We start from the raw sequence: 133,940 nt of genomic DNA, 5'->3' as shown, positions 1-133,940 counted from the left end.
GCCCCCCAACACCACGCTCAGCACTTCACAGGCCGCTGGAAAGCCTATTGGTGGTACCAGCCCAGGGCCGGGCACAGAGTAAGTCTCCATCAGTGACTGGTGAATAAATGAATGACCGAATGAATGGGGGCTCTTTGGGGAAAGCTGGGAGGCCAGGACTTCACTCCTGAGCCTGGAAGCCCCTTTGTGGGACCCTCGAGCATGAGTCTGCATAACGCCAGACCCAGCTGCTCCGGTTCCTGGGGCAGCTTCTGGAGACCCCTCTCTCCTCTCTTATCCCTGACCTGGGCAGGTCCAACTTCTTGTCCCTTCTGCGGCTGCCCCCGTGTGGCCATCTTCGGATGTCTCATGAGTGAAGTCACTGCTCAGGGACAGTACAAGAAAGAACCTGTCTTGTAGCCAGCAGCTCCTTAAGACCGCACCTCAGAGCCTAACTGCCAAGCTTCAAGAGTCAGAGAATGGAAAGGAGGGCAGGGGAAGGGAGGGGAGAGGAGGGAAGAGGAACAGGGGGACTTAGTCAGGGGTCAGCAGCAGAGGTTCTGGTCTCCACTCTGTCCCTAGCAAGCTGTGTGACATTGGACAAGTCACTTCCCTCTCTGGGCCTCAGTTTCTACCTCTGGACAGCAAAACAGGTGGATCTGACGCTCATGAAGGGTCTTTCCAGGGCTGGCCTTCTCCTATCCACAAGCTGGGGCCCATAAGGTGGCAGCTGATGGACAGAGAGGAAAAGCGTCCAGGGCCAGATGCCCGAGTAGCTGAAGTGGGGGATACACAGGCCCAGGGAGGAGAGTTGGCTAAAGAGACACAGAGATGGGAGCTCAGACATTGCTTCCAACCTCCGGGTCAGCTGGCGGGGAGGGAAGGAGGGTGAGCAGCCATTCTGGACATTTCAAATGCCCACTGGTGTCCTAAGGGCTGCCTGGGGGCCAGTTTTCCTCCACTGTCACTAGCCAGCTATGATGGGATCTTAAGCAAGTCACTTCATCGCTCTGTTTCGTCATCTGTAAAATAGGGACATTTATTGTCATACCTTCTTTAAGGTCTACTTCTCAGTGAAATAAAAGTTGCAGACTTGCTCTGAAAGGTTTACGGCCTGTGTCTTTGCGGGCCTCCTGCCACGGTTTCCGCACTGGTCCCTCCCTACCAAGTTGCGTCAGCAAGGCCCGAGGCCTCATTCCAACAAGCAGGAATTTCTGGCAGGTCTGCTTGACCCCCGGGTGACCAACCAAGCAGGGCACCATCTACCATTTGCCTCTGCACAGCTCATACCTTCAGGTTTCTGCCTGTCCAGCCCCAGCCCATGACCTGTCCCTTTGACTCTGCAGAGGGCCACTCCCCTCTGCTGGGTGCCTCCCTCAGGCTCAGTAGATGTCTGATGATGCTAAGAATTTCCTCAAACGGGTCCTGCCCCAGAGAGGAACTGGGGGCATGATGGGACATGAACTTGGTGGAGCAGAGGTGATCTCCTGAGAGGGTTGCTCTACCCCAGCCCAACTATCCTGCAAATCAAGCCCAGCAGCTTCTCCCCCCTCCCCCCCACAAACCAGCTTGGCCTTTCCTCCTTCTTTCCCAGCATTGCATGAGAATGCAGTCATCCCCGTCACAAGACTGGGAGCTGAATGTGGCCGTGACTCCTCCCCCTCCCCTGTCCTTGTCCCATCCAAGGTCAGTCCATTCTAATTCACTGATCGAAATCAGGTCCCTGTCATCTCCCTCCTGGACCGTTGGCTGACACCTCCAATTTCACATGTCTCCATTCTGTCCTTCAGGCCACCAGCGGACTCTGCACCCATGCGTATCTTCCTTCATACAGGTGCCCTCTGCCCCTCCAATGCCTGCACCCCTCCCCATTTCCTACAGCAAAGCTCCCCCGTACACATGCAGGTGTGGTGGGTCTGTGGGAGAATTTGCTCCCTTCTGAATGTGAACTTAACCCTCTGGCCACATGGCTGTCACACCCTGCCCTCAGGCCTCACCTCTGAAATCCCCTCCCCTGTCACCAATCCTATTATACCTTAAAAGGTCCAGCTCAGAGGCCACCCCCTTCTCCTTCACCTTCTCCTCTGACTCTTCCCTGACACCAAGAGAGTACTTTCAAAATTCTGCTTTGTGTTAGACCACCCCAGGGAGCCTCAGGGACAAGGGTTGGGGTTCCCCCAGCACCTTGTGTTGGGAGCTGAATGCTAGTCTTTTCCCTCCCAAAATGCTAGTCTTTTTCCTGCCGGGGGCTAACACCCTCTCCTCTCATATCATTAGCTCGCAGAGGCCCCAGCTTCCCTGCTAGAACTTAAGTAAAACAAAAATCACTACTTCTAACAGTACTCTACAGTTTGATAAACCTTCTTGTTTATCGTGTAGTGATAACAACCTATGAAGGGGCTATCTACAGTCTCCACTTTAATGATGAGAAAGCTGAGCTTTAAAGTGGGATGAGGGAACGTGCGGGTGGGGGGCACATCTTGCCCAAGGCCCTAGGCTGGCACAGCCTGCCACCCCTATGGATTGCGCATCCCAAAGGCCTAGATAGGACAGAGCCGGGTTGGGCCTCCATCTGGCCCAGAATAAAGAACAGGTGAGTGGGGAGGGGCCTGCCTTTGTCCCTCATGGGCAGGGCCGGGAAAGGCCGGAGGGGTAGGGAGCCCAGACAACGCAGCAAGAATTGGTGACAAGGGGCTTCTGTGGCTTAGAGGACTGGGTGGTGAAAAGCGAGGGGAGGGACTTGTTGTCTGGGCTTAGGTCAATTATACCCCCAGCCACTCTGCGGGGTTCCTACTAGACCTTCTGTGAGCATGTGAAGTGTGACAGGATCAGGAACATCTGTGGCCCAGAAGAAGACCAGATGAGGAGAGAGAGGTCCATGCACAAGGGTGGCCCTGGGAGGTTCCCATAGCAACAGCCAGCCAGGCCAGCATCTGTCCTTGGGCCCAGCAGGGGGAGGGGAGGCTAGGAGTAGTTTTCAAAAGGAACACAGGCTTTTGACCCTCAAGGAACTTATGGGGGTGGTACAGGCCTGAAGGTGACCCACCACCAAATTCTAGCCACCACCCCCACCCCGGAATGGGTGGGAATGGAAGCAGTGGGAAAAGGCTGGGCCCTGGAGGACCTGGGAGGCAGAGAGAGACAGGGAGAGCCTGGGGGAGGCAAGGGCTGGAGGGGGCATTGGTGAGAGAAGGCTGAGCTGACTGGAGGAGAGAGGAGAAGCAGGTGAAGCGAGAGATGGCAGCTTGGGGGACGGCTGGGAAACGAGTGCTGGGGACTGGCCAAAGGAAGCAGAATTTTTCCATTTGATAGGGGAAGGTGCAAAAGGGCCACCCCCTATGCTAGTGATTCCCCCAGGGCCCTGGGAGCTGAGCTCTTAGCTGAGCTCTTAGCTGGGGGAGTCCCCAGCGGAAAGGGCAAAACAGCCAAACGCTCAAAATACCAAGCGCTTACACAGGAAGGGCCCAGAGCAGACCCTGGGAGGCCAAGGTCTGTACACAGGCTTCCTGTTCCCCGATCCAGCCAGGAGCTGTCCCCAAGCCCTGTGGGAAGGGAGGAGTAGTGTCCTCTGCTCCAGCCTCCCTTGGCTCACCTCCACACGCTGGCCCACATCAAGAAAGCATCCTATGATCTGGGATGTGGGACCCCTCTTGACCAGAGCTGTTGTGGGTGCAAGGGTGTGATGGAGTGAGGGGCCAAATGACCTACGATGGGCACCCCAGGGAGAGGGTCATCAGAGTGGCCCTGGTGCCCTGGCCCTCCCCGACACAGCCCTTGGGGTCCTGGCTCTTTTCCTCCTGACTCGGCAGCTTCAGAAACCTCCAGCTCAGCATATCTATTTCCTGAGTGGGTAAGGAAGAGGGGCACTTGGGGGAACTTCCTAGCCTCCCTGAGAGTCCGTTATGCAAACGAAGGAAATGGGGCCTAGAAATGAAACTGAGCTGCCCCAAGTGGCCCAAGCGAGAGTCATCACCCTGTGGGAACCCAGGGAGGCAGGGGGGCCAGCTTGTGTGCCCTCTCCGAAGCCCAGCCCGCCGTCCCCAGAACACAGAACCCTGCCCACCTTGTAGCCTGAATCCCTCTCCTGGAAACCCAAGTTGACCGTCAGCACCTGAGGTTAAGTTTTCAGCACCTGCAGCAGATGAGCAAGGTGAACAGGCGAAGATGGCTTCCTCATGAAAGACAACGGTCCACAGAGCTGGATGCCAACTCCAGACCCTGGCCCTCGGCCAGCCTGTACTGGCACCCCCCACGCCCTCTCCAGGAACAGAAGACTCCTTTCCTAGAGCGCCGCAGCCCCTGTCATTGACCCTCTGCCTAGGAGGAAATTCTTCCTCGGGTCTCACTGCCATCAGCCCCTCTCGATGCAGAAAGCCGGCACCCAACAGACTGGATAACCATTTGCTGAACGAGTGGTCCTGGGTCCATCCCCCGCCGGCCCGCCCCGCCCCCACCCCACAGCTGACTCCAGTGATCAGGTACCCACAGCCCTTGGACGGTGAATGGCACGTCACAGGGTTACCTAAGCACTTGCTATCAATTCCCGACCCTGCAGGCTCTGTCCTCTTTACTAATACCACTCCAGACCCCGTCACACCCCAAAGCCTGCCCCCTGCACTTGCTGGGGGATGGGCCCATGGCATCAAGAAGCCCCGTCGGGAAGGACTCCCTAGGGCGTAGCCCAGGGAGGTCTGGATCTTCTTGGGGAAACTGGCCAGTGAGCAGGCCCGGGGTCAGTGGGGTGGGGTCAGAGATTTGGGGAACTAAGTGGTGGGGGAGGCGAGGTCTGGAGCAAATGTGGGGCCAGGGCGCCACCTAGTGGCTCCCTCACCGCCCCAACCCACAAGCCTGGTTGGCGGGGGCCCTCTCCTCCCCCATCAAAACCCTGAAGGGAGTGAAATAACTTTTGAGTGCCAAATGCGGGACGGGCATTTTGCTTACATTGCTTTATTCAATCTCTCCCCCAGCCTCTCAATTCCCTTTTTTGAGAATAAGAAACACAGACTCCCAGAGATTAATTTGCCCCAAATCACTCGGCCTGGATTTGGGCCCAGGACTGATTCCAAAACCCACGCTCGTTTTTCTACATCTCCCAGAGGTGCAGGCAAGGCAGCTGTAAGCAGAGGGGTGTTCCAGCCCAGAGGGCCTGAAGGTGCTGGAGGGGAAAGGGAGGAGAACAGAGTATGTGGGAGAAGGTGACAGTGCCCGTGCCTAGGGAGGGGGGCAGTGCCTGTGCTTAGAAATCAGCCCAAGTGACAGCTCCATCCAATGTCACAGCTCCAACAACAGCATTTTATTGGGATCCGAGTCTACAGTTCAAACAGGGAGGTGAGGCCACGTGAGAAGCTGGGGTAAAAAGGGGACTTCACCCCTGGGGACAGCTGCTTCCAAATCTACCAAAACCCCAGGGAAAGACCTCATGCTGGGCCTCCAGCCAGTAACTCTCAAACCCCAGGGGGCACCCAGGGGCACGGGTGGCCTGGCTTCCAGGACCCACACTGGGGCAGCACACAGGAGGAAAGCTCTTTGGCTTCAGAATCACAATGTCATCCCCCCACCCCAGCTCACCCCCCAAAAAGCCCCAGGCTCCTCCCCCATCCCCTTTCCCATTGGAGGGACACAATCAGACTACCAGGGGTCGAGGCCTAGGGCCCTGAACATTTGCATATATTTGCATAGACAGCACGGCAGGCTCAGCTAAGGCCTTTTCCTAGCCAAAGTGACAGTGCAGGGCTGGGTAATTTCACTCTCCTGTGAAGGACATCCAAGGACACCAACCAGGCCAGGAGAAATGGCAGTGTAACAGTCCCCAGGGGTTAGATAACAGCCGGCCTCAGCCCCTGAGGTGGTGGCTGTGCTCCTCCCTGGGCCCCACAACTCTGGGACTCCGAAAGTGTTTGTCCTTCTTCTGAGACCTGTGAGGAGACATGGGGCGGGGGCATGAAGGGGCCTTCAGAGGACAATGCCATGTAATGCGAAGGGGCTCCCTGAGGATAGGGGACCCTCTTCCTCCTAAGGCAGCCACCTCCACTCATATTGGGAGCCAGGCCTGGTCTCCCAGGATGAAGCCCCCCTATCCCACCCCCGCCTGGGAGGCAGGAAGGTGGGAACTGAGTGCTGTGGGGGATGGGCAGGTACATGTCTGGGATAGGACAACTGAGGAGGAAAAATGCCCCCAGCCCAAAGGGGACTCCCCAGGACCCCTGGGCGGTGAGCAAGGGCAGCTTCCTGCCCTCAAGGGAAGATAGGAAAGTACACTGCTGCTGCCTTCTCTAAGGGAAGCCAGTGGGGGAATAAAGTGGAGATAAGGCCTCAACCCGAAGCCCCGGACTCAGGCCTCTTGCTGATTCACACACACCTGCCGCCACCTCCTCTGCCCCCCAGGACCCCACGCCCCACACCTGCCCACCTCTTCCTCAGTGCTTTGTCTCCAAAGAAGTGGCTGAAGATGAAATCCTCAAAGTCATCCACCTCCTCGTCATCACCGGTCTGTAACACCGCCACCTCCTCCAGGCTGTCTTCCAAGGCATCCACAAAGTCCCGGAAGCGGAGGCGGTCGTGGCGGAAGACTCCATCCTCACCAAAGTAAGCAGGTGAGAGGGGTAGCTCCTCGGTCAGCTGCCTGGCCCAGGGCAGCCGTGCCAGGTACGTCCTCAGCAGAGAGGCCAGCTCCTGTTGTCGCACTGGGGCCAGCTCCATGCCAAACAAGGCCAGGCCCTCCTGCCGGGCACACTCATGCACGCCCGAGCAGCCCTGGGGCACCCGGTACTTGTGTCTTGACAGCTCTGCCCACAGTGGTAGGGGATCATGCCTGTCTTTAGCCCCTTCCTTCCACTGAGGGTGCTTCTGCCTCTCTCCAAAGGAGTGGGGGCTCCCACTTTTTCTGGGGGCATCCTTGGGGCCCTGTCGCTTACCATCCTTCTTGCTGCCCCATTCCTCCACCTTTGGCTTGCCCTCCTTCCTATCCTCCTCACCCCGCCAGCTCTTCTTCCTTTCCCAGCCAGATTCCTCCTTTTTGTGCTTCCAGTGCTCAGCCTTCCGGTTCCCCTGCCCATCCTGCCACTTTCCCTTTCCACTCCGTTCCCTGGGACTCTGAAAGGAAGGCTCCTGATGCCAGGCCTCTGAGGCATTGGCAGGGACCCCAGGGTGCTGGCCCCCGTTCTCCAGGCCCTGTAGCTTCTGGGCCAGCCTGTGGCCCAGCTCAGTCAGGCCAGCACGAGCTGGGTCTCCTCGGCCTGCATCCCTCAAGCTGTGTTCCAGATCCTGCCGCACAGACCCCAGCAGCTGCCGCTGCCTCTCCAGCTCTTGCCTTAATGCCTGGGCCTCAGTCTCTAGCCGTTCCTTCTGCTCCAGGAAGCCAGTGCCTGGCTCCTGCCCACTGGGGTCTTGCCCCTTGGTGATCTTGCCACCCTGCGGGCCTCTGCCCCAGTTGAGGCACACCCCGTCTGTGTCCCGGGCACAGTCAGCCTCCAGCCCCTGAAGCCGGGCCCGCAGCTGCTGCAGCTCTGACTCCAGGACCCGCTGGGAGGCCTCGCGCTGCTGCAGGGCCCCACGGAGCTGGGCATTCTCCTCCTCTAGTCCTTTGGGCTGGTGCATCAGGCTCTGAAGCTCTTCCTTCTGGGCCTGGAATGGAGGTAGCGATGGAGGGCACCACAGAAGAGTCCTTTCAGGATGGGCCTAGTGCCTTCTAGCTCAATTCCATTCTGGTACAGTGAGCAGGTGATCCAAGCCCCTTGTAAGGCCTGGGACACTCAGAGGACTTGCTTCTCATCCTCCTCCCCATCCACAACCTGCACCAGACCCTGCGGGCCCCAAATTCCATCACAAGCCTCCATGTCCTTACATAAACACACACTTCTGCGATTCACCTAAGGATAGCCAATATGTGGCACTCGTTGCCTTGGTTCCACCTCCCGTGCCCGGAACGGACATTAACAGTCGATCACAGCACTTCTTTCCCATTGAGCCTTGGCACTGTCTTCAAATCCTTCCCCACACAATGCTCCATGCAGACCATACCAATCAATCAGAGGTGGCATGTCACATGAAACCGGTATGTCAGCCCTGGCCTGAACCTTAGCATGAGGGATATGAGTAGAGAACTAGGCAGATGACCTGACTAGAGTGGGAAAGGCAGAGGGTCGAGGCGTGTGGGTAAACAGGAAACTTCTTTTGGGGGAGGACACCAGGACAGACCCCTGACCTAGGGCAGGCCGGCCTAGCCCCGCCCCTCCTGCTAATGCCCACCTGCAGCTGGGCCTGCAGCAGCCGGATATCCTGGTTCTCCTTGGCCAGCTTGTCCAGCAGAAGGGCCATGTTCTGCAAGCTGGGGACACCGTCCGGGAGCTCTGAGGCCTGCAGCTGCTGCCTTAGCCCATCCTAAGGGCAAAGGAACCAGTTACCCCACCCTGCCCCACAGCCCAGGCAGCCCCGACCTCCCCCACCCGGCCCACACGCTGAAGGACATGCTCGCACGTACCTGCCCATCCCCCAAAGCACCCAGCATCTCAGTACCCACCCCAGCATCTGGAAAGACCTGCAGTTCCACTTCCTCCACGGGCCCTGTAGGAAAGTGACGTCCTGAACTGGCCCCGAGGCGCACAGAGCCCACTCCTCCAACCCCCCCACTCTCCCCATGCACAATCACCCTCCTCCCTGGGCCCACCCGTGGCTGAGAGGTCCAGCAGGTTAAGGGCCACGGGTCACCCTGAACAGCTGACAAGGCATAACTGAACAACAAATGCACAACCCCAGCCTCCCTACTTCTGACCTCGAGAGCCAGCCCCATCCGCCTCCCTCAGGCTGGGAGGGGACAGCCAGGGCCCTCCCCACTCACTGCTCTCCACCTGAGGCCATCAGAGGGGTGGAGTGCGGTAACGGGCAGGAGGGCAGAGGTTCACCCCAGCGGGGAGGCACCACTCACCGGACACGAGGAGGACCCCCAGGCCCAGCAGAACCAGCGCCCCGAGGAGACACATGTTGAGAGAGATGCCCAGCTCCCCGCCCACGCCCTCGCCTGCGGCCTGGTGCTCCACACCCAGGGGCACCGCGGGCTGAGGGCCACTGGGCTCCCGGCCCCGCCGCCTCCGCAGACCCTCCACGTCCACGTCTGTGTCATCCCCACTGCTAGTGCAGTGGGCCTCCTCCCTGATCCAAGCTGGAGGAAGGGGTGGGGACACGCAGTGAGGCAACTGGAAGGATGGGACGTAGGGACAGAAGGGACAGGGAGGCCCCCAGCCCCGACTGCAGAGACGGGCACCTGGAGACCCTGCCCACATCTGCCTGGGCGTCGATGACCGCCCTGCCACCCCGTCCTTTCAGCCTGCAAACGACAAGGGCAGCCTGCATCCTAAAAGCACCCTCTTTCCCCCACATGTGCCTGACATCAAGCGCCTGCTGACCATCCATCTTCCCGGTCTGTCCTAACTCAGGCCGCTCCTGCTCAGTTCCTCCCTGGCTCTGCCCCGGCCTAAAGGCGGCGGTCCCCGGGCACCACTTCTGTCCCTGCTCTCCTCACTACGCCCACACCCAGACCGCTGACGGCTCCCCCGTAGCGCAGGAAGCCCTCATCTGTAGCACCTGACCTGTCCTCCCTACAGCTCCAGGCCCAGACGTCTGCCTGCCCACCGGTCACTCCTGCCTGGGTGTCCCGCAGGACCAAGCACTCGATGCACTGCCCTCCAAACTGGTTCTCTTCTGGTGTTCCCCCAGTTCAGGGAAAGGCTGTCACGGAGCCAGCCTGTGCCCTCGCTCACACCCACACATCTCAACACTTGATCATCTCGACATCACACGCTTTGGTCTGCCTTAGTCAGGCCGTCACAGGCTCTGCCTGACCATTGCCACTGCCTCCTAAATGGCCCCGGCCCCAGGCTCCCCCTCCACCTGTCACCCTTCAATTTCTCTGCCACAAGCCTTGGATATGGCCTCCTTAGCACAGGACAGCGGCCCCCAGCCCTTTGCTGATGCTGCAGCCTCAGCCTGGAACGTTCTCTGCCTCCTACTCTTTGCTCCAGGCTCCACTCAACTGTCACCTCGACTGTGAACCCTTCTCCAGCCATCCCTGCCTCTCCTTTCTCCTCAGCCTGTCCCCTGACCGGACCACCCTCCCCTCCTGTGAAGCACCTTACTTACATCTCCTTTTGCACCCCTCATGGTCTGACTCTCATTTTGCATCTGTGCTGTGCCCCTTACATTGGTCTTACATTGACCAATCCGCCCTCCCGCCTCCCCCAGGCCCAGAGCTAACACATGGCAGGGACTCAGGGAAGGAGAGCTGACTCCTGAGAGAGGTCCCCTGGCAGAGAGGAAAGTCAACCAGACCTGGGCCCTGTTACTTAACAGCTGTGTGACCTTGGTCAAGTCACTTAACCTCTCTGAGCCTCAGTGTCCTCGGGGTGGTGGTAAGGATTCGCTGATATAATTTAAGGAAGCACCTGAGTCCTAGGGCCTGGACCAAAGCTGTGCTCAGGAGCGACAGCTAATCCCATTCCCATACCTTCTAGAAGGACAGTGTCAAAGGGAGACAAGGAGGACTCTCACCTGCTTTGGAGGACAAGGACAGGCTCTGTGGGGGGCTCTGATCCTTCAGGTCCTGAGTATCCGGTCCCAGGTCTGCCACCACAAGGGTCTCCTCCAAGTCTCCCTGGGCCACTGTGTCTCTTGGGCCAGGGGACTCCATACCAAGACCATCACCTTCCAGGACGCCCTGATACAGACACAGAGTGAGCAGCTCCTGGCCCTCCCCACTTCCTCCCCTTCCCCAAGTGAAGGTCCTCACCTTGGCCTCAGTCTCTTCCAGCAGAGTGGGACCAGATGGGAAGCTTTCACTCTGGAAAAGGGTCTCTGTGATGGGAGAAAAGGGCCAGAAAAACCTCTGCTGCCCCCAACTGAACTCCCAACACACCCTCGGGCTCCTACGGGCCCTGCTGGGTTGAAAGGGGCAGGAAGAAGCCAGGATGGAATGAGGGAAGAAGGTCTTAAACCGAGGTTAACGTGGGAAGTAAGATTAACCAACCTCCCTCTCCCTGAGGAAACTGGAAACCCCCAGAACGTGGAGGACAGATGGCTGCACCCCACCCTCAGCAAGGCCCTGTTACCTTCTCCCTCCAAGGTCCCAGCCAATTCTCCACCATCTGCCTTGGAGGGGCTCGGAGGGGCCTGGGGAGCTCTCTCAGGTTCTGGGTCCATCCTGGGTTCTGGGCCCAGGGTCTCCACAGACAGGCTCTGGGGGAGGTCAGGGCACAAGCAGGAGTGTCCAGAGGAAGGAAAACAGGACAAAACCAGGAGCACGGGGTGCTCTGCCAGGGTCCCTGGGACCAGCCACACTGCTCAGGGAGCCCAACCCACGTGCCACAAAAACAGAATAATTCAGTAGTGAGCGGATCTAACGCAGGGGGCTGGGGGGGGGGGGTCTTGGCTGGCCCTGCAGCGTCTCAGCTTGACGTTGCCTTTGGCCCTTCCCCAACCTCCCTTCCTCTCTGAGGAACTTTCAGAGGCCAAGATTCTGTTAACCAAAGAAGCACCGCTGGGCCAAGGCACTGGACCCCTGGACGAACCAGCCCCCACCAGACGCTGGCTAGATAAGAGCCTGGGTCTCGCTCCTTCCAAGAGCATCAGCACTTCCCTCGCTCCCCACAAGTGACCAACCCAGTTGTTGGTTGGAAGGTGGGAGGGTGGCAAGAGAACAAAGTCCCCCGGGTACCGAGGGGCTACAGTCACGTTCCCCAGTCTTCCCTCCACAACGGGCCACCTGCATCGCTTAGACATTCCAAGCTTTCCAAGCCTTCCCCACGCCCCACGTGCGGCTTCCCCAGGACCTGCTCGCAGAAGCCCAGGCCACCACAGCCTGGGCCCCACGGTGCTCTGGGCTGGCTGCTCGGGCTCAGCCCCTCCTGCCTCCGAGCAGGCCCACCGCCTGCTCAGCCCGTCCGAGCATGCCCACCGCCATGGCTCCCGCCACCCCTCCCAGAATAACTCCTGACCTTAGCATTTTTCTTTGCAATTTTCAAGTCACTTTTTTTCTCATGGCCACCTCTACAAGGTAACAATCACAAACCCCCTTTTGCAGGGGAGGACATCGAGGTGACATGCCCAACTGTCAACAAAGGCACCCCAGGGCCCTGGCTGAGAGCGCGGTATCTGTCCTTCTCTGCCACAAGCCTCCAGGGCACCCAAACTCTGCATCTCCTCCCCTCCTGGCAGTTAGAAGGCACCAAGCCCCTAGGGCTTGGCTTCCTTGACAAACTCGCCAGCCTCTCAGTCCCCCCGTGTGCCTTTCAGTGGCTTTGGGAGCACAGGGCCCGCGGGGTTCCTGCCCCACCAACTACCACCTGGACAGTAAAGCGCTCTCTCCCAGGCCCCACCCAGCCCTCGCAGTGGCCTCACGCTCTGCCCAGGGCAGTGAGTGTCCTGCCCACCTCGCCCCCACTCAAAGCCCTTCAGTGAGTTCCTTGAGCCAGGCAGGCCCTTCAGGCCTCATCCAGAGGTTCCTGGGCTCTGCCCCCAACCTCACTCCAACTCTCTGACCCATGTCGTCACCTCATCCAACGGGTCCCCTCTTAGTCTCCCTCAACGGCTTTCCCATTGTTGCCTCAGAACCTCTGCTCATGCTGATCTCTCCACCAAAATTTCTTCCCAGACTCTCACAGCTCATCCTAGTCGTACCCTTCTTCCCGGGCATGGTCCAAATCCCAACACCTGATCTCCTTCCCCTGCCACCGGAATGCCTCTCACAGGTAGCAGGAGGTGATGCAGGTGACCATCAGGACCAGGGAGGGGACAGAACCACAAAGCATCCCAGCCCTGCAAGAATCCCGTCTCCGTGTGGTTCCCAGGCCTGTGTTTCCCACCTCTGAGCCAGCGAGCACCCAGCTATTGTCCGAGTCTGGGCAGGAGGCCATAGTTGCTGAGGTCCCCGAGGCTGCTGCAGCTGCCACCTGCAGAGGAAAGCTCCCTTCAGGACCCCAGCTCCTTTCAGGGGAGGCAGGGTGCGGAGAGCAGCCTTGGCTGGGTTCCAAGGTTTAAGGGCTGGGCAGAAGCTTCCAGAATCAGCCTGGTTCCAGTTGTGACCCTAACACCTCAACTCTTCTGGGCAGTATTTGCCTTGCAAATCAGAACCTGCTGACAGCCACAGAGAGGTCTGCCTCTCCCAGGGACCAACAGGGCCTTGGGAAACTGAACTGACCTTGAAAGGTCGATGAAGCAGACACTGGAAAGGCTTTGGGGAATAACCGGCCAACTCCCTCCTGCTATGAGCAGGGCAGATGAAGGCCAGAAAGGTGGCTGCTCTGACTTGCAAAAATGAACAGCTGAGAGGAAGAGCGAGGAAAATAGCACAGCCCTCCCTTCACTGCCCCCCAGGTTTCCCCATAATCACTACCTCCTCCCCCAGCGCTGAAGAGAAGACTCCAGGACCACCTTCAGCCCGAAGTCTCTCACCCACCGTGTCCTTTGTCTGGTCGAGGTCAGGGGTTCTCAATGCTGGCTGCACACTGGAGTCACCTAACATCCTGATTCGAAGGGTTAGTGTCCGGCGCAGGCCCGGGTCTTTTTAAAACCCTCCCAGGTGACTCCCACGCGCAGCCAAGGGTGAGACCACGAGCACAGCTTAGGTCCATCTCCTGTCACTCTCACCCTCCATTCTAAATTCTGTTCCCTTCCTAGTTATCCCGAGTCTTGTCTTAGGGAACTTGAAGGTGACTGGGAAAAGGGCTTTAGGGCAACTGTCATGTATAAGGACTGGACAGTTTGCAAAGCTTGGACAACAATCAGCGCTGAGGTCCTGTCCCTGCTGATCTGCTCCGACCTGACAGGGTGGGGGTGGGAAGTCCCTTCAATTCCAAAGCCTGACACAAAGCAGGGGAAGAAGAGAGGGACCTACCCCTTCCTCCAAGGCTCACACTGTCCCCTCAGGCGGGCAGCTGACGAGGTGTTCCCCAGAGACTTAGACTGTGATTCTTCAGAGGAGGTGAAATAATTCTAACTGAGGGGCTAGAAGACTAACAAGTGGGAGAGGACTCCATAAGGAAACCCTGGGAGAGGGAAGTGAGGCTGGGGGAGACGGATGGCGGTCTCCGTGGGAAGCCACACGCTATGTCCCTTCCGTGTGAGTGGGTGTAAGGCCTGCACAGGGCCCTAATAACCTCCCGTGGCCCTCCAAGGTCCACGCCCAGGACGAGGGAAGGACCGTCACGGTGTCTTCCCTTGTGCCCGTGGCTCCCAGACACACACCTATCCCACAAGGACACAGGAGAATGGCTGCAGTGACTCCCCACACCAAGTCCAACAGGACACCCTGACCAGCTCCCACAGGCACCCACAGAGCCATCGCGGTGCAGCTCTCAGGCCCCGCCCCCTGTGCTGTCATCATCTCCCCATCCCCAGTGGCTGCGTGTGACTGTTAACAGGTGGTGGCAGGAAGGAAGTGGCAGTAGCTTGGGCTGAAGTCCCTGTTTATCCCTGGCTGTGTACAGCCTGCTCAGGTCCTTCAGAACCAGGCACCATGGCAACCAGGGTGATGTAAGACGCACGGTCTCCATGGAAACCCGCAAGGGGATTTGGGTCAACAAGACAAACACTTCTGAGACCCAAACAGGAGGCAGTCTGGAACCCCGCACTCAGGGTTCTAAGTGCTGGTATCTCTCTCTTGGTGGGGTTCACCCAAGATTCCTAAATACACTGCCCCCCCCCAGTCCTCCCAAGCCAACATCTCACTACCTTATTAGGAAGTTCCTTCTGCTGTCTAATCTCTACCGTTCCCTGCTGTGTTTTCAGACCTTTCTTCTCATCCACCTCTTGGAAGACAACCTACCTCCACTCCCTCCGCCACTCCTCCCCCGTTTCATTCAGGCAGATTCAACAAAAACATCCTCGAACGACAGTCAGAGACTGCTGCTATTTCTAAAAGACAGCTAAAGGGGGAGCTCTCCCACCCGGTACAAAGCTGGCAAGTCTGGTCTGGCTAATACCAAGCCCTCTAAGAGTTATTACCCCAAGCCTCCAAAGGAAAGGACCTAGGGCCACAAGCACTTGCCTGGGGCCGCCCGGTGCCCCTTGCCCAGGCCCAGCAGGGACAGCGGCTCGTGGACGCCCCGCGGGGCCCAGCCCTCCGAGTTCCGCCCTTCCGCTCCCGTCGCCCTCGGTCCCACGGCGGATCTGCGGGCCTCCCCCCGCCAGGGCATTACCTGACCCAGCTCTCGCTCAGTCTTCAGCAGAACTTGGGGCTGTCTCCCCTAGTTCCCAGCCCCCGAAAGGAGCGGAGTCACGTGACCAGGGGCTGACCAATGGGAAGTCAACTTCCCTGAAGGGGCGGAAACTTTTGGCCAATAAGAGTCGGAGTTGAGAGCCGGGGAGGGGAAGGGGAACCTGCTAACCCCTCAAACCTGGACTTAACTCCCAACTAGAGACTGGGGTTCCAGTACAACGAACTGTGGGTTACCCCTCCTTTCTTAGTGTCTAGTTTCTAGAGGGAAGACCCCAAACTTTTTGAAAGGCAAAGGGTGACATCTCCCGAGACACAGACAGGGCAGATTGGTCCCGGGATAGACAGAGACAGCTGCAGGCTGGGGGAGGAGAGAGCAGCAAATTGTGGGTTGGAAATAGCCCTCCTGCCACCCTGCCCACCCTGCTCCAGTGCCATCGTCAAAAGATGCCACTGATACTCCTTGAAAAAAGGGAGAAGGGTCTGAAAAGTATCCCCAAATGACATCTGCGGGGCCAGGGGCAGCCCCTTCCCCCACCCTTGGAGATACACTTGAACCCTAATCCAAACAACTGGGGGTTGGTGGGTGGGCGCTAAACCCAGAACCACGAACTTGGCACTTGTCTCCCCCAGGCCTTGGAGCCAAAGCTCCCTCTTGGCTCCAGGCCCAGCTCAGGAATGTGCTCAGAAAAGAAACTTTCTCACAGCGGGGACATGGGAGGGTGGGGTCCAGGCCCAGGCCCAGGCCCAGGCCCAGGCCCAGCAGCTAGTACCGGGGTGAGCTCAAGGGCCGGCCTTTCTGCATTCCCACTAACAGCAGGGATAGGGGACAGCGACTCACTCCAACCTTCACGCACACGAACAGCAAGGAGTCCTTGTCTGGATTTTCAACTCATTTTATTAATCCAACCGTACAAAAGAGCCCCCCCGCCCCACCACATCTCTGCCACCCCCACTTTCTTCCAAAAAGTAGTGGCGTGCGGGACTGAGCAGACCTCCCCCAGGAGCCACTTTACAAAATGCCCAGATGGGGGAGGCATCTCAGAAACAGCAACAGATGAAAGGGGGTAAACAGAACCACTAACACAACACAAAGTGGGGCAGTGGGGGGTTGCCCTCTCTGTTTCAGAGTGGGGGTACACCGGAAGAGAGAAGCCCAGAGCCGCTCCGCTCCCTTCTCTCAACAGTCCAAGGCTGCTGGCTCAGCCTGGGCAGGCGAGTTCTGCAGTCGCCCAGGGTCCAGGGACCACTGACTCCTCTCAGGGCCACACCTGAGGCCTGCCTGCCCCACCCCATTGAGGAATGTGTGCATGACATGTGGGGGGGGGGCAGCTGTGAGAGGCTCCTGGTCAAGCCCCAGGCCCATCTCTGGCAGCCCGTGCTTTACAAATCAAATCAAACCAATAAAGCCCAGTGCAGGACTCTGGCTGAGAGCAGAACTGCTAGCTCACCAGGCCCGAGAAGGTAAAAAGAACAGCAGGGAGAGAGAGAAGCAAAAACACCCGGGCCCGGGGCTGCACTTCAGGACTTCGGCCATGGGGGTCCTGCCACCTCTGCCACCCACAGGCTGTGACAGGGATCCTTGTTTCGGGAGGAGAAATGAGGTATAAGGGCTCTGCACCCTTTCAAGCTTTCCTTCACTCAAGCCACCGGGAGGCGGGGGTAGAGTAAGGGCGCCAGAAGGTAAAGACCAGCGCAGAGAATCATGTGCAACAGACGGCGAGGGGCACAAGAGTCCAGGCTTCCAGGACTGTCCAAACTTCAAATACTCTGGTCTGTCAGACCATATATCCCTATTTTTGGCAAAAATATGGTCATTAGAAAAGCAAAAGAGAGGCTGAGAAAGGACCAGTAACTTTGGTATGAGGGAAATATGTCCCGACAGCATCTTACCTACTGTCTGGAAGCCCCAAATCACCAAGAACCGGCCACGGCCAAGAACTCTCCCGCTTCTTCAAGCTATTTGGTTCTCAGAGAGGGGAGGAGTTGAGCAGGTCTTGGAGGAGACAAGGGGAGGGTAGGAAAAGGGGAAAATCCCCTTTTATTCCCTAAAGCTGTTTCCCAGAGCCCATGGAAGGGCTACTGCAGGGATGAGAAGAGACCCCCAACTCCTCTGGCCAGAAACCTTTAACACTTGACTCCAAAAGCTAAGGCTGGAGTTATGGGGCTCGATAGGAGTGTGTTAGGCACAGGTTTTGAGGGCGTCCATCATCTGCAAAGAGGATCCCCCTGCCCCCCAGACCTTCCTCCAGCCTCTTTTCTCTTGCAGCCAAACCCTGCGCCTCCAGAGACAGCCACCGAAAAATGGTTCTGCTCGGCAGCGCTTTGGTTTCCTGGATCTCTCTAGATCTCGACGCGAAAGTTTCCAGAAAAGTGAGCGATCCAGGCTCTTCAGCCTGCCCACCTCAATTCCTCGTATGCCCCCAGAAGCCATTGCGTTTCTGCCCCAGGGGGATGGGAAGCCAGTGGAAACAGGGACCAAGAGCCAGACAGGGAGACGATCACCCTGGAAGAGCAGGGACGGATGTGTGCGCTTCCCTGGGCCACCTGGCCAGCATCACCCGTCGTTGGCAGCCACCAGCTGCCCCATGCCCTCGCGGATGTACACAGACTGGATCTCCTTGGTCTTGAGGCAGAGGTCACAGGCCCAGACGGCGGAGGCCTCGGTGGTGAGCAGCCCGTAGGCGTTTTCTGTCATGCCTGTGCACTCGCGGTGGAACCACTTCTGGCAGGACGCCTCACACAGAATGGCGTCCTGGTCGTCATTCACCTCACTGCGGCAGGCACCACAGGGGTACACCAGGCCTGGAGGAGGCTGGGGCCCTGAGCCGCCCCCTGGCTTGCCAGGGGGTGCCAGGCTGTTGGCATCCGGAGTGCCCCCACCCCGTCCGCTGCTGTTCGGGGGGAAACTGGGCTGATTCCCGTTAACAGCAGCGGCCGGGGAGCCTGAGTGGGGCTCCTGGGGGAAAGCAGTGGGAGCTGGTGGATTCAATGGCTTTCCCCCATCCTCACCGCCAGGGCCGGGAAAGCCAGGGTCCGGACCAGGGAAGGGACTTGTGTTGGGGGGCAGGCTGGAGAGCCCTTGGCCAGGTCTCTGGAGAGGAGAAGGGCCAAAAGGTGCCCCTGGTTGGGCAAAGCGTTGGGGGAGAGAAGGGGGGCCCAGATCCCCTCTGGGAGGTTGTCCCATGGTAGGTGAGATCATGGGGCCAAACCCCCCCACTGGGCCTGGCATCATCTGCCCACCAGGAGGACTAAAGTTTTGACCCAGAGGCTGGTTGAAGGGTTGGCTGGGAAAGTTCATGTTGCCTGGGGGTGGGTAGCCAGGGCCCTGGGGGGGCATGTTGAAAGCAGGGCCCATAGGATTGGGAGGGAAAGGGGGAGGCTGTCGACGAAGAGGCTGGGGACCCCCTCCACCCCCAGTGCCGTAGCCTGGGGGCACCTGGCCTGCCATGCCCCCCTGTACACGGAAGCCTCCAAAGGGGACAGGGCTGCCAAGGAATGGAGGGGCTGTGCCCCCCACCTTAGGGGCTCCGAAGTCATCCTCAAAAGGGTTGGAGGCAACCAGGTGGTCCACCATGGGAGTCGGGGGTGGCGCAAACTCCGTCAGATGTGAGTAGGCAGGGCCCTGGGGGGACAGGTGAGGAAGAGAGGGTCATGGCGGGAGGCGCATGCTAGGCCAGGAGAGCAGCAGAAACACAGTCCATCCACACTCTGGAAGCTGGTTCCAGGCAGCTCAGGTGTGAAATCAAGATGGACCTCAGAATGCAGAGGGTGGAACAGAGAAGCCGAGGGTGGAGCACAGAACTACCGGGAGCCCCAGCTCGGGCACTGCAGAACGTCAGGATCCTGACACAGGGGTTTCACTCGGGTTTCAGTATCCTCATCTGTAAACTATACCACCCCATCTCCCCAAACCGCCAAAGCACTCTAGCACAATCCCAAGCACCCAGAAAAGGTAAGCGGTAGGTGTTAAATTAGCATCATGAGGGAACCAGAACAGAACAGGAAAAATGGGCGAGTTAGATTCTAACCCTGACTGGTAAGATCTTCGGTCAAACGGTCTCATTTCCACCCACCACCAGCACCACCACCACCCATTTATTGTGAAGTTGAAGGAAAGGACCAGACACAGAGCAGGTGGGACAGCTTTCTCCCCCTGCACCTGAGCAAGCCACAAACATAGTGGCGTGACAGGGTGGCTCCCCCTGTCCCCCTACCACCATTCACTCACCTGAGTATTGGACTTCCTTCGCTTCTTTTCCGGGCTCTTCATTTGCAAACCTGGAAGAGCAGCAGAAGGCAGAGCTCAGTGTCCCTGAGGTTTCCCCGACCGCCTTCCTCCCAGCGGTGCTCCGCTCCGGAGGCACCTTCTAACTTCAGGATCCGCTTGCTTATTTACTTAACACACACTAACAAAGGTGTCATGGGAAACCGAAATCGCAGGGCCACGTTCCCTCCCGGTGAGACCTCCCGTCTCTGGACACCCTCAGACTCCCAAGTAGCTCCTGAGTTCCACGTGCCCCCAAACCCTAAGGTCCTCCATCTACGACAGCGGCCCCCCACCCCTGCAGGGGTTCACCCTCATCCCGTTCAGGCCCCTCGGCCGAAGGACCCCCGCCTCCCTCCAGCCCCAGCCTCCCTCCGAGGTCCCCCAGTCCCCGTGTCTCCCGCCCCAGCCTCCTCGGCGCTCTCACCGGCCTTGCCCTGCTTCCTCCCGGTGCTGGGCGGCGCAGGGGGCGGTGCGGGGCCGCCACCTCCCTCCAGCTTGTCCGGTGGGGGCGGCGCCGAAGCGGCCATGGAGTGGGGGACCCGGGTCAGCGGCGGCGGGGGACGGACGCGCCCCAGGGTCGCATCATCGCCGGGAACGGGAGTCGGGGGCACCAGAAGCCCCCGCGCTGCGGCCACCCCGAGTGCGGCGAGGGGCAGGCGCCGAGCCCGAGCGCCCAGCGCGCGCTCGCCCCGGCCTCGCCGCCGCTCTCCCGCCCGCGGCCGCAGCCACCGGAACCGGAACTCGGCTCGGCCGCCACCCCCGAGACGGCGGGGGGGGCGGGGACTGGCCGACGCTCCCGGAGCCCCTCGAGGGCCGTACCACTGCGCGCCGGCGGCGGGGCCGTGCCTTACGGGGGCGGCGGCGGGCTGCCTCCGGGCCGGACCGGACCGCCCCGGCCGAGCGCGGGCCTGTGCGCCCAGAGGCCGGCATCGCGGGGCCGCTCGAGATCGGGGTGCCCTCGGCACCCGCGAACCTCGCCCCCCGGACAGTGGCCCCGCAGGCGCCGCCCTGCCGCACCCTCCCGGCCACACACAGCCGCGGTCGCGCGCGGTCGCCTGCTGGAGCCCGCCCGAGCGAGGCCGGCTGGCTTCGGCCGCGGAGGGCCCACGGCGAACAATAGGCAGCGACAAGAACTAAGAGGCCGAGGTAGAAGAAATATGGACTTTTAATTTTTTTTTTCCCTTTGGTATAAGTAAGACCCGTGAGAACACCCAAACTACAAAAATGAGGCGGCGAGGGCAGTCAACTGTCCCCTAGCCACCAGGCCTAGAGACTCGCAGGGCCGGCTTCTCCGTGGGCTTCTCCGTGGCGGTGGCCCCAGGCAGGGACGCAGTAACTGCAGGCTTTAGGTTTCCCCAGCCACACTTCCGCCTCCTAGCCTCGCGTGGGAGGCCCACGTGTGTCTGGTCCTCGTTCACAACTGACTTCCCTGCCCTGGGTCTCTTAGAGAAGATAACGCTGCCGGCCCCAGCTGCCAACAGTTGGAAAAGGGCTTTGCAAAGTCAAAGAGGTGATGTATAAACGAAATGGGTTACCATCATTTTGTGCTCATGGAAAACAAATTAGGAAAGTACATCTACAGCCCTCAAATATAGGCATATAAAATAAAAAATAAATGCAGTTCCAAATCTACAGATGGTATGTGGGGATTGTCTACTGCGTTTGAGTCTCCATACCTGTTCCCCCTCCCCAGAATCCACCTGGGAGCGCTAATAGTTGCCGAAACCCAGAGTCAGTCATCCTCCCGCGCCCCAGCAGGGTAGGCAGCGCGGAGGACGCAGGAGGAAGGGCTACACTTTGGCTGTAGAATATAACATGCATGTGACGTGGGAGGGGAGGGGTATAGAAATGTATATACAGACCCCTGGGGTCAGGGGCCCCGGCCAGGAGGCACTGAGCTAAGAAAGGTCCGTCTCCCCCCTGGCCGGGAGGGGGGTTCTGAGGCAACCTCTATGGTGGCATATGCCCAGACAGAAGGGACTGCTGCCACCGCTGCCCGTTCTCCCAGCCTAACTGAAGGAGGTGCTGAGCAAGGAGAGGACAGGGTCCCAGAACCCAAGGTGTCAGCACCCCCATCCTTGACCTCAAGGGGCCCAAGAACTCTTTGCATAAAATATTTTCAGACCCAGGAGGTGGTCAAAGGCACAAAGTTTAAACACTGAGAGGGAGGGTTGTCGAGAGGGGTCTGGGGCACCCTGATCCCAGGAGTAGACCAAAGGTGTGATTTCTTCTCCCTTCCCTGGAAGGGTGACCAACTAACTACCTGTCACCACAGGACATTTTCCATGAGGCACACTGCCCAGGCCTCGAGCACCCACCTGCTCGGGGAAGGGGGTATCAGGTTGGCACAGGAAAGGCCCTGAGAAGGGGGCCACTCTACGTTAATACTTTGGTGAGGTTTGGGGAGGAGGACTCTACCCCAGGCTCCTGACTCAACCCCTTTCCCTCAGCCGGATGCTGACGGAAGCCAGTGTCCACACTACCCCCAGCTGCGGCCCAAGGCCAGGCCCACAGAACACTCCCAAGTGAGGTCCTGACAGTCAGGAAATAGTGGAAGGAGTTGCAGGGTGTCTTCTGGAAAGCACCTGCGACGGGTCACAGTTTCCGCTCCACAGGTTGCTGTAGACACAGTTCGCTGCCCGCAGAGATGATGGGCAAGTGATTGTCCATGTGGTAGCTGATGAGGTGACTGACACTCTCAAAGCGGTGATCCTTTGTCCGAACCTGGGCAGTGGGAAGGGACAGGCTCGATTCAGGTGAAGAGCCCAGTAATACCTCAGCCCCCAAGGCCGAGGAAGCTGAGGAAGGAGAAAAAGATGGCAGGCGGGGGAGGGCTGTCAGCCCTGCTCACTGAGGCTTCTCCAGAGAAGGAAGCTAGAGGCAGCCGCGGGAACGGGCAGGCCAGGGACCGGGAGAAGGCAGAGGGGACGTCAGAAGCTATGAAGCTGAGGGCCAGCTACCCCTTCCCTGGCCTGGGGGAAGGGATAAGGCTCAGGGGAGGGTACATGGTACAAAATGGATGTGGAAAGGAGCTTCTGTGGAAGAGAGAGCAAAGTTATGGGGGGCCCTGGGCTGAGCCCTGCGTCTGCAGGAGGGGGGAGCCCCGGCTCCTCTTACAAGAGGAGACTTGGGGCGTCCAGCCTGTGTAGCCATCTCACATTGAGCCTCACAGCCTCTCCAGGATGCTTTCCTCATTTGTCAAAAGAGGGGCTCCGGTGAGATGACTCCTGGGCATAAAGTTTGGGGATTTATGGGCTGGCCAGGACTGCCAGGAACACAGCTCAGCCTCAGGGACGTGAGAAGGGAAGGAACCCTCAGCCATTGGACGGGGGATGTCAGGCACCTTAAGATGTAGAGGTGCCGTCCATGCAAGCCTAGGGAGCAACGAGGGGACGGGCAGACTGCAAAGGGCACCGCGCCTCCCCGGTGCCCTGCCCCCAGGCCCCTGCCACTCACCACACCCTCAGGGTCCACCAGTAGCAGGTGCTTGGGCTGCCCGCTCTGCAGGCCGGTGAGCACGTACTGGCCGGGCGTGGTGGTGCTTTCCCGCACCAGGAAGTCCCCATTGAGCTGCAGCAGCGCCTCGGCCTCCCTGCGGCTCAGCTTCCCGTGGAACCAGGGCTCCCCCCGGAGCTGCTCAGCCATGGCCACAGAATGGGGAGGGGGAGGCACCCGAAGGGCATCTTCAAAGGGCTCTGGGGGTAGGAAAGGCCAACGGTACAACATGTGCCCAGGACCCAGAACCTCCAGGGCGGGAAGGCCAGGAAGGAAAGAGCAAACAGGGCGGAGGAGAGGAGGAACCAAGGACGAAGACAGACGCGGAAGGGAGAGGAGCACTCACTCATGTCAAAGAGGTCTCGGGGCGCACTGCCATTGACAGCAGGGTTGGGGTGCCCGGCCCCAGCCCCAGCTTGCCGGGCCTTGTCCAGGTTCTGGACATTGACATAGGAGGGGTCATCGAAGAGCTCTCTGCCTGCTGAGGGAAGGGAGGCTTCCAGTGACCCCAGCCCTGCCTCCTGCGCCCCTGGCTCTGTCCCTCTCAACCCCCTCCCTACCTGGGCAGGGTGGCGGAGGTGGCATCTGCTTACGGCCTTCAGGGTCTCCCACAACAGGCTGCCCCACAGGCTGAAAGGACAAAAACCGGGTGGGACCAGAGGCCCTCACCAGACACTCCTACCCCGGGCCTAGCCCACCTCTATCCAAGCAACTTACCAGCGTTGCTCCCAGGTGGCTGGGGGTCTGGGCGCTGGGCGGCGTGGGTCGAGCAGCCCCCGGGGGGGCTCCTTCCCGAAGCCTCATGTCCACCACCCCCCCAAGAGGGGGTTCCTTCCCCGGGAAGTCATTATAGTACTGATGGTCAGGCGGCTCTTCCTCCTCCTCATCCCAAGCTGAACCATCAAAGCCGGCCATCCTGAGACGGACGGGGTGAGGAGTGTGGTGGGAGGACGGACAGACGGAGGGAGGGACGCAACGGAACAGTGACCGGCGTGGCCTGGGGTTTCCTGTAGGCTCGGCCTGAGGCTAGCTGTGCTACACACACCACCACCTCATCCTCCCGGCAACCCCATAAGGTGGGTTATGTCCTTCCCCAGTTTACATCGGGAGAATGAGGGTCAGAGACGGAAAGATTGGCCTAAGGTCTCTCACAAGGGAAGGCGCTGCAGCTGAGATGCAAATGCAGGTGGGATTTTAAAGTTCACGACACTGTCGGGGGTCTGGGGGGGGTGCTCCAGAGCACGTTAGGCTCCTCCAAGGCTCAATGTCTCCAGCCCGAGAAAACGTGGGGTCTCGGGAAAGAGCCATCACCCCTCGCTCAAACTCTAGATGGCTTCTAGGGGCAGACAAACAAAGACCTGAGGATGGAGAAATGGGCAAGAAAGAGGGACAGGCCAGGCACGGGGCCGCCAGGACTAAGAAGCACGTCTGGCCAGGGCTGGGCTGCAGCGTCAGGCCCCCGACTGCTGGCCCTGCAGCAGGCAGAGCCGCCAGTGACTTTCCCGATGGCCACAGGAAATGTAAGAATTGCAGGAAGTGGGAAGCAGGGCACACAGGTTACTTCCTTCCCTGAACCATTCTGAGCCCAAGTGTGGGAACAGCGGACCTACTTTCCCAATTCCGGTCTGGGGCCCACGAGCTTCCTCCGCGCTCACCTGTCATGGGGGGTAACCAGCTTGGGCGGGTTCCTGAGGTACTGTTTGAAGCGCAGTTCGAAGGCCTGACCAATGGTGCTGATGACGTCCTGAGCAAGCCCTTCGGGACACTCCAGGATGTGGCAGGCTGGGGGCACAGCAGAGGCTGTCGGTGAGCTCTGAGGCAGGGTTGCTGGGAGGAGGCATGGACAGGGGCTCTCGTCCTCCTCAGCAGGAGTCCCCGCTCAGCTCCGGGTCCTGCTCACCTGCCTCCCGGCCAGCCGGCCCCACCCCACTCCCTACGCCTCACCTCTCTGATTCACCGGGTCTTTGGCCACATAGGCGACATACTCGGCTGTGTCCTGAGGAGGACAGTCAGGAGAGGCCAGTTAGCTACATCGGGTAGCCCCACTCACGCCTCACCCCTCAATCCCAGTGCTTTCCAGATGCAGCCTCCATCCTAGCATGCCCATTCTGCGAGCCCGTCTTCCCAACCTGCCCCTTACTCTTCTCCCGCCATTTTTGCTCTGCCCCCCAACTCACCGGGTCCCCGCCGGACGCAAACGAGATAGATTGCATGTGGTGGTTGGCAATAATCTGAGGGTTAGGGCAAGGGGAGGAGAAGGTAGGGAATGACATGTGTCAGGCAGCCTCAGGCTCACCTGAGTGCCCCCCACCCGGCCCAAAACCGGCAGTCCCCATCTCACCCTTTTGGCTTCTTACCCCACATCCTCCTAATCTCCTTTCCTACTGTCCTACTGCACCCAAGCCCTTTCCTAGACCCTCGCTCTCATAGCCAGGTCCTCGCTTAGCCCCCGACCAATGCTGCTGGGCCCCCTGCCCAGCCCCCCTCACAGCCAGGTCCCCGCTTAGCCCCCGACCAATGCTGCTGGGCCCCCTGCCTAACCCCCCCTCACAGCCAGGTCCCCACTTAGCCCCCCACCAGCTGCTGGGCCCCCTGCCCAGCCCCCCTCACAGCCAGGTCCCCGCTTAGCCCCCACCAATGCTGCTGGGCCCCCTGCCCAGTCCACTACCTGTTTGCAGTCTGCGGCCATGAGGTTGAGGCTGCTGGTGGAAACGGTGAGAGTGATTGGCATCCCAGCAAATTTCAGGTTACTCCTCCCCAGAATGGAACTGAGCGGGCGGCTACAGGGCTAAGGAAGGGCCCGAGGGTCTCAGAAACGAGGGGCTCCCAACACCCAGAAACCCCCACTCCTGCCTGTGGGCCTTCTCCCCACACTTGCCTTTGCTCAGCCCCTCCACCTCCCACAGCACCCCCAGCCCCATCGCCCCCGGGGTACCTTTCTCCTTTTTGTCGCCCCCTTAGCACCTGGCACAGCTTCACACACCAGACTGATGGCCTCCCTAGGGAAAGAGGGGTGCTCAGACCCAGAGCCTGCCTCCCACTGGGCGGGGGCTGCCACAGGACTGGGGGAGGGGAAGGCCAGGCCAGACTCCAGGGGCACGCCAGGCTCTTTGTCGTGGTGGATTGAATTAAGGGCCTTTAATATTTGATGACACTGAGAGGCCGCTTCCTGGCTGATTGGGTTAGGGCCTCAATGGGCTGGCCCCACCCCCTCCAGCTACCAAATGTCCCATTCCCTTCCCAAAGGCAGCAGCAATCTTCCATCTACCCCCATTTTCTACTCAACCTCCAGCTGCCAGCTGCCTCTGCCACCTCCCCCCACAACTCCCGAGGCTGGATGAGTAAGAAGGATCCAGGCCAGAGTTGCCTCTTTTCATTCAGACTTAAGACTCGCTCCCTCAACTTTCCCTCAGTCCCCTTTCCCAGCCACAGATAAGCCTTCACTAGCACCAGCACCAAGTGACCCAGCCAGGCTCCCCTTCTGCGCCCCCACCCTCACCCCCTGCACTGACCTGGTGACCTGAGTGCGCGTGTTGAAGTCCAGGGCTCGCATCGACTGCAGGACCTCCACACAGCCCATGTACTGAGGGGAAGGGGGGTGTCAGCCGCCGCCCCACCCCTGCCCAAAGGGGCCTGGGACTTTTCCCTACATGTCCCTAAGGACAGTGCAGATGAGGTTCTGCCACAGGCCACAGCACACAAGACAGCAGGGAATGAGGAGAGAGGGGAAGGGCGAGCTAGCAAGCCATGAGGCATCTGGGAGGAGTGACAGGCATGGGGGGCGGGAATGGAGTGACATCTCTAGACACGGGGAGGAGACTGGAGGGAACAATCAAGACTCACTCATCCCAACACTTACTAAAGGTGCTCCATGGGCTGGGCAGGGCACGTACTAAACATGGAGGGGTGAGGGTGGGGTGGGGGAGTCACAAGAGGGAAGGGGGACCCAGGCAGCGCTGGGAGCGAAGGGGCTGCAGAATTGGAGAAGGAGCCAGGCAGGTTTAGGAAACAGGGCACTGCCCCCACGGGAGTTGCTGGGGATGAGCCGGGGCCTCCCCCACAGCCAGAGTGTAGGCACTGGAGGGGTCTGGGAGGCAGTGGGAGACGTTCACTCACCCGAACCAAGTAGGAAACCCCGGGTCCCATGACTCTGTCGTTGGGGTGCAGCCAGCCTCGTGTGGGCTTATTGACAAAGCTCCCGTGGCGGGTCCACTCCTCGCCCCCCAGCTGGCCCCCTTCCACCCGAGTCCTGCGCCCGCCGCCTCCACTCAGCTTGTTCATGTCCTGGAGAGGCAGAGGGCCTGAGTCTGGCACGGCTGCCCCTACGATCCCCTCCCCATCCTCAGCCACCCTGCCTGGCTCCCCCTTCGGCCCCGAGCGCGCCCCAGCCGGGTTGGCCAGCTTCAGGTTGCTCATCCGGGGGAAGAAGGAGCACAGGGTAGTGGGACTATCGTCCGCAGGCAGAGGTGGCAGGATGGGCCCCAGGGATGAGGCTGACGGTGAGGGTAACTCCTCCGGTGGGGTGGACTCTGAAGCCCCCTCCTCCAGCGACGACAGAGACTCATTCCGAAGTGGGTTGTACTTGGGCTTGGGGGGCAGGAGATCCATGGCTGGAGTGAGAGGGAGGCTGCTGCCCAGCCCGGCCCCCCTGCCGGTCAGGGCAAGGGGGCCAGGCAGGGGCATCCCCAGGCCCTTGGCCCGATCGGCCCGCTACGGCCCAGGGATCTCAAGGGTTCTGGGGAGGGAGAGGGACTAGAGGCTCTGGATTCTCCAGCTCCTCCAGCTCAGACCCAGACTGTTGCCGGCCCCATCCCCGCCCAGCGTGGAGCTTCTTCTCCGGCTGAGGGAAGAACGGGCTGGACCTAGAGCTGCCTGGCTCCTCCCCAGGGGCGGGGAGCCAATGCGAGAGACCAATCCCGAGGACAGTGCTGACTCACAGGCTTGAGGGATGAGCCCCCACACCACCACTGCCCCCATACAAACAACTAGTAATCTGGGGAGGAGTAAAGTAGGGGTGGGAGGGGAGGACCAAGGAGTGAGAAGGAAAGGAAGAGGATAAGAGAAGGTCTGGATCAATCCAAACCGGACACAGGCAGGCCAAAGGGAGCAGGAAGCTGTGGGAGGGTGGTGGGGAATGAGGGAGGAAACAGAGGCAGCTGGGGGTGGAAAAGGGAGGGGATCCCTGAGCTCAGCATTTCCCTTCCTGTCCCGCTTGAACACTCAAAAGTCCCCTATCTCCAGCCCAGGCCACCCCCCACCACTAGCATACAGTGGGGTGGTGGCCCCAGGGAGCCCGAGCCATTAGCATCGTCTGCTACAACAGCTGTGGACAGGAGCTAAAGAAATGGGGAAAGGAGGAAGTGGTCCCAGGGGGTGCAGAGGGGCCAGGGGGAAGGCACAGCTGGTGAGGTAGGGGGAATAAAGTCCACCCTGGGTGGTGCAGCAGGGAGAGGAGCTGGAGCAGAGGGCAGGCTGGTGGAGTCTCGTTCTCTGTGCGTGGCACCTACCATGCCAAGGAGCGCCGGCCACCGCCAAGCACTCTTCTGCCCGTCCCCGTTAGCAAAGCCGGCTATCAAGGGTAGATGGGGGAGCAGGACACTGACACTAAGGTCAGCTCCCTGCACCTGCCCGGTATGCCATACTCTCCGAAGAGGGTACACGTGTCCACCAGGGAGCAGAGCGCCCCTCACATCAGGGGCGCAGCTTGGCTGGAGGAGGTGGGAGAATGAAACAGTTCTCCAAGAGAACTGGGGGCTACAGACCATGAAGGGAGAAGGGGGCAGAAGGTAAATCTGTGCGCAGTACTGGAGAAGGGTGCCAGGGTCCATGCGCTGAGGCTGGACACAGGGCACCGGTCCCAGACCCATTCCTGCCTCCCACCGCTTCCTGCCACAGCTCTGCCAAGGGAGCCATAGAGGAAGTGGGAAAGGGACCAGCAAAGAAGTAAGATACCCAGACCCCCCAGGCTCGCCGTGGAATTACCTATCTTTAAATTACTTCAGAAGGTAAAAAGATGCCGACAGTCATGTGATCATAACCATGAACGCCACCAGCACTCAAAGCGGTTGGACACTGTGCTGAGCTCGGTCCCCTCCCCGCAGGCCTCATCAGGAGAGCTGTCATTCCAGCACCCGCGACCAGGAATGCCAACACCCATTTCCTACAGCTCAGCGCTCAGGCACAGAGCGCAGCAGGGGAACCAGCCAGGACCTCACACCCCCGACACACGCGTGTGCACACGCGCACACACCCCAGGGTGTCTTCATCTCGAGCCATGGGCGTCCGGTAGGGGCCAGAGGCGGGGAATGACCGACAGGTGTGGGCATTGGGAAGCGAGGAAGGAGGAAGCAGGGCTCTTTGACTCTGCCTGGGCATGAGGTTGCCTCCTGGGAGTCTGGGCGGTCGGTGGGGGGCAGACGCCGCCTTCTCCGCGCGGCGGGAAGCAGCAGGAAATGGCGAAAGCCTCAGGAATGTCTCCAGAAGGGAAGGCCGGGCGAGCAGGACCACAAGGAATGCCCAGACAGGAACTCGGGTTAGGGGGAGGGGAGGAGCCGGCGTGGGGGGGGGGGCTGCGCAGCCCCTTAAAAAAAAACAACAAACAGCCCCACGGTCACTGTCCCCTACACCCTCTCCAAGGCCCCCTGCTCAGGTGGCAGCAAACTTGCGCTCCTGTCACAAGAAGTCAATGGCCCTGCCCAAGTCCCGCGTGGTGCAGGTAGAAAACCTCACAGCTGTTCCCGGGGTGGGTCAGTTCCGGGAAGGGAAGCTCCGGGAGGGGGGCTGGGAAGCCAGGCGCCAGCCTCCCTCCCCCCTCGTGCCAAACCCCAAGCCCAGCCCCCTTCACGGGGGTCCACCCTTGGCGGGGCCGCCTCTCCTGGCCTCCGAGCCCGCGGTGGGAACCTGGACTGCCCTCCCCACGGAGCCGGCCAGCTCGGGAAACGGACAGGGAAACGTTAGCACGTGGAGTGTCTGACACAGCTTCCGAGGCGAAGCCCTGGGTGCCACCAGGATCAGCCTCCTGAGGGGGCGCGGTCCCCTACGACGCGGCCTCGGACACGGCTCGCTAGGAGGCGAGGCTTCTGGACACTCAGACGTGGATGGAGGAAGGGGCGGGACTTGCAGAGGGGCGGGGCCCCGAGGGGCGGGGCTTCACGGACTCGAATGCTGTAGTTATTCGAGGGGCAGGGCTTTGCCCTTTTGGAAGATAGGCTTTTTGATAGACGGGAGTTAGCGGGGAATCATCGCGCTGAGGCGGAGTTTCGGGGAATTGGAAGGACTAACGTGGGGTTTCTGGTAGTAGGGCTTGGAAGCATGTCAGGGGGTGGGACTTCCAGGAAAGCTGGGTGACAGGGTGGGGTCAGGGACAATAAATAGAAGACAAGTCGGGGTTCAGGGAGCCCCTGAAGTTGGGAGGTGGGACTTCCGGGGAGGGGGTCTCAGGGGGCGGGACTTATAAATGAAGACCGGAAGTAGGGTCCCGGGAGAGGGGTTCCGGGGTGGAGGAGTGGGTCACCTAGGGAGAAAAAAAAGTCCCAACTCACCAGGGCCTCATGGAGTCGCTGCACCGCACCGCGGGCTGATTTGGTTCTGGATCACGCCACTACCTCCTTAGGTCGCTGCTCCAACTTTCTCCCCGGGCCCGGCCTCCCTGGAGAAACTTTATTGCACTCACTTCCGGCCTCGCTAACCCCTGACCCTCTACCTCACAGTCCCTCCTTCACCCGGCCCACTTTCCCAGTGCTAGCCAATAAGAGGCCTCTTTTTCACCTAAGCCCGTTCTTGGGAAACGCAAGGAGTGCGTTCCAATGAGGACTGTACGAGAAGCAAATCTCAGCCAATAGGAGGCTTGAAAGTGGAGTCGTCCCGCCTTAAGTCCAGGGGCCCAATAGGAAGCCCAGGCGGCGTGTTTGAAAGTGAGGCCAAAGAGGGTGGGGGAGCGCGTGCTGCTGGGAGTTGTTTGGAGGTTGGCGGCGCGGTGCTGAAGGTCCTCGGACAGAGCGATCATGGCGCACAAACAAATTTACTATTCGGACAAATACGACGACGAGGAGTTCGAGTACCGGTTAGTGCCGGCGCGGGGGCCGTAACGAGGTCGTGAGTTTGACAAGTGAGGGCGCGAGGAGTTAGTAATCTGGCTTGAAGCCACAGAATCAGCGCATGCGCAGCAGATTAACGGGACGGGTGTGAGCTAGTGAGAGCGTAGAGCGCATGCGCGCAGGGTAGGAGGCGGCGGTAGGAGAAACGGGGAGCGAATTTGGAGGGGGAGCCCTTGGGGGAGGCGGAGGTAGGCGTGGTTAGAGTGCGAGTGCTGACCACCGTCGCCTTGGAGGTTCCTGGCTCCTTCTCCACTTGATTGAGGAAGTTGACCTTGCCTTCTTGACCCTGCTTGCATCACGGCGACACCATCGAATCATAGAGCCTACTAGGAAAAGGGGGCAAAGGCGGAGCTCAAATTTCCCCCGCGTCTTCAGTGGAAGGGAGTTATGAAAGCCTGAGCGTATTGCTCATTAATTCATGGAAAGGGGCGTGGCTGTGCGGCGTGTGTGGGACGGGGACTTCGAGGAACGGCATAAAACTGGCCCGGAACATTGAGAAAAGACTGCCCATGCACCTCATCGCTACCCTTCAAATATTTGGGAGCAATTTAGGAAGCAATTCCGGAGTGCTTACAGGTTTCAGGTGTTCTGCTAAAGTGCAAAGATAAGCCAGGCCTAAAAGAAGCTGGAAATAACTGATTTCAGAAAGGTGCCACGTGCAGCTTGTGATGGAAGCACGTAGAGCTTGCCCAGGCTGGTGAAGACAGGAATCCCTCCAGAGTTTGCATTTGAGAAGTCCTGCATTCATAATTCTGGATTGGAGAAGTGTGGAAAACAAAGGGTTCTGCACATGTTGGCATTCCTCTAGTCTGTTACTTAAAACAACTTCCAAGTTTGTCTCTTGTCTTCTCAATTGAAGGACACGAAAAGGAAATTTGTGTTTCTTCTCCAGCCCGGTGCAGGGCTCGGCCCTCTAGAGAACTCAGCCTGTGCTGACAAATGTATTGACGGTCTTTATGCCTGGCCCGAGGGAAAAGACCTCAGGCCCCGCCCAAGTCACTTTCTTCCCCTCAGCTGTTTTACTCTACATCTGAATTGAGCTTCCCAAACCTCTGTGCTCAGAGCACTTTGCAGGGTTAGGGAGTGTCATCCCCTGGAAGGCGTAAGTCTTGGCAGTGGTATTTTGGTTTAAGAAAGGCTTTTGGTTTTTGCGTGTTTTTGTGTTCTTTTGGGGGGTTGTTTGCCGACTTAGGTATTGAAGCCAGTCTTTGGGCCAGGGGTTTGTTAGAATGTAAGCTATTTTCAAACATTTAGACTGGAAGTATATTATCTCTGTGGGGCCGGGGGTGGGAAATCTGTTACTAGCACAGAGAGAGCATTTAGTACATTTTCATTGAGCGTGATGAAGCCTATCTGGGTTAGCCCAAATCAAATCAGAGTAGTCACTTCTTTGCCATGAAAGGAGACTTATCCTTGGCTAGGAAAGCATGAAGTTTCCCAAAAGAAGTCTCATGGCACATCCCTTCAGAGTTAGGAAAATGAGATTGGGGATAGATTTTAGAGGATAAGACATTGACATTTCATCCTTTGTGATGGCTCTTCCACAGAGCACTCCATAATAGGCCTTTCTTCTCCACAAAATCACTGCTCTCCCTTCCTTACCAATTCTATTCAAAACCACCTTTAATTAGTAACACTGTATGCCATGGGGCCCCCATTATATTGTTTTAGGGTAATCAACTAGAAGACTAAGCCCGGGAAGGCAGAGGCAATGTATCATCAGTGCCTGGAATGTAGGTGCTCATTCACTTGGGTTCATGCATTCATTTGTACTTTCTTTACATACTTTTCTGAGGATTTACATAACTTGGCCTTTATTTCTAGCTGCCTCTACCCCACAATAAGATTACAGGAACTCCCTGCCATCAGAAACGATTTCTCTGTTCTTTCCTCTCTTGGCTTTGTATGCAGGTACTTGCCTAACAGACGGTACCCAGTACTGACACAAATTCCCCCACCTGCCCATGTTTCTGTTACAGGCATGTCATGTTGCCCAAGGACATAGCTAAGCTGGTCCCTAAAACCCATTTGATGTCTGAATCTGAATGGAGGAATCTTGGTGTTCAGCAGAGTCAGGGATGGGTCCATTATATGATCCATGAACCAGGTCAGTGCAATGGCTGAAAGAACCATTGGGGCTGCTTCACTGAGGGAATGAAGGAATGATAGCTCCCAGAGAAAGAGGGGGAAAGAAAGGGTGGTTTACTGGTTTCTTACCCCACCAGCCTTCTAGAAAAACTGGAGCGACCAGAAATAAGAATAAGAGTAAAGTATCTGGGAAGTTCAGAAATGACCTGTCAATGAAAAAACCTCCTTTTATATCTGATTCAGTCAAAGGGTACCCCTTTCTCGAAGGCCAGGTGTACCCTGGTAGAGTTTATGGCCTTTACTTCATTCTCCATCAAAAAGAGAATTCTTGGATGTGTTCCAAATAAGCCAAGGAAAGTGTATTTCTTGGTAAGACACCAGACACCAAGCTGCCGGGCAGAACGAATAAAGGACTTCCCGGGGCGGAACAAGCATAGCAGAAGAACTGATATTACCACTTCTGTCCTTGGTAGACAGGCCAGGCTGTCGGTCTGCTCCCAAGGCCATATGCTTACATCTTAACCGAGTTATAGAGATCTGAGCGGGCGATAGCTGGGAAATGGGAGCAGGGTGCCCTGTAGGTTGGGCACAGAAGGGTGCGGGCTTGTCTCTTAGATTTCACTCACTCTTTCAGAACCTCACATCTTGCTGTTCCGGCGGCCACTGCCCAAGAAGCCAAAGAAATGAAGCTGGAGAGCCACTTTGCAGCCTCAAGCTTCACACAGCGGTCCTCACTTGCTAACATCTTTCTGATAAAATTATGTTGCCTTCTCGTTTCTCATTTTGATATTTAAAAGATTTTAAAATACACTGTTTGGATGTGCTGGTGACTGCTTTGCTTCTGAGCAGAGCCAGCAGCACACGGCCCAGCCAGGGCAGGGCTCTTGGGGCTGCAGCCTCCGCTGAATGCGGCCCCAGAAACCACGGTGAGCTCTGTGTCCACCAGATCACACCTGGCAGATGGAGGAAGCACCTGAGAACAAGACCGTGGCTGTTCCAGGGACTGTGGAAACCTGCTGTTTTGGTTCCTGCCAGGTGTTGTGTGTATGGTGCTTTATGTTTCAATGTATTGGAAACTTTCCATTTTATTCAAGAAATCTGTTTCCTGTTCAAAGCCTTGATTAAAGAGGAAGATTTTATAATCCAATAACCTACTTGTAAAGCTTTTTCCCCCTCTCAGGTGAGCATCACATTCAATATCATGGTTCTGCTATCCCCTTCAGTCAGATAATGAGGCACCGCTCTTTGCTGATAATGATGTTTATTTCAACGTTCGGGTAGCTGGTTTTTAATCTCATCTGAAAAGCAGGCTTGCTGTCAAACATCTGAAATATATGTCTAACTACTGGCCGAAAATAGAGGTTATATAGGGATAATATCTCGTCAGAACAAATAAACAGTCAGTGGTGCTGCCCGTAACATAGTCCCAATATTGGGGGCGAGGGGAGGAAGGGAGGAGGCTAGCAGCCGGAGAGTGCGCCCCACTTCTTGCCCCACCTAAGGCTCAGGCACACCTATGGCCTGTTCACATTGGTTGGGGACTGTTTCCAGTGGTCCCCACTTTGAGCATTGGAATCACCTGGGTACTGATGCCTAAATCATTCTTAGAGGTGTGGACTCAATTGGCCTGGGGTGTGGCCCAGATGTGGGGATTTCTAGCATTCAGTGGCAGGTAGTTACAGCACTAACCTTTGAGAAAACAGGTGTAAATTGTAGCTGTTTAAGAAAACATTTCACCAAATCATAGATTCCCCTCTACTTTGAAAAATAACAGTAGTTTTGGGGGCGGCCGGTTAGCTCGGTAAAAACGCAGTGCTCTTAACAACAAGGTTGCCAGTGCGATCCCCACACGGGCCACCTGTGAGCTGCGCCCTCCACACCTAGACTGAAACAACTACTTGACTTGGAGCTGATGGGTCCTGGAAAAACACTTAAAAATAAGTACAACAGTAGTAGTAAGTAAGGGAGATTAATCTACCTACTTTCCCCTGTCTTCCATACATTTATTCGGAGAGCAGGGTTCTTGGAGTTTGGTCCCTGAACTGGTACCTTGGAAACTCATTAGAAATGCACATTTTGGACTCCAACCTAGACCTCCTGAATCAAAAGCCTGAGGGTTGGGCCCAGCGACATTTTACCAAGCTCTCCAGGTGATCCTGATGCTCCCTAAGCTTGAGAAACCACCGGTGAAAGACTGGACCAGAGCCGAGGTTCTGGGGTTCCTCTGGGGGGTATCAAATATCACCTTTATTACTAATAAAGACAACGGAACACACATGGCTTATGTCATTCGGCAAGCGGGGCTTTTTTTTTAGAGGTTCTTTTCATTGGAAAAAACAGGACTTATTACTTAGAAAGAATGGTCTAGAAGCCTGGCTCTGCCATTCACTTTAGTGTTTTGTCGTGGTTGTGTGGCATCTCACCTTTCTGAGCCCGTTGCCCATCTGTAAAATGGGCATCGTATTTACCTTACGTTTTTAGGACCGTAAACTGAGACCAGTCATGGTTCAGCCCTCCTCCAGATGACTGAATTTTAGACCTTTACTACAGAAAACCTAGTGCACACACCGGTATCATCAGCATTACACGCGAGCTTGTTACGTGCAGATTTCGGGCCCCACTCAAGGTCCCCAGATGATTAGGGTGAAGGTTTAAGAAGCACTTTTAGACCAAAGGCAACTGAAATGAGTAAGTTTGAGTCCAAAGTGGACACAGGGCACTCCCTAGGCGCTGCCCTCACTTGTACCTGCCAGACCCATAACTGGGAGAGGTGATGTTTAAACAAAGCTCTAGTGGAGCAAGGTGGGGCGAGACTTTTCCTTATCAAAGAGGTTTAGGTAATTCCCTTTATCGTTTATAACACAAAAGTTCCGCATACTGGAAGCTCACCTGCAGGATCTTCCTACCTCACAGGCAGTGCTGACAATTATTCTTGGTATCCCTCCAACTTCCATCTGCTATAATATAAAATTCCGATACCGTAGCAACCCCTGACCCCTTAGCCTAGAAATAGAGTCGTGGTTAAAGAAAACTGATAGCCACGCACACAAGCATTTGAATACAGAAGGTTAGAATCAAGCCTCCCTTTACTTCCAACAGCAGGAGGGAGCACCTCGAAATCTTTAGAGCACCTCCGAGCACCGCTCCTTTCGCTCCCCCCGCGCCCCCCGTCGTGCCCGGGAAAAAAGCCCCGCCCCCGGCTAGGGCCCGGCCCCCATATTTCCGGGTGAGGGTGCCCACGTGGTTGTCGCCAATAACAACCCAGCATTGCTCCCGCCCTCTGGCTAAGGCTCGTGAGCGACAGTCGACTTCACCAATGGACCCATGGAGGTAGTCTGAGCGACAGCCAAAATGACCAATTAATATGAGGTCGGTGTGGGTCTAAGGCGGGACTCTGAGTACGGAAGCTGCCCTAGGACAGGCGGAAAGGAGAGGGAGAGAACTGGTGAAAGGTGCCAGAGGCAGGTGAGAACGTGAGAGAGCTCAGTAGTCTGTAACGAGGTGGGGAGAGATGGGATTCCGGGCTAGAAAGGGTGTGGAAGCTTGCAGAAGAAGGCGGCTGAGTTCTGGTCGGGGTGGAGGGAGGGCACGCATTTAAAGGGGCCAAGGCCCTTGAGCAGGTAGACATTTAAAGGGACAGGGGCCCCACAGAAAAGAGACATTTAAAGGTGCCGGTGCCCAAAATAGAGCAGGCCCGAGGAGCCGAGCTCGGCGGACAGAAGACCTGTGGTAGGTTCTCGGGACAGCAGGACATTTTAAGGAGACTAGAGCCAAGCTTAGAAGACATTTAAAGGGGCATGGGCTGGGGGTTGAGAACACGTTTATTAAAGAGGCAGGGATAAAAGGAGTCGCTTGTCAAGGGCCAGGTGAGGAAGACCATGCACTCCTGCTCTCCCCCATTATATTTTCTGGCTCCTCCAGGTTCCCTCGACCCCGGACCCCCGTTCCCATGCTATGGCCCCCAGTGCCCTTTAGACCTGGCGGGACTCCCGTGTTTGCGACCCCTATTTGGGGGTCTGGGTGGCTACTGGAGGGCCTTGCAGAGGGGCAGAGAAGGCAGGACCATGGCATCTAGGGCCTCTGAACCTCCCCCAGGGCGCAGCGTGACAGCAGGCATCATCATTGTTGGAGATGAGATCCTCAAGGTGGGTCTGGGGCAGAAGGGGGAGGGGCGGGTTCTCCTGTCCTTAAAGTGCCTGCTCCGTACTGTTGAGGGAGGGTGAACCAGGATGGCCTCACCCCCACTTGCTGCACTAGGTTCCTGGAGCGAGTCCAAAATAGTGCTGGAAAAGTGACCCTCATCCTTTCAATTACTCAGTTGAAAAACTTACAGCAAAGGCTCTACGATTTGCCAAGAAGAGTGGGGGAGGGGCTTCATGAAGGACAGGCAGTCCAGCGTGTAAAGGCGGTACAGGCGCAGGTATTATTTAAGAGTTTAACCGATTTGAAGAGTGGATAAGTGAGATAAAAAGAAAGTACTACAAGGGAGCAATCCCTTCTGAAGGATCAGGGAAGTCTTACTAGAAGTCGTGGTAGGCATGACATTTGTGTCACGTTTGTAATAGTAATATTGACCCCTATGTTCTGAGTGCTTACTAGGGCCTGAACGTGGGCTTATTACATCACATATGTGACCTTACTGTTCCTCACAACAACCCCATGACGTTGGTACTTTTATTATAAATCTTACTTAGTAGATTATGAGACTGAGGCTCAGAGAGATTGAGAAACCTGCCCGAGGTAACACAGCTAGGAAATGGTAGAGGGCTTCCAACCTGATTCTTATTTCAGAGTAGCCCTTAACCACTAACATTCTGTAGAGCAGCAGAAGGACATGGGGCTGCCATGAACACACAGCCTCAAATGTTCTGCAAAAGAATGTGAACTTTATTCTGTATATGGTTGGAAACAACAAATGGCTTTTGAGTCCAAGAGTGATGCAATCACAGTGACACTTTCGGAAGGGTATTCAGGAGGCACCAGGCAGAGCGCTGTGCCCGGAGGCTGGGAGCCTGGCCAGGGGGCTGTCGCAACTGCCCAGGTGAAAGGTGCCAAGGACCTGCTTGGTGGCAGCAGGGGTCAAGAGAAGAGGGCAGACGGAGAGACATTTCAGAAATAGAGTCAACAGCATGAAGGGCCTGACTGGCTGTGGACGGTGTCTGGAGATGCCATTGACCGAAGGGACAGCGCCCCAAGATAGGGTGAAGCTGCCCAATAAGCAGTTGGAGCCAGGGGACTGAGACTGTCAGGATTGGTGAGGAAGTGGATAGAATTGATCATTGAATCCCTAAGCGTCGATGAGGTCAAGGCCACAGTGCAGAGGAGAAGGCCCAAGGTGGATGACACATCCCGCCCGACTCCATTCACACGCACCTTCCCGCCCTTGTGCCCAGTCCAGGCTTCTTGGCAGCCTGAGCTGGTGTCCCCAGAGAGCAGAGTGCCCCATCATCAGGCAGGTGCCACTTTCACCCCTGCCGCCTTTGCCCTTCATGCCACAGCACTGACTCTCTCATCTTCCTCCATCTCCGACCTCCCAGGGACACACTCAGGACACCAACACCTACTTCCTGTGCCGGACACTGCGCTCCCTGGGGGTCCAGGTGTGTCGAGTCTCTGTTGTGCCTGATGACGTAGCCACCATTGCGGCTGAGATCACCTCTTTTTCCAGCCGCTTCACCCATGTCCTCACGGCAGGGGGCATCGGTCCCACTCATGATGACGTGACCTTCGAGGCCGTAGCACAGGCCTTTGGGGATGAGCTCAAGCCACACCCTGAGCTGGAAGCGGCCATCAAAGCCCTAGGAAGGGAGGGCTGGAAGAAGCTGTCGCTGGTGCCCTCCTCTGCCCGCCTGCATTACGGCACAGATCCTCACACTGGCCACCCCTTCAGATTCCCACTGGTCTCCGTCCGCAATGTCTACGTCTTCCCAGGCATTCCAGAGCTGCTGCGGCGGGTCCTGGAGGGGCTGAAGGGACTGTTCTTAAACTCAGCCGTTCAGTTCTACTTGCGGGAGCTGTATGTGGCCGCTGACGAGGCCTCTATCGCCCCCATCCTGGCCGAGGCCCAGGCCCACTTTGGACGCAGGCTGAGCCTGGGTTCCTATCCTGACTGGGGCAGCAACTACTACCAGGTCAAGGTGACGCTGGACTCAGAGGAGGAAGCGCCCCTGGAGGAATGCTTGGCCTACCTGACAGCCCATCTGCCCCAGGGATCGCTGGTCCCCTACAAACGCAACACCGTGGAGCAAGCCAGCGAGGCTGTGTACAGTCTCGCAGAGTCTGGTACGGGCCTCCTGGGGGAGGGGGCACCCCAGGTCTCGGGAAAGCAGGGGCTGTCGGAGGCTTCCCACAAGTCCAGGACAGGGCAGAGAATAGCTACAGTCAATTTCATTCATTCTCCTAATAAATACTGAGTGTGTACCCACTTTCACCAGCACTGTGCTGGAGTTTGGGGGGCAGCTCACCAGGACAGCCCTACTCTAGGGACCAGTGCTTTACCAGGAACAGTAGATGTTAAACAGGTAATCGTGCATGAGATGTCAGTGACGAAGGGAGATCGGCCTGGATCTGGGGTCAGAGAAGGCTTCTCTGGGCAGGTGACATACCCGCTGAGTGACAAGGAGGATCGGGCCAGACCAGGAGTGGAGCAAGAGCACCCAGTGGGAGAGGGGGCCTGGAAGGGAGCGGCAGGAGGTTTAGGAGACGGGCCCCCGGGAGAAGACACTGAGATGAGGTGTGGCTGAATGGCAGGCAGGGAGTTGCGTCTGTGGGCCTGCTGGGCAGCAGGAAGGAATGGACTTCATCCTCGGGACCCTGGGAGGATCCTGAAGGGTTTGAAGCAAGGGCGTCGTGGCCCCCAGTGCCCTAGCGTGGTGTCTATCTGATGGTCTTTTCCCTGCCTGCCTGGCAGGGTCTCCTCTGGGGGACAAGGTGGCAGGGGCCCTGCGGACCATTGAGACCACCCTGGCTCGGTACAGCCTCCCCCAGCTCTGCGTGGGCTTCAACGGGGGCAAGGACTGCACCGCCCTCCTACACCTCTTCCACGCAGCTGTGCAGAGGTGAGCCTACCCCCTGGAGGCAGGAGCCCAGAGAACCCCAGGTACCTGATCTGCCCCCACCCTCTAGCTCCCTAGCCTAGGAAGCAGGGAAGAAAGGGGCTATCTGGCTGGGGTCTGAGAGGGAGGTAGCCAGAGCGACCTCTGTTCCATTCCCCCACCATATTTATTGGGCCCCTGACACATGCCTGGCCCTAGGTGTGGATGAGTGAGCAACCATCCCAAACCACAGGGAGGTCCCGGTCCTGTGGGGAGGTGAGATTAACCTACCCGAAACAGGGATGTGGGCGCCATATTTGAGAGGGGAGACATCCGAGCGGGCTTCCCAGAGGAGATGGGCTCTGATGGATGGGAAGGACACGGAAGGGGGAGAGAAGGGTGTCCGTCCTGGGGGTCCAGGAGAACGGGGCAAACTCTGGGAAGCATTTCCTTGCCCGTGCTGACAAGCCTATGGATTCTCCCGCCCCCCGCAGGAAATGCGCTGAGGTTCAAGAACCCCTCCAGATCCTGTATATTCGCAGCATCTCCCCTTTCCCTGAGCTGGAGCAGTTTCTACAGGACACCATCAAGAGGTACCCGGGGCCTGGAGCTTTGGGCTCCAAGATGGGCTCGGCAAGGCCCATTTGTAACCCTCACGCCTCTCCCTCCCTCAGGTACCGTCTGCAGGTGCTAGAGGCTAAGGGCGACATGAAGCAGGCCCTGAGCCTGCTGAAGGCACGGCACCCCCAGCTGGAGGCCGTCCTCATGGGCACGCGCCGCACGGACCCCTACTCTCGCAGCCTCTGCCCCTTCAGTCCCACCGACCCAGGCTGGCCCTCGTTCATGCGCGTCAACCCGCTGCTGGTAAGGCAGAAGGGGCCTGACCGCCTTCGGTGTCGTGTCCCGCCTTCGGTGTCGTGTCCCGTCAGTCGCTGCTCCCTGGCTTCCCGAGGTGGGACGTGGATGGAGGGGCCCCATCAGCCCAGGGAGGCTGTGCTATTTGTTCAGTCAGCCTTTTGACCAATATTACTGAGCACTAATTCAGTGGCAGGCGTCGTCCTTTCACTGTGGGCAGAACAACGTCTTAGATCTCTGCTGTCCAGTATGGTGGCTGTTAGCCATTTATTTATCCTGAAACTGTACTGAATGAAAATGAAATACAAATGACGAAAAAAAACTCTGAACGATACGCACCTTGTTTTAAGTGCCCACCGTATTAGCACAGAAAGAATATGTCCATCACTGCGCGAAGCTCTCCGGACAGCGTGGGCTTCCACAGATAGCCCCTCCCTGTCCTCCTGGAGCCCACAGGCCAGCCGAGCGCGAGTTGGGAGTGCACGGGGCACAGAGCGAGACGTACCCGCCAGTCGTACCCGCCAGTCGGATAGCAGGCCCTCCCTCCAAGGGCCCCTTCCCAGGCAGCAGGGGGACAGTGGGATAGGACGGTATTTGTGGCTCTTGTCTGACTCTCTGACCTCCCAGGACTGGACCTACAGAGATATCTGGGACTTTCTGCGTCAGCTGTTTGTCCCGTACTGTATCCTGTATGACCGAGGGTAAGCGTGTTGGGGGAAGAGCCTGTGTGGGGAGGTGCGGGAGCTGGGATGGGGCAGCCACCCCACCACACACTCGCCCTCTGTTCTGGCTCCAGTTACACGTCACTGGGGAGCCGGGAGAACACGGTGCGGAACCCAGCCCTGAAGTACCTGGGCCCAGGAGGACAGCCCACTTACAGACCAGCCTACCTCCTGGAGAATGAGGATGAAGAGCGCAACTCCCGCACGTGACCTCCCAGCCCTGCCCCCTCCCCCCCTGCCCTCAGCAGGGAGGCTGTCCTGGAGTGCAGCCTCTCAATAAACTGTGCCTCTCGTGAGCCTGTTGCTCTTGCTGTGTCTTCCTGCTCCAGGGGGTGGGAGAATCAGAGTGGGCCAGGCCCTGCCAGCTCTGAAGTGGCAGAGCTCAATCCGGCATAGGGTGGGGGTGGGGGTGCAGCATAGGCTGGAAAGGAGCTCTGGTTGGTGATTCTGAATGCCAGCCTCAGCAGGAGCCCACCAGAGGGCGGAAGTAGGGAGTTGTGCCAACCACTGGGGGTAAGGGCAACCAGGCAGGGCACCTGAGGTTTCGAGGCCTAGGCTGGAAGAAGGCAAGCTGAGCTGGCCTGGCTGTGGACGGTGACAGATGGAGTGGCCAGGCCCTCCTCCTCCTACTAACCCCACCCCTCCTCCATCTCCGCATAGGGGCTGACTCAGCCCGTTCCCCAGCCCAGAACCTTCCCTGTGCTAGACCCTGGGGCCTTTGTCCCTGTAGTCAGGAGGTCTGAGGGGGTGGGGACAGTTGATAAAAGGCTCCAGAGGCAGCTCCCACACCCTTGCTCAGAGCTGCTGCCCACAGGCAGGCCCGGACTCAGCCCCTAGCCCAGGCCCTACCCTTCTCCCTCAGAGGGGCCCTGCGAGATGCTGGCCTCCAAGGGCCAGTCGTGAAGATGGGCACCAGGTGGGAGGGCCTGCAGCGGACCCTGAAGGAAGTCGCCTACATCCTCCTGTGCTGCTGGTGTACCAAGGAGCTGCTGGACTGAAGGCGCCAGGGCTGGTATTGCTCAGGTGGGCGGAGTAGGGCAAGCAGCAGGCACGGCTGCAGCCTCTGGCCAGAGCCTGCCTCTCAGCTTCCCATTCTCTTCTTCAGCGCCCAGCCCAGCCCCCATCAAGACCCCTGGGGCCAGCTGCACCTGACCAAGGATGGGCCACAAACAATGAGTGAAGTGTGTCTCCTGCTTTGAGGCGGTGCCATCTGTCAGACCTGCCTCATCTCTGGGCCTCCATTCCCAGCCCCTACCTGGTGGACCTCTGTGCACAGGAGCTTGGCCTGCTGGCTGGGACCCCAGTAAGACTGCAGCAGGACCTGGCACTCCTCCAAGCTTGGCACAGTGAGCCCCCCAGCCCAGATGGTTAGTCTTATCCTCTTAGTGCCAGGAATGGGACTGCCCCCTAATGCCTCTGTTTGAGAATCACTGAAGTATATATATAATAAATAGGCCTTGAGGCCATAAGTTCTCAGTGTCTAAAGAGGAATCAGAAAAAGTCAGCACTGGCAGGGTCTTGTAGTCAGGGTGCCGACCAGGGAGGGAAGGAGGTTGTCCCAGATGAAACTGAGACTGAAAGCCAGCTTTCCTGACTCACTGGTGCCTGTTGGGGGGGGGGGAGGTGAGAAGGCCAGGTTCCTCCCAACTTGTGGGTAGGGAAGAGTCCAGCTTGGGTGGGGTCTTTCGTGAGGCCCTGTGCGTTAGGATGGGAACGCAAACGGAACACGGGGTCTGGCCAGCGCCTGCCTCTGAGGATCTTAGGGACAAACCTGGGCTGAGGCTAGAACCCAGCTCATGGAGGAGGTAAGGGCCCTGCTCCTCCACCTCACAAAGCTGCAAGAGAAAGGGACCTCTGTGGCCACACAGGTCCCTTAGGCTTACGACAGGACACAAACATCCAGGAGGAGCAGAATCATCTCTTCACGTCCCCCTGGCAGCCACCAACACGTGCTTTCCCTTATTACTGCCAGTGGTGGGTACACACAAGCCATGCTTACAGCATGCTTACTAACGTGCCCACTCACAGCCCCCACAACCTCAAAGCCAGCCAGAGGGCTTGTTCAGTGTCCCTGAGATTGCTTGCTATCAGTCCCTGGCCCTTCTGTTCTCTCCTGTGGAACTGACCTGGAGAGGGTACGTGGGACCCTCCCCCCACTCCCAGGTTTCAGCTTTTCCTCAGCCTTCTTCTTGGTTAACTCCTTTGTCTCTGGGATGATTTTATTTTTCTTTTTGTAAAGGTAATAATATATGCCTAGAGTAAAAGATTCTGGTGGTAAAAGGCAAGTTTCCCTCCTACACCTATACACCTATCCCTCAGCCCCCCCCCCCCGCGGGTAACCATGGCTACCAGTTTCTTGGAGAGCATTGGAGAGCTAGTCCCTGCATACTGCATTTTCCTTCATTCATTCATTCGACAAATACTATAGTGCATCTACTATCATGCCAGTCTGGATGCTTCGGATACGCTGTGAACAAAAGAGATCCTTGTACTCGCCGAGCTTACATTCTGATGGGTGGAAACAGAAAATAAAACATAACCATAAAAAATAAGTAAAGAGGGGGTGGCCGGCTAGCTCAGTTGGTTAGAGCGTGGTGCTGGTAGCACCAAAGTTGCTGGTTCGATCTCTGCATGGGCCACTGTGAGCTGCGCCCTCCTTAAAAATAAATAAATAAGTATAGAGATGTTATTGGGTGATAGGTGCGATGGAAAAAAGGAGAAGGCTGAACTGGGGGTGGGAGTGGAGGCAGGTCCCAGAGGGCCTGGTAAGCCTTGGTAAGAACTTGAACTTTGATACTGAGGGAAAGGAGGAACTACTGCAGGGCGCTGGGCATAAACTGACTTTTTATGTAAAAGGCTCACAGTGGCTGCTGTGTTGAAAACACACGTATGGAGAGCAAGGGTGGAAGAGGACAGACCGGCTAGGAGGTCATGGGCACAGAGAAGTTGATGGCTCAGAGCAGCCTCAGAGATGACACACTCCACACACCGCTCTGCACTTTGCTTTCTCCCCTTTATATACCTCCTACAGGATTCCACATCAGTACATTTAGAGCCTGCCCTTTCTTTTTTACGGTAGCATAGTACTCCAACTCAAGATGCTTTCTTATCCCTGGCTGCTCAACAGCCCTCTTAGGCATCCACAAAATGTATGTCAGTGGTCTTGCCTGGTCTCTTCAGAGCCCCAGGGCACAACAGTGAGAAGAGATAAGGTCCTGAATCCAACCAGAGAGAGGTTAGTGGTGGCAGTGGACACAGAATGAACCTGCCCATCTGAATCGGGGGCTCCTCCTTTCCCCTCCCACTTATAACCTGCTCCCTGCTGGGCCAGCTCTAGCCTTTCCCTGGCCTTCTGCCTCCTTTTCCTTTTTTAGACCCCCACTTCCACCACGCTGGGCAGTGCCCAGAGGTATACACTGGAGTCTGAGAGTTCTGAGCATGAGGGCCTTGACCAGCAGAGATGTCTAGCGAAGACCCCTAGGGAAGTGGCAGCAAGAGAAAGGCAGGGCCCAGAGCTGTGGCCTGTGACTGGCCCCCTGGAGGGGAGCTGAGGGACAGAAATAGAGACTGCCATGGCCCAAGGAGATTGTCAGAGCCGGAAAGAGGCCCTGATGTGGAAAGACTGAGGACAGGGATAGGGAGAATAACAAAACCTTCACACTGCCCTCTGAGAGCCCCTTTTGCACTACAAAGTGCTTTGAGCCTCACAAAAGTCCACTTCAAAAGTAGGCAGAACAAGGGTAATTATCGCATGTTAACGTAAAGGAAACAGGCCCAGGGAGGTGAAGTGACCCATCCAAATTCATACCCACAGCACACTGCGACAGCGCAGTCATTTAGTGAACTCAGGTATTCTCATCTCAAATTCAGGGCTTCCCTCAATTAGCCTGGGGATGGTGGCCTGAGGCGGGACCAGGCAAGCAGAAATGTGGAGGGGACTGCCACCCCCATTCTGCACCCACTCCCTGCTCCCCTCCCCATTTTCACTGAATCTGCACAGGCCCAGAGGTGGTTCCCTGGTCTACACCTCCGGATTCTTCTAGGAGAGAGAGCGGCGGCAGCTTTCCTGCAGTGTTCTCTCTCCACCTGGAGCGGACAAATTACTGTCTCAGGAACTCGCTAGTTGGGTGTGGCTGGTGACGGGGTGGCTGTAAAGGGAAGCAGAGTGCCAACACTGGGAGGGATGGGTAAGACCTCATCTACCCCTCGGCGCTCCTGGGGAATGAATGGGCGGGGTAAAATGGGGAAGGAGACAAGGCAGAGCTGGAAGCGACCCCCAAGGAGCACAGCCTGAGGAGGAGCGGCCTGATACCAGGAATCCCAGCTGATTTCGTCGGGTCTAAGACCCTCGATGGTGTACGAAAGGCAGGTCTTGGGAAGAGGTCTGAGGAGCCGCGCGCTTAATAAACGACATAAGAGCAATGATTTGGGGATGGTCTCACGTTTTCCCACCAACACTGAGAGGCGGTTGGAAAGGGGTGAGTGGCACTTGTTTCACTAGCGCCAGAGCGCACACCTCCAAGGACACAGGCTCTTATTTGCATCTTGTTTGCATATGAGTTATTTTCCCTTCAATTAGAGGTTCCCAGCCACTGTCTCAGTTACTCCCAGCTGAAACTTTATTCCAGTTTCGGGGGCGTACCCATGCTTCCAGCCATTCTCTGGCCCCTCTGACCTTTAGCTCTCCATACCCTTCCATATTTCGCCTTCAGCTCTGTACCTATGCCGGCTTCAAGGCTGCGCCCCAAACTCCTCGCTGGGTTCCAGGAGCCTGGGGGCCTGCGCCGCCTGGTGGCTGGCGGGAGGGAGGCTGACTGCAGAGGGGTTCTGATTCGCCTGCCCTGGGACGTGGAGTTTTGGAAAATGTTCCCCCGAGCTTCCTGAAGCTAAATTTATCTCCCCCCCGCCCCGGGGGGCGCAGAGATCCCCGAGACGATTAGCGCTGCGCCGCAGCCCGCTTGCGCCAGGGGGCCCCGGAATAGGCGCCGAAGTTATAAATAGTGCCGCCCGCAGGTGTGGGGGGAGTCGGCGGGAGGGGGGCAACCCTGGCAGCCACGGCCCCTTCAGGTGGGTTGGGCGGTCGCGGTGGGGGGCGCCGGGGGACGGCGGGCGGGGGGGCTGCGGTCTGAACGCCCCCAGCGGTTTCCTGGGCGGCGGGTTTTTCGAGGGAAGCGGAGGCAGCCTGGGGAAGGGGGGCAGCGGGGAAGAGGTGGGCGCCTGGCGCGGGCTGACGCTCCGCTTCCAGCTCGGCCCCCCACATTCCAGAACAGGCCCCCAGACCCACTCACTCAGGACCCCGCCCAGGCAGAGCCGGGCTGGCCTTCCCGCCAGAAGACCTCTCTCCAGGCTCTGCAGGCATCTAACTCCTCTGCGGCTGCCCTTTGGCGCACGTGGCCCAGCCAGCCGTCACTGTGACTCGCTGTCCCCCGTCAGCCCCAGGTATCAGTCCTCCCTAGGAGGGTTAACTCCCAGCCGGGGCTTTTATCCTTCTCTTTGGTTCAGCACCTCACTCTCCGTGTATTCACCCCCCTCCTGCCACTTTCCCCCCAAATTAAGGTCTAACTGGTCGCCTGAAGATGTACGTTAGAACGTGCAGATCTGGGACGCTCCCCTATCCCCACGAGGCCCCTGCAGGCCCCACACCTGCCCTCCGGTTCCCAATTCCAGTCCGGGCCTGGGGGCGGGGCGGGGGTGGTGGCAGGCCCCAGGGGCCCTGCCGGGGTTTCGTGGGAGGGGACGGGGCCCCCAGTCAGCGTTTCTTGGCCGCAGCTGTCTCGGTGGTTTGGCGCGGTATGGGCCCGGAGTTGGGGGGTAGGCGGGAATTTAAGTCGGGGTTCCCCCCTCCGACTTCTTAGCAAAGAAGGGAGCTGTGTGGACCAGAAGAGAAACGTGGGAGGAGGGTCAATGAGGAACTATCAGGAGGTTCCAGGACTGTCAAGAATCAAGTGAGGAATGGCATTTCTGCCTCTGAAAGATCCAGGTTGGCTCCAGCAAGACGTCGGACGCGACCCCCACATGTAGGGGACGCGGCGAGCCCGAGGCCCTGGGCGCCGTTCGCTTCTCTGTACCTAAGGGTTGGTGCCAAGGCGTCCGCCCTTCTATTGCCTCTGGAGGCCCTACCTCTGCTCTCCCTGGGCCACTTTCCCGCTCCCTTTTCCCTCGGCCATGCCTCCTCCTTCCCGAAGCAGCCCCCTCTCCATTTCACTTGTGCGTCTGGCACTGCCGTCCCGCCCCTGGCACGGCCCTTCCCCAGGCTATCACGACCCCGACGGCAGGAGAAGGGAGGAAAAACCCTGGCCTGGACCCCACCCGCTCCAAGCCCTCACCAACCAGCATCTGACTGGCGAGGCCGAGGCCGAGAAGAAAACCCGGAGCTGTGACCAGCCTTGGGACCCAAGGGGGATAGGGACGATAGGAAAACCCGGAGCGGATTACCCGAGCGGGAGCGCCCCATGCCTAAAGCTACCCCCTCCCTCCTATAGCCCCCCTAATTCTCCAGTGAGATAATGTCTGGGGGTGGGGGGCTGTTTGGTTTGGCCTGGGCCCTCAGGGGCGCCTCACACTTTCCGCCCCAGGCTAGGGCGCAGGGCAGCGGCCCCGAGGCTGAGTCACGGCCCGAAAGACGGGAGGGAGGAACCGGGACTCCGCCCCTCCCCCTGCGCGGGGATCCCGGGTCAGCCCGGGTGAGGGCCAGGGCCCCCCTGGCGCCGCCCATTGTGGTCCAACAGGTTGAGCTGGTGTCCCGCGGAGCCACCTGCTGGAAAGGGAGGGAGGCCCCCTGCGCAGGGGGTTGGGGAGGAGAAAGCGAGTCCGACCCGGTACGGCCCGGCCTGCCGCGGGCTGCAGAACCTGACCCGAGGTGTCCGGATTTGATTCCGTTTTACACTAGTGGGAGGGGCTCTTTAGGGTACGTAGCGCTGCAGGCCCAGTTGGAAGCGTCCCTCACAGGCTACCCTCCTCAGTTGGGGGGCACTGAAGTACGTATCCTGGTCCCCTCCAAACCCACACATACACACATCCTGAAACACCCAGGCCACCTGAGTCTCTGAGCGAACCCACGTCAAGAGGTCCCTCCGCGGAGACTCAGTTTCTCCACCCAGGGAACCGGCAGGATGGAGGCGGGGAGCATAGCGCGAGCGCGCCTCCCCCTCCCCCTTCGCGATCCCGGCCCCTCCCCTCTGACAACGCCAAGGCCGCATCGGGCACCGGCTGGAGCGCAGAGGCTGCTAGCCCAGGGTGCCGATCCGTCCCCGCGGGGCGCAGTCACGCGTGGGGAGGGACGCAGGGTGCCCGCAACCTCAACTCCCCCGCTCCCACTGAGGGAGGTGAGGTGCGGGGTAGGAGCTAGAGCCGAGGGTTGGTGACTCCCCCTCCCCCTACCTCCCGGGGCCCTGACCTGATTATGGCCCCTCACAGGACCCCCGCGCCCACAATTCCCTAAGTCCCCGCCTCAACCCCACCTTGCCTGTCTTTTATCTCTCATACCCTTCCCTCCCGAAGTGCTGACCCTACAGAAACCCCTCTGGGAGGAATGGAAGCCCTTGATGGGGGTGCTCGGTTCCCCGGCCGCTGCGGACACTACCCCCTCCCCCTTCCCCTCCTCCAGGTTTCAGGCCAGCCCCTCGGCTCCGCCCCCTCCCTGGCCGAACGCGAGGAGGGACCCGCTTGGGATGGGCGGGTGTTCAGGCCAATGAGCGGACAGGGCGGTGGAGTGCAGGGGGCGGGGCGGAGCCGCGGCAGAGGGCTGGATGGGGGTCCGGGGCGGAGCTCGAGTTAAGGTGGACTGAGAGAGATAGGGGCTAGAGGAGAGAGGAGGAGAGGGAGGGGGGAGAGGGACCGCTGCAGGTGAAGGGAGAAAGAGAGAAGGAAAGAGGGAGGAAAAAGGAGGGTGGGAAAGGCTCGGAAAGCTAAGTAAGAGCTTGGAGGAAGGGAGCGAAAAAGGAGGGTGGGACCCATCTGCGCCCTGCAGGGACTGGCTGGACCAAGGGGTTGAAGTTTATGTCCTTATTGGGCGGAGGGAGGGGGGCCTGGGGGGGCGGGTGAAAAACCAGGAAGTGACAGAGGGTGTTGCTAAGGGTTTGGGGGGGGAGTTTGGGGGGTGGCAGGGGGCGGGGGGAGGGAGGGGAGGGATGGGGGGAAAGCAAGCAGGAGGACAGGTGAGACAGCAGGACAGGTGAGGCGGGCCCTGAGGGGGGGGCGGGTGGGAGCCAGGTGAATGTACGGTTCTCGGCGGCCGAGGGGGGGGCGGGCGGCAGGAGGAGGCAGAGGGCTGCGGAGGAGGAGCCCCCCAGCAGAGAGCGGCGAGCGACTGACCGCGGCCTTCTGACCAGGACCGGAGCAGGGCCCCAAGCCCCCGGGCCTGGCGGGGGACGCGCTTCTCCCTACACACTGCCTCAGCTGCTCCAGCCCGCGGACCCAGCGGCGGAAAGGTGAGTGTACCCCACTTTTATCTCCCAGCTCGGGGTCCCGCAGACTCCAGACTACTGCAGTGTCCTTCGTCTGTCCTGTAAGTGGGACCCCCCCCCACACACGCACACGCATGCAGACCAGATTCTCACCCCCACCTTCCCAGCGCCTTCCCAATTACCCCGGCTCTTTGGAATTGATTTTAACTGGGAGGAAAGGTAGAGAAGGAACTACGGCTGCCCTCAACCCGGGGCGGAGGGTCCCCAGAAACTTTCTCTGCACTTCTGGGATCAGACAGACTGGCGGCTCCGGGATGGAGAGAGGGCGAGGCAGCGCTGAGCGCTCCTCCAGTCTCCTTCGTGACTTTAGGGGGAGACCCCCGACCCGACCGAGTTGAGGGAATGGAAACGCTGACGGACTCTAACTAGGACAACGCGCTCCCCCCACCCGCGCCCCCTGGCGCGGTGGGTTGGACCCGGGCCAGTTGCGAGGGGGGTGGGGGGAGCGCAGGAGGAGCGGCGGCCGGGGGGAAAGTTACCGGCTGGACTATTCGGTTTCTTGCGCTTCCAGAACCGCGCTCTCTTTTCCGTAGTGGGGTTCAGCGACAACCTCCGAGCGACATAGAACGACCCCTCTCTCCGTCGTCCCTCGATCCCACTCCCTTCCTCGGGCTCCAGTCCCGCCGCCACCTTTTCAAAGCCAGCTCATGCCCCCAGAACCAGAGAGCGAGGGTGGGTAACTGGGAAGTATTTTACCTACCACCCGCGCCCCCACCGGCGCGGGCGCACCTGCCCCTACCCAGAGTGGGGGTCGCTACTGTGTTGTAGAGCCTACAGTGAGCGCCGCTGGCAGAGGGCTGCCATTCAAAGGGGTGGGGGGCGCTGCTTTCCATTTCCAGCTTTCTCTCCTCCCCACCCCACCCCAAGTCAGCGAGCGACGTGTCCCGGCCAGAGCGAGGGGGGGCCTGGGAGTGGGGGGGGCCGGCGTGGGCAGCGGGTTGTGCCCGGACACGTGCCTGCCCAGGCGCCCCGGCCCTGCTGGTGTTTGGAGAGAGGGCGGGTCCCCTGCCCCCCGCCCCGTACAACCCCCACGTATCAAAGGGCGGCTGAGACGTGGTGAGACCTCGGGGCGCCCTGGGTGGGGGGGCAGGGAGCCTGGGTCCGGAGCAGGGGAGGGGCAGAGGCGCGGGTGCTAGCTGACCCACAGGAAACGAGCGCTGCTGACCTAGTTTGGGACACCGGAAGTGGGTGCTGGGGAGAGGGGGAGACCAGCAGGCCGTCCTGGCTTCCGGGCCAGGTGGAGGGCGTTCTTGAATTGACCCTCACCCGAATGCCTTGGAGACCCCTAGCTGCAGCTGAGGATGGGAATGAGTCAGCGCAGCTATTCCCCCTTCCCCCAACTTATTCCTGGAGGAGGGAGACAGCTTATCAGGGGCAGGGGGAGCCAGATTGGGTAGTGAGGGTTAAACCATGATGGGAATTCACCAGTTCCCCGAGGATGTATGTGTGTGGGGGGGAAGGCGTAGAGGATTATGGGGTTGTCTCTTGCTCCCCCACACACACCAACTGGTTTGGTCACCCCTGTACCCGCCTGGCACTGCTGGGAGAGCTGGCATGGAGTGGGCATCAAGTTGGGAGGGGAGAGTAGGCATAAGGAGTGCTGCGCTGGGCTGGCGAGGGACATATTTTTGACTGAGTTTGGGTGGTAGTTAGTGTTTCTCCTTAGTGGTGACTGGGGAGAAGGGCAGGGGGCTCCCCCTGGAGCAGCTGATGAAACAAGAAGAAATCTCTGTCAGTGCCTCCTGTCCCTGGCCCCCCCGGGACCCCAGTTCCCCCAGCGTGCCTCTGTTAAATGGTTGCTGTGGGCACAATGCAGCCTGCTGGCACCCTCAGACACTGTCCCTTCCCTTGGGTACCACACCCCCCAGCCTTAGCACAGGGGTCAGGAAGGGGTTAATGCCACCCAAAAGGGGCTCTGGGGAAGAAAGAAGGCAGTGCCCACTAGACTCAGGTGTCAAGGAGAGAGGCCTGCTCTAATAGGGCACTCCCATCACCACTCAGCTCTGACGGATATGCACCCCAGTGTCAGAAACAGGTGCTGACCTCTTCCCCCTTCCCTGTGGTGCCCCCTGGCACCCAGGGCCCCCAGCTCCTCCTTGGCCTAGTGCCCTCCCCGGGAGGGCGCGGCGGGCAGCGGGGGCTGGGCTAACAATGCACCATCGGGCCCTTTGTGTGCTTGCACTTGGCACCCTAGGGAAGGGTGGGGGAGGGGGGCCCAGCGGGCATGGGGGGCGGAGCGCCTCTGAGGTGGGGACAGTGAAGGCTGGGGGAGAGAAGCAGAGAATGAAAGCAGGTGGGGAGGAAAGGGAAGTAGGTCAGATAGGGTGCTGGCCCCCCATTCCAAGCCAAGGCTGAGAGAGCCAGCCCCTGATCCTATGGCTGCCCTTTTGGCATCATGCTGTCTGAGGCACAGCCTAGGACTGGGCATTTGGGGTCAGAAGTCACCGCCTAGGGGACTGCTCAGGTGGAGGAGGCCTGGCCTGGTACTGCCTGCTCCTTGGTGGCTGAGAGACCCAGTTCTGGCCCAAGGCCGAGGCCCCAAGATGGGTAGTGAATAGACTACAGACAGGGCAAGGCCCTCTCATAGACGCCCTGGGCCTGCTTCGGGGCTTCCTGCCTCTGGCCTGCTTGGTTCCCTGACCTGCTAAGAGTTAAGACTGCCCTGCCACCAGGCCTTAGGGCCTATGCCTGTTTTGGCCTAGGGCTGAAGAGGAGGGTGGGGGAGGAAGGTGGGGACGGATAGGACCCTGGCATGGGGTGTGCCTGCCCTGGCCTCTTCCCCCTCCTTCTGCTGAGTAAACTCGTGAGTAAACTTGACGTTTTGCCCGGACAGTTTGAAGTTGCCTCGCCGCCCCCCCACCCCCAGTCCTGCCAACACACAGGCGGCCAGGCGCCAAGGCGGGCCTGGGGGACTGTGGGGAAGGGGTTAGAGCTACTGTAGTCCACCATCAGGGGCGTCGGAGGGGCGAGAAAGACCCCCCACCCAACCAGACTCAGGTGTTGGCAAATCTTGGCTGAGGCCTGTAAGCATCTGCCCCAGAGCCTTGGGGAGCCCAGGGAAAGTGGCCTCGAAGCCCACTTCTGACTTCCACCCCCACTAAGGAAAGGCACCCAGCTGCCATCTGGCCCCGAGTTGCCATCTTTAATGTTTGTAGGCTGACTGGCACAGGGGAAACTCCCCTTCGCAAATTCCACAGGGAGACCAAAGAGGGCTGCCCTCTTCATTCTGTCCCATGGCACCGGGGTGGGTGGGAGGCTGGTGGCCTTGGCATCTCAGCCCTCTCTTCACTGAGGCCTCCCAGCTGCCATGGCTGTGACCCTGGAGGACAGTGTCCTCATTTGCCGGCACTATTCCTTGACCTCACACCTGGGCCTAACCCTACACATACCTTCCTCCACCGAACTCCCCTTAGGCCTGGTCCTGACCTCCCCTAACCCCTTCCTCTGCTTGCTAGCATCCCAGAACCAAGTCAACCATCAGAGCTCCCCAGCCAGTAAATACCTATGCCAGATCCAGGGGTTAGGGTGCCCCAGCAAAAGTGGGCTGCTGGCAAGCAAACTGAGCCAGTGACCCCCCCCAACAGACACACCAGTTTGCTATCGCTTGACTTCACTAATTCCTCTTGTACCTCCCCAGGCCACCAGAATGGCAGGGGGAAATGCCTTCCCAGTCCCTGCCCGGCCTGGCCTCGGAGTGGGGCTCCACCAGGCCCTTGCTTTCGACCTCATGTTTCTGGCTTCAGTTTCCTTCCTGTTTCCACCGCCCCCCCCCACTCCTCCCCACCCATATGCCCCTTTCAACAGACATCCTCTCCTCCTTCCTTCCTCCTTTCCTCCCCCTTTGCCTGGGAGCAGGGGTCCTCTCCCCCCATGGACCTCCTAGCCTTTTACCCCTTCTAAATACAGTCCCCTTGGAGGTTCGTGACTAAGTCCTCTGCTCTGCCTTCGCCACCCCATCAGCAAGGCTCTGGGGAAAAGAAGAAAGAGCACAAGGCTTCTCAAGGGAACTACAACTCCCAACGTACATGCAAAGCAATTGTGGTGCATACTGGGAGTTGTAGTCCTTGATCTCTCAATTTAGTGAAGTCTGGAAATGTTTCTGGACGGGAGTAAAAGCCAGGACTGGGATGAACTGGAACACAGGTGCCCTCTGAATCCCCCCACCTGGTTCTCACCGTCCTGTTCCCCTGTGATACCATGTACCCATGATTGACATCCATCCCCCCTGCTGAGACATGCTACCCATTCTTGTCTTAGGGCCCCACCCAAGAGATGCCCACACCCTGCCCTGCTGCCCCTGGCAGTGGTGAAATGGAGGGGCCCCATGGACTCCCTCCCTAACCCCTGCCCTCTAGGCTGGTTCCCTCCTTTATGGGGATCAAAGGGCAGACAGCAGCCCCACCCCACTCCCTTGCAGGCTGCGGGCACTAGGGCTCTCAGGAATAGCAGGGACTTTGGTGCCCAAGCATTTGCTTGGGCAGGGGGAATGCTGGGAGGCTGGCGCCTGGTGGCAGAGAGACACACTGGTCTCCACCTTGGGGAGTGGAGCCTTCAATAACTGCTCATTGGGCTGTCCGTCCCCAGCCTCCCGGCCTCTCTTTGTGTGGCCCTGGCCCATGAACTGCCTCTTGATGAGATGGCTTGAGAACAGGGTCTTGGGCCTTATCTGTCGGACCCAGGGGCCTGGGCCCGCCTGGCTGGCACCAAGGCACAGGGGTGACCCTCCCCCACCCCAGGCCCACAGTTGGCATGGGGCACTGGGAGCAGGGGGGTAGAAGGGAGAGGAGGGCACGACTGCCAGCATCCTGGTGGGTAGGTGCCAACCGGGCCGGGAGCTGGTGAGGGGCAGCAGGCCAGCGGCATTGAGCCAGCAGCTGTTGGGGGGAAAGGGGAGGGGATATTTCGGGGGGCATTTCTGTAGTCCCCCCCAACCCAGCAGGACTTGGGATGGCCTAATGTGTGGAGGACACTAGGGTGCCCCTCATTCCAGGAGGAAGAGACCCCAGGAGTTGTTTAAGTGGAACATGATGGCCCACCCATCTCTGGGCTCAGAGCTCTCCTGAGTTGCCCCTCAGGCCCAGGCGGGTCCCACCCAACCGGCCAGGGTGGCAGCAGCTTGCGCAAGGGGTGGGGCTAGGCGCTTCCCAGCAGATGCCCCCTCCCGGCTCCTTCCTCTTTCTGTGCCCACAGCTCCCCCCATCTGCCCACCCCCCTCAGGCCGCTCTGTCCCCCTGACCCCCCTGGCCATTGGGGGCTGGCATGAGTGTTGCCCCCTGGCCTGGTTGGCAGGGTCTGGTGCCCAAGCAAGGAACTGTGGTATGTGAGTGGGTTTGGGGTGAGGCATGGGGAGGGCGGGGTGCTGCCTTGCCCAGCCCCTGAGGGCCCCGGCCCAGTACAGGGTGGGGAGAATTCGGCCAGCTCCCAGGGGGGCTGAGGGGCCTACTGGGGTCTGGAGGGCCTCCCTGTGGTCCCCTGTCACACCACATGCCCTGAGGGGCTGGGATCTGGGCACCTGTCACCCCTGGCACTGACTGTCCAGGGTTCCCCTCCTCCCTCTTCTGGCCACTGCCGCCTCCTGTCCCTTCCCCTCCCTTCTTCCTTCTCCTGGTCCCACCTCCAGCAGCCTCTCCCATTGCTCCTTCTCACCTCTGTCCTCCTGGACTGTCCTCGCTCCTACCTTTCCTCCCGCTCACCTTTTTCCCCTTTTAGGACTGAGTAAGGACAGGCGGGGGTGGGTACAGCTGGGGCTTCAGGCACCACAGGCAGAGAGTCTAGGCCCCCTCCCACGCTGCCAGCCCTCTGGTAACCCCTCCCTCCAAGCTGGGGGGAGGGGGGACAGCACCCAGAGGGTTAAGGCTCTAGGGGGGAGGGGCTGGGCCAGGTCGTGGGCGGCCCCTTTGAAGGAGGGAGCTGGAGCGGGGAACAGCCACCCTACCTACCCCCCAGCCAGGCCCTCCCCCACCCCTCCCAACCTGCTCCCCCCAGGGGCGAAGAGGAGTTACCGGCGAGGCCCCTCAGCGTTCAGGTGAGTAGGCCCGCTCTGGCTTGAGAGATCAGGCCCCAGGGGAGGTTTGGAGGCCTAGAATTAGCCAAGGGTCAGAGACGACTGAAAAACAGGCTAGGAAGAGGGTGTCCAGACCTCACTGGGGGGTTTAGGGATCTAAGGTTCTGAGGAGCTGGAGTGTGGGGAAGCTTCAGCGTCTAGGGGCCCCACGAGGACAGCAGAGCAGAGGAAGGGGCCTACAGGAGCCGCGGGATTGCTGGGCCAGGACAGAAGGTTGGACAGGCTGGCAGGGAGCCGGGCTCCGGGGATCGGGCTGGGGTGTCCTCTGGGGCTGGGGGGCTCAGGTTTCTGCTGTCGGCTTGGCGGGTGTGGGGTTACCAGCCAGCTCGGTTACCCAGCTGGAGACACTAGGCGGGGGGGAGGGGGTGGGCACAGGGCAGACCCTGGCACCTTGTACCGTCTCCTTAGGCCCTAAGGGGAGCTGGCAATCCCAGGCAGACCCCGCTGGGAACCCTGATGGCCAGGGTCTAGCCAAGTGCACAGTTGCCTGGCTGAGGGTGGGCACCCTCCGGGGAAAATCCACCAGTTCCAGGACTGGAAACTCTGACAGGCCTAAGCTGTCCCCCCCACCCCACCCCACATCCGCTCTCACCGTACCCCCCCACCAACCCTCCCCAACTGGCCCCCAAATTTTGGTTCTGGGCATCATCCGGAAGGGGGGCATGGGTACCCTAAATGCGGTCATCCCATGGCAAGACTAGGCCTGGGAGGGCAGACCAGCCTCTTTGATTTAATTCCTCTGCCTGTCTCTATACCAAACATGCCCAGTGAGAAGAGTCGGGATGCTGGAGTCAGGCTAAATGGAGGAAGTGGGAGAGGCTTGAGAGCGAGAACTGGAAGGGAGAAGAAAGGAGAGGTAGGGTTGGTTCCCGGGAGGCTGCGGGCACAGATGTGGTCAAGGAGGCAGAAGCCTGGCAAAGGCCAAAGGAGGGAAAGCCCAGGGTGATGGCGGAGCAGGGACAAGGGTCAGAGAAGGCACTAAGGGAACAGAATAGGAGGCCAAGAAAAGGGGCCCGGAGCGGAGAGTGGCTGATGGGTCGGGGTCCCCCAACGTGAAGCGGGGAAGCTAGGGACGAGAGCGGTGCCCCCATTCCTTCTTCCGCCATCTTTTATCTCCCTCAGAGTTCCTGATGCAGCCCGAGAGGCAGTGGGCTCGGGCTGGTGTCATGGAAAGAAAATGTGGGGAACATAGGTCTCTCTCACGCAGGAGTCCCCGTACCAGGAATTGGGGATTTTGAGGGAGGCGAGGCTTAACCCCCACAGCACCGGGAAGCAGCCAGCTCCCCTGCCTCCTTCCCCCTTCGTGGCTTGCGGTCTCTCTTCCCCTCTCTTCCCCGCCTAGGCCCCCAGGAAGTGTGAGTGCTGGGGGTGGTGAGGTTAGGAGGGGGGAAGCAGCAAATGGGGGATGGGGAAGTCATGCACTAGCTTTGGAGGGGCTGGAGTGGGGAAAGGAGGGCTCCGTAAATGACCTGGGCATCCCGGGGCGGAGGGCCTGTCCTGCGAAGCCCTTCCAACCCTCCAGGGGAGACACCTCGGCCCCTTACCCTGCCTTCCCAACTGGCCAGTCCAGATGGCTTCAGCCCCTGGGCCCCAGAGGCCCTGGGAAGGGGTGGGAGAAGCTGGGGAACTAGGATTCCTGGGTCCCTGAGGACTTTGGACTGGCTGTCCTATTTCCCCACCCCCCTGGTCCAGCCACAGGCCAAAGCCCTGGCTTCGTGCAAACTTAGCTCCAAAAAAACAGGAAGAAAACCTGAGGCTGGAGTTGGGGTGGGAGTTGGGGGATAGAAAGGAGAAAGAAGTAAGGGGGAGGGGTGGCTAGCCGAGGTGGGGGGGGGGCACCAGGAGGAGCCCAGGTCTCTCCATCACTCCGGGCAGGAGGATGTCACAGCCTGGTCCTCATCGTCCCTCACCCCAAGCTGCTGCACCTGGAGAAGCCTGGCCAGGCCCCTCTCAGGCTCCCTGGCAGAGCCTGGAGGTGGGGGCCTTAGAGCTGGGGTGGGGGGGCTCTGTGTGCCTGTGTCTCAGGCCCATATCTATTTTCTCTGCTGCTAATCCTGGTTCCGCCTGCTGCCCCCCACACTAAGCCTCACTCCCCTAATCCCCAGGGTGTGGGGAAGGGGGGCCAGCTTTACTCAGCCGCCCTGTTCAGGGCCTCGTATCCCTGCTCTTCAGCTGGCTCGAGCCAGCAGTGTTGGCCCTGGTGCCCCCAGCCCTGCACTGGACACTGCCTGAGGTCAGCCCTGGAAAGAGTTCCAGCCTCCTTTTCCTTTCCAAGCCAGGCCAGTGCCCTCTACCTTTTGGTTTCTTGGTGGTGGACACACCCTGGCAGGTGTCCTTGGGCTCTGAGGGGTAGGTGATAGGGGTTCCCTCCTTTGTCCCCCCTTCCACCTTTCTTACCCCAAAGTCTTCCCCCCCCAAAGATGGGGCAGGCTTGACTCAGGGCCCAGTTTCAAGAGAGCTGCCCACTGGCTTGGCCGGTCTAGCAGGCCTGACAGTGAGGGGAGCCTGGGGGGGTGGCGGGAAAGGGGGGAGTGATGGGGCGGGGCCCCCGTTCTTCCCCCTACCAGGCAAACAGACCAAACAGACCTCGCCTGGTTCCCTGGCACAGCTGCCCCCCCAACCACCACACACGCCCATGCCCACGAGGTCTTAGCAAGAGGGGGCATGCCAGGCTGGGTGGGGATGAGCCGCCCTCATGGGGCGTCAGGGGGCTGGGCCCTCTGGGATGCAGAGGTGGGAAGGGTGCCCAAGATGGGGTGGGCATCCTGGCACCAGGGCCCCACCCTGGCTGAAAGAAGGGGGGCCTCCACCCCACCCACCCCTCCCAGAAGATGGGGATAGGAGTCCCCCCTTGGCCTGGTTGGCACCAGCATAGTTCCAGGTGGCACCTAAGTTGGCATGGGTGCCAGAGCCCTGGGTAAGGGCTGGGGGAGTTTCCCAGAAGCTAGAGAACCGTATGAATACCTACCCTTCCCACGTGTGTCCTCTGCCTCTCCCCTCCTTCATTGTTACCTCATGGCCATGGGCACTGGAGTCGGGCCCAAGGGGTTAAACACCCACCCTTGCCCAAGCCCGGTGTGAGTTGGGTGGTGAACCAGCCTGAGCCTGTGACCTGACAGCAGGGTCAGCCAATCAGCGTCCCCACCACACCAAGTTGCCACAGAGACTGACTGGCCCTGGGGTGGGAGAAAGAAGGCGGGCTTAGCAGCAGGAATGGGTAGGGTGGGGAGGAAAGGAGGGAGAGGGATAGGGTGAGCCACGTGCCTGCGGGTGCCCAGCTCATGGCCAATGGGCAGCGAGGACAGCCCCACCCATCCCCTTCTGGAGGGACAGGATCGGCTTGGGCCCAGGAGGGTGCCCACTGCTGCTTAAGTGGCCACTGCTGCTGCTGCTGCTGCCCACCGGGTTTCTGTTTGTTCCTGAGTCCTGGAGCCATTTGCCACTTGTACTATTTGTAAAGTGCAGGTGGGAGAACCAAAAGGAACTGGGAGAACGCCCACACTGCTTGGCCCCCAGGGAGAGAAGTGATTTGGGGACTTAAGGTGGGGATGGGTGGGCTACTCTAAGGGTACGTAGGTGTGGCTTCCAAGCAAAGCTTGTGAGGGTGCTGCTCTGTCCAGGCTTCTGAGCAGCAGCCCTGGCATTGCAACGAAGGTGGAAGGCAGGGAGGCACAGAGACAATGCGTCCTTGTGTCTTAAAGAGGAAACTTGTGGCCCTCTACCAACCCCCCCAAAATACCTTTCCCCATCAGTGGCCAGGGCTGAGCAGCTGTTGGGAATAGCAGAGAAGACACTGTCAAAATGTCAGTGGGACTTGTCCTAAGGATCATCTAGGTCAGTCTTTAATCTTATAGATGGAGGAAACAGGCCTCCTCGGGAAAGGAAGTGACTTGTCCAAGGTCATGTAGCTAATAGTAACCTGACTCCCTAGGGGTGATGCGAGGGAGGGAGGCAGCCCTGTCCCCAAGTAGTTTTCCCAGCACAGGCCACCTGTACAGTGGAACCTGCCCTCAGGTGAGGCCTTGCTTCTCCCTCCCAAGGCCAGAACATTCATTGAGCCCCTACTGTGTGTCAGGCACTGTGCCCCACTTGGTCTCATTTAACTCAGTCCCCACCACCCTGGGAGTCAGGTGGAGTTATCCCCATGTTATAGATGAGCAAGGAGGTCCAGAGATTGAATCACTTGTTTAAGGTCACAGAGCTAGTCAGCGCAGAATGAGGATTCAGACTCAAGCTGGGCTGACTCCAGAGCCCAGCTCTTTTCAAGCCCAACTCTGTCTTCAGTTGCTCCAGATCCACCAAATGTCAGGGCCAAAGGGCTTGAGCCCTTGGGGCTTCCACTCCCACCCCCTCCTTGTACATCTAAGGAGATGGAAGCACAGAGAAACTGACTTGCCCAAGGTCATTCAGCAAGCGAGTAGCAAAGCCAGGACCTGAAGCGGATCTCCCCACCTCCAGGCCAGACTCAGCCTTGGGATTGCTGGCAGCTCTGCGTCTTCTGCCGCTGTGCCTTGGAGGGGAAGCGTAGAGGTTGGAAGGTGGCACTCTGGAGAGAGGGGGCTCTCCTAACTGGCCAGGAATGGGGAGGGAAAGGTGGTGGTGGTGGTAGCAGAGGTGGAGAGGGGTGGGACTGGAACTTGGCCTATTGGCAGTGGGGGAGGGGGCGGGAACGATGCTTATCGGTGCGGGGCAGGAAGCGCCAGCCAGCGACACCCCAGCAAAGGCAGAGGCAAAGCGCGAGGCTGCTCCTTGGCCTTGTGGGGGAGGGGAGGGGGTGAGGGGGAATGCTGGGACCTGTGTTTCCCTTTTGGCTTCTAGAAGGGGGGACCTAGAAGGGGAGAAGCTGCCTCTCCTGGTTGCCGTAGTGTTTTACGGTGCACCCGAGTACTTGAGGGCCATAACTCTAGTCAGAGCACCTGACCACGCCTCCCGCAGACCTTGGTCCAGCGTGAATCTGAAACGTCACTGGCCTCTCTCTCGGCTGTGCAGACCTTCCATCAGCTACCCCACTTCTCAGATGACTGAGGCCGACTGCCAGAGCCACCTAGAGTCCTTCCGCCAATCCTTCGTGAAGCCTGAACCAGGACTCAGGCATCCTCTGTCCCCGTCCACAGCTTCTTCCAAGGGATGGGGCATGGGGCCCAGGCAAGGGCTTCGAGAAGGTCCAGGGCTGCTGCCCTCCCCACGGCTGCACAGTGCACAGCGGTGAGGAACTCGGCCCGCTGCCTGGGCTTGAGCCCGTGCTGCACTGAACTGGGAAAGTCACTTCCCGTCCGTGCCTCAGGTTCCTTGTCTGTGAAATGGGTGATAAGCGTCCCTTCTGAGGGTTGTGGAAGAGTAACGGGTGTAAAATGCTTCCAGGACTATCTGGCATGTCGCAGCCGTCAATGAGCCTTGGCCAATGTTGCTTCTCCTTCCCTGGACCCCCTTGCAGGGCCAAGCGCTCTTAACCTTCCCCTTTACTTGACCTTGCAGGAGAAGATGGGGAGCCCAGAGGACGACCTGATTGGGATTCCATTCCCAGACCACAGCAGTGAGCTCTTGAGCTGCCTCAACGAGCAGCGCCAGCTAGGCCACCTCTGTGACCTGACCATCCGGACGCAGGGCCTGGAATACCGCACCCACCGCGCTGTGCTGGCTGCCTGCAGCCACTACTTCAAGAAGCTCTTCACCGAGGGCGGTGGCGGAGCAGTCATGGGCGCTGCGGGCGGCGGGACGGCCGCTGGGGGCGCAGGGGCCGGTGTGTGCGAGCTGGACTTCGTGGGGCCGGAGGCTCTGGGGGCCCTGCTCGAGTTCGCCTACACAGCCACGCTGACCACCAGCAGCGCCAACATGCCGGCGGTGCTGCAGGCTGCCCAGCTGCTGGAGATCCCGTGTGTCATCGCCGCCTGCATGGAGATTCTGCAGGGCAGTGGCCTAGAAGCCCCCAGCCCTGATGAGGATGACTGTGAACGAGCCCGCCAGTACCTAGAGGCCTTCGCCACAGCCACAGCCTCGGGAGTTCCAAATGGTGACGACAGCCCTCCACAGGTGTCCCTCCCACAACCACCACCACCACCACCACGGCCTGTGGCCCGCCGGAGCCGAAAGCCTCGAAAAGCTTTCCTGCAGACCAAGGGGGCCCGGCCGAACCACCTAGTACCCGAGGGGCCCACAGCGCTCACCCATCCCTTGGCTTACGAGGAGGAGGACATGGCAGGCAGAGTGGGCAGCAGTGGGCTGGGAGACAGCTACAGCCCTCCCACAGGGACTGCCTCCCCCCCTGAGGGACCTCTGAGCTACGAGCCCTATGAAGGTGAGGAAGACGAGGAGCTGGTATACCCCCCGGCCTACGGGCTGGCGCAAGGCGGTGGGCCCCCGCTGTCCCCAGAGGAGCTGGGCTCAGATGAGGACGCCATCGACCCTGACCTCATGGCCTACCTAAGTTCCCTGCACCAGGACGCCCTGGCACCAGGCCTGGACGGCCAAGACAAGCTGGTGCGCAAACGCCGCTCCCAGATGCCCCAGGAGTGCCCCGTCTGCCATAAGATTATCCACGGGGCGGGCAAGCTGCCGCGCCACATGAGGACCCATACGGGCGAGAAGCCCTTCGCCTGTGAGGTCTGCGGCGTCCGCTTCACCCGGTGAGCACAGTGGGGAAGGGACTGGTGGGGGCCATGGGGGGGGGGTAGGTGATCCTGGAGGGTGTGGGGGGAGGTGCCAGTAGAGAGAGGAGAGACCAGGAGAAGGGAAGTCACTGGGGTGGGGTGTGGCGGTCATCTGGACAGGAAAGATTTGGCGTCCCAGAAGGCTCTGCTGGGGACAGTCAGCAAGGGTATCCCGGGGCAATAGTGGGGACACACATGGTGAGGGTCAGCAGTGGGATAAGGCCTGGGAACCTGGCGGGAGGAGCCCAGGGCCCGTCCTGATCGTCCCTCCGCCCTCCCCTTGCCACGCCAGGAACGACAAGCTGAAAATCCACATGCGGAAGCACACGGGAGAGCGCCCCTACTCGTGCTCGCACTGCCCAGCCCGCTTCCTGCACAGCTATGACCTCAAGAACCACATGCACCTGCACACGGGGGACCGGCCCTACGAGTGCCACCTGTGCCACAAGGCGTTCGCCAAGGAGGACCACCTGCAGCGCCACCTCAAGGGCCAGAACTGCCTGGAGGTGCGCACCCGGCGGCGCCGCAAGGACGATGCGCCCCCGCACTACCCGCCGCCCTCCGCCACCGCGCAGTCCCCCGCCGGCCTCGACCTCTCCAATGGGCACTTGGACACCTTCCGCCTCTCTCTGGCTCGATTCTGGGAGCAGTCAGCCCCCGCCGCGCCCCCGGTCTCCACCCCGGGGCCTCCCGATGAGGACGAGGAAGAGGGGGCACCCAGCACACCTCAGGCAGAAGGTGCCGTGGAGTCCTCTTAAAGAGGGACGAGTGGCCAGGCCGGAGCAGCACAAGGCCGGGCCGCCCATGCCAAGCGGTGGGAGCGCACAGGACCAGGACGGACAGAGCTGGGGTGGGGGCCCTGAGCCTCCCTGGCATCAGAAATCAGCCCTTTCTCCCCAGAGCCCTCATTCCAGTGCCCAGCTGAGAAAGTTTTGGGGCAAAGGCTCCCCAGATTGGGGTGATCTCCCAAGGAGTGATCCATATATTATGTATATATTTACAGCTCTATTGTAAAGGTGGGGTCCCTCTTCCCAGCTGCTCCTGGGGAGTAGAAGCAATAATGTATTTCTGATTTGTGGGGCCCCTCTTCGGCTATGCGGGTTTCTAGGGGGTGCGGGGCTTGGGACCAAAGCCTTGCCCTGCCCCCATGCCCCTTGGGGTTTTGGCTGTGTAAGGGGGTGAAGGACTGCCCCTCCCTTCCGAGACCCCTCCTTCCTGGTTTCTGTTCCCTTTTCCTGGAAGTGAATTATGCAAAGGGGGGCCGGCAAAGGAAGGGTAGGTGGGGGAAAGCAAGGTAGAAGAAGCTTGAATGACCAGGGGACTGGGCCTGTAAGGAAGGAGCCAACCCAGTCCCCCTCCGCCCTGCTCCCAGCGCTGAGTCATGGGGTCCTGGAGAAGGGGGCGGGGTGGCCTGATTGGCTCGCCTGCCCCTGGGGGCAGCGGGAGGGGCCCCGCCCAGCTAGGGGTGCCGCTCGCCCGTCTCCTCCCCGGCCTTCCCCCTCCCCTCCCGCGTCCCCGGGCAGGGAATGTCTTGTTCCCGCCGCTCCCTCCCCGGGGCCAGAGGGCAGGGCGGGCTGGGCGGTGTCCTACCCTCTTCTCCTCCCCACCTCCTCCCCGCCCAGGTGCGAGCCGGAGCCGCCACCACCGCTGCCGCCCCTGACTCACGCCGCCCCCGGGCTGGCGCGGCACAGGGTGTGGGACGGGGTGAGGGGTTGGGGGTGCCGTGCGGAGAGCGGGCGAGCGGGCGCCATCTGGTGGCCACGCCCCGCGCGGGCGAGCGCCCCCGGTGGCCACTTGGCCTTTGTCACCTCAATCACCCAGCTGAACAGCTGGGCCCCCTTGCCAAGGAGGGCACACAACTCTTGGGGGCCGCTGGGAAAGCGGGCTGCGGAGCTGTGGGAAAGGGACCCTTTTCCCAGAGCTTTGCCAGCCAGGCACCATGCAGATCGGGGAGAATAATCCCCTCCCTCTTCTAAGATCATATCTGCCCCTTTCTGTACATAGCCTCTTCTCTTGGTCTCATTGGAATCTAGTTTCAAATTTTTAACTACCCAATTCTGCTGGGGGTGGGGTATCTCCCCCTCCCCTTCCTCGCTGGGTGCTGGACCCCCGTGGCGGCCTGGGCTCTGCCTTGCACTATTTCCCCTCCCTGGCCTGGCGGCCCCTCCCCCTCCTTAAAAGGGGCAGGTTTAGGGGCCCGGTGCTCTCCCTCCCTCCATCCAACCCCTTGCCCATTTGCACAGCTGCCCAGATACCCCCAATAGTGGGGGGGGGTCACAGGGAGGGGGTAGCGGGACCAGTCCCTGTATCTATTTAAAAAATGATGATGTAATATATTGGGGTAGGGGGAGGTCGGGTTGCCCTGGGCCTCATCTTAGCATTTCAGGTGTTGGGGGAGCCCAGGGTTGGGGAAACCCGGGGCCTAGCCCCAGGGAGTGAGGACAATGTGGCCTCCCCCCTCCCCTCTCTCGGCTTCTCCACTCAGTGCCTTAGGGGGGGAGGCAATCCCCCCTCTCCCATTCCCCTCCCTACCCCCGACCCCCCCACCTTGGGTGTAAACGACAGGAAGAAATAATAATAATTTAAGATTCACACTGTGTCTACCTTTGGTTCCTTTATTTTGGGGTAGGTGGGAGGGCATGGAAATGCTGACAAACCGCGCCTCAGGTAGACCTTACGGCCTGTGCCACCTCTGCCTAGGCCCCTTCTCCTCATCCAGGTCACTAGGGAGGTGAGGAAGAGGGTCCTCCAGTTAGTCATCCACATTCTGTTCTTAAGGGCGCATTCCTGCCCCCTGTCCCTTACGTTCAGATTTGCCTCCTGTTATTCACCAGCCCAGACTGCTCTCACAGGCCCCCAGGCGCAGCAGCCCATGGCTCAACATCTGATTTCTGGCCGATGCTGAGAGCCCAGCGGGCAATGACTTGCCCAAGGTCACATGGCTAGTGAGGGCAGAACCACTGTGACCTCGTGATAATACCTGGTCAGGGTTCAAGCTGCCCCCTCAGGCAACCCAGCTTTGAATTTCCCTGAGCCCTCAGGAGCCTCTAGAAATGAAGCCACTCTTCCCCTCTCTTCTCAAGAAGAGAAGAGAAGACACTCTTCCCAGCCCCCTCAGTGGAATGTGCCCACTGGACACTCCTCCCAAGGGGGGGGGGTGCTGCTTGTCTCAAACCCTGTTGGCCCATGGCATTTTGCAAAGCCCCTGGCAGCCATGGCAGCAAGACCACGGGCGGGGGCTGGCTCCCCAGGCCTTCCAGATGCCCTGCCATGGCCCTCCAGGGCGCCATCCCAGACTGGCCGCTTGGCAGGCCCAGCACGCTTCCCACTGGAAGACGCATCTTAACTCCGGCTTTCAAGCCTTGTCTTCCTTCACCTCTGCTCCCACTCGGACATCCGCTTCAACTTGGCCACTCCCTGGATTTGTCCCAGAATTCTTCCCTAGCTGTGTGTCTTTCTTGGCCACTGCCCCTGCTCTAACACGGCCTCCTGATAGGGACCCTACAGTGCACCCTGGGATCTCAAGCCCTTCTCTTCCCCAAGGCCAGTCATCTCAGACACTTACTGAAGACACCCCAGTTCTCTCCGCATCTTGTCCTTCCCCGGACCCACCCAAAGAAAGCCTTCACCCCTCGAATCCTGTTCATGGCTACCACATCAGCCCAAGAAAACCCCGGAAGCAAGCACACCGGTCAGCCATCGCAAGTAATGGTTTCCAACATCATCCGGGCCTTTCACGCTACCTGGAAACCCCTTACCCTCCCCTCTCAGGCTCTTTGCACTCCACCCCTCACTCCTGGAAACCTGTATCCCACTCCCAGCCCCTCCTTTGCTCTCAGCAGGCGCCTTGCCTCCTACTCCCCAGAGAAAAGTGAGCCCACCAGACTGGAGCGGGCTCAGCTCTGCTCCGGAACTGGCTTGTCTGTCACCTCCCACGCAGGGCAAGCACCCTATCCAAGGCCACCTGGCCCACCTGGCCAGATCTCACCTGTCATGCTCTTTTTCACCTCCTAAATGCTCACATCTCCCTATCCGTGGATAAGAAAAGGTCCTTTAGTGCTGGGTCCCCTTCAAGCTATTCTCTGTGTGAAGCCAACTCTTCACCATCGAGCTTCCTTCTTTTAACCACAGCAGTGATATTTTAAAAAAGAATTCTCAAACTTCTTGCAAGGGATACAGAACTTTATACCGTTTCTGTTTCTGCGTCTTTTCTATTAGTCACCCCTCAACCCATTATGCTTTGGGCTTTCCTGGTGCCACAAAAAACGTTCCCACCAACCATGCCAATGATCTCTCAACCGCCAAATATAATGGCGGTCTCCAGTCCTTATCCTACCCAACCATCTCAGCACTTGAAGTGCTTGGCTCTCTTGGATTCTTGAGCTCTCCCTTCTCAGCTTGTGACTGAGGCCCTCTCCTCGCCTACTATGCTCTCCTCCCTCCTATGGTCTCTAAATTCACAACCCCCCAAACACACCCCAGCCCAGAGCCCCGCCTTTTTCCAGCTGTTCTCTGGACATCTCTAGTTGGATTCTCTACAGGTACACCTCCAACTGGGCCATTCGTCTTTCCGGAGACCTGTCCCTCTCGCCCCAACACCTGCCCAGTCCCACACATAAGCTCCCAGTGACTCTCAGCACCTGTCCTTGAGGCCACCACTGACTTCTACACTAAATCAGCCTCCTCTCTGCCTTCGCAGCTTCTTGTCCTAAAAGACAAATATGAGCGTGTCCCTTTCTGGCCCAGATCCTCAGATGGCAAGTCAGGCCTTCCCCCACCTCTCCCGCCTTGACTTCCGCCCTCATCTTTCAGTGTTCTCTGAGGTTTCCACCCAGACACACCCCTTCGGCAGGCTCCTCCAGAGCCCGGGTGCTGACACAGAGCAGGCGCACGGCAGACCTGCCTGCATCCCTTCGTCTCTGTCTCCAGCTTTCCCAGAGGCCTAAGCCCCCAGAAGCCCTTTGGGAATGGAACAGAACGTACTTGGGCCTCCCAGGCCCCAGACCCTGCTTTCTGCTCACCTGAACTCAGAGCTGGACTCCGATGAGAGGGTCCTACCCATCGCTTCCTGGAGCCGTTGCCGCAGTAACACCTCCTGCATGGGGTCCTTTCTTCGAGCTGCAGCCAGCCATAGCCGGGGGCCCTCGTCATCACTGGAGTCCCTGGAGAAGCCTCCCATGTGTCAGTGGCCTACAGAGGTCCTGGGGGAGGGGTGTCTGCTCCTACTGCCCCCACAGACACGCTGTCTCGACGGAGACTTACAACTCCAGGTCCAGTTCTCCCTGATAGGAGAGGGGCGACGCACACACCGAGCAGGTGTTGTCCAGGAGGCCGAAACAGGTGAGGCAGAAGAGACCTGCAGGGGGCCAGGAGCGAAGGTGCACTTGAGCTTACCCACCGTGCTCCCTGGCTTCCACCCTACCCCATCCCTGGGGTGGGGGCCGTCCTTGTTAAGTGGTGCACACTAGGGAATTTCTGCAATATAAATTCTGCTCATGTGGGAGAATTAAGGCAGACATGGAGAAAGGGAGCTCCCAGAGGGTTCTATGGAAAGAGAACACGTATAGTAATGAAGGGAGGGGTAAAATGTGGGTCCAGGAGCCGTCCCTAAAGGAAGGACCACAGTTGATTGTCACTGTAAATGTAGTGAGTCCCCACAGGGAGCGGCAGAGAGCCCAGGCATCTCACCTCGGCAGCCCGGAGTACTGCAGGACACAAAGCTCTCCATGTCCCCCTCATCTTGGGGCTGCCCACAGCCCAGGCAGTAGGTCTGGTGCTGCCAAACACGGCTGATAAACGGAGCCAGATAGACACACCTGAGGAGAAAGGGCCGGACAGTAAGCAGGCTGCTGAGCTGGCCAAACCCTCGCCTCTGCAGCACCACCCTCCAAACCAAGGGTTGGCCTTCCTGCAGTCTAACCTCCATGCCTCTGACTGTAGCAACAACCTCTCTGGTGCTTACTCTCCTCTCTTCACTCCCCACCTCTAAGAATGTTCATCCCTAATTCTCCCTCTCAGTGCAAGAATGGCGTGGAATGGGCACCCTCTTCAACCAAACCTCTGGACACTTAGGAAGGACAGTGATCCATTCTGACCCCTGGCTCTTTTTCTTGCCCCACTCTTGTAAGGAAGGACAATGGGCTCACCGCCTGGCCAGCACCTGGAGGACACTCATGTGGCCCTGGTCAGCTGCCCGCCGCCTCACTGCTCGGCGCAGGGCAGCCAACGGGTTGGATCGGCGCCTCAGAAGAACATTGTAGAGGTAAGAGATCCTCTCCTGGGGGAGGGCAGGTCAGGAACGGGGTCCCCTTGTCCCTGTTTCATCTGCTTGGCATGCCCCCTGCACCCATCTCTGCTTCCTACCTTTGCCTTCTGCCCAACTCCTCTGAGTCCATCTAAACTGGGCTCAAATGCCCCTTCCTCTGGAAAGCCTTCTGGACTCCCTCCGGTAGTTAGCCCTCCCCTCCTCTGGGTTTCCATAGCACTCTACTCAGTGTTCCCGGCAGAGCCTGTCTGGCCCGCCTGGAGACTCTGAGCTCAGACTGTCCTTCACCTTGGCACCCTCAAGGCCAGCAGACTGGCTCGCCTACAATAGATGCTCAGTAAACCATTCGGAAACGAATGAGCAGATGGTGAGTCTCCCCTCACACCTCAACATGCCAACGCAGCCCTTCCCCCCCCAGGGTTTTAACAGCACTCAGGAGGCAAGCTCTGTCCCAGGAAGCCCTGCGCCAAGAGGCTGCATTCCTCCCAGCCCCGTCTGGGGTCCAGAGACCTTTGGTCCAGGCAACCTTTGGGGTTCAGCCAGAGGAGAGAGGGTTGGGGCTGCTGAAGGACTCAACGCTCCCTAAAACCAAGCCCAACCGCCGCAAGGTCAGCCCCCAAGCAGGGGGCAGGGCCTGGCCGTGGGCCCCTCACCTGTTCCCGGGATGGGTAATAGGAAGCACAGATGACCCTCCGTAGCCGACTGACGTAGCTGCCAAACAGGGTGACGAAGAAGCATAGGCCATACATGACGCCTGGGGACACAGCAGGCACAGTGCCACTGCCGGTGGGCGCAGGTGGCAGCCACAGCTCAGCAGTCTGCGCCCCTCCCGCCCAGAGCGATTGTTACCAATGACTACATAACCAGTGCTGTCAGGCTCCGAAGGACGCAGGAGACAGCGCCGGGACAAGACGGTGACATTGCCTTGCTGCAGGACATCAAATGCCGACACCAGGTCCCGGAAAATCCTCCCAGAATAGCCATTGCCTTCCACGGTTATGGAGACTACCACGGGGCCTGGCACAAAGACACGGTGTGAGGGACGCTCATGGCAGCTGCCCGCTCCACGGGGCAGGAAAAAGGCCACACCTCCTGGACGGCGGAGAGAGGAGCAGTGCAGGTCTTAGGGATGGCCCATGCCCTCAGCGAGGGGCCTTTGATGCCCCAGGCACCCTCATGGTGCCTAGGCACCTGGCACCTAGGACTGGCTCCATGGTGCAGAGCTGGCTGCCACTGGTGCCTGGTCTGCCTTCCTAGGCCACCAGATCTGAGATGAGCTTAATGGTCGGTGAATCCATCCCCTGCCTCCACAATCGCCCAGAGCATTTGCTTTAAAGCATTTACGAAGCACTGACTGCATAAGAGGCACAGACCAGGTGCTTTAATGTTTGGGGTATTTTTTGCTTTTTCTGTTGGCCCTCTGGTACGTAGGACAAGATTCATCGTATTCCCTGGTTTGCAGCATACTCTCTCAGTTAGTGGTCTGCCAGGTGGTCAACACGCGTGGCCTCATTCACTCCTTAGAGGGACCCAGAGAGACTGCTGCCATTATTATCCCATTGTTCAGAAAAGGAAGCTGACGCTCAGGGAGGTTAAGCAACTTGCTCGAGGCCACCAGCTGGTAACCGGCAGAACTGGGATTTGAACCCAGGCCAGTCTGATTCTACAACTTATGATTTTAACTACTCTGTCATGGTATAACCTTACCTGGACACAGTGCTTACCAGGCAGAGGACAGAGTTGGAAGAGGGGCACAGTCAGAGGCTGGTGAATAACAGTGACATGGGGACTTTGACAAAAGTGGGGGGCTTGCAGGAGCAGACCAAGGGGGCAGAGTCAGGGCAGGGAGGTTCAGGCGCTCACTGCGGGCCACCATCTCCCCCTGCAGCTGGTATCGGGCCAGGTCGAGCACCCAGAAGACGGCATAGTCCAGGAAGACCAGAAGCAGCACCAGGAGGAGGTGCCGGATAAGGTGGAAGGTTGCCAGGATGTAAAAAATCTGCTCCCGCTGGGACAGGAAGATGGAGCCTGGGTGGGAGAGGGATGGTGAAGAGGAGGCCCCCCAATTCTCTCACCCAGCAGACCCCAGCTCCTGGAGAGATCTCTCTCCTGGAGAGGCCTGTAGCCCTGGGTGAAGCCGGGGCCCATCTGGCAGGTGTGGAGGCGGGGCGGGAAGCACTCTGCAAGGGCAGGGGCTCCATGACTGCAGGTGGAGGCCTAGCGTCTGCAGTCTCCAGGAACCCCCCTCCTGGGGCATCCTGATCCCCTTACCTGCCTCCTGCCTCCCAGGCAGCCCCCACCCCCAGGCTGTACCTCCTGCATAGTGGCACATCCACACTTCCTGCCCACCCCCACCCCCAAAGCCTTCCCAACGTCCGTCCGTTCACATCCTTGCTCCACACCCACACCCCACCTCTCCTTCCCGCTGCCCTGACATCCAGGTGCCCCCAGAAGCCTCTTCTGCCCCTTCTGTCTGTCTGCATGCTGGGAGGGGCCCTCCTTTCCCCTTTCACACTGAGAGTTCCCCGGAGGACTCTCAAGGGGGGTGTCCCCCCCAGGTGGAAACTGCCCTAAGCTCTGGTGGTCTCTCCCCTGCATGCGTTTAGTCAGGGCCGTAGGGGTGGGGGAGGCCCTGGCCTCCCTCAGGGCCCTCACCCGGCTGGATGTAATGTCTGGCCTCGTGGGCACTGAGCGGAAGCACCGTAGGCAGTCCCGCCGAGGAGCGGACCGCGTCCATGCGCAGGAATCGGCTGGTAATGTAGATGTTGTTGTAACTGTCCCAGTTCAGGTAACCGTACCGGTAAAACAGGGCTCTGGTGGGGCACACGCGAGGCGCCTCAGGACCCCACAGGGCACCGACCTCCCCGCCCCCCGCCGTGCCCCAAACTCCAGCCCCCCAGGATGCGGCGGGTGGGGGTGGGGTGACCTGGCCCCGCCCCGCCCCGCCCCGCCCCGCCCCGCCCCTCACTGGAGGTAGAGGAGCACGAGCAGCACCGGCGTGGTGTAACCCATCAGCGCCAGGGCCTCTCGGACGCGGTACAGCTTCATGCTGACGGCCTCGTGGAGGTCCAGAGCGACCTGGGACAAGCTCCGAGAGGCATTGAGATCCACCGAGAAGTGGTGGGTGGCTGTCACGTTGAACTCAAACTCTTGACGCACCCGGTTAATCAACTTCTTCGCAGCTGGGGCGAGCAAGGACAATTAGGAGGGGACAGAGCCGCACCTGGGGGAGGGCGTGGCGCAGCCCAGGGGCTGCACGGCTCACAGAGCAGCCAGGAACCCCCCGTGTTTGAACCTACGGTGGACTGAGGAGGGGAGGAAGCCTCCACAAGCTGGGCCATTGCTCCGCGTGTGCTCAGCACCAGCATTGCGCCTTCCCGACGACCTGCCCAGGGGCAGGAGGCCCTGCCTCTCCCCCAGCTCCTGCTGCACAGTCAGGCTGGGGTGAGGCTCCTCCCCTTCGCTGGGCCTCAACTTCCTAATCGGCCCAGGTAACCTCCTGAGGGCCTACGGGGCTGGCAATGGCCATAGGGGGATGAGGGCGGGAGACCTCCCGGGAGCAGCAGATGCGGCAGGGCTCAGAGGGGTCACTCACGGGTGCCTATGGTCTCACGCAAGAAGGGTTGGATGTACTTGGGGATGATGCAGAACACTTGGACCACTGAGGGTCGGAGACAGTGTCACGATGGGTAGAGAGACGCAGCCTGCCGCCCCCACCTCCAGGGACCTTGTTCCCACAGGGCCTTCTCGACCTTTTGCTTTTCCTGCTGGCCTCCCCATTTGGCTTCAAATCTTTTGGCTTCTCCCCATTACCCCAAACCCCCACCCCATACTGGACAAGCATCCTTACTGGCGCCATATTCATCACCTCCTATTGGTGCCCCTGCCCGCCCTCCAACTGACCCCACATTTGCTAGGCCCCCCCCATCCTGCCGGTGCCGCCCTGGCTCGCTCACCACTGGCAAGTCCACAGAGCACCAGCTTGAAGGGCATCAGCACGTAACACAGATGGTAGGCTTGTGGTATGACCTTCATACAGCTGTCCTTGGCGTCATCGAAGACCCGTGCACACTTCAAGTAAGGGTTGCCCAGCTCCGAGTTGCAAACGTCTCCGATGTGCAGGAGCCAGTACCACACGTTGCGCAGGGCCCTGGCTGGGGACAGCGTCGGCCTCGCACCCCGGGGCCAGACCTGCAGCATCTTCCCGGGGGCGTGAGGAACACCAGGATACACCCAGAGCCGGAGAGGCCTGTGGCCAGGTGGCCTGGCTGCTGTATCACCAGGGAGTAGTCAGCACCCAGGAGGGGCCCGGAAAGTCCTGGACAAGGGAAACGGTGAGGAGACTGGGTGAACTTTGACCCCCCAGGTGTGCTCATGTACTGACCTACATGCTTCACGCCGTCCATGATTGACCGAAAGAACTTGCGGACCTGGTCAGCCACCTCTTTGGCCTTCTGGGCAATGGCTTTAATCTTGTACAGGGCACCTGAGAGGCAGGGGGCAGGGGCTCTGTGGAGTCTCCTACTCCAAGGGCTGCTTCTCACCATTCCCCCCGGGGTAGGGATTGGAGAGGGGACTGCCACTCCGGAGGGAGGGAGCCTGGACTCTTGCGTCTGGGGACGCAGCTAGTGTGGCAGTGGGGTCGGCCAGAGAGCAGGATGAGGCAGTCGAACTGGGCGCTTTGAGGTTGGGACCCAGGACCAGCAGAGAGGAAAAAAGCCAGAGGACCATCGAACACTCAGGACAAGGGGACACGAGGCCAGTGGGAGATGGGGCCTTACTGACAAGGGGCTGCTTAGCCCGCTCCAACATTTCAGCAGTTTGGTTCAGGGCCAGCTCTGCCCCACAGGCCACGGCCTCGCTGGCCCGGGAGAAGTTGCGCAGGGTATTGGCACAAGGCCCTTGCAGTACCAGCCCAAAAGCAGCCACCAACAGTAGTGTCCGACTCTGCTCTGGGGGGGCAGCTGATCAGAACCAGGACCCCAGCCTTCCTCATGGCAGTACATCCCTTACAGGAGCCTTCAGAGTATTTCCCTCCACCCAGGACCCCTCCTGCCCCAGCCCCTGCCCCTCCCACCGGGTACCAAGCTCACTGGAAAAGACCTGGGGCAGCAGCAGGAGGACAGTGACCCGGACCTGGCGGGAGAACCCCATGCCCAGGCTGAGGAAGGCAGCCAACGTCAGGGTGCCCACCAGGCATCCCCAGGGGCTGTGCTCCTCCACCAGCAGCTCCAGGAGCCCATAGGCCGTGGCCAAGGACAAGCCCAGACTGAAGCCCCCCAGGCTGCGGACCAACGCCCGTGTCATGCTCAGCTCCTCTGCCCCCAAGGGGCGTACAACATCCTTCAGGACTCTGGGCATGGCTGCTGCCACCAAATGTTTGCCTGTCTCCAGGAGACGCCCACAAGGTTCTGTGGCTCTTAAAGGGTCTCAGAATTTCTCATCACATTCCAAGGTTCCAGGGGCTTTTTACTGTGTGTACCTTGGAATTTCTTCCCCAGTTGCAAAGGCAGGGGAAGGGATAGGTAAGCGTCGAATTTCCATCCCTATATCTCAGAGCAGAGGGATTAGAAGACACAGACCTCAGGCAGGCTGTGGGTGAGGCAGAAGAGACAGAAACACAGCCTCACATCCAAGGACATCCTTGAGGAGACCTCTGGGGTGAGACAGAGCAGACTATGGACCCCAGACCTCACCAGAATGGAGCAAAAGGGCAAAGGAGGAGACTACCCCACACCAGTGAGTCCATCATCAGGGCACCACCCTTCTCAGCACTTCCAACCCCCAGTCCTCTCATCCAGTCTCCCCTCCAGCACCCCCTTCAACCATGCATTGGGGTCCCCACTCCTCTCATCCAGTGCCCTCCTCCAGCCGAGCCCTTTCTTCTTTCTTTCCTGTCTGCCCCACTTTCTTCAGGATCCCCCACGTTCCTGCCACCCTCATCCAGGTTTCCCCAGCCTCTACCTCCCTGCAAGCCCCTAATCCTAATGCACCGCGTCCCGGCCTGAGTGCTGGCCCTACTGGGCTAAACTCTTTGACCCCTCAGCAGTACAGAAGCTTCTGCACTGGGGGCTGCCCGCGTCCTGTCACCGATTCCTGTGGCGCCAACCGGGGGAGTTTCCGGTCACTGCTTTCCTTCTGGGGGCAGGCACCGGGGGGCTCCTGGCCATCGGTGAGTGTGGAGCAGAGGTCAGGGGTGGGACCCATCTTTTGACCTTTGGCTTGATCCTGTGCCCTCAGGTCTCTTTCAGCTCTTGGTGAATCCTATGAACATCTATGAAGAACAGAAGATGATGGCGCTGTACGGCTTGGTGGGTTAGTGCTGGGCAGAGGACAGGGACACCCAGGAGGCCTGTGCCCAGGGGGGAGTCTGCGCGTGCTTGTTCTGCACCCAAATGTCCCTTGTGGTCTCAGCCTCGTCTTGGGCTCTAAGGGGAGAGCCAGAGGGAAGAGGCCCCCAGTCCTTATGTTCTAGGGGTCTCCCTAGTCTGAGGGGCTCCGTTACCCACATGATGCAGCTCAAACCCCACAAGTCTTCCTGATGCCCATCTCACCTCTGTGGCCTGTTTCCTACTCCTCCTGGTAAGTGCCATTCATTCATTCATTCATTCAGCACTAACTGTGCCCGCTGAGAATTCAGCAGGGAACAAGGGTGACAGGCTCTCATTTGGAGTTTCCATTCTAGTGGAGAGAGTTGGACAATAAATGAGCAAGAAGTAAGCAAGAGCATTTCTGATCGTGACAAGTGGTATGAAAAAAGTAAACCAGGATGCGATGGAAAGGGGCTGGGTGCTACCCTCGCTTGAGTAGTCAGGGAAGGCTTCTCAGAGAAGGTGGCATTTGAATGGAGACCTTGTATCAGGAGGTGTTGGGCTGCAAGAACAGAAAACCCACCCAAGAGCTGTTTAGCTGTAGAGAAAGCGTATCATTTCATAGAACAAGTTTTAAGGTAGAGAGTGGTTTTGGAGTGTGGATAATTCAGCTCAGTAAACCCACTGAGGAGTCAGGCTCCTTTCATCTTTTATCTCTGCGGTCTTTGACCTGTAGACGACCCCTCTTCAGGTCATGAATCGGCTGCAGCACCTCCAGGCATCACATCTTCATACAACAATGTCAAAATACCAGACGTCCCTTCCTGCTATCTCTTTTAAGAACAAAGAAAACTCCTGTAATCCCCCCAGCAGCTTCCCCTTAGCCTCTTTGGGCAGAGCTGCAGCCAGGCCCTTTCCTACCCCAGGCAAGGGGCATGGAACCAGCTCAATGGACTAATCTCTATGGGATTCCAACAGGACACTACTTTTCCTCTGACCGCTGTATTCAAAACTGTTCTCCCCCGATGACCCTTCACACAGACCCTTAGCTTTCCGCTTATTTTTATTTAGAAGACCAAGTCCTGCTCCAGTAATTATGGCTATTTTTAAGTTTCAAAGATCCAATCCAGTCTATATCAAAATTTCAATCTCGAGTCCCTTCTCAAGTCTCGTCCCTCCTTCCTGCCCTCCCCTCAGGCCTGACCCCTGGTGGGGGTTCTGCAGTGAAGAAGGGGGCACAGCCGCTCATTTTTTCTCTACTTCCTTCCCCTCTGCTGCTTCTGATGTCAGAAAGGGGATTAGAAGAATTAGAGGAAAAGGGACAAAAGTCTGAAGTCACTGATACTTTTATAATTCCCCTACCTCTGTGTGGCAGGCACTCACGCCCTGGCTGTCTCTGGGGTGTTTACAGTCTCTTTGGAGGCTCTGTGTAGACCTTGCTACACCCAGGACCCTGCCAGGCCGAGGGCGGTTATGTTTGGCTGACCTTGAAGGCAGTTCCCTGTAGCTCCTCAGGCTGCCCTCGGCCTCCTACTTTGGGTCCCTCCCCCAGGCAGGTGCCCTCTTAGATGGGGACATTCACAAGTGACGAGGCCTGCTGCCCTCCAAAATGGACCCTTGTCCCCAGGGAAATGCATACTCCCAGCCCTGCCAAACTGGAGAAGCAGGGCAGCTGGCGCCTGCCCTCTCTCCCGCCATGATGAGAGCAAGTACTACAGTCCCAGTTCAGGTCCCCCCAACTCCAGGAGACGTCCTTTTGAACGCCCACACGCATGCTCTCGGGCTCTGTGTGTTGATGGCCACCCCACCACATTCTGCAGCTCAGCAGGAGCCCAGCCCGGGGAGCAACAGGTTCCCCTTCTGGAAGCTCCCGTCTTGGAGCCTCTCGCTTGATGTGGGGAAGTGAGCGCCCATCCTCTCCATAGACTTGCTAGCCCATGTGTCTGCCTCCTCTGACCGCTTCTCCCCACTTCCGGAAAATTCAGATTTCTGGCCTTGTCTTTATCTCGACTGGTCAGGGTAAGAGGTGAGAGACTAACTCTGCTCTTTTGGGATCCCAGAGAGGGCGTCTACAGCTCCATGGGGCTCTCTCTAGAATGTAGGGTGACTGTCACCTACCGCCCTCAGCTGGAGTCTTTGGCCAAAAGGCCATGGCCGCAGAACAAGCCCCTTTCCCTGTCCTGTTTTACCATGATTGGGTGAGACAAGTCCAGGTGCACCCCCAGGGGTGGAGGAGGGACAACTATTGCCCTTGAACAAAACCAAGTTGTGTGAGCAAGAAAGTAGGCAGAACAAACTGTTGGGTGGCACCTGAAGGGGTTTGCAGCAAACCTGTATGACTAGGTGGAGCCAGCCAGGTGAAGCGTGGGGGAGGGTGCTCCTGGCAGGGGAAGAGCCAGGGCAAAGACCTGAGAGGAGGAATGACCTGGGCGTGTGCCAGGAACAGCACAAGGGCTGCGTGGGAGGACGTGGTGGGCGATGGGCTGCGAAGCACGAGACGACTTGAGGAGGGCGGGGCCAGGCCACAGGGGCCTGCAACCGGGCTGAGGGACTTTGGATCTGATCCCAAGTGTGGTGGGAAGCCACCACCGGATGGTTTGCAGCAGAAAAGGGGCGTGTGCTGACTTCCCTTTTCCCAAGATTACCCTGGCTGCCTCGTGAAGTCCAAGTGTAGGTTAGCAGTAGAGGAAGCCATAGACCAGTTCCTCCCGGTGAGAGAGGACGGGGGTGGGTGAGGGCAGCAGAGAGGGAGTGAAGTGTGAGGACCTGGGATCTGCTTTGGTGATCCAGGGGCCTGCCCTCTATCCACACAGGAACCTTCTGGGTTCCCGGACCAGCTTACGCTGCGCCTTTGGCCTGGAATGCCGTCCTAATAACACTTACTCATCTTCTAGACCCAGCTGACATATCATCTCCTTTGTCCAGCAGTCGCAGCCCCACCCGTCCCTGCAGAAATGCCCCTTCCCTCCCTCCCCTGCTCCCACAGCTCTTTGTAAGCTCCACCCTGTGCACTGAGCACATCGGGCTGTAGTCATTTGTTTACTCGTCTGTCTCTCTCCCTGGATTATGAGCTTTAGGAGCTCACTGTCTCCTTTCAGAGACCACAAGGAGACACATGTGAAACTGCTAGAAGCTACCAAGAGGTACATGCTTAAGGGACAGTAGGTGTCAGGTGCTGTAGGTGTCAGAGGAATGTTGAGGTGGCTCTGACCTCTCTTCCGACCGCTCTGAGCACCAGTGCCCATTTCCAGAATTTTCCTCTTGTTCTCCCTGCTCCCTACCTTGGGTAGGTAGGAATCCAGCCTAGAGATTGGCAGTTCGGCCCCCTTCCCTACCACAAACACACACACTCACATACACACACAAAGTCAACCACCGACCACAGGTTTCTAGCCATCTCTCCAAGCTGTTCTATAGACTGGCGCACTGTTGAACTCTGCACATGGCTGATGAATGAATGAATGAATGAATGAGTGGCCAGAAGGCCTATCAGAGCCAGCGGAAATGGGGACAAGATCAGTATGGTGCTGGTTCTAGAGGGGCGTTGGAGTGGGGGGCTGCTCTCATAACCTGGTAACAAGCCAGCATCCTTGCTGCCTCACCACCGCCTGGGCTCTCCTCACAGGCTTCGGGGCCATGGGCTGGGGGACCTCCCCTCACATCCGCTGTGCCAGCCTCTTGCTGGTCCCCAAGATGCTGGGCAAAGAGGGCAGGCTGTTTGTGCTGGGATATGCCTTGGCTGCCATCTATGAGGGTGAGTGTGCCCCTGGATACCAGTTAGTGACACTGAAGGCGTGACCCTCAGGGGACACCCGGTGGGAGCCACGCCTGGTGCACAAGGAAGGGTGGGACCCGAATCCCAGCTGCTCCACCCTGCTGTGTGTCCCTGAGAGAGTTCCTCCGCAGCTCTGGGCCTCCTTGGTTTACACAGGTGAAAAAATCAGGGGTTGAATGCGATGGCCTCCCCCAGGTTCCTGGGTCCCATCCTGTGCAGGGCTCAGGCGGTCACTGCATGCAGAGGGGGAGCTAGGGGTGGCCTTCAGGAAGTTAGTAGCTTGAGCGGGAGCTGATGCCCTACCTCCCCCCACTCTCCCCAGGACCGGCGGCCAACCTGCGGCACAATCTCAACGAAGTGGTGGCGTCCCTGGGCTGCACGGTGGAGCTGCACATCAACAACACGCGTGCAGCCTGGCGCGTCTCTACAGCCCCCCTGCGCGCCGTGTTCAAGGGCCTGTTGGTCAGCACCCCACGTGGGCAGGCCGAGGGCGTCCCTCTTCCCGGGGGGCCTGGATGACATCAGCTGGGAGTCGACCCAGGACTTACACCTTCCCAATGGGGATACTCCTGGTGTTTTTTACAGGACTCTCCCCAAACATTGCAGGATATTCCCTGGTCCCTTGTCACTAAATGCCAGGAAAGCCCCTGCTCCCAGGCATTAGGACACGCTGCCCCCCACACACATTTCCAAACACCTGAGTGGGTGGTCCTCTGGGCAGATGAACTTGAATGTCAGGAAACTGGGGACCTTGGCCTTGAGGATTCAGAAGCGTTCAGGACCAGGGTCTTGGGAATTGGATGTTGGAGCCTGGGGGTTTGGGAGCTTTGGAGAGTTGAGGGGCGTGGGAGTCGGGGACCCTGAGATGGCATAGTGGTCTGAGAGGTCGGTGCTGTGGGGTGAAGTTCAAGGGCCAGGGGAGGCCTTCCCTGACTTAGCAAGGGTCTGGGATGGGAGGTCTGAGGAGGAGCTGGGAGCCTGGCAGGTGAGCAGAGCAGAGGAAGCTGGGTAGCGGAGGGGGCTCCCAGGGACGGAACAGAGCAGAGTTTGAGGTGAGAGGCTATCTCAGGGTCTAAGCTCCCGCAGGCCTGAGGTAAGAGCCCCCAGCTTGGCTAATGGAGGGAAGACAGGCCGTTGGGCAGCAGAAGCCCTAAGCTCTCACCCCTGACCCCTTTCCACTCTCCCCCTCTACCCCAGGGCAGCAAAGAGTCACTGAGGGCAGAGGCTCAAAACATCTCTAGCGCCTTCAAGGACCTGGACGCCCAGGTGAGCAGTGAGACCGGCTACACAGCTGAGGAGGCCATGGGCTTGGGGGAATCAGCTCAAGGCTTGCGGACCAACCGCGCCGTGGCCTCCAGACACCACCTCTCCACACAAAAGATGTATGAGATGAAGACCAAGCTGCGTTGCTCCAGTGAGAGGTGTCCCCTGGGCGGGGCAGGGTGGGACCGGCCACAGGGCCAGGCTGGGGGGACCTCTGACAGCCCTTGTCCCTCCCCACAGATGTGGTGAACCAGGCCATACTCAGCTGCCGCCGCTGGTTTGACCAAAAGCATGAAGAGTGCATGCAACGCATCTGGGTCCCTCTGCTCAAGCACCTGCTCTGCGTGCCCATGAAGTTCAAGTTCTTCTGTGGCATTGCCAAGGGTCAGCACAGTTGTAGGAGGGTGGGGAGCTGCGGGGCTAGGAACTGAGTCTTTGGGGAGCACTGAGTAGGTGTGGGGCACCAAAGCAGTGAGGCGGGGAGGCTTTGGGCTCTGAGGACACGGCACCCTCAGAGGGGCCCCTCCACGGACTGGCTTTGTGACCCAGGGCAAGTCACAGCTAAGTCTGAGCTTCGCTGCCTCCTCTGAAAGGTGGGCATAGAATGGTGCTTATCCCATTCAGGGTTTCTGAGGATCGAAGGGGCTAACGCTTGTGAAGGGGGTAACAGAGCAGACACACAGAGGAGCTGTTCTATGAATGTGGGCCATCATTATTCACGTGTGGTGAAACAGTGGGGAAATCAGGCCTTGTCCCTGGGAAAGAGAATTCACAGAGAGCAGGGAGTGGACCGTCAGAGTGGTAGAAAGACAGCAGGGAGGCCAAAAGCCCAATGGAGAGGATTGGGAGGGAGGCCCGGAGGCCCGGCTCGGAAGGCGGCACTGACCTGGCCCCATGACCCCCAGCCATGGGCGTTTGGTGCCGAAGCCGCATCCCACTGGAAGGCAATTTCGGGCAGACCTACGACTCCCTCAACCAGTCTATTCGTGACTTGGGAGGGGAATTTTCAGCCACTATTGACCTCAAGGTAGGACGCAGGGAAATACTGGGGGTGGAGGGTGGGAGGAGGGCACAGGGAATGGGGCCTGAGGACAGGCAAGTAACAGGCACAGGAAAGAGGTGACGGTGTGAGGGAAAGGGAGAGGGAGGGGAATGGTGTTGGCCTTAGGTGACAGCGAGATGGCCATTGCTGAGCCTGTGGTGTGCATGGACCTGACTTTGGGGCAGAATGGTCAACCTGGTGTGAGAGGGTGTCGGCTCATGCAGGTGCAGGGGAAGACCATGTCCAGCAGGGTGGCGAGAGAAGGAAGCGGCAGCTCCCACAGGTCCTGGGACAAGCCAGGGGACATGACATGAGTGGGGCATGGGGGAAAGAGGCCTGGGAGAGGCTGGGTCTGGGCCTGCATGGCTGCAGCAGATTGGGTCTGCACCCATGCCGTCCAACAGGAAGAGAAGCAGGCCGCGCTGGTGGGCGTCAACACGAGCTGGGGCCATGTGAGCAGCGAGCTGCGGGATTATGTGAGAAGCCAGGAGGCCCAGCTGGAGTGGGGCCTGGGGCTGCTGCAAGTCTTGCTGTCCTGCACCTTCCTGCTGGTCCTCCGAGCGTGAGCCCTGAACCCTGCCCCCGGAGCCCCCAGGGCCCACCTCCCACTCTGAATGGGAATATGTGTGTGCCTTTAACTTTCCTTTCATAAAGCTCGGTTCATTGTTTACACAAAATGAAAAGACATGTGGGCATTTTGTCAGAAGAAACGTTACCTACAGTCCTGCCACCTTAAAAGGGCGACTGTCTTCATTTATCTACCTCCTTCCAGCCTTTATGCCAAAGCTCTTTTCCACTGTTCGCTTTGACTTTTGATTTTTTTCTTACCCTTCATGTCCCCCTTGGCTCTGACTTTGTGCCATTTTTATCGTCCAATTCTGCTTTCATTTTCTCCCGCCTGCTGCGTTGGCAGCTACTCTCCCTCCTTTTGGACCAAAGTCCTCAACCCCACCCAGCCTGGCGTCCAGCTGGGCTGCCCTGGGTCCTGCTCTCTGTCCCCTGCTGACCTCTGGAATCTCTGTTTCCTGTCTCCACCCCCACATGCCTGAGATGGGCAGAGGATGGGCAGGGGCTGGGCAGGAATAGCCGCAGAGGCTCCTGCTCTGTCTGCCCATTTGGAGGGCCTAGAGTAACTGCCAGTGAGTGATTATGTGCATGCCCGTGGGAGGACAAAGATGGATGAGCCATATTCCCGCCCTCAAGAAGCTCCTGGTCGAGGGAAGGCAAGAGAGGCTTCCACAGAACAGAGATGACTCAAGCGCTGGGGACTGGTGTGGGAGTTGAGGGGACGCCCCCGTAAGGGCCGTAACTGGGCTTCAAAAGGCTGCCGATGGGTGCCATGGTCTAGGAGAGAAAGGGTGTTCTTTCGGGCAAGGGTCCTGGCATCTGTGGGATGCAGAGGGCAGACGACTAGGCTGAAGTGGGCATGGCCAGAACAATCTGGAAAGCCCTGCAGGAGGGCCCTGAACTGGGGACAGTTGCAGGATGTACTGGGGCAAGCTGGAGGCAGGAGTCCAAGGTGGGTCAGCGGTCAGGGAGCCTGGCTGGAGTGAGGCGTGGCAGGACGTTGGCCTGAGAAGGATGGAGCAAGGGGAAGATGTAAGAGGTCACAGAGCTAGCTTGAAGAGGGAAGGAAGGAGGCACAGAGTCTTTTGGCATTGCCAGGCTTTAAACCTGCGTGAGGTCACTCACTGAAGGGACAGCGTGGGCTAGAGGGCGGGGCCCAAGCTCCGGGGAACCTTGCGCAGCTTTGGTAGGTCTCTCCACAAGGGGGCGCTCACAGTCTTTCTTTGCATTTATAGTTATTTCTATCTTAAAGGCAAAGATGTATGGATTTGGAACAGCATCGGAACTTGTTTTATTTCATGTAATTTTACCGTTTCAAACAAATTTCCTACAATTAACTTTTTTTCCTTAGGAAACTGAAACATTATGTGGGATCTTGGGAGATAACACAGAGGGACAGTTACATACACATGCACGCACGTGTGTGCACACACACACAGGGGAAACACTGCTGTACTCAGGGTGTCAGAGGAGAAGGGAAATGGTCAGGATGAGTTTTGCTGAAAGGGAACTCTAGGAGATGTTTTGCAGTCTCAGCTGGGAGTCAGGGTCTTAAAGAAGTGAATGTAAGAGTCATATGGGTCAGGTGACTCTTGCAACCTCAATGGGTTACCATCTCAGTGCCTTTGCTCCTGCTGTTTCCTCTGCTTGATATTTACCCTGCAAGATCCATGCCTGGGAAACCCCCCTTCCTCCCATGCACACACAGGCACCTCCCAGGCCCTCCCTCTCAGACAGGCTGGGCCCCCACCACATCCCGTCCTCTCCTCTATCTGTCTCATCAGCTGTGTAAGTGTCTGTCTTTCACTGGACCCTAGGCTGCTGGGGGGCAGGGCAGAGTCTTCTCCTAGGATGTTTGAGAGGCAGATGGTGCCTGGTGCCTGCTGGCTGGATGGTTGAATGACTGTGTCTCAAAGGAGCCCAGGGTTGGGGGTGGGTGCAGAGAACTGGAAAGAATGGGGACATGCTCGTCCACAGGTCCTTCTCCTACGTGGACAGCTATAATGGGGACATTCGCTTTGACAATATCTACATCAGCACCTACTTCTGTCAGATTGATGAACGCAGGAAGAAGCTGGTAAGTGGGCCCAGCCCTGCCCATGGGTGCACTGCTGTGTGCCCTGTGTGGCTTCATACTCGGGGAGGGCAGAGGAGAAAGGGGAGAGGGCCCTAGGTGTGCTTCACCGTGTGGACAATCTTTCCAGGGTAGGCGGACTCTGCTGCCGCTGCGCAAAGCCGAAAAGAAAACCGTCATCTTCCCCTACGAACCCACTATCCAGGCCACGGAAATGAGGAACGTGGTGAGGATGACAGGGAGGCAACTACTGAGGCAGATGGGGGTGGGGGAGGCAGCAGAGAGGGCTCCATGCCCGGCATGCGGGCAGCTCCAGCCCTCCTGCTCTCGGGCAGGTAAGGGAGCTCATGGAGACACTGCCCATTCTGCTGCTGTTCCTGGTGCTGTGTGGACTGGACTGGGCTCTCTACTCCATCTTCGACACCATCCGCCACCACTCCTTCCTGGAGTACTCCTTCCGCAGTGAGCCCCACCTCTCAGGAAGCCCCAGAGAACTCCCACCGCCTGTGCACCCACCCCATCCCAATTCTTCCAATTCGGTCACCTCCTCCTGGGTCTCAGCCTCTCCCTGGCTTCCTCAGGGTCAAATTTCAGCCTTGCAACCTGACATCTGTCACTGGGGGGGGAACCTCAGTTTCCAACCCCCTTCACACTATCTGCAACAGGAAGGGAGGAAAGTGCCCTTGAGAAGTATTTCTATGCCTTGACCGCTCCCCGGTCCCTTAACTCCATCTCTTTCCTGACATGGCCCTACCCCGCCACGCCCCACCCCATGGCCTGGTCCTGGCCTCAGGCAGTCATAAATTGGAGGTGAAAGTCGGGGGAGACTCCATGCTTGCCTGGCTTCTTCGGAAAACCATTGGGGCCCTGAACACCTCCTCGGAGACAGTGGTGGAGTCAAACAACATGCGTGAGTAATGCCGAGACTTTAGCTCACAGGAATTGAGAGCTGGGGGCAAGGGTCTTTCCAATGCAAAGAGTTGGGGGACAGGACCTTGGGTGTGGCAAGGTGGGGGTCAGCATGCTTGGGTTGGGGAATCAGAACTGTAAATATCAGGTCCAACTTAAAGAGCTGGAGGCTGGAGGATGATAGACGGATCAGAGGAGTCGGGGGCTGCGGCCTTCGGGCCAGAGGGTCCCAGCCCTCGAGCCATGCTGCCCAACAGAACTGCCTACTAGGATGGGAATGTCCTACACCTGTGCCACGTTGAGCAAACAGCCATGTGGGCCCAGAGGCAGAGCAGCTCTGCAGGGTGAGGGGCAGGTAGGAGGACAGCAAGGCACCAGTCACCTGACCTGGATTCTCGCCTGGCTGGAGGAATTCACCCAGGGTTGCCCTGTCCCTTGTCCAGCCGGCCGGTCCTGCCAGACCCCTGACAGGCCTGCCCTGCCCCCAGCCTGTCTGCCCCAGCCCGTGTGTCTGGATGCCACGGCCTATCTGAGGGCCGCGCTGCCCAGCGCCGTGCTCGTGGGTCTCTGCCTGCTCCAGGCTTTCGGCTACCGGCTCCGGAGGGTCATCGCAACCTTCTACTTCCCCAAGGTGCGCCTGCCCTCCCCTCTCCACCCCTACACGCACCCAGTCCCCCCCACTGATGCCATCTTTGGAGGAGGCCATCCCCTCAGCACTGTCATTATCATTGACCCCCTGTCCCTGGCCCCAGCGAGAGAAGAAGCGGACCCTGTTTTTCTACAATGAGCTCCTGAGGAAAAGGGCAGCCTTCACCCAACTGAGGAGGGCAGCCATTGTGAGGCAGGCACAACAGCAGAGGGCCCCGGTAAGTCCAGGCCTGTGCTCCTGGGCTCCTGGCTAGGTCTGAGAACTGTGGGGGAAGGGCATCTCCCTTCTGTCCACCCAGCAGCCCCACCCCAAGGTCCCAGCCCTCCTGAAGCTCAGTGAGCTCTGCCATGGCTCATGCCATGGGCCATGGGCTGTCCATCTCTGTGCCCTACAAGTCTATCGAGCCTGAGAGATTGGGTGGACGACCAGGAAGCAGCCAGAAAAGGGGAATCAGACCTGACACAATCTGATCAAAGGAAAGCCATCAGAAGCAAGGGACTGGAGACAAAGCCAGAGGTTCTACTGAGAGGGCTGCAGATCAGAAGTTTAGTGCGGTTCAGAGGAGCAGGGGAGGGGCACGGAGCTGGGGGTCAAGGAGGCCTCCTGAAGGGGCACATGGTATATAGAAAGGGCATGGAGTGGGAAGAACCAGGTTCCGGCCCCCTCTCCCTCACTAAACTGTGTGACCTTGGCCATAGTCTTCCCTGGACCTCACTTTCTCCCTCTGAAGAATGGGGAGGTTGGACAGCCCTGCAGGCCTGCTCACTGGAGATCTGTAACAGAGGGGTTGTCAGGTTCTGGTACCAGAGGGCCTGTGTGTGCACCCTGACTCGTCCTCTTATTACTGTGACAACTGTGTGGTCTTGAGCACTTACTTAGATGCTACGCCTTGGTTTCCCTTCCTTCTGTAAAATGGAGTTAACTATCCTACCTGGTTTTTGTAAGGATGAAATGAGTTCTACTGTCATGCGAGGTGCAGGCACGTAGCAAGTTTTATACACGTGTTAGTTGTCACTGTGTGACCCTAGGCAAGTGACCACTTCTCCAAGCATCAGTTTTCTCACCTGCAAAAGAGATGATGATGATGATGATGATGATGACAGGATCACCCTTATATGGTTATGGTTTGAATTGAGTTAAATTTACTTACAGTTTCTTAGCACGGGGCCCGATTTTATATATATATAAAAAAATAAGTGGCAGCCATTCTTATTTAATCAGCCCTAACAAAACTCATAAAAGTGAGAGTGTGTGTGCTTAACGTTTTCTTCCAGTGCCCAGACCTCCCCCCCTCCCGCCACTTGACACACAATAGGTGCTGAATAAATAGCTGATGAAAAAATGAACATACTGTGATTCCACGGCCCCATCCTGAAGTAAACTGGATTTTGATGGGCAGATGGAAATGTGAAGGGCAGCCATTCCAAGTGGCAGGAGCAGAATGTGCAAAAGACTTAGAGTCCAAAGGGAATGCCAAGTGCCAGGGCTAGTTGAAGGAGACACTGGCACAGAAAATGCAGCGTTCAGGGAGGGGTAAGATGGAGCAGAGGCTGGAAAGGAAGCAGATTGTGGAGGGCTCTGGAGGCCAAACCCAGGAAGGCGTACCGCCTTGGCCAGGGGGCCGGCTCCTGGAATTTCTTGAGCAAAGAGTGACCTAATAAGGTGACCTGTGGAGAATTCCTGGCAATTGTATGGAGAAAGGGTGAGAGTGAGGGGGCTCATAATGCACCAGGCTTGTGGTTTGGCATTAGGGTACCTGGGTCCCGCCAGGTTTGATTGCTTGCTATCTGTGTACCTTTGAGAAAGTCACTTAACCTTTGTGAGATTCGTCTTTCTCTTCTGTAAAGTGGGGAACACAGTGGTGATAGTCTTATCAGCCCCACCATGAGAACCAAATAAGATGATGGATGGGAAAGGGCCAGGGATGGTTGCTGGGGTTCCTGGCTGGGAGAATGCAGGCTCCATCCTCCCAATTTCCATCATGGGGGAGAGAGGCCGTCTAGGACGCCCTTTCATAGCACCCTTGCCCTACAGGGGTCTGCCCAGTCCGGTTTCCTCCAACACGTGGGCATTGTCCCGCCTTGAGACTTCAGACGAGAAGCGCTGTCCCGTTCCCCTCCGGTCCCTTTCCCCCCCCCTCGGTCCCCAAGTAGCTCTAAACGCTCCTCGCCCCCCAACAGCGCCATCGCCTAGTGGACGCCCTGCACCGCTGCTGCCCCCTCCTGCGCCCCTGGCTGCGCCGGCGCTGCGTGGTGTGCCAGGCCCCCGAGACGCCCGAGTCCTACGTGTGCCCGACTGCGGACTGCGCGGCCGTGTACTGCCGGTCGTGCTGGGACGACATGCGGCGGCGATGCCCGGCCTGCACCCCCCGCGAGGAGCTGTCCTCCTCCGCCTACAGCGACAGCAACGATGACGCCGCCTACGCGGAGTGAAGGGGCGCTCTGCCCGCTCTCCCACCTCGCTCCTAATAAACGGCCGTGTCCGCTCCTGCGGCCCGCGTGTCGCAGGGTCCGGTACGGGGCGGGGGTGAGCCCGGCGCTGCCTGGTCGGCAGTCGGAAGACCTGGCCCGCCCGATCGCCGCAGGGCCGGGCGGCGGACGAGAAGCGGGAGGGCAGCACAGCTGGTACCAAGAGGTCCGGACCCGGGCGGGTAGAGGCGCGACGCCCACGCCGGTCGGACCGGGCCTCACCCTGCGCAGTAGCGGGAAAGCAGCGGCGCAGAGCAGAGCGGGTGCAGGGGCGTCTCGGGCTGAGTCCGGCGTCTTTAGGACCCAGCGCGCGGCGGGGGCGGGGCCTACCCGAGGGTGGAGCCGCGGAGGGGCGGGGCCTGGCTCTGGGCCGGGGGAGGGGGCGCAGTGGGGCGGGGCGTGGCGGCGCCGCACGACCGGGTGCGAGAAGCAGACCCAGCCGCCGCGGCTCGTCGGCGCGCGGCCCAGCACCTGCTGCCCTCCGCCCGCCCGGGGCGCAGCTGCCATGCGGCTGGCGCTGCTGTGGGCCCTGGGACTCCTGGGCGCGGGCAGCCCTCTTCCCTCCCGGCCGCTCCCAGACACAGGTAAGTGCGCGGACGCGAGCAGGCCGGGGTGGACTGGAGGGAGGCGCAGGAAGTCGGGAGGCACTGGGGTGCTGGGGTCAGAAGAAGACTCTGGGAGACCCCAACCGGAACGCGGCCCGCCTTGGTCTGCTGTCCTGGGCCGAGGGCCCGGCGACTGGCGTGGAGAGGGAAGGAGGGTCATCCTCGGCACGGTCCCCGCGACACTTCCAGGCTCCGGGACCAGGCACCGGGGGGCCTGGAGCAGCGCCCCATCCCCTAAGGCTCGTGGGAGAGGGTCGCTGCCCCCAGGCCTGACGTCTCGCTCCTCTGGGGCCTAGCTGACAGTTCCACCTGGTGCCAGGCAGCCGAGTGGACACGGCTCTTAGGGTTTGAGGACGAGAATTCTCCCGGCCCCTCCTCCCAGGCCTGAGCGGCCAGGCACCCTTCACCCCGGTGCTGATGCCACCAGAAACCTGGCTGAGCGGGCGGGCCCCGGGAGAAGCCAAGAGGGGAGAATTGGCCAGGAAAGAGGCTGGGACAGCAACTCCTCCTTGCAACTTTCACTTCCCGCTGCTGTCTTGGGCCAGGGGCCGAGAGGGCAGGCGGGGGTGGAGTGTCCGGAGGAGAGAGGGCCATTGTGGGGAGGGGGGGAACTCGGAGGAAGCGGAGGCTGTGGGCAGAGGGTGTGCCTGACTGGGCATGAAGGGTGTTTTGGGAGGGGGGTGTTTGCACTGCTCACCCAGAAATGGGCGTTCCCAGCATCTCCGATGTGAGGAAAGGGGAGGGTGAGTGGGCCCACGGCCACGAGGCTTGGCCCGGTCCTCAGAGGGGGCGTTCCTTGGGGGGGTTGATTGGGTGAGAGTGGGGAGGGTCCCTCTGAGAAACTGGGATTGGCTTGAGGGGGACAGGGATGGGCCACTGGCTGGACAAGGTGAAAGCTGAATTTCTTTCTCTGGGGACTTGTGGTTGGGTTGTTGGGATGAAAGAAAAATATTGGAGAGAAGTCCCCCCTTCCCCCCTTTAAGTCCCACGATGCAGTGCCCGAGTCCTTCAGGCAGAGTAGGGCCTTGATGCACTGGAAGCGGGGTGGGTCAGAGGATACAGCTATCCCCCAGCCCTGGTGCTGATTCTCTCAGCTCTCTCTTGGGGTGCCCTGGGGACCCTGCAGATGGCACCAAGGAGGAGCAAGCAAGGCCAGAGAGGGCCCTGAGTGGGCCGTTGGAGCCCCAGATTCTTCAGGACAACCTCACACTCAGCCTAGCAGAGGTGCTTCAGGTAAGCCTCCCTCTCCCCTCAAGTAAAGAAATACGTCCCCACCATGTCACCCAATCAGGTGTCTCAAGGCAAAGCCTGGCTGAGTGGCAGGTGAGTGGACCCCACTGTGGCACGGCCACCCCAGGTCTGGCTGCCTCTCCCACCACACCCCAACACCTGGCTTCATTTATCTCCCTCTCCCCTCTATGCACATCTGTCTGCCTCAGCCCCACCCAACCCATCCATCTCCACTGGGAAATTCTGAGGCCAAACGTGCTTTCTTGCTTTTATATTGTCAGTTTTCCCGGGGGTGGGGGGGAATTAGAGAGGGTCAGGACCTCACCAAACGCCCTCCCCCACCCCCAATTCTAAAGCTGAGTCAGAGGAAGGGCTGGGGCCTGCACTGGGTCCTCCATGAGCTTCCTCTTTGGGCAGGAAGCCGAGGGGGGCGGCTCAGATACCTTCCTTGACCTCCCCACACAACCCCCCAGAACAATGCCCCAGGTCAGGCGGGGCTTCCTGGCCCCTCCCGCGGGACCCCCCCCACCAATGATGTAATGGTGCTCTCCTAAAGGCCTGACATTTTCTGGTCAGGGAGGATAGGAATTTCAGGCGGGGGCAGGGAGGTGACCTGCCCTTTGATGCCCACAGACCAATGCGCCTGAGACTTTGCAGATCCAATTGGAGTTGGATGGTGAGAGTCATATCCTGGAGCTGCTACAGAATAGGTAATAATAATAACGGTAACATGACTAACAATTTTTATGTGTCAGGTACTAAATGCCTGAATTCATTTAATCCTCATAACGACCCTATAAGGTAGATACAATTATGTATTATTATTGTCCGCATTTTATATATGGAGAGATAAAGGTACAGAAAGGTTAAATAATTTGCCCAAGGGAACATTTGAGTTCTTGCTCCCCGGCATATGTCGTCAGTTTGGCTCAGATAAACTCTTATAAAAATTCATTAAAAAGAAAAACCTTGCCCAAGGTCATACAGCTCGTGTGTGGTGAAAATCCAGTTGGAACCCAGATAGCCTGGCAGTTTGTGGCCCAAGCACTATGCTCCGCTGCCTCTGTGGGAAGCAGGAAGGTTGGGGGATCTCCTGGCCCCCAGCCACAGTTCTACCACCTTCAGCCTCAGGCTGTCACTGTACCACCCTGGAAGGCAGCTGACACTCCCCTCCTTTTCCTTCATTCCACAGGGAGCTGGTCCCAGGCTCCCCGACCCTGGTGTGGTACCAGCCTGATGGCACCCGGGTAGTCAGTGAGGGACACACACTGGTGAGTAAGGCCCTCTTGTGCCCTGTTTCTGACCTGAAGGAAAGAGGGAGGGGGCAGCTGGAGGGTGACGTCTTGGAGGACGTGGGAGGACGCTGCATATCTTCACCAATAGGCGAGTCTCCTGGGTTCGAACCCCGGCCTGTCCCTCGAGCTGGCACTGTGTCTCTGTGCTGTAGGAGAACTGCTGCTACCAGGGAGGAGTGCAGGGCCACACAGACTCCTGGGCCTCCATCTGCACCTGCTCGGGGCTCAGGTACGGGCGGATCCCACAAAGGTGGAGAGAGTGACCGGGCATGAGCTGGAAAGTTTTCTGACTTCCTGCCTCTTTCTCTAGGGGCCTGGTGATCCTATCCCCAGAGAAAAGCTACGCCCTGGAGCTGGGGCCTGGGGACCTTCAGGGTCCTCCCGTTATCTCCCGGATCCAAGACCTCCTCCTGCCAGGCCACACATGTGCCCTGAGCTGGCGGAAAGCTGTGCCCGCTCAGACTCCACCAGGGCGCTCCCCGGGACAGCATCACACTCGCCGGGTGAGGAGAAATGGCAGGAGGGCTGGTTATCTGTTCACAGTGACAACAGCTCCTACTAAGGGAGCAACTGCCACTCACTCTGTGAGCATTACCTCCTTCACTCTGCCCAGACACCCTGAGAGGGAGGGGTTATGGAGAGCTCTATTTCAGTGAGAGAGGTTAAGTGACTTGCCCAAGGCCATTCAACTAAGATGTGGTATATCCAGGACTTCGGTGTACGTACTAGACTCAGGCTCCTCGGGTCTTATGATCCCACATGCAGGGAGCTCTCTTCGATGTAGAAACTATCTCAGTCACCGACCAGAAAACAACAAGAACCCAGCTTCCTAATCTGTAAAATGGGGACAATAGAACTACTCACCTTATAGGGTTGCTGTGAAGATTAAATGACTTAATATATACGTGAAGTCTTAGAACTGTGCCTGGCATGTGGTATTTGATAGTGTTGGCTGTTACAATTTTTCAAAATGTGTGAAAAGCCCTGAATTTGGAGCCGGAAAAGCGGGGCTCTGCTCCCCGCTTCAAACCCTACTTCTCCGTCCACCTCGGGCACATGCCTGTCCTCTCGGGCTCACGGTGGCTTGTCTCTACAGTGGACTCTTCACTCTCCTCTGCCTTCACTCTGCCTTCCCCCACAGGGTGGGAGTGGACACAGGTCAGTCAGCCCTGCGTGGCTGCGGGCAGGGAGTGTGGGGAGGTGCCTCCTAACCCCTCCTTTTCCACAGTGGAGGCGGGACGTGGTGACGGAGACCAAGATCATCGAGCTGGTAATTGTGGCAGATCATTCGGAGGTGAGCTTGCTGGCCCCTGAATGGCTTCCCCTGACCCCGCCTACCCTGATGCCTTTTACGGCCGCCTCTCCACGCACAGGTCCAGAGGTACCCAGACATACAGCGCCTGATGAACCGCACACTGGAAGTCGCCCTCCTCCTGGACACAGTGAGTGTCGGGCTGGGTGGCCTCCTTACGGCCCCCTGGCCGTGGGTGCACCCTCCTGACCCCCAGCTCTTTCAGTTCTTCCGGCCCTTGAACGTACGCGTGGTGCTAGTCGGCCTGGAGGCTTGGACACAGCAAGACTGGATCGAGATAAGCCAGGACCCAGGTCTCACGCTAGACAACTTCCTCCACTGGCGCCGGACCCATCTGCTGCCTCGTTTGCCCCATGACAGTGCCCAGCTGGTGACGTAAGACCCCCAGGCTCAGCCAGTGGGGCGGGCTCTGCCCTGGCCTGGCCAATTACACACCCCAACTCCCTCCCAGAGGCCCTGACTCTCTGGCCACCTCGGCTTTTGGGCTTCACCTTTGACGTCTCGACCCCACAGTGCTACCGCGTTCTCTGGGCCCGTGGTGGGCATGGCCATTCAGAACTCCATCTGTTCTCCTGACTTCTCAGGAGGTGTGAACATGGTGAGCGACTTCTGGGGCTCCTCCCCATTCCCAGTGAACTTCCTCCGCACTGTGGCACTATTTACTGAACCCCCCTGCAAAGCTGCCCAACTCCAAGTTGTGGGTACAGAGGACAGGGGTGACTCAGGTGGCCTCTGCTGTCAGGGCACCGCACTGGTGGCCAGCTCATCAGGGTACAGTCTTCACCTAGGTCTTCCTATGGGGGGGGGGGTGCAGCTGAAGCCCAAAGAACAGAGGTGACCTCCCAGGGTCACACAGTGAGGGAGGGGAACAGCGCTGAGCCAGACCCAGGTTTCCTGCCACCCAGGCCTGGGCTCTCCTCCTGCTTTAGAAGCAACTGGGGGAGGCGGTGCCTGCTGAGTGCCCTAGAGGTCAGAGGAGCAGAGGACAGCAGCTGTTGGGCTGCTTCTGGACCTGTGGTACACCTCCCCGCAGGACCACTCCACCAGCATCTTGGGCCTTGCCTCCTCCATAGCCCACGAGCTGGGCCACAGCCTGGGCCTGGACCACGACCCCCCTGGGAACAGCTGCCCCTGCCCAGGCCCAGCCCCCGCCAAGAGCTGCATCATGGAGGCCTCCACAGAGTGAGTAACTGCAGGAGTACAGAGCAATGGGGCCGGGGGCAGGGGAGGGGCCGCGGCCCCAACCGTCTTTGCTGCCCGCCCCAGCTTCCTGCCAGGCCTGAACTTCAGCAACTGCAGCCGACGGGCCCTGGAGAAAGCCCTCCTGGATGGAATGGGCAGCTGCCTCTTTGAGCGGATGCCCAGCCTGCCCTCCAAGGCCACTATCTTCAGAAATGTGACCATGGAGCAGGGCAAGCAGTTCACCTGTGTCTTCCCAAACGTGAGCCTTGCCCCACCCACTTCTGTGCGCTCGCCCTGGCTCAGGGGCCCTCTCCTGAGCCGCTCTCTGGTTCTGAAGGGCCCTGCTACCCCCACCCTCCTCCCTGTCCAGGGTCAGCACATGGTGGTTGGGCTGTGGCTTTCACTCTCTGTGGGCGTCCTTCTGGGGTCGGGCTCTGGGAGGGGGGCTTCTGGAGGGAGGATCTCAGGCCAGGCTGCTTGCATGCTCAGCCCCCCTGTACCCCAACCCACAGGACTGCACCGATCCCTGCTGTGACCCCTTCACCTGCCAGCTGAGGCCAGGGGCACAGTGTGCAGCCGATGGACCCTGTTGTCAAAATTGCCAGGTGGGCACAGACCGGACTGGCCTCCTAGAGCACACCTGCCAGGGACCAGGGCGGAGAGGGTCGTTCTGACTCCCAGGGCCCGGCTGGATTTGCCTGGCCCCCCACTGACGCTCACTCACCCTCCACAGCTGCGCCCGGCGGGCTGGCAGTGCCGTTCAGCCAGAGGGGACTGTGACTTGCCCGAGTTCTGCACAGGGGACAGCTCCCAATGCCCGCCTGATGCCAGCCTGGGGGACGGGGAGCCGTGCGCTGGTGGCCAGGCTGTGTGCGTGCAGGGGCGGTGTGCCTCCTACGCCCAGCAGTGCCAGGCTCTCTGGGGACCTGGGGCCCAGCCCGCCACACCGCTTTGCCTCCTCACTGCCAATACTCGGGGGGATGCCTTTGGGAACTGTGGGCGCAGCCCTACAGGCAGCTACGTGTCCTGTGCTCCTCGGTAAGAGAGAAAATGGCTCCTCGCTGGGTTTGTGGAAGGCTTGGCCCTGCTCCCATTGAGCCTACGCCTCCTCCCTCACCCCAGAGACGCCATCTGCGGGCAGCTGCAGTGCCAGGGGGGCAAGGCCCAGCCTCTGCTGGGCTCAGCCCTGGATCTGCGCTGGGAGACCCTGGAAGCCAATGGAACCCGGACAGATTGCAGCTGGGTACACCTGGACCTGGGCCGCGACGTGGCGCAGCCCCTCCTGACTCTACCTGGCACAGCTTGTGGCCCTGGCCTGGTGAGCAGCCAGGGTGGGTGAGCCCAGGGGGGGAGGGCTACCTGTGTACAGGTGAGCAATGTCCAGACCTCACAGTTTATGGGGCGCAGACTCTAAGGGGAGTTCACGTTGTGACTGAGCCAAGTCCTGTCGTCCCACGAGCCTTGGTTTCCCCCTCTGTCACACTGGGGTGTGGCCTCAGTTGTGTTGGACTCCAGCGCCAGGAAGCTTTGTGAGAACGTGGCTTTTGCTCTTCCTCCCCATTGGCAGGTGTGCATTGACCATCGATGCCAATCCGTGGATCTCCTGGGAGCACAGGAATGTCGAAGCAAATGTCATGGGCACGGGGTGAGCTGGCATAGGGGGCAGGTGGCAGGGGTGCGGAGAACCTCCAGGGAGGAAAAGGGTGATGGGCTTTGGAAGCAGACATACCCGTTTCCACTGCCTAGCTGTGTGACCAGGGCAGGCTATTAACCTCTCTGAGCTCAGTGTCCTCATCTATCCAATGGACTCATTACAGTACCCACTTCCTGGGGTACGCGAGATGCCCAGGAAAGCCTGGAGCCCAGTGCCAGCATATAGAAGGCACTCACAGTGGTAGTTCGATCTAATTTCCTCTGGTGCAGATAGACTCCCTCTCTCCGTAGCATTGGGTTGCTGTACCCCATAATCCCAGCACACCTTCCATTTGTGGACATCTGAGATCTAGAAAAGCTGGGGACAGGGAAACACGGCCCCAGAGCGCACAGCCCCTCATTTCTCAACTCGTACCTCCTAGGTCTGCGACAGCAACAGGCACTGCCACTGTGAGGAAGGCTGGGCACCCCCGGACTGCAGTGCCCGGGTCACAGGTAGCATGGCCTGGGCGCGGGGGCCACTGTGGGAGGGCAGAGTGGTTCACCCTCTACCCCCCCTTTTTCCAATCCCTTCACTGCTGGCTCCCTGACTCTCGGTGACCCCTGAGCCCCTCACTTCCTCTGAGCACAGGACCTCACCTTCTGCCCCCGCCCCTCACTCTCTGTGGACTCCCCAGCCCTGCACACCTTCAAACCTGCCTTCACCCTGCAGCCACCAGGTCCCTGACCACGGGGCTGCCGCTCAGCCTGCTGTTGTTGCTGATCCTGGGGCTGCTTGGGGCCAGCTACTGGCACCGTGCCCGCCTGCGCCAGCGACTCTGCCAGCTCAAGGGACCCAGCTGCCAATACAGGTACCAGCCTCCCTGCTGCCAGCTCCCTCCACAGCTCTGTTGAGGGCAACAGCCTGGAGCCCTGTCCCCACCCCTCTGCAGCCCCCGCCACCTGCCTGGGACCTCAAGCCCCTTGGGCCACACCCCACACACCTCCCTTCCCTCCGTGTGCCCTGGAGCTCTTCATCTCTACTGTAGACCTGCACGGGGCAGCTAGCATGCTAGGGCCACTTCCCGACACCCCCTGCCTTGCCCTCCCCGCCCCGCCCCTGTGCTGGGGAAGGGAGGCTCTTCCTCAAGGTCATCAGCTTCCCCTCCCCACCCCTGATCAGGTCTAAGCCCCCACACACCCTCCTCTCCAAGGGCTGCCACTCAAGGGCTGCGTATGGATGGAAGCTGGGCCCTCTCCATTCTTGCCTTTCTCCTTGCTCAGGGCAGCCCAGTCTGGTCCCCCAGAACGTCCAGGACCCCCACAAAGAGCCCCGCTGATGTCCGGTGCCAAGGTGAGTCCTGGATGCCAGAGGAGAGACGGCCCCACCTGGGCTGGGCATCCAGCTTGGGCCCTGGGGTGGGGCAATCGAAGGCTCTAGACTCAGAGAAAGACACTGCCAAAGAGTCAGGCAAAGGAGTCTGGGCCAGCCCCCGCTCCCCACTGGCTGCGGGCTGAGATGCAAAGTGCAGCCCGGAGTGGGGAGGGGCAGTCCCCTACAGGATGGTCTGTCTGCTGAGCTCTTTGAGCAGGCCACCCCAAGCTGGTGGCATTGAGGTGGGTCTACCCCTGCTCCCAGCAGTGGCCCCTGGAGGGAAAGGGGGGTGGGGCCCACAGTGGCCTTCAGTGTGCCAGGACCTGATGAGACAGTGCAGCCTGTAGGAGGGCCGGTGAGTGCCCCTGCCCTGAGCCCTCTGCATCTGACGACAGGAGTGTGTGTGTGGAGGGGGTCGGCATGCCCACTCCACCACTGGTCACCCCCTCTGCGTGCATCTGAATAGCCGCTTGCACAACCCTCACAGCCCCGGGGGCCCTGGCTGCCCCTCCTGAGGCACTAACCCCCCGTCTGCCCACATCTGTCTCTCTGCTCCCTCCCCCCACCCCACTGTGTGCCTGTCTGCTCCTTGGGGGCTCTCTCAGCAGGCTAGTGCTCTTGGCTTCCCGGCACCCCCTTCCAGGCCGCTGCCTCCTGACCCTGTGCCCAAGAGACTCCAGGTAAATCTGGGCCAGGCCCCGCCCTGGCCCAGGGCAGGCGGGAGGCTTGGTGCCCAACTGCAGTTCTCATCCCTGTTCCCTGCCAGTGTTGCTCTGCATTAGGGGACCAGGGTGCCCCTCAGCCTTCAGACATTCTGAGCCCCAGAAGCAGCAAAGGGTGAGCCTCCTGCCTTGGTTTCTACCACCATCTGGTGGCCAGTGGCGGGACTGCAGCCGGCCAGGGACACGACGGTGACCCATACCTCCCTTCCCCAGGCATCTGCTGGCATGCACCCAAGCCCTGCGCGCATGTCCCCATTCTCTCCTGCCCCCTGGCTGATTTTGCATGTTCATCTGAATCCCTGGGGAGAACCTGCATGCCCACTGCCTCTTGCTGTGCTCTCACAGCCACTGCCCCTCTCTCTGTTCAGGCTGAGCGGGCTGACCGACCCAATCCCCCCACCTACCCTCTGCCTGCTGACCCGGTGGTGAGGCATTTGAAGGTAACAGTGGGGGGAGAGAAGGGCACAGCCTCTTCCCCCACCCAGGGCTGTGGCCATTGCAAGATGCCCCTTTGTGCCGTAGGGCACCTAACCCGGTGGCATCTCTAGGTGACAGGTTTGTTTGGAGACAAAGGTGACCTGGTGCTGCCCCCAACAAGCTGGTGTTCCCCAGCACCACTGCATGGGGGGGTCCAACATGACACACCCTCCCAAGCCCGCCTTCTACCTTCTCTTTCTCAGTCTCAGGGGCCTGCAAAGCCCCCACCTCCGAGGAAGCCACTGCCTGCCGACCCCCAGGGCCGGCGCCCTTCGCAGGACCTGCCTGGCCCAGGAGTTGGAATCCCGCCCCTACTGGTACCCTCCAGGTGGGCACAGAGGGGCGCTGCGGATGGGTGGGCAGGGCAAGTGGTGGGGAAAAAGGACCTCTGACCTTTTCTTTTCGGCTTTGTGTACCCCAGGCCTGCACCGCCGCCCCCAGCCGCGTCTTCGCTCTACCTCTGACCTCTCCTGAGGTTCCGCTGCCTCCAACGCGGACTCAGGATTTAAAAAGGCGACGGACCCCCTGCTGGAGTCCCACACGATGGATGACCGAAGGAGCTGGAGTCTGGACGCAACGGAGCAGGCGCCTTAAGACAGCAGGCACCATCGAGAGCTGTCAGCAACACCCTGCGGACTCGCCCACGAAGTTGCAGCGGGGCTGGGGAGGGGCTGGGCCCTGGACCTGGCTGGGGAGCTGTGCACAGCCTGTCTCTGCTCAGTTGCAATAAACGGGAGCCCCTGGAAGTGCGCCTCGGAGTTTGTCAACTCAGGGAAGGCCAGGTCGCCCCTGCTGCGTTTTCAGTTCTGGCCGCTAGGAGACGCTGCCGCCCCGGACGGGATAGGGAGGACTAAAGTCCCTGTCTGGGGCAGCGCGTGCCGCCGGGATGCTCGCGGCTTGTGTCTGCCCAGCCTGGGATGACTCTCGGCGTAATCCAGTACCAAAAGGAGTTGGAACGCCTGTTGCCATCCCCAGTCGCCAGACCCTCGCCCCCAACGCCTGGGGACCCCATCGACGAAGGGGTCAAGCTCTTGGACCCGCCGTCCCCACACTGACCGGTAGCTGGGAAAAGTGGATCTGGCTGGTGTTCTCAGAGCCCCGGAGCCGGGGCGGAGCTGGGCGGCGGCTCCCACGATCCCAAGGCCGCGCACCTGCCTCCTCCCCCGCCCCCACCTGAGGGCTGGGGAACAAAGGTGCTTTGTACAAGCCGCAACCACCTCATTACTTCGTCTTCGGGACTGGGGCCGCGTGGGCCCCCCAGCCCAGAAAGGAGGTGTAAGGCGGAAAGGGACAGGCGCCAACCCCAAGGTGGGCATGGAGCTCACCACCGAAGGCTGGGGGTCAGGAGAGAAGGGGTGTCCCAGGAGGCGGTCTGTTCCTTCCCCCAGCGCCATCCCTAGATGTGCAAAGAAAGAGGGCGATGTGCTAAGGTGGTTGGACAGGCTTTTTGGATCCTGGTCCCGGCCTCACTTTACTCTTTCTGGGCAAAGGGCGTCTGCTCCTATTTAAATTTTCCAAACTTCTGATAAGGCCTTCTATCCTGTACTGACGCAGACACAAAAGCCACGGCCTCCTTAAAAGCCTTCCTGGATAGTGGAATACATCCTTCCTCTCGCCCCCTCGAAACGCGGTCCAGCCTGGGCAGGAGCTTGGCTAACCCGGCGCGCAGCGGCGTGAAGGGGGTTAACGGGAGTTGGCTCCGAGTGGAGAGGCGGAGACGCTCTCCCATTGGTTGAAAGTTATCCGGGGGTGTGGCCTGTGGCTCTCCGCACTCCACCCCCTTTCCCGCAGCCCCCCCCCCCCCCCTTCACCACTTTGTACCTTTCTCGCGGCGACGGCGAAGCGGGCCGGCCGGGCCGGACCAGACCAGACCCGACCGCGGGGGCGATGCGGCTGCTGCCCCTGCTGCGGACTGTCCTCTGGGCCGCGCTGCTCGGCTCCCCTCTGCGAGGGGGCTCCGGCCTCCGCCACGACTTCTACTGGAACTCCAGTAACCCCAGGTAGCCGGGCCGAACCCGGCCAGCAGCCAGCTGGGCCTGCGCGCTCCCGGGCCCGGCGCGCGCCCGACTCGCTCTGAGTGCGGCGCCGCCGGAGCCGGGCCGCGCGCCAGGGCTCCTTTGTTTGAGCCGGCGGGGGAGGGGGAGGGGCTAGGCGCGCCCCTGGTCTCCCCCCACCCGCACGTGTTGGGGGGCGGGCGGAGAACCCCAGCCCCGAGGGCGGTCGGTGGGGTCTTGGAGCCCGGAGCTGAGGGGCCATGGCCAGCGCTCCGAGCCCCGCCCCCCTCGCTTCTCTCCTGGCGATCCCCAGCCTCCCTCAGGCCTGAGCTGGGGCAGGCGGACCTGAGAGCTAGGGAGGGGGCTTTAGTCTTGTGAAAGAACGTGGATTACTTTCCTGCTTGCTGGGCCTCCCCTCTGGCGCTCACTCGTCTCCTGATCTCATTTGGCATCTCTGTTTCCCTGTCGGTCATTATCTGTCCTATTTCTCTCCAGTCTCGGCCCTGCCCTTCTAGGTGAATCACCTTTAGGCAAGTAATTTGACCTCCCTAACCTCAGTTATCTCATCTGTAAAATGGGCTAACAATATTAATACCCGGGAAATCAGACGGGCAAACTGAGGTCATGAGTTTGAAAGAGGTGTATGCTGTACAGATATAAACTATTATTTCTTTCTCTCTCCTGAGTTGCCTGCCTTTGAACCTGGGTATTTTTTACTGTTTCTATCCCCCTCCCCAATTCCCCCTGCCTTTCTCTGCTTTCTCCATCTGTTTTCCTCTCTGATTTTCTACTTGAGACAATCTGTGACTCTGTGCATTCATTCACTCACTAACATTTATTAAGTACATACTGTGTATCAGGACCTGTGCTAGAGTGCTTGGTATTAGATTGGTGAGAAGACCTAGACTCTGCCCTCTGGGAGCCCAAAGACCCCCCTGGGGAGGGCAGGCTGAGGGACAGGTCATTACAATACCAATACCGTGTGATAAGAGCTATTGTCCTCGGCTCTGAATTCCTCTCTCTGTTCCAGACCAGTGCCTCTGAATCACACAGAGGATGTGTTAAAAATTCAGGTTCCTAGCCCCCAATCCTGAGGTTTCTGGTTCATTCATTCAGTCCACAGATATTTATGGAGCGCTGTCCTTGTGCAGGACCCTTTTCCAGGCACCAAAGATGCTGTGGAACAAAACATACAAAGGCCCAGCTTGTGTTCTAGTAGGTCTGAGCTGAGCCCAGGAATCTGCATTTCTAATCAGAACTCCTGACGCTGGTGGTCCTCGGACCACCCATTGAGGGACCGTTGGAGGCCTTTCCTAAGTCATGCTGGGCTGTGTGTATGGTGGGGAGGGAGCAAGTGGTTCCTGCTATATTTGATGCTGTGAGGGGCAGCCCTTCCCACCTGCACTGGCTTCCCCCCAAGCCCTGGCAGCCCCCAAGAAGAGGGGAAGGGAGTCCTGAGCAGGCTGAAGATGGGGTGATAGGTGGACGGGGCCCCCTTGTCCTGGCAAAAAGAGGGAGGCCCCCCCTACCCACTCCCTCATTCTTTGTTTTACCATGGCCCTCTGTTCAGTATTGGATTGAAGTCTAAAGGCAGTGTCCCTCTCTGCATCTTTTTAAGGAGTACACTGTCCCCAGTCTCCGTCTCTGCGACTGTGACTGCCTTCTAGGCTCAGATCTCTACCCCTTGCCTCTGCTCTAGCTTCGTCACAGCAGCCATCCAGCTAATATTTGTCAAGCACAGGCACTGTGCCAGGCCTTGGGCACTGGGGCTGGAGATATAGGTGGCAGCTCCAACCCGAAAGGCAGGATGTGGTGAGAGGCCTTCTCACCCTGAGCCACGTGTGCAGGGCAGGGCGCTGCAGTCCCTTAACCTCTCTGAACCTGTGAATCTGTCACCTCATCCTTTTCTTACACTCTTTGTCTCGGGAGTTGTCAGTCTGGCGGACTCGGGCCTTACTGAGCTGCTCTCTCTCCAGAGGATGGGCAGAGGCTGGCAGGGACCCTTGGAAGGGTATCTCTGACCCTGGTGCCGCAGGCGTGCCGTGCCATGTCATGCCGCCCTCAGGCCATGCCTACTTTGTGTCTGCAGGCTGCTTCGAGGGGACGCCGTGGTAGAACTGGGCCTCAACGACTATCTAGACATCTTCTGCCCACACTATGAGGGCCCAGGACCCCCTGAGGGCCCCGAGACCTTTGCTTTATACATGGTGGACTGGCCAGGCTACGAGGCCTGCCAGGCACAGGGGGCAGGTGCCTTCAAGCGCTGGGAGTGCTCCCTCCCCTTCGCTCCGTTTGGCCCCGTTAAATTCTCAGAGAAGATTCAGCGCTTCACACCCTTTTCCCTTGGCTTTGAGTTCTTGCCTGGAGAGACCTACTACTACATCTGTGAGTGAGGAAGGGTACACTGGCCGCCTCTGGGAGGGAGGTGGGGAAAGGAGCGGGCACCTGTCCGTGCCACCAGTCAGGCACCTGGCCGTGCCACCAGTCGAGGGGGGCACTGGGAATGAGGGCCAGGCCTGGGAGGGGTGGGGCTGTGGACAGAGGGGTGTGGGAAGGGACCTGAGTCCGGGACTGAGAAGGGGGACATCTAGAATGAGTCTGTGGAGAGGAGGAGAAAGTAAGAGGAGCTAGGAAAGAGGATGAGGGGGATGAGGGGAGTCTCCTGGATGGGGCCCAAAAGCAAGGAAAAGCTTTCCAGGCAACTGGAGAGGAGAGAAGCTGAGAGAGTCTAAGATAGTCCGCAGAGCAGCCTGTGCTAACTTTCTCCGATTTCCCACCGCACAGCCGTGCCGACTCCCGGGGGTCCTGGCCAATGCTTGAGGCTCCAGGTGTCCGTCTGCTGCAAGGAGAGCAGTAAGTGGCTGGGCCACAGGGAGCAGCCCTGCTGACCAGTGTGGGGTCCTTGGGAAGGAGGGAAGGCACCAGAGGGTCTGGCGGCATCAGACCGGTCCGGGCCGGGCTGTAAGCTGTGGCCTCTTCTCCCCGTGGAGCCTGTGGGAGCCTCCCCTGCAGCCCCAGGTGCTGGGCCAACAGAACCGCATCGCCAGGGACAAGGCCCTTGAAAGCCTTAGGTGAACTGGTAGTCTCTAGTGGCAATTTGGGGGAGACTTGGAAGTTGGGTCTTAGAGGGGATGAGGTAGTAGATTATGGGAAGGCAGTGGCTGGTTTGGGAGACCCCAGAGAACAGGATGGGTATGAACAGCTAATGGGGGGCAGGCGGCTGCCAGAATGGGGGAACCCATCAGTGTACTCCTCCCCCCTCACAGAGTCTGAGTCAGCCCATCCTGTTGGGAGCCCTGGAGAGAGTGGCACATCTGGGTGGCAAGGAGGGGGCGCTCCCAGCCCCTTCTGTCTCTTGCTGCTGCTGCTGCTCCCGATTCTGCGTCTCCTGCGAGTTCTCTGAGCCAAGCGGACCCTTCCTGCCACCCCAGGACCCAGAGACCTCCCAAGGCTCCATGGAGGAGGAGCCCCTACCACCTGAACTGGGAATGCCAAGCCAGACAGACAAGATGGAGGAGCGATGGGGGGGACAGAAGGTCTGAGGTGGCCCTTGCAGGTGCCGGCCCCTCATCTGAGGTTGAAGAGGAACCACAGGGGAGCTGCAGACAGTCCTGGACACCTGGCGCCCAGGCAAGACAAACACAGGGTCTCCCTCAGCAGTTCTGGTGGTCTCACCCATCCCCCAGGAAGACTGGGATTTGGTGGGCTTGAATCCTTGAGCCTGCTGGGGGCCAAGGCCAAAGACCTGGGGCAGGTGGATTGCTGGACCAGGGCAAGGAAGCAACCCAGGCCTGCCATCTGTGCCCAGTGCCCTGTGGGCCCCTTCCCTGGGGCAGCACCTTTCCCTCCCAGGGGGTCACTCACTTGTCTTCTGTGAAGACAGACTGGCCATGAGGCTGAATTTCATACCAATTTGTATTTTTATAAATGTCTGGACCAAACTCTCAATAAATCACCCATCTTTTTGTTGCTCTCCCCAGACTACTGCCCTCAGACTCCTTCCCTGACACCAGGACTCCCTGCAGCCTCTGCTCTCAGCTTGGCTTGGCCTGACCTCCATGCCAGCTGTGCCCAGGCCATCCATGCCAGACCTCGGTGGGCACCCCTCTGGGCAGTGTGGGGCGGGTGCCAGCAGCAGCTGTGGAGCTTGGCACCCTCTCCCACCTCCTTAGCTGGCTTCCTGTGCTGAGAAGGGGCAGATTCTCCTGCCAGCCCACCTACTTGGGGCACTGCCCAAACTGTGGTAGCACCAAGCAGCGCCGGTAGAAAGACAGCACCTGGGTTTGAGGACGCGGGTCCCTGAGATCCGGGCGTCCATCCTCCTCCCAAGGGCAGTGTGGGCGGGGCCTGGCCCAGAACTGGGAAGGTGGGGTCAGATCAAAGCCGCCTTCCCCAGCGGCCTCTTTGTTCTCCGCTTTTATAAGGAGGAGGGGTGGGGCAGAGGCGGGAGGGGTCCCTTTGCTTTCAGCCCCACCGTCGCTCCCACCTCTGGCCGGCAAGGCTACGATCCCCCCCAAGCCCAACCTGGGTCCGCTTTCTGAATGGTGTCCAGGGTGGAGCCAGGGGAAGGGGCACCCCTTCCCCCGCAGCTGTGCTCTACCCGCCCCGGTGCCCCGCAGCCTCCATGGGCACAGTGCCGGCCCGCCTGGCAACGAGCCTACAATCGATAGGTGGATGTTGTGCTGATTAGCTCGGCGGCTGCGGCAGGGAAAGGCCGCGTGTGAACACGCTGGGGGCTGGGAGCCGCGGAGGGGGCTGGGGGTCTGCATACTGACAGACTGAAATGCTGGGGGTTGCGACCCCCTCCCTCACCCTTTGCTCACCTAGGTCATCCCCCGTCCCTCTCGGTTAATTGCATTGCTCTGGCTGAGGCCTGGGGTGGAGGACAGCGGCGCGCGCGGAGCAGACACGGGTCGACCCCTCCCCCCATTCGAGGCCCCTTTCAGAAAATGCCGTGTCTGTAGGTGCTTGTGCCTACGTATGCGTGTGTCAGGGCCCTCACCCGAAACCATCTTTAGCGAGGAGGAGGGCCGGAGTGCGGAGACCGTGGAGTCTGAGCTGAAGGATGAGCTATGGGCTCGCTCTTCTGGTCCTGCGTTCGAGTTCCGTCTCTGCTGTCAAACAGGAGGGTGTCTATATGTCGCCATGGAAACCGACTGTACTGCTACCTCCGCGCCGCCCCCCGCCAGTGAAACTATAGGCGGGGCAGTCCGGGGCGATGGGTTAGTAGCCCTGCCTTGCATTGAGGACGGGGGCCGGGGGGGATCTCGCTCTTCTCCTGGTGTCCCAGACACCCTCTCAGAGCCAACCAGGCCCGGCGCGCGGGCCCTCCGCGGATAAGAACGCATGTGCGAAGCAGACCGGGGCCCAGTCGGCTCTGCCTGCTCTGCGACGCCCGCCCGCCCGCAGTGGGACGCGCATACTTGACACGGACACGCCCTCGCCCGCCGCCCAGCGGCCCGCAGGTGTGAGCGCCGACACCTCCCCAGCGGCGCACTTGGGCGGAAGGTCTCCAACTCAGGCCGGCCGGCCGCTGGCCTTCAGCCAAGTCAGCCCTCCCTACCCTCACTTTCTGCTCAGCCTGGGCCCTGCGCGGACAGCTGATTTTCGTCGCGGGGCGCGTCCCCCTGGAAAGCAAGGGCCCAGTCCGCTCCTGGGGCGGAGATGCGCTGAAGACGCTGGGCGGTCTTACGGGACAGGGCCCTGCCTACTCTTGAGAAGTCCTCCAGGCGTGTTCCGGGGCGCGGTTCCAGGAGGCTTGGGCAGGCCTGCAAGTTTTGGGGCGTCACCCATCTCCCCTAAACTCAGCGGCGCTAGACGGCCGAGGGTGGGGCCGTACACCCAGGCCATCCATGCCTGGTGTTTGCTGGGCCTGCCCTAGTCTCCCAAACACAGGGGAAACTCCCCTGGTCTCTACCTCACTCTATCTCCGAGAGCCTGAATCTCTGCGATTCTATCCTGCTCCACACTTGCCTGGGTCGCCCCTCTTTCCCTAGAGGCTAAACCCTGAAGTTTTGGTCTTTTTGTGGCCCCTCCCTTTTTTCTTCTCTTTTGTTGATTCCTTCCTTCCTTTCCTTATTCATTCATTCAGCAAATTGCGAGCTCCCAGCACGCCCTTCTGTCAGTAGGCCACATCCACTGGGGTCGTCGGGGATCCCCAGCGGTGACGCAGTTGTAGAGGGGCACTGTGGCTTCCAACTAGCCAATAGAATCCGGGGGCCTGGGGCATGAGGTCATCAGCGGTGATGCCCATTGGTTCAGGCCTGGACCCTAGGAGGGGGTCCCCATAGCAACCGACTGTGCGTCCGAGCGTACCCTGAAGAATGGTAGGTGCCTGAGCTCCAGAGGCAGCTTGGGTGGTGCTTGGGTTGGGGGTGGGGAGGCTGGGGTGGAGCCCAGCTTCCCAGATCCTGCAGCCTTTGCCCCACCAAGCTCTTACCTTCCTTTTTCTCACTCAAAGTAATGGTCAGTGCCCCCTAACCCAGGAAAGCTAGGAGGCGAGCGCTGACCACAGCGCTGGGGTCTGGGTGCCCGGTTACTGCCACCGGAATGTTAATTCTGAGATCTTCTTGTTCATCTGCATACGGTCTGCATCTCATTTGCATTCTCTTCATTTAAGGTCAAATTGGGCAGACGTCTCCACGTCCCCAGCCCTGCCGCTGTCTGTATCCTGAATCTATCCCTTAATCTCTCTCAGTTGTCCAGTTCCTTACCCCACCCCTCTTCCTAGCCTCCAACGTCTCCTGGGGTAGGAGGGGGCGCAGCCTAGCAAAAGGAGAAAAGATAAGAAGTCCGCCTCCCCCTCTGGATATGTGGTGACAGATGGGGAGGGCTGGTCTGTACCGCCTAGAGACTAAATTGGCAAAGCAAATGGTGGGGGGAAGTGCCCTGAGCTGGACTGAGGGTCTCCAGGGCCAAATCACCCACACGCCTGGCAGGGTGCTGGAACTGGGGGCGCCTGCTTCCAGTGAGGGGCAGGCCTGCCCACCTGTCTGGTGCCAGGGCAGCTTCCTTCCTCCAATTAAACCCTAATGAGGTGTCATTAACCCTTACCTTGCCTGCCAGCCCTCAGGTGGAACTCGAATTCATGGTCTCATCTCACACTTGAGTGAAGAGGGAGAAAGGAGAGCTTTTGAGGAAGCTGAGAGGCAGTCAGATCAGGAGACCAGAAGATCGGGAGGGGGGGGGCAGAGGCAGAAGTAACCTGCACTTGATATCCTCTGTGTACTTCTGGGGTGGGGGGGTCCCACTGTCTGGATGCATTTAATTGTCTGTTACTCAATTCAACAATTACTTATGGAGCATCTCACCTGCTCCTACTAACTATCAGGCTGCGTGCTAGCTGCTGGGGATAACACTTGCATAAGACAAGATCCCTTCCTTTAAGAAACCTTTCAAATACTCGAGGAGACAAACTGGCCAACAAATAATTATGCCAAGTGCAAATGCTGTTATAGAGCCATGTACACAATGCTATGGGAACACAGGGAAATGGGCTGTCAGAGCAGGTTTAGGTTTTGAAGGACAAAGTTATAGCAGGGAGGGAGGGTGTGTGTTTGACTCAGCGTGGGTCCCCACTCAGCTGCCTTTTCAGGACTGTTGGTGTCTGCCCTCCCAGAGCTGTATGTTTTGCATTTGTGTATACTTGTGTGAGTGTGTCTGTGTGTAGTCTGGCTCCCTCTGTGTCTGGAATCCCTTCTCCTGAGCACACGTTGTGGTTTTATTACAGATCGATGTTTGCTGTGAAGCTTTTGCACAGATTAGCCCGAACCTGCCCAGCCCAGGGGAGGAGAACTGGAGAACCAATGTTGGCTCTTTGGGAAGGGGTGGGCAGGCACCATCTTCACACCTGGGGGCCCAGACCCTTGGCTGCCCAAGTGGCAGCAGGCTGGCCAAGGGAGGCAAAGAGCTGGGCCCCAGGCTATGGTAGGGTATGCCCAGGCCCAAGTCCCTCTGCCCCTGGCTCCCCAGAGGAGACATGGGGTTGCAGCCACCACTCCCCACCAAGATCTCAGGCCCCCTCCCCCAGCCTGTTCTTCTGTCTGCGGAGGAGCAGGCCCGCTCAGACCTGTCTGCTGTTCTCTCCCGCAGGGAGCCTATCCTTTCCAGGGAACTGGAGAGGGCAGGGGAATGCTGGGGCTCACTGGGAGGCCCCACGTCTCCCACCCTAGCTCTCCAGGCTCTCGGGAGTACTCCAGCCTGGATTCTCCCCACCCACTCTGGAGTGCCGTTGCTCGGGGTTTTGCCCAGACATAGCCATCTTTGCCAAGGAAGCCCTCAACGGCTAGACAGAGGGTGGGGGCTAGAGCCCTGGTAGTGAGGGCAGGCATATAGAGGGCAGGGAGATGGTGATGGTCTCTGTACTCAGAGACCTCTCCTCGAATTCCCTCTGTCTCCTTGCAGCCACTTGCTAGAAAGTTCAATGTTGGTGGCAGGAAAGAGAAGAGAGTCTGGATCAAGGGAAAAATTCAGGAGCTAAGGAGAGGCTCTGAGGTCTAAGGAGAAGGTCAAGGAGCCCTCCTTCCACACTGTCAGGGATGAGGACTTCCATTTTGAGCTGTCACTTCGCCTCTCCCTGAATCCATCTGATCTTTTCCCACACATCCCTCCTCCCCAAGCCCTAGGCCACCTCTCCCATGACAACAGCCATTAGAGAAGGTTGGAAATGGGGGAAAACAAATGGAAAAGAGAGTTTGGGGCTAGTGTGGGTGGGTGGACGTCAGGAGATAACCTCTCCATAGTAATGACGAGAAGGCCTCCATTAATCAAACACCTCATGGGTCCTAAACACCATGCTAAGTGCTTCCCAGACAGGGATCTTAATCCTCATAAGCACCACCTCCTGGAGGCAGGGTATGATTAGCCCCACTTTACAGGTGAGGAAGCATTCTCAGAGGATAGACGTGACCAGCATAGCCAGTGCGCGGTGGAACTGGAACTCAAACCCAAGCCCACCCTGGTAACTGCTAAGCCAGACTCCCTCCCTGTCAGCTTTTCTGGCAGCACACTCAGGGGAGTCACACCCCCCAGGGGAACACCCGAGATGCCTCTGCGTCAGGCTTCTCAGCTTGCCGGGCTCATTAGAGGGATCAGGGCATGACTAGGATCAGAGGTTATTACACCCCAGCCCCACCCGCCAAGCCCTGTGTCCCCATTTCCTGTGTCGGGGGGCCACACATCAGTGCATTGTGCTCCCTGTTGTCGGTTACATATGTGGTTCCACGTCAACTCACAGGCCTCAGCACCGTGTAGCCATGATGACACACACACTTGGGAATCAGGAGACCCGTGCACTGCCCTTCTGGGTGACACCCAGGCCTCCATTTAGGAGCACACGAACCCGCCTATACTGGGGCACACCACACCCACCTGCCTACACTGGGGCACACACTTAGGCCCTGGGCAAGCTGCAGAACCTGTGAATATTTCATGTCTGGAGCTGGCGGCTGCTTCTCCTGCTCGCACACATCCCATCCTCCCTCTCACAGGCTCTTGTTTATTTGTTTAATGAATTATTTATCCGTGGCCCCTCTTCCCTCCTGGCCCCCCTTCCCCCAGGCCCTCGCCTCCATGATTTATTGAACACAGCTCAGCTCTGCGGTTGCCACCCAAAGTCCCAGGAGCCATGTTGGGCCACAGAGCCTGAGTCCTCCCTCTGCCCCCGACCTGTTCAGCTCCCTGCTTCCTTGGCCCCAGGGGCGGGGGCTGAGACACTGCGTTCAGTGTGTTTCCAGGGGCCTGAGCGCCGTGCCCCTGGGAGAACATGGCAGCCAGCCGTGGACTGGCAACCCTGAGGGTCAGTGGGAAATGAAGACAGAGCCTGTGGGAGTGGAGAAAAGAGGCCTAAGGCCCGAGAGAGAGAGCGAACCAGCTGGGGAGAGAACCCCAGACTCAACAGGGGCCTCACCCTCCAGAGGGGTGTTGATTAGAGAGGGCCCAGGCCTTACACACCAAACTACATACACATCAAACTATAGTTTGTGACCCATTGGGGTAGTGAGCCAAGAAATCAATTTTATGGATCTCGACCAGCTTTTTAGTTTATTTAAGAAAAAGTTAAGCATAGAACAGGAGAAAACTATCAGAGTGTATCCTCTGTAGTAAATGTAAGTATTGGTTCATGAAAATTACTGTTTCAGTTGTGTGTGTGTGGTGTGTACTGTATTGCAAATGCAAAATATACATTCCACTGCTGTGATGGGTCACAGTCAGGAAAGATTTGAGTCACAGGTATAAACAGAGGCCTATCCCCCATGAAAGGAAGCCTGGATCCTTCCATGACCTGAATGCCACCGGAAGAGGCCGGCTTCAGATCAGGTCCCGGGCCTTACACCCGGGACTTACACATGAGTAGAGGCCTGGAGATAGGGTCAGGCATTATAGCTGGACGCACATATCCGACCATCAGGAATGACACACTAGCGCACGTACTTGTGCAGTTTGTACGTGGCACACTTAGCCACCCCAGCGGTGAGTCGAGGCTGACATCAGCCCCAGCTCCCCGACTAAGATGGGGAGAAATGTGGGGCCACCTTCTGCTGACAGACGCGGTTCCTTTGTCTCTTCACACAGGCACAACCTGCCAGTTGCCAGGAGATGCACCCCAAGGACTGGGTCTGGGTCTGCACAGAGGGGTGCTCTTTCTTTCTTTTATTATTATTATTATTAGGGAATATTGTTTCCAATCTAGTTGTGAAGGGTGCAGCTCATTGGCCCATGTAGGACTCAAACCGGCGACCTTGGTCTTATGAGCACCATGCTCTAACCACTGAGCCACCGGTCACCCACCTGGGCTCAGCTCCGAGCTCAAGCTGTGTGTTTTTCCAGGATGTCAAGCCATTGTTTTTCAATCTAGTTGAGGGGGCGAAGCTCAGCTCCAAGTCAAGTCATTTTCAATCTAGTTGTGGAGGGCACAGCTCACTTGTCCATGTGGGACTTTTACCGGTGACCTTGGTGTTATGAACACTATGCTCTAACCACTAAGCAAACTGGTCGCCCACCTGGTCTCAGCTCCAAGCTCAAGCCATTGTTTTCAATCTAGTTGTGAAGGGCGCAGCTCACTGGCCCATGTGGGAATCGAACCGGCAACCCTGTCGTTCAGCGCTCGTGCTCTAACCAACTGAGCTAACCAGCTGCCCCAGGGCACTTATTCTAATTCACACAAAAGCCCGAATCAGCCAGCAGCTCATTCAGCTAGAAGCCCCAATAGACAAAGCACCAGATCCATGATTTATGGAGATAAGTTCTGAGATATTCGCCATAGGGCCCAGCCTGGGCCCTATGGCGAATATCTCAGAACTTAAAGACTAGAGGCTTACACCCCATAGAGAGAGCTGCTTAAATCCTATAGAGTGGGCTCCAGATGCTAGAGAGAAGGGCTCAGTTATGATGTGAAGGAGGTGTGTGAGGGTGCTAGCTCTGAAGGGGAGGATCTGGGCCCTATGGAAATGCCCCTCCTCCCCCCATGAGTGGTATCCAGACTCTACAAACATGGATCTAAGGCTTCTAGAATGGCAAGCTCCACTCCCTGGGAACATGGGCAGCCTCTCTGCCAACTGTGGGCCCCACAGATAGAGCTTCCCTTTGCAGAGCAGGGAATGTGGGTAGCAGGGAGGGAGCTTGGATTTGTGGCACCTGGAGTAGGCAGGTTAGTTTCATTTGGGTGAAACAAATCTCCCTGGAGATGAGGAGTCTCAGGGGAGGGAGAGTTGTTTGTAAAGTGCCCTCTTCCCACCCCAAAGGGCCTAATTTATTTTCTGGCTTCTGAGTAGGGACAGATTTCCCGGTGGAGAGGAGCTGAGGGAGGACAGAGCTTGCTCTCTCCTGGCAGCAGCTAGGCACCTGTTCTGCATGGCACTGCCCCTCCCCCAAACCCAACACAGGGGTGGACTTGTGGTCAGGAGGTCTGTCCTGCCGGATAAGCAGATGACAGGTGGCTGTATGTCCTCTCTGCTGCAGTACAGAAAGAAAAGACAACATGCCCGTGTCTCTGGGCACAGGTGGTTGGCCTGAGTTCTGAGAACATAGGCTGAGACCTGCTCCTCCTGTCCAGTGGGCTGAGCCTCTCAAAAGAGAAGAGGGGTGGACACCCCCTAGGTCTGGATTCTAGACTATTTCCCTCAACTTCTACTTCCTAGGAAAAGAGAGGAGAGCAGAGCTGTGTGTGTGCCAGAGGGTGCGTGTGTCTGGGTGTGTGCTCCTCTGTGCCTGTATTTGCACAGATGGCTAGTTATCGGATAGTACCTTTTCCTGTGTGTGTGTGCACGCGCGCACGAGTCTACCTGTGTGTCTGTATGTCCATGTCAAGTGCCTGTGCTATGATCTGCCTTCTCAGCCTCTGGGTGTCAGTGCTTTTCCTCCTGAATCTGTGTGTGTTATGTCTGTGCCTGGGGGTCCCTGTGAGGATGTTGAGTGTGGAGAGAGCAGCATAGGAGGGAGAGTGCTTGGGGACACCAAGGGCCACACTGGGAAGGGGCCTCCTGGATTGTGAGTGAGGATCCTTTGTAGGTGTCCCAGAAAAGCCTGGTTTGCTCTCGCTGACTCTCTCCCTGGTTCCTCCTCCACTTTGGGCTCTGGACTGCCACAGGCCCTTCCAGCACCCAGTATTGACATTCTTGGGGTCTGATCTCTTCTACCCCACCTCCAAGAAAAACAAGCCTCAAGCTCAGCTGGGGGCTTCAGGTCAACAGCTGTCTGGTCCTTGGTACCAGCTGAGGGCTTCTCCCCCACCCTCTAGAACCTACCTAACTCTTCATTCACCTGGGAAGAAGCGCATGGAAGGAGCAGAGGGCCAGACCCTTGGTTCAGAAGGAAGGAGGTCTAGCTCTACTGATTAAGAGGTCCTGGACACCCCCAGCTTCTTTTCAAGTCTCCTTCACCCCCTCCCAGAGATAAATGTGCTCAAGGAGACCCAGATCCCTGTCTTGACCCCCCCTAATCCTTCCCCTGGGAACTCCAGACCGGGGAGCTGAAAACCCAGGACCAGCGGCAGCAAATTAAACCTAGGAGGGAGAGGTAAGCAGCGCGGGCTGTTCGGGAGAGGGTAGCACTGCCCCTACCTCCCACGCGCCGCGCGCTCCGGGCCCCAGCGGGGCGGGGCCTGGCGGGAGCGCGCCAGGGGAGGGGCTTCGGAGGCGCGCCCGGCAGGGCGGAGGGAAGGGCTGGGGGCGTGGCCTAAGGCTCGGGGGCCGGCGGCGGCGGCAGCAGGGAGCTGGGAAGCGAGAAGCCGGGAGCGCGGGGCTCAGTCGGGGGGCGGCGGCGGCGGCGGCTCCGGGGATGGCGGCGGCTCCGCTGCTCCTGCTGCTGCTGCTCGTGCCGGTGCCGCTGCTGCCGCTGCTGGCCCAGGGGCCCGGGGGGGCGCTGGGAAACCGGCATGCGGTGTACTGGAACAGCTCCAACCAGCAGTGAGTCGGGGGCCGGGGAGCCGTACGTCCCGCTTCAGCGAGGGGGTACCTGGGGGGCCCGGGAAGTCCTGGGGGAACCTGGGGTGGGCGTCCTGGGAGAGCACAGCTGGGGGCTGGGAAGCTACGGAGAGGGGGACACACTCAATGGGCGTCTGTGAAACTCAGGAGGGGGTCTGAAAGAGGCTATCGAGGTATGTAGTAAGGAGGGCTTGGGCCGTGCGGAGGAGGCTGCTCAGGGACCCCGCACCCCACCTTGGCTTCTCTCCACACCTGCCGCTGGAATAGCGTACCCCCATCACACAGTGCCCCCATCTTCACCCCCTTCTGCCGGGCTGAGGTTTGGGAGTACCAGTGTGGTAGGGATAGGCCGCCGGCACTTGGGGGGCCCAGGGATGACCTGTTTTCAGTGGTGAGGATTTCAAGGGGTTCTGTCTCCGACTCCTGCTTTAAAAGTGGGGTCCAGAGCTGAGACGGAGTTCGACTGAGCAGCTCCTCAAACGAAGGCAAATGGTGCCTTGGTTGTGTGGATAAGCCTGGCTGGGGTGAGCTGGGACTGGGTCACCGAGTTGGGGGGCTCTGGGGGTGTTGCTTGGTGAGGATGGGGACGTAGTGTACCGGTGAAAAGGAAGGAAGCAGGGAGATGTCGGCGTGTCACACGCGCGCGCACACACACACACGCACACACTCGCCCGGCTGAGAACGGCGTGTGGCTCCACTGTAAGCGGGCGTGCGCGGCTGTCAGTGTGCGTGTGTGTCTGAGTGTGTGATTTGTGTGTCTGCGTCGGCGATCGTCTGGGGGTGGGAGCGGGCGACCGGCCGGGGAGGGGGCTGCGGTCGCTATCCGCGTGGCGGGCCGCGTCTGGGCTCGGGTGGCTGTCGGCGCCGCCGCGGTCTGGGCGGGTGTCAGGGCGGCCGTGTGGTTTCCCGGGTGTGTGGCGAGGCGGCTGGGTGCCGGCTGCGGGGCCAGATCCTCATTCTGCTCAGTCCTCCCTGCCCTTGTCTTCTCCTCCCCGCCGACCGCCGTGTGTGTCTGTGTGTTGGGGGTGATCCCTGGGGACGCGGGGGTCACTGTCACACCTGCCCAGGCGGCGGCGCCGGCACTGCCTCGGGCTCCCCACCCCGGGGGGGAGACTCGGGAGCAATGGCGCGGCCCCAGGGGAGGGGACCCGGAGGGCCTGGTGGCTGCGACCTCCAACCTCCCAGGGGAGGGGCTGCCGCTCGCCGCTCCGCTCTTTGTTGTTTGGGGCTCCGCGCCTCCCCCTCTCCCTCCTCGCGCCCGGAGTGTCAGACTGGGGGTGGGGATGAGCCAACGACGCCCCCCTCTCGCTTTCCTTGGAAACCTAGGAGTGAGGATGCGGCCCCTCCCCCCCGGAGCGGGACTCGGAGAACTCCGGGGGCGCTGGGGGCCGACTCCCCAGGTCTATCTAGCTGGTCCCCCTCCCCCAGACTCACACGTCCGCCCCCCGCCCCGCTAGAGTCTGACGGGCGGTGGAGAGCGCGCAGGCGAGGGGCCTGGGTTCCCCACCATCCTCGGGGCGCCCCCGCGTTCCTAACGGAAGCCAGAGCCAGGGGTATGCGGGAATGGCGGGGGGGGGTGTTGTTGATCAGGTTCGCCTCCCCCACATACACCTGGGCGCAGGTGAAAGCCCAAGGGAGGGGATGAGGGAGCCCCAGTTCCCGGAGCCTCCCTCTGTCTTCCCGGCTCCCCGCAGGTCTGGACCCGCAGAGGTGGAAGAGGGTGCGCAACCGGCCGGGAGGCCGCCGCCGCCCCCGCCTCGCTTCCTCTGCCTTTGTTGCCGCTGCGCCGGGCTCCCCGGCTCTCTCACTGCGGCAGCCGCGGCCCCATAAATCGTGAGAGCGACGTGCTCCGGAGCCGGGAGTGGAGAGGGCCAGGGAGCTGGGGGCGGGGCCGGGCCGAGCCACAGGCTCCCGCGCCCCCTCCCCCCGTCACGTGAGCTGGCCTCCTGGCTCCCACCCCCCTGTCACGTGCGGAGGGTCTCTGCCCCTTGGGGTCACGTAGAGAGGGTCCTGCGACCCCTCCTCCTGGGGTCACGTGGGAGGGTACTGGTGGGACACGTGCGGCGGCCTCCTTTGACAGACCTGGGGGCCTTGCCCTGCACGAGGCCGCCATCTCGCCCCCTGCCCCCCACTCCGTTTGGTCCCCTAGACTAGGCGAGACCTGTTCCCAACCTGGCTCAGAAACTCGGGAGGGGGGACTACACTGGAGGGAAGCCTGAGAGTGTGAGGCCAAGGGGTCCCCTGAGCCCGGAACTGAAGAGGGGGCTGCCTTTGGCCGAATCTGTGCGCTCCGGCCTGGGCTTCATTTCTTTGCGGAACTGAGCAGAGGTGTTGGTGTCCGCCCGCACTCAGGAAGCCTCAGGAACACCTTCCTCTGGCTGTCTCCCTACCTGCCTCTAGCTCTGAAATGTTTCGGTTCTGATCTTTCATTCATACGTTCAACCAATATTTATTAAGGCTGCACAACGTCCACGCTGGCCTCCGCGTTCTCCCTGCCCGAGTGCGCCTTGCGCCCCTGCGTTCTCCGCGTCGCGCCGTCCCTGCCCCGCTGTCTGCGGGCCTCTGTGGACCGGCCGCTCCGTCTCTCCTTGCCCCCAGGACTCCCGGTTCTCGCTCTCGTCCCTCTTCCTCTCGGGTTCCGGATGCCGTTCTTTCTCTGTGCCTCGCTCCCTTTCCCGGATTTCTCGGCTCATCTCTCCCCTCGGTGTGCGTCTCGCGCCCCCTCGGTTTCTGTGAGGCTCGCTTTCGGCCGGGCTCTCGCGCTTCTCCGCCGCTGCAGATCAATAAACCTTCGCCGCCGCCGCCGCTGTCGCAGGGAGGAGGGGCGGGGATGCGGGGCGCGCTGATTCTCTCCCACCCGACGCCGGCCGGAGAAGCCCGGGGTCCGGGGGTCCCGGGATGGCCAGACTCGGCGGGGCTGGGTGCGGAGACCGAGGGCGCCCGAGGGGTGCTGAGGTGTCAGCGTGCACGCGCCGCTCCGCGAGCGTTCCCGCCACCCGCCCACTCTCAGCCCGGTGCGCGGACCCCACGCCGCGCACACGTGGTCAGGCCTCGTCTGCTGGAGCGAGCGGCGCGCAGCCTCGGGGGCGCGCGCTAGGGGGAGGAGAACCGGGTCCGGGGCCTTTACATCCCTCCTCCACTTCCTCAGCTCTGCATCCTGGCTCTAGGGGTGGGGGTGGGGATTTAACAAGTTCAGGGCCCCTTGGGATGCTTTCCCTATTCCCTGGCCGTTTAGGCACCCCGTTCGCTTGCTCTTAATGGCCGGGGGGGGGGGGGAGGTTTGCTTCTTCCCGGCCGCCCCGCCGCCCACCCGCCAGGCTCTAGCAGACAGAGCACGGAAGGAGTGGAAGGGAGAGGTGGGCATGTGCACCGCGGTGAGAGCTGGGAGACGGTATAACCGGGGGGCGGCCCCTCCGTGTGTCCACACTCGCCTTTCTTCGGGAGAGGTGGGAGGCGAGTAGGGGCCGGAGTCAGGAAGAATAGAGACCTCTCTGGAGGGACAGGCACAACCCACCCCCAGATCCCTCCCGGGGGTGCCGCTCAGGAGGCGGGGCGAGCAGCTAGCTTCGCCAGGCTTGGGGCACCTCCCTCTTCACTGCCTGGACAGGAAGGATGACAGATTCAATGAAAGCGCCCAAGCCAAGCAGACACCTCAGGAGTGTGGCCGGGGATTCCTGGCCCGCTGCCCTTCTGCCCCCAGTCCACAAGATTCCAACTGGGCACAGCCCTTCCACAAGCACATCTTTTTCTCCCACGTGCCCAGCTTTGGGGGCATTTCGGGGGCTGTTCCTGCCACCCAGCCCAGGGATAGGTAAGAGGTGGCTTCTCTTCACTTGTGGTTACCCAGCAACCTTTCTATAAGGCTAGTCGCCACCCTGCTGGGGAAAGTGAGGTACCTATAGGAATAGCTCTGGCTTTTGCTTACTCCCTGCTGGCATGCGGTGTGTTGTAGGGGGACTGGGCAGCCCTCAGGGAGGGGCCACTTCAGAGCAGGGCAGGAAACCTGGGTGAGGCTTAAGGACGGAGGGCTGTGCAGCTGCTCCAGACCTGGCCCCCTCCCACTGGGGGCCTCCTCCTCAAAGCCCGAGCAGGTTGGCTTCGGGGTTGGGGATAGAGAGTCAGACCTCTCGAGTGGCGGCAGCTGGGAGCCAGGCCTGGTCTAACTAGTTTTCCTGCTCCCAGTGCCTCAGGCCGAGACTCCTGCCCACCTGAGTGCCAGGGCCAGGGAGGGGCCTGAGTGACCCATCACTCCCGTGGGAACCAAGTGGGGCTGGTGACATTCCTGATGAGTCAGTGAGGCTGTGCCCATTCTTACCGGGGTGCCCAAGCACCAGCACTCACCTGTCTGCCTAACTGCCAGGCTTGGATGGGAGGCCATGGGGAGTGGGCAGCAAAGGAAGGCCAAGGAAGTAGGGGTAAGGTGGGAGGGACCCTCCAGGCTGCACCCCATGCACAGGCCTCCAAGCTCCTTTCCCTAATAGATCTAATTACTGTTTGTGAAACGGGGAGGTGCTCGGTGACAGGGGGAGCCAGCTCTCACCCTCAGGGCATTCTCAGGGACCAGGGACCCCGGTGGTTTGACACTGTCAAGGTCCCACACTTTCCTGTGTCCACCACACTCCCTCTCACTGCCAAGATGTGTGCATTTCCACCCTAAGGAAATGAAGGGGAGCGCCTGCCTTCTTGTCTGAGTTTCTTTCTCCATTCAGACGTTTCTCCCCTACCCACATCACCCAGTACCACCGTTAAGACCAGGGCTTACCGTAGGTGATGAGTAGGAAGGCAGGTGGAAATTGCCAGGGACCCAGCATCTGCTTCTGTGTCCCATAGGAGGCTGGAGGAAGTAAGAGGCACAGACATCTTGCCTGGGCACCATGCCCACTGCTCTGCCTAGCATCGTTAAGGGGCAGTGGTGCCCAGGCTGAGGAGGGAGATGGCTGGTTGGCGTGATACCACCTGGAGCCTTGATCTTGAGTCCCTTAGCTCCCTGATCTGTTGCGTCACATTATTGGGGACCTAATTGCCCATGGCCTCAGGGTGGAGGTCAGTGGGACTCAAAGTACAGAGACCAGTGATACTGTAGAGAGGACATGTGCCTGTGTGTGTGTGTGTGTGTGTGTGTGTGTGTGTGTAAGGGCAGAGAGAGAGTTTAAGATTGCAGGACACGGTGGTCAACCAGCACTGGCATGCAAGTCCAGCATACGAGCTTTTCTGTGTGTCTGCTGCCTGTGAGTGGGCGGTGGACATATTTGTGTGTGTGCCATAGAACTATGCATGTAAATGCATGAAGCCTCCATACATACGAGTCTGAGGGCAGGTCCTGTGGAACTGGCCTTGGGGGAGGACGGGCAGCCGCAGGAAAGCATGCAGGGAGAGGCGATGGAGGGTGCGCACCTATCAGAAGGGAAACCTCCCACCTTCACCTTTCCCATCACCGCCTCAATCCCTCCGCCCCACTGGGGAATTACAGGGCATGGATGGAGGAAATCCGGGCCTGGGTCTGGGAGTCGCAGGGGCCTGCGCCGTTTCTGTGGTAACTAAAGCATGCGTTCCCTCCTTCCCTCCATCTTTCTCCCCGCCTCCTTTCCTTGGAGGCCGGCCGGGCTTCCCTGCGCCTTTGCTGTCCTCTGGTGGCCGCCAGTGGGAGAGAACAAGGAGCCGGCAAGAAAGGCCAGTGAGAGGTCTGGCGGCACTAGGGCCCTGGGGACGGACAGACAGGGACAGAGAAGAGAGGACGCCCAGAAAAACAGCCGGGAGGCTCGGGGACTCTGGGGAAGGTGTGCGGCGCGAGAGGTGGAGAGCGGGCTGGCGTGGGGTTTCTCTCTGACCCGCTGCCGGTCCCCCGCAGCCTGCGGCGAGAGGGCTACACGGTGCAGGTGAACGTGAACGACTACCTGGACATTTACTGCCCGCACTACAACAGCTCGGGGCCGGGCGGCGGGGCGGAGCAGTACGTGCTGTACATGGTGAGCCGCGCCGGCTACCGCGCCTGCAACGCCAGCCAGGGCTTCAAGCGCTGGGAGTGCAACCGGCCGCACGCGCCGCACAGCCCCATCAAGTTCTCGGAGAAGTTCCAGCGCTACAGCGCCTTCTCGCTGGGCTACGAGTTCCACGCGGGTCACGAGTACTACTACATCTGTGAGTGACAGCCGGGGGGGGGGGTCTGGCTGGGGGGGGGCCTGGGCCGGCGCGCTGTCACCTTGCGGCTACGCCACGAGGCGTGGGGACTGGGGACCTCGGGTTTCGGCTCAGACAGGATCGTGAGGCTAAGAGAAGGGTTTGGTGACAGTGCGAAGTCTGCACCGGGGTCACCGTTTCTGTAAGGCACATTCCGGGAGCGGCATCTCAGGGGTCGGGGTTTCCTGAGGGGCGGATCGAAGGGGCTTCTCGCGCTGACCGACGGAGCCCCGTGAGCACTGTCCAAAGGGTCGGGGACGTCCTGAAGGAGACTGCCCGGGAGGAGCAGTGGGGCGGGGGGTGTGAGGAGAGTTTCTGAGTGAGGGCGCGGGGTGCAAACCCAGAGAAAGCCACTCAGGCCCCGCCTCTCCCCCCAGCCACGCCCACCCACAACCTGCACTGGAAGTGTCTGCGGATGAAGGTTTTCGTCTGCTGCGCCTCCAGTGAGTATAACCGGCTCCCAGTCGCGACCCCACCTTCGGCTCCCCTGCTTCGGGGCTCCCTTGCTTCCTGGGGGTGGGGGCGGAGGGCACAGGCGAGGGGGACTCACTCCTCAGCTGTAGCAGGGGGAGGGGATCCTGGCCCTGACTCTCCCCTCCTCTCTCCCCACCCGCACCCCACCCCGCAGCATCGCACTCCGGGGAGAAGCCGGTCCCCACTCTCCCCCAGTTCACCATGGGCCCCAATGTGAAGATCAACGTGCTGGGTGAGTGCGCAGCGCCCTCTGGTGGCCACTGCTGGAACCGCAGTCCCCTCCCCGGTGCCTGCTCACATCGCATGCCTTCCCCCTGAGGACACCCATCCCTCTTACCCCGTGGGTGGTCACGTCCCCGGCTCCCCTGCTGCTGCTGCTGCTGCGTGCCCCCGCCGTGGCAAGCAGCCCAGCCCTCACCAGTCTTCTCTTCCTCTCTCCACAGAAGACTTTGAGGGAGAGAATCCCCAGGTGCCCAAGCTAGAGAAGAGCATCAGCGGGACCAGCCCCAAGAGGGAACACCTGCCCCTGGCGGTGGGCATTACCTTCTTCCTCATGACGCTCTTGGCCTCCTAGTTCTGCCCCTCCCCTGACGGGGAAGAGATAGGGCGGGGCGGGGCCGGAATAGGGAGCCTTTGCCCTTTCCAAGCGGAGCCTAGACTGGCGCCTAGACCCCTGCTGCGATGGCTGGAAGTGAGGTCTGCAGCATACATCTGTGCCCACCCCTTCTGCCCCCTCCACCCACGTAGGGCACTGTAATGGGCCAGGCACAGGGACAGCCACGGGTGCCAGTGGCCTTGTGGCTCTGGTAATGTTTGGTACCAAACTGGGGGGCCACGAAGGGCAGTGCTCAGGACTCCCTGCCCCCTGGTACCTTTCTCTGACCCCTGGCGCCCTCCCCCCTGTCCCCCCAGAAAGACAAATATGCCCCAGAGAGGGCAAATCAGAGCGTGGGAGACACCTCCATCCCTCTCTTGCAGGGGCAGAACACGGGGAGGGGACTAGATGGGTGAGGGGGTGGCATCGCCCGCTGCCCCCTTCCCCTGTTTACAGCAATAAGCACGTCCTCCTCCCCCAACTCCCACGCCCAGGATTGTGGTTTGGATTAAATCCAAGTTTACAAGGAGACAGCCCTGGGGGGGTGGGAGGTAGACAGGGGTGACAAGGGGTGGGCATTGGGGTGCCAGGCAGGCATGTACAGACTCTATATCTATATATAATGTACAGACGGACAGAGTCCCTCCCCCTCCTTAACCCCGACCTCCCCTGACGTCCCCGTCCAGCTTCAGACCCCTTCCCCACCAGGCTAGCCCCCCCCCCAGGGGACCCCCTGGCCCCTCTTTTGTCTTCTGTGAAGACAAGACTATGCAACGCACAGACACTTTTGGAGACCGTGAGACAACAATGCCCCTCCCCTCCAGCCCCAGCCAGCCGGGACCCGCCCCCAGGACCGTGCCCTGCCCACCCTGTGGTCCCACCCATCCTCCTGGGCCTTTTTCAAGTGCTTTGGCTGTGACTTTCATACTCTGCTCTTAGACTAAAAAAATAAACTGGAGATAAAAATAACGGAGTGTGTGTGATTTCCAGGGGCGTGAGCCTTCCATACACAGATTAGACCGCCCCCTGCACCCCGCCAGGTCACAGGGTCTGCGTGGGGGAGGAGATTCTAGGGCCCGAGGGACAACTGAATACCTTGTTCTAAGGCGGCAGCTCTGTGTGGAGGGAGCAACAGAGCCTTCCCAGCAGAGGCTGATGGCTTTTGGTGGCTCTGGGCAACTCATGCAACCTCTCTGAGCGACGAGTATCTCATCAGAAACTCTGGGCTATGATACATTTCTCTCAGAAGGACGAAATGACAGAGTATACGGCTCAATTACACCTTTCTCCTTTTCTTCCCAATCCAGGTTGTAAACCTAGATAGGAAAAAAATTATCTTATTTTTACTTGCCTGTAACTAAGATTTAACATTCTCTTACGTACTTGGGCAGCGAGCCACAACAGTTAACTGCGCCTGTGACTTCAAAACCCACAGAAATCGCAGATGTTTTCAGACTGCATTATAGTTTTCTGAAGCTATCTCTACGGAGCGTTTAGTCCCAACACTATTTGGAGATGAGCGTGGTTGTTAGACCTGCCTTGTTTTGAATGTGTTAATAAAGAAGCATATATATTACTATGCCAAAAAAAGTGACTGTTTCAATAACTGTGTTTCAATATAATTGGTTTCCTTTGTAACGTTATCCGTTTAAGACCTCCCCACCAAAGGGCTGAGAGTTTGCTGGAGCTGGGGGTGCAAATACTGCAGCCCCCTTTTCCCCCCACCCCCCGCATAGGTCTGGAGAGTGAGGGGACGAGGGGGAGGGGAAGAAGTCCAAGGCTCTTGTCAGGAGCCAGGCTGGGTGAGGTCAGGTGGGTACAGGTGGGCACGGAGTGGGGTTGCCAACAGGCGCCCAAATCTATGCAGCCTTCGCTTGCCTAGCTGGCCCCGGGAGGGGGTGCCTTTTCTCACTGCCAAGCTCGGCACCCTTGGTACTGCATCTCAACCAGCTTCCCTAACTGGCACTGTGTGGGCAGACTGGGTCCTGGGTGAGTGCCCCTCCTGTGTGTCTCTGTGGCTATTGCCAGCAGCACTGTGGGAGTCCCTGGGCAGCAGGGGCTGTGTACTCTGCTCTGCGTTCATAAGACATGAAAAATGGAATTTCAGCCAGGCGCTGGAGGGTGAGTAGGCTTCCTGCTAGCAGAGCAGGGAGAAGTCTGGGTGGGAGGACTGTGGGAAAGAACCAAGAGCGGCAGTGTACCAGTCTGAGGCTCCCCCTCCTGAGACAAGGCAGAAAAGGTAGGCTCACCCATCCACTCGACTGTGGACTCAACTGACATTGACTACCTGCTGAGTGCCAAGCTCCAGCCTGGGTTCTGGGGTACAGGAAGACAGTCTGCTCTCACTAAGCTCCTTTTAGCATGTGCTGATATGCAAAGAGGAATCCGTAACACATACACATACACACACACACACACACACACACACGACCTACTAACCAGAGGTTATACGGTTAAGTGCCAGGAAGCTGTGGGAACATGAGGAAAAAGCAGTCTCCCCTGGGAACCTAGGGAGGAGGCTGCCTGGAGGAGGAGGTACACACAGCAGTCTTGAGGGATGTGGGTTTGTCCCGTGAAGGAGCCATAGCCATGGGCCTAGGATGCAGGTTCCCTCAAAGCCAGGGCCGCATGGCCCAGGGCCTGGCAGGCTGGGATGGAGAGGGCCTCGTGGGTTCAACAGTCCAAAAGACTGGAAGAGGGCAGGCATCTGGAGGCAGGAACCAGAATCAGCCAGCTTCCTTTTACTACTGTGGAAGCAGGGCCTGGCAGGGACCCCTCGCAACGACTGGCCTCACCTTTCCTTGGCCTGTAGCTTAAGAATAGATCATCCACTACAACTTGAGCTCGGAATGTCCCGTCCCAGTTCCCTGCTCTAGAAAATTACCCTGAGACTTATGACTGTACCCTTATGCCCATTGATCACAGTCTCTGGGGTCTAGTGTTCCTTCCAGGCTTCTCCCATCATTGTTCCTGGGCTGCTGATGTCACCAGAGAACCATGTGGCCAGAGGGAAGGCTCCATGCAGACCCCAGAACCACCACACAGCCTTTAGAGGAATGCCCAGGATTTCCCTTAAATACCCCGAAGCCGGTCTGAGAACGTGGAGGCAGGTTTTGGAGGTGGTAACCCGCTGCCCTCTCAGACCACCAGTGCTCTGACAATATACGCTATTCTATGGCCAAGCTCTTGTCGGTCCATTGGCTGAGCGGCGCAGGCAGGACGAGCCCCAACTTGGTTGGCCTCGGTTTCACTATGTGCCAGGCACTGTGCCCAGTGCTCCAGGTGCCTTGGGAGCTTGTGCCCCTGGGAGCCTTACTATCCCAATAACCAGATGGGGAAACTGAGGGTCTGAGAGGCTCTGTCCACTGACCAGGGTCCCACAGCCTGGTAAGTCTGACATTCAGGGTGGGTCTGTCACCGTGCTTTGGTGGAACCTGTGACACCACCTGGAACCCTTTCCCAGAAATCCTGATTGCCTTGTGTCACCCCCTCCACCAAAAGTTACTTGGGATTTTTGGAGAGACATCGGAGGACCTCAGATCTGGAGTGGGTGAGCCAATCCGAACCCGGCGTTTTATAGGTGGGAAAACAGCCTCCGAGAGAGTGAATGGCTTACCCACAGCCACTTAGATGCCCAGAGAAAAGCCAGGGCCGGAACTGAGGGATCCTGACCCCATCTTTTTTCTAGCAAACAGCGATGGTCTTCCCAGGAACCCAAGGCTGATGTTTGAAACTTCCTAAACCACGGGGAGCTGTGACTCCATAGGAGGGGCACCTCAAAGATCCCTTTTCATTTCCCCCCAGCCAGGGTCCTGCTGGGATCTCCCCTCAGACACGGCTTCAGCAACCAGAGCACTAAGGGGTGGGGAGGGGTCAGTGCTTAGATGGGCCGTCACCAGTGGCCCTGAGCCTTGCCCTGTGGTAACAAGCTGTGCACAGGCCAGTGCAGGTGTGAGATGACACAAGTGGCAGGGCCTGAAGGGGTGGGAGAAAGGGGCCCGCAGTCCAGACTCAATGCCTTCTGACAATAGGATAGGACGGGCAGGGTGGCCCAGGACAAAACAGAATAGCTGTGTACACAGGGCTGAGTGAGCACGATCCTGGGGAAGTGGGCCAGAGCGTGACAGGACAATGGCAAGGAAGGGAAAGCCACAGCCCAGCACCCAGGGTACCCTGAGAATCTGCCGAAGGCTGCCAGTTAGTGCCCCAGGGCCTTATGCCGTTCCCACCGCACATCCCAGCCAGCTGTGCCAGCTGCAAACGTGGCTCACGCCCACCCTGCACAGGGTCTGCCTCCTCGTGGAGTCTCCTCCTGGCTGCCTCTGCAACGGCCTCACAGGGGCCACTTCACCACAAGCTGCCATCCCCAGGGACTCCCTCCCCTTCCTGCCCTCCCCAGGGGGAAAAACAGCAACAACAACAAACACGGGGCACAGAGGTAGGCTTGGGCAGTCAGGCTGGCAGCTGCCATGCCCTCTCCTTCTGAATGAGAGGCCACTGTAGGCTTGCTGTGGGTGGAGAAGAGAAGCAGAGCTGTTTGCATTCCAGGCTGGGTTTGAGCCTTGTCCCCTGGGTTTGGGGGGTGGTGAAAAAAGGGGTTCTATGGAAAGGAGCTTCTCATGGTGATCTGATTGTAAGTCCCTACCTGGGCAGGTCATGGTGGGTGGTCAGGCCCCGGGCCCATAACTTTTTAGTGAAAGGTTATCTGGGCCTTAAGCAGCCCTGTCCACTGTCTCTGTGCACGTACTACGTTCACGCACTTTTGAAATAAGCCATAACCACCCTCGAGCAAGCACACAATCTCCTGAACTGTCCTGAAATCCAGTCCCCGCCTTGCTTTCTCCCTCCTTAATCTCAAAGGCATAAAAGAAACTGCAAAACTGTTCTTCTCCTGAGCATCTGAGATCTGGCTTCCCAGCGTATGTCGTCAGTTTGGCTCAAATACACTCTTATAAAAGTTCTCTACAGGCCTGGACATTTCCGACATGACAGGGGCGCAGCGGCGGGTGTTGGCTGGAAGGGAGCAGGGGGCTGCTATGAGCTGGGCTCAGCCTGCTCTCAGGCCCGGGCAGAAGGGGGTGGTCCCAGCCCACTGACCCTCCCAGAACTTCACTACCCCTTCCCCTCCCCGCCCCCCTCTCTCCCTCCCTCCAGTACTAGGTTCTACGGGGCTGGGAGTGAACTGGGACCCAGCCCACACCTGAGCCTAGAGTTACTCAGCCTCAAAGCCTTACCCTCCCTCACCCTCTTTGTTCTGCCCAGTTGGCGGAACTGGGGGACACAGTCATGGGCTGGATGTGGCAGTGACATGGCTGGGCGGGGACAAAGATTGGAAAGGAGGGACATGAGCTAGGACCAGGACAAATGGACTGGAACGGGGGAATACAGGTGCGAATGAAGGCATGAGTTGTGCAGGGGCACAGCAGGCATGAAGGACAGGGTGGGACGAGGTGGGGACACAGGGGGGTAGCCCCACCCCAGGACCAGAGGCTGGGCAGTGTGGTGCTGACACAGGGAACAGCCCAGATGTGCTGAGGCCAGGACAGCGGAGACACTTGGGGCCAGAACCAGGCATCTGACCCTGGGGCAGTCTGGCCTCTGACTCGGGAAGGGCAGGGGGTGCAGATAGGGCCCCTCCCCAGGAGGGTCAGTGCCAAATTCCTGGCTTTCACCACAGCGTCTGGCCCCGGCTAATTACAGGGCTGTCGCCAAGCCTGGCTATAAAAAGGTGGATGAACCGGCCAGGGACCTGGGAGAGCTCCACTCAAGTGGCCTGGAGTTCCCCAAACTGCCTGAGAGGCTGGTGCTGGCCAGGGACCCTGTGCCTCACATCACGCTCACACACAATTCTGCGCACTCAGTTCACACCCTGTCATAGGACCCCGCCAACCTTGCGACCCCACACAGTCAATCAAACTCCCGGCTCAGGATGGGGCCTGAGGGGAGACAACCCTGAAGGGGCCTCAGAAAGGGAGGCAGGGGCTTTGTTGACACAGCTGAAGTGGAAGGGGCCTCGCCAGGCCTCAGGGAGCAGCCCAGGCGCCTCCGCACGCAGGCCACCTCCACCCCTGCACCACAGCCAGGAAGGCAGACACACACTTCCACACACATTCAGGCATGCGTGTTCGACACACTTCAAAGCCATACTCGCAGCCTCCTCAGGCGTCAGGCACACACAGGAATGTGACACCATCGAATGCTCTTTGGAGGGGCTCGCAGGCACCCAGAGCCACACTTGTATCCAGGGTCACCCAGGGTGACACATTTGAGAGCTGGCATTTAACAGATGACAGTCGCTGACACAGACCATGCGGACAGTCCCAAGTAAACAAACAGTGTTTCGAGCCGGGAAGGGCAGCAGCCAAACCGACTGGACAAAGTCTGGAGTCCGGGAAAGTCTAGGGGACGGAGGGGGCAGGGTGTGGGGGACAGCAGTGCCGCGTTCACACACTCTGGACACCCACAGGTCATGTTTCCAGCCACGTGGGACACGGAAACTCCTAGGGCCCCGAGGGTGTACCCCGACAGTCACTAACACAGGGTGAGGCAGGGGCTCCCCACTCACACCCACGTGCACACAGAGACACGGGCCCACACTGGTGTTAGTCACCATACCCACCCCAACTCCTCCCGGCAGGCTCGCCCCTCCCACCTCACCCCTGCCACATGCTGCAGAGGAGGAGACAATGAAAGAAGGAGCCTGGGACCAGAGACCCCTCTCTCCACACCACAGACACGCTTGCACACACGTGCACACACACACACACACACCAGGCCACCACATCTACCTTCCTGGGCACCAGCACTGCCCACGCTGGGCACGGACCCCCAGGCCCAGTCCTGGGCATGGAAGGTGATCCTGGCACCCCTCCATGCCCTGAGGCCTGTCACTTGGGATCCCTTCCAGACCTGATGGGGCCTGGTCTGACAGTGGGGAAAGGGGTGCTCTCAGTGGATCCCTAGAACGGCCCCCAAAAGGGATTGCAGAACATTCCCCAGTCACCCAGACTCAGTACACCGCAGGCCCTGTGCTAAGGCCCAGATAAAGGGGCCATTTGGCGGGGCCTGTGGGCAGGGTTCTCGGGGAAGGACTGTGGCGAGATGAGAGGCTGGCGGGATTGTCGGCAGGTCGCCAGCTAGGGTGTGGATGGCGGCTGGGGGCGCTAGGAGGGCAGACAGATCGGCAGAGCCGGCGGCGCGACCAGAAGGTCAGAGGCTCTTGTTTATGCTTCAAATCATAAGCAGTCACAAAAACGTCCACACTCACAGCCGAGCACACCCTTTTGCACACAGGGCGTCTGTACACCCACGCACACCCTCCTTGAGCACCAGTCTGCGGTCGCCTTCCCTGCAGGACAACCCTGCGGGCACCATTCCCACGGTGCCTGTGAGCACGGCGCCCTCTAGAGGTTCTCCCGCGCCCCTGCGCCCCGGCCGAGGGGCTGCCTATCGTGGGTGCCCACCGCGAGTGGGCCTCTCCTTCTGGGACAGGTGGCTGGGAAGCTGGGAGCACGCGAGCAGTCCCTGAGCCTTCCGGGGCTGGGGACAGCGGGGAAGCCAGAGAGACTGTGGCGGCGGGGGGCTCAGAAGAGCCAAGGTCTCGGCCAAAAGCACTTAAGCGGAGGCCCGAGTTAAAAATAGGCTGGATTGACGGCCAGAAGGTGGCAGGAGAGCAAACTCTTGTCTGACCGTGGTACAGTCCGCAAGTACAGTACTTATTCTGCCCCCAAACACCTGGAGGTCCGGCTGGACCCCCTGGGCTGGGGAACCCCTCCGAGCTCTGTCTGCGGCCTGGTGCCCCCGTGGACTCCGCTTTACCTTCCTTATTCGCTTATTAAGCATACTTACATATTTTTTTCATGGTTCCTTCCTCTAGGATTACAGAATGTTTAACTTATCATAGTCTACCTTCTTCTTCACGTAATATTACTACACTTTATAGTGTAAGCACCTTACTTCCATGGCCCACCTCCCAGCCTTTCTGCTAATGTCATGCATTTTATTTCTACATATCCTATGAATCCCACACACTTTATCATTTTTGCTTTAATCCCTGCATCCATTTAAATGAGGAAAAAGTCTTTTCTATTTACCCACTTATTTAACCATTGCCGGTGCTCTTTATTGCTTTGTGTAGATGGAAATTGCCATGTCGATGGTCTTTCTTCTGCTCGCAGGGCTCATAAAAGTTTCTTATAACGCTGGTGATGAATTCTTTCAGCTTTTGAATCTCTGAAAGCATCATTATTTCATCTTTAGTTTTGAAAAATATCTCCACTGAATTCTAGGTTGACAGTTTTTATGTTTTAGTCTTTAAAGACATAGCCCCGCTGTCTTCAGGCTTGCATTGTTTCTGATGAGAAGTTTGCTTCCCTTTTTTCCTCTTTACATAATATGTTTTTTCCTCTGGCTGCTCTGAAGATTTTCTCTTTATCACTGGTGTTCAGCCGTGATTAAGGCAGATTATGGTATGCTTTCATGTAGTTTTCTTCCTATTTCTTGTACTCAGGGTTCGTTGAGCTTCTTAGATATATGGGTTTATAGTTTTCATCAAAACTGGAAAACCTTTTGGCCATTATTTCTTCAAATATTTTTGTCACCCTTTTCCCCACCTTTCTGAGTTCTCCAAACAGGTATATAGGCCCCTTGATATTATTCCACAGCTCACTGATTTCTCCTCCTCCGCTGCCCCTTCGTATTTTTCGTTTTTTTTCCTCTTTGTGTTTCATTTTGGATAGTTTCTATTGTTATGTCTTCAAGTTCAGCAATCTTTTTTTCTGCAGTGTCTAATCTGCTTTTAATTTCATCCAGTACATTTTTCATCTCAAACATTGTAATTTTCATCTCTAGAAGTTTAGTTGGGTCTTATTTTATATCTTCCACATCTATTCTTATCATGTACATGTGCCTACTTTCCTGAACACATGGAATATTTCATATGGAATATTCCATAATAGCTATTTGAAATCCTTTGTTTACTAATTCTATCATCTGTGTCGTTTCTGGATCTGTTTTGATTGGCTAGTTTTTTCGTTGTTTTGGGTCAAATTTTCCCTCTTCTTTGTATGTGTGGTAATTATTATTTTTTTAAAATAAATTGTATTGGGGAACTGTGTGTTTCTCCAGGGCCCATCAGCTCCAAGTAGTTGTCCTACAATCTAGTTGTGAAGGGAGCAGCTCACTAGCCCATGTGGGAATCGAACCGGCGACCCTGGTGTTATGAGCGCTGCACTCTAACCACTGAGCCAACCGGTTGCCCCAAAAGTTTAATATAGAGAATTATTGGTTGGAACAAGAGATTGGTTAGTGAGAAATAAACAGAACTCTGGGAGCATTTAGGAATAGCAGGTATCATCAGGAACCACTACTTCTAGGGCGGAGATAGAGCTCCCAAGAAAGAGCTCTCCCCCAGTTGCGTCTGATAAGCTGCCTGTGCCCTAGAACCCTTGGGGAGAACCAGAATCTAGAAGGAAAACCCCTTCCTCCTGTAACATCTCTCCAGCACCATCCACCGACAAAGCTTAACACCCTGCCCACTGGCAAAGGAAAAGTGTTTGAAGGGCTCCTCTCCGTTTTCACAGAGCAGGAGATGAACCATCAATTTAGAGCTGAGAAGCAATCAATCAATAACTGGCACCAAACGGTACCTATTGGGAGGTCTTTCCACTCTGGCTACGGGAACACAAAGCCTTCCTGTCCCTGACTGAGCCCTGAGTATTTTTCCCTACATGCACACAGCTGATGACTTCAGGGGAACGCTCTGAAGATCTCCAGGATTCTCTCTGTGCAGCTCCCGACTCTCCAGCATCCTGCCCCACGAACTGCCCACCAGGCCTCCACAGACTTCCCACTTCCTCTCCCTAACTCAGGAGATCACCGGGCTCAGCCTGGAAATTCTCTTCAGACAAGTCCCGCAAGGGATGGTGGGCAGCGCCCCCTGCAACTAAGATTGAACACGGCACTTTGAGCTGAGCTGCCTCCTGGATGGCTCAGTTGGTTGGAGCGCGCGTCCTCTCAAACACAAGGTTGCCAGTTTCGACTCCTGCAAGGGATAGTGGGCTATGCCCCCTGCAACTAGCAACGGCAACCGCAACTGGACCCGGACCTGAGCTGTGCCCTCCACAACTAAGACTGAAAGGACAACAACTTGAAGCTAAATGTCACCCTCCACAACTAAGATTGAAAGGACAACAACTTGACTTGGAAAAAAGTCCTGGAAGTACACACTGTTCCCCAATAAAAGTCCGGTTCCCTTTCCCCAATAAATCTTTAAAAAAAAAACACCAAAAAGCCCTTGTTGGGTCTTCTTCAGCCTTTGAACCCTTTCTGGCTGCAGTAACTAGCACAAACACTCCCGTATGTCACATTCTGTAATACCCCTCTACTGAAAAAGGGGAGGCTTTATACTGTAATGTATACACTATCCCTTTGAAGTGTACATAACTAATTTTGTTTTATCACAGTAATGCATTACATAGTTTTAAAAGCCAAATAGGACTAAATAGCTTTCATGAAAAATGGTAGCCCCTGCCACATGTCTCTACCACTCCCCAGCCCTGTTCCCAGAGGCACCCAGCCTCAAACCTTCTAGTTGCTTCTTCTGATGTTTACCTTCATATTTCTAAATAATCTTGTTTAGCTGGTTTTGCTGTCCCCCCACCTTTTTTTCCAATGTTAGACTTTATCTATTGTTGTCTTCTTATGGAAGGTGAGGATTTTGTTCTCTGTGTCCTACCCCTTGATGTAAGAACATACACACTTTGCACCAACATTCCCAAAATAATTCAAGGCAAAATTTTGTCTAAATTGGTATTTAGCAGTTAGATTGTTATGCAACGGTAACAATTATTCACAATTGAGCCATGTAATATACTATGATCCATTCTATTTCTTCAAAAACTTTTTTATTTTCTTTGTCATTAAAATCTATCTGGAAAGACCAACTAGCCAACAGAGAAATGGCCAAAGAACACGAACATTTCACAGAAAAGAAATGCAAATGGCTTTAAAATTTAAAAAAATAGGCTCAACCTCACACATAAGATAAATGAAAATTAAAACTACATTAAGACAGCATTTCACATGTATCAGCTTGGCAAAAATCCAAAAGTTTACAACCCAGTCTGTCGATGAGACTTCAGGGAACAGGCGTTTTCATATATTGCCCCGGGGGAAGGAAAACAGGACAGCTCACAAGGAGGGGATTTTGGATATATCAAGCAAAATTACCAACGCATTTACCCTTTAACCCAGCAATCCCACTATTGGGAACTAGTCTTGCAGCTCTGTCTACACACATTGGAAACAATGTATGCATATATAATCATGCCCTGTGGCATTCATTTCTAGTAGTAAAATACTGGGGAAAAAACAAGTGTCTTTCTATAGAGAACTGGTCAAATAAGAACTGGTGATTGTGTGCACATCCACACAATGGAACACTAGGCCACTGGACAAAAGAATGAGGAAGTTGTCCGTGGAAAGAGCTCCAGGATACAATGCAAAGCGGAAACAGGAGAGTGTAGAACAATGTGTATAGAACGCAAGAAAAATGGCATATTCAGATTTACTTGTATTAGGCATATTACTTGTATTACTTCATATTTACTTGTATTAGGTGGGTGCAAAAGTAATTGTGGTTTTTGCAATTATTTTTAACCTTTTAAACTGCAGTTACTTTTGCACCCACCTAATACCTCATTAAACAACACTGGAAAACAACAGTTGGAATGTAGTCAACACTGCTGAACTGCCCACTTAAAAATGGTTACAAAATGGTAAGTTTTATGTTATGTGTTTTTCCACCACAATTAAAAAAAAAAAATGGTGGCCTGTCTAAGAGGAGACTGGGTGCATGGAGTCAGTTATTTTGCTTTTTATATCATTTTGATTTTTCAACAACGTGAACGTATTACCTATTCAAAAATGAATTTCAATGTAAAATGTTGCCTGGATTCTTCCATTTATTTATTTTAGTTTTCTTTTCCTTATTACTCATGTATCCCTAAACTCTCCTATTGATTGATCCTTCCTCTCCCCATGGGCAGACGCATCGGGTAACTGGGCAGTGCCCTTCTTGGAGACGCTCTTCCCAGAGGCCTTCGCCCCTCTGCTCTAATCCAGGTTGGTATGTCTTTAGTTCAAGGGCACAGCTGCCATCTTGGAGCTTTCTTTCATAAACAATCTGGGAATTCCCTTCCCCTCTTTCCTGTGTTAGACCTTGTGTCCTGGATACCATGTGTCATTTTTCTCTGTGTTTACTTCTCATTTTGTGACAGCCCTCCAAGAGCTTCCTGATACACTGCGTGGGAAGGAAAAGCTGTGTGTCACTGAGTGAGTGAAAGTACTCTATCTTAGCCCCGTTCTTCCTCGCAAGTTTGGCTGGGGGTACAATTTTAGGTTGGAAACATTTCCCCTCAGGATTTCAAGGCCCCCTCCTTTCTTCTGGTCCCCTCATTTTCAGTGTTGCTATGGAGAAATCTAAGACTCAACAGATGCTTGATCCTTCGTGTGAATGCGTCATCACTCTGGTTCTACAATTTCAGTTCTTAGAAAGTTTCTTGTATCCGTTACCATTTTTTTTTTTTTACAATTTCTTGTACTCTCTGCATTATTCCTTTTTTTAAAAAATGATTATTCCTATTTTCTTGTGATTTTTTTCCTCTGTGTGCTTTGTCTCTTGTCTTTTCCTACTGGACACTTCCTCAAACGCCAGCGTCCTATCCATCCTGGGTTACCCATTCTTATTTCAACACAAGGCACAAAAAAGCTGTGGGGTAACTGCATGTACGACTCGGGTTTGAGATTGTACCCGCTGGAATATTAGCTCTTCAAGGCAAAGATCTATTTCAGTTTTGTTTAGATTGAGTCCAAGCATCAAGAACATTGTCTGGCACATAGTAGACAGACTATTATTTCTTAAATGCTTAATAAATATTTGTGAAAGGAAGGGAGGGAAGGAGGAAGGGAGGGAAAAATGGAAGGAGTGAAGGATACAAGGGAGAAGTAAAAGGATATCTAGTGGCTTTCTCATCTTTTCTAAAAGTTGGCCTGTGCCCTGGGAATTTTTCCAGAAAAGTCCTCTAATCTCATTCCTAGGAATGCCACCCTGGCATTCAGGAAGCAGGGACAGGGGTAGGGGTCTCACCATTCAGCTTGCAGATTGTGATTTTTATCCATATGCTCCTTTTACCTGTTTTGCTTGGTGTT

General features: G+C 58.6%; 10 protein-coding genes across 32 annotated transcripts; 7 read left to right on the top strand and 3 right to left on the bottom strand.

The window, feature by feature from the left end:
- Positions 1–5,257: 5,257 nt before the first annotated feature.
- PBXIP1 (PBX homeobox interacting protein 1) lies at positions 5,258–20,168 on the bottom strand. 5 transcript variants are annotated; one of them, XM_081025775.1, is made up of 12 exons: positions 19,876–20,168; positions 19,413–19,462; positions 18,702–18,806; positions 12,831–12,917; positions 11,079–11,205; positions 10,760–10,824; positions 10,522–10,687; positions 8,903–9,136; positions 8,498–8,541; positions 8,227–8,358; positions 6,389–7,602; positions 5,258–5,894 (listed from the first exon to the last, which is right to left on the bottom strand). In XM_081025775.1, the coding sequence occupies exons 1-12, from the start codon at positions 19,976–19,978 to the stop codon at positions 5,813–5,815; spliced, it is 2,409 nt and encodes an 802-aa protein (XP_080881901.1). In that variant the 5' UTR covers positions 19,979–20,168; the 3' UTR covers positions 5,258–5,812. The 5 variants fall into 5 exon arrangements, 4 of the variants coding, with proteins under 4 accessions (XP_080881901.1, XP_080881900.1, XP_080881899.1 ...); XM_081025774.1 differs by lacking the exons at positions 18,702–18,806; positions 19,413–19,462; positions 19,876–20,168 and adding an exon at positions 15,165–15,243; XM_081025773.1 differs by lacking the exons at positions 18,702–18,806; positions 19,413–19,462; positions 19,876–20,168 and adding an exon at positions 15,014–15,228.
- Positions 20,169–20,598: 430 nt separating this feature from the next.
- SHC1 (SHC adaptor protein 1) lies at positions 20,599–30,659 on the bottom strand. 4 transcript variants are annotated; one of them, XM_081025507.1, is made up of 13 exons: positions 30,488–30,659; positions 27,063–27,230; positions 26,459–26,529; positions 25,882–25,945; positions 25,615–25,734; positions 25,124–25,177; positions 24,891–24,942; positions 24,602–24,728; positions 23,664–23,862; positions 23,507–23,576; positions 23,293–23,427; positions 22,908–23,146; positions 20,599–22,175 (listed from the first exon to the last, which is right to left on the bottom strand). In XM_081025507.1, the coding sequence occupies exons 2-13, from the start codon at positions 27,225–27,227 to the stop codon at positions 22,047–22,049; spliced, it is 1,425 nt and encodes a 474-aa protein (XP_080881633.1). In that variant the 5' UTR covers positions 27,228–27,230; positions 30,488–30,659; the 3' UTR covers positions 20,599–22,046. The 4 variants fall into 4 exon arrangements, with proteins under 4 accessions (XP_080881633.1, XP_080881634.1, XP_080881631.1 ...); XM_081025508.1 differs by having other exon boundaries at positions 23,293–23,424; XM_081025505.1 differs by lacking the exon at positions 30,488–30,659 and having other exon boundaries at positions 27,063–27,784.
- Positions 30,660–30,880: 221 nt separating this feature from the next.
- CKS1B (CDC28 protein kinase regulatory subunit 1B) lies at positions 30,881–34,275 on the top strand. Its single transcript, XM_081025512.1, has 3 exons — positions 30,881–31,008; positions 33,022–33,149; positions 33,765–34,275. Exons 1-3 carry the CDS (start codon positions 30,950–30,952, stop codon positions 33,815–33,817), a joined length of 240 nt encoding a protein of 79 aa, XP_080881638.1. The 5' UTR covers positions 30,881–30,949; the 3' UTR covers positions 33,818–34,275.
- Positions 34,276–36,518: 2,243 nt separating this feature from the next.
- On the top strand, positions 36,519–42,037 carry FLAD1 (flavin adenine dinucleotide synthetase 1). Of its 3 annotated transcripts, none has more exons than XM_081025290.1 (8): positions 36,519–36,595; positions 37,052–37,275; positions 38,668–39,412; positions 40,041–40,188; positions 40,659–40,757; positions 40,839–41,028; positions 41,647–41,720; positions 41,816–42,037. In XM_081025290.1, the coding sequence occupies exons 2-8, from the start codon at positions 37,195–37,197 to the stop codon at positions 41,949–41,951; spliced, it is 1,473 nt and encodes a 490-aa protein (XP_080881416.1). In that variant the 5' UTR covers positions 36,519–36,595; positions 37,052–37,194; the 3' UTR covers positions 41,952–42,037. The 3 variants fall into 3 exon arrangements, with proteins under 3 accessions (XP_080881416.1, XP_080881418.1, XP_080881417.1); XM_081025292.1 differs by having other exon boundaries at positions 36,588–36,631; XM_081025291.1 differs by having other exon boundaries at positions 36,588–36,859.
- Positions 42,038–42,192: 155 nt separating this feature from the next.
- Positions 42,193–42,739, top strand: LENEP (lens epithelial protein; the record flags this gene model as incomplete). Its single annotated transcript, XM_081025254.1, has 2 exons — positions 42,193–42,254; positions 42,541–42,739. 2 exons carry the CDS (start codon positions 42,193–42,195, stop codon positions 42,737–42,739), a joined length of 261 nt encoding a protein of 86 aa, XP_080881380.1.
- A 7,127-nt stretch (positions 42,740–49,866) lies between these two features.
- Positions 49,867–65,514, top strand: ZBTB7B (zinc finger and BTB domain containing 7B). 3 transcript variants are annotated; one of them, XM_081025126.1, is made up of 4 exons: positions 49,867–49,914; positions 50,072–50,170; positions 61,746–62,893; positions 63,210–65,514. In XM_081025126.1, exons 3-4 carry the CDS (start codon positions 61,752–61,754, stop codon positions 63,673–63,675), a joined length of 1,608 nt encoding a protein of 535 aa, XP_080881252.1. In that variant the 5' UTR covers positions 49,867–49,914; positions 50,072–50,170; positions 61,746–61,751; the 3' UTR covers positions 63,676–65,514. The 3 variants fall into 3 exon arrangements, with proteins under 3 accessions (XP_080881252.1, XP_080881251.1, XP_080881253.1); XM_081025125.1 differs by having other exon boundaries at positions 49,869–49,897; XM_081025127.1 differs by lacking the exons at positions 49,867–49,914; positions 50,072–50,170 and adding an exon at positions 56,068–56,231.
- A 77-nt stretch (positions 65,515–65,591) lies between these two features.
- DCST2 (DC-STAMP domain containing 2) lies at positions 65,592–74,543 on the bottom strand (the record flags this gene model as incomplete). Its single annotated transcript, XM_081024629.1, has 15 exons — positions 65,592–65,640; positions 67,939–68,079; positions 68,180–68,273; positions 68,606–68,733; positions 69,064–69,194; positions 69,836–69,936; positions 70,032–70,199; positions 71,046–71,210; positions 71,838–71,995; positions 72,151–72,364; positions 72,778–72,843; positions 73,139–73,332; positions 73,563–73,668; positions 73,964–74,134; positions 74,276–74,543. 15 exons carry the CDS (start codon positions 74,541–74,543, stop codon positions 65,592–65,594), a joined length of 2,154 nt encoding a protein of 717 aa, XP_080880755.1.
- Positions 74,544–74,860: 317 nt separating this feature from the next.
- On the top strand, positions 74,861–88,562 carry DCST1 (DC-STAMP domain containing 1; the record flags this gene model as incomplete). Of its 2 annotated transcripts, XM_081024630.1 has the most annotated exons (16): positions 74,861–74,921; positions 75,229–75,354; positions 75,423–75,497; positions 79,119–79,247; positions 79,591–79,730; positions 80,466–80,682; positions 80,772–80,915; positions 81,437–81,558; positions 81,978–82,135; positions 84,118–84,217; positions 84,345–84,440; positions 84,550–84,676; positions 85,008–85,124; positions 85,612–85,754; positions 85,876–85,989; positions 87,953–88,562. In XM_081024630.1, 16 exons carry the CDS (start codon positions 74,861–74,863, stop codon positions 88,202–88,204), a joined length of 2,121 nt encoding a protein of 706 aa, XP_080880756.1. In that variant the 3' UTR covers positions 88,205–88,562. The 2 variants fall into 2 exon arrangements, with proteins under 2 accessions (XP_080880756.1, XP_080880757.1); XM_081024631.1 differs by lacking the exon at positions 75,423–75,497.
- Positions 88,563–88,626: 64 nt separating this feature from the next.
- On the top strand, positions 88,627–99,857 carry ADAM15 (ADAM metallopeptidase domain 15). 6 transcript variants are annotated; one of them, XR_013991659.1, is made up of 24 exons: positions 88,627–88,824; positions 89,972–90,078; positions 90,709–90,785; positions 91,268–91,346; positions 91,523–91,599; positions 91,681–91,873; positions 92,599–92,664; positions 92,744–92,812; positions 92,888–93,057; positions 93,196–93,280; positions 93,716–93,864; positions 93,949–94,123; positions 94,377–94,469; positions 94,598–94,902; positions 94,987–95,182; positions 95,432–95,509; positions 95,940–96,012; positions 96,230–96,368; positions 96,781–96,850; positions 97,480–97,551; positions 97,638–97,708; positions 97,962–98,033; positions 98,274–98,398; positions 98,492–99,857. XR_013991659.1 is itself a non-coding variant. In XM_081024625.1 (23 exons), exons 1-23 carry the CDS (start codon positions 88,746–88,748, stop codon positions 98,532–98,534), a joined length of 2,592 nt encoding a protein of 863 aa, XP_080880751.1. In that variant the 5' UTR covers positions 88,627–88,745; the 3' UTR covers positions 98,535–99,857. The 6 variants fall into 6 exon arrangements, 5 of the variants coding, with proteins under 5 accessions (XP_080880751.1, XP_080880750.1, XP_080880753.1 ...); XM_081024625.1 differs by lacking the exon at positions 97,638–97,708; XM_081024624.1 differs by lacking the exon at positions 97,638–97,708 and having other exon boundaries at positions 97,477–97,551.
- A 28-nt stretch (positions 99,858–99,885) lies between these two features.
- Positions 99,886–122,379, top strand: LOC308487018 (ephrin-A3). 6 transcript variants are annotated; one of them, XM_081024643.1, is made up of 5 exons: positions 99,898–100,070; positions 119,334–119,623; positions 120,040–120,105; positions 120,291–120,368; positions 120,580–122,379. In XM_081024643.1, exons 1-5 carry the CDS (start codon positions 99,958–99,960, stop codon positions 120,708–120,710), a joined length of 678 nt encoding a protein of 225 aa, XP_080880769.1. In that variant the 5' UTR covers positions 99,898–99,957; the 3' UTR covers positions 120,711–122,379. The 6 variants fall into 6 exon arrangements, with proteins under 6 accessions (XP_080880766.1, XP_080880769.1, XP_080880764.1 ...); XM_081024638.1 differs by lacking the exon at positions 99,898–100,070 and adding an exon at positions 113,259–113,467; XM_081024641.1 differs by lacking the exon at positions 99,898–100,070 and adding an exon at positions 114,137–114,184.
- Positions 122,380–133,940: the final 11,561 nt, after the last annotated feature.

This window comes from Rhinolophus hipposideros (assembly GCF_964194185.1).
Source record: "Rhinolophus hipposideros genome assembly, chromosome: 19".
Classification (NCBI taxonomy): Eukaryota; Metazoa; Chordata; class Mammalia; order Chiroptera; family Rhinolophidae; genus Rhinolophus; species Rhinolophus hipposideros.
This window is presented reverse-complemented; position numbering and strand designations above follow the sequence as displayed.

Excerpts from the sequence above, each read along its gene's own strand:
- SHC1 (XM_081025505.1), bottom strand. The coding sequence starts at position 27,629 with ATGCCCCTGCCTGGCCCCCTTGCCCTGACCGGCAGGGGGGCCGGGCTG. Across the intron at positions 24,943-25,123 it reads TTGCGTCCGGCGGGGACCCG|GACACAGCCGAGTATGTCGC; the intron begins GTGAGTTGGGGG and ends TGTCCTCCTCAG. Across the intron at positions 23,428-23,506 it reads ACCTCCGCCACCCTGCCCAG|CAGGCAGAGAGCTCTTCGAT; the intron begins GTAGGGAGGGGG and ends CCCTTCCCTCAG.
- ADAM15 (XM_081024624.1), top strand. The coding sequence starts at position 88,746 with ATGCGGCTGGCGCTGCTGTGGGCCCTGGGACTCCTGGGCGCGGGCAGC. Across the intron at positions 90,079-90,708 it reads GCCTAGCAGAGGTGCTTCAG|ACCAATGCGCCTGAGACTTT; the intron begins GTAAGCCTCCCT and ends TGATGCCCACAG. Across the intron at positions 94,903-94,986 it reads TACGTGTCCTGTGCTCCTCG|AGACGCCATCTGCGGGCAGC; the intron begins GTAAGAGAGAAA and ends CCCTCACCCCAG.
- FLAD1 (XM_081025290.1), top strand. The coding sequence starts at position 37,195 with ATGGCATCTAGGGCCTCTGAACCTCCCCCAGGGCGCAGCGTGACAGCA. Across the intron at positions 40,758-40,838 it reads CTACAGGACACCATCAAGAG|GTACCGTCTGCAGGTGCTAG; the intron begins GTACCCGGGGCC and ends TCCCTCCCTCAG. Across the intron at positions 41,029-41,646 it reads TGCGCGTCAACCCGCTGCTG|GACTGGACCTACAGAGATAT; the intron begins GTAAGGCAGAAG and ends CTGACCTCCCAG.
- LOC308487018 (XM_081024638.1), top strand. The coding sequence starts at position 113,340 with ATGGCGGCGGCTCCGCTGCTCCTGCTGCTGCTGCTCGTGCCGGTGCCG. Across the intron at positions 113,468-119,333 it reads TGGAACAGCTCCAACCAGCA|CCTGCGGCGAGAGGGCTACA; the intron begins GTGAGTCGGGGG and ends GGTCCCCCGCAG. Across the intron at positions 120,106-120,290 it reads TTTCGTCTGCTGCGCCTCCA|CATCGCACTCCGGGGAGAAG; the intron begins GTGAGTATAACC and ends CCCACCCCGCAG.
- ZBTB7B (XM_081025125.1), top strand. The coding sequence starts at position 49,871 with ATGGGGGGAAAGCAAGCAGGAGGACAG. Across the intron at positions 49,898-50,071 it reads GAAAGCAAGCAGGAGGACAG|GACCGGAGCAGGGCCCCAAG; the intron begins GTGAGACAGCAG and ends CCTTCTGACCAG. Across the intron at positions 50,171-61,745 it reads GCGGACCCAGCGGCGGAAAG|GAGAAGATGGGGAGCCCAGA; the intron begins GTGAGTGTACCC and ends TTGACCTTGCAG.
- CKS1B (XM_081025512.1), top strand. The coding sequence starts at position 30,950 with ATGGCGCACAAACAAATTTACTATTCGGACAAATACGACGACGAGGAG. Across the intron at positions 31,009-33,021 it reads GACGAGGAGTTCGAGTACCG|GCATGTCATGTTGCCCAAGG; the intron begins GTTAGTGCCGGC and ends TTTCTGTTACAG. Across the intron at positions 33,150-33,764 it reads TTATATGATCCATGAACCAG|AACCTCACATCTTGCTGTTC; the intron begins GTCAGTGCAATG and ends TCACTCTTTCAG.
- PBXIP1 (XM_081025775.1), bottom strand. The coding sequence starts at position 19,978 with ATGGCCGCTTCGGCGCCGCCCCCACCGGACAAGCTGGAGGGAGGTGGC. Across the intron at positions 10,688-10,759 it reads TGGAAGAGACTGAGGCCAAG|GGCGTCCTGGAAGGTGATGG; the intron begins GTGAGGACCTTC and ends TGTCTGTATCAG. Across the intron at positions 7,603-8,226 it reads TGCTGCAGGCCCAGCTGCAG|GCCCAGAAGGAAGAGCTTCA; the intron begins GTGGGCATTAGC and ends CCTCCATTCCAG.